General features: G+C 45.9%; 6 protein-coding genes and 1 long non-coding RNA gene across 12 annotated transcripts; 2 read left to right on the forward strand and 5 right to left on the reverse strand.

Annotated features, from left to right (window-relative positions):
* Positions 1–19,923: 19,923 nt before the first annotated feature.
* abi3b (ABI family, member 3b) lies at positions 19,924–24,125 on the forward strand (the record flags this gene model as incomplete). The annotated part of the gene is made up of 6 exons (XM_056577704.1): positions 19,924–20,558; positions 20,753–20,920; positions 21,266–21,445; positions 21,692–21,747; positions 22,353–22,433; positions 23,975–24,125. Coding segments are annotated over exons 1-6 (780 nt in total), but the record flags the coding sequence as incomplete, so codon positions are not given.
* A 69-nt stretch (positions 24,126–24,194) lies between these two features.
* On the forward strand, positions 24,195–28,161 carry LOC130371811 (uncharacterized). Of its 2 annotated transcripts, none has more exons than XR_008893224.1 (4): positions 24,195–25,177; positions 26,754–26,806; positions 27,086–27,317; positions 27,718–28,161. It is a non-coding gene; the product is annotated as an uncharacterized LOC130371811 (long non-coding RNA). The 2 variants fall into 2 exon arrangements; XR_008893225.1 differs by lacking the exon at positions 24,195–25,177 and adding an exon at positions 25,412–25,861.
* A 3,678-nt stretch (positions 28,162–31,839) lies between these two features.
* mpp2b (MAGUK p55 scaffold protein 2b) lies at positions 31,840–75,052 on the reverse strand. Of its 3 annotated transcripts, none has more exons than XM_056577072.1 (13): positions 74,693–75,052; positions 67,335–67,436; positions 52,009–52,109; positions 45,280–45,432; positions 44,450–44,605; positions 43,622–43,849; positions 39,481–39,612; positions 38,726–38,828; positions 36,365–36,433; positions 36,058–36,219; positions 35,219–35,421; positions 34,313–34,441; positions 31,841–33,766 (listed from the first exon to the last, which is right to left on the reverse strand). In XM_056577072.1, exons 2-13 carry the CDS (start codon positions 67,363–67,365, stop codon positions 33,590–33,592), a joined length of 1,644 nt encoding a protein of 547 aa, XP_056433047.1. In that variant the 5' UTR covers positions 67,366–67,436; positions 74,693–75,052; the 3' UTR covers positions 31,841–33,589. The 3 variants fall into 3 exon arrangements, with proteins under 3 accessions (XP_056433046.1, XP_056433047.1, XP_056433045.1); XM_056577070.1 differs by lacking the exon at positions 74,693–75,052 and adding an exon at positions 74,259–74,680; XM_056577071.1 differs by lacking the exons at positions 67,335–67,436; positions 74,693–75,052 and adding an exon at positions 64,851–65,111 and having other exon boundaries at positions 31,840–33,766.
* A 1,452-nt stretch (positions 75,053–76,504) lies between these two features.
* Positions 76,505–84,460, reverse strand: LOC130371333 (peptide Y-like). Of its 2 annotated transcripts, XM_056577075.1 has the most exons (6): positions 81,024–81,037; positions 79,971–80,030; positions 79,438–79,546; positions 78,939–79,127; positions 77,363–77,443; positions 76,505–76,757 (listed from the first exon to the last, which is right to left on the reverse strand). In XM_056577075.1, the coding sequence occupies exons 4-6, from the start codon at positions 79,124–79,126 to the stop codon at positions 76,733–76,735; spliced, it is 294 nt and encodes a 97-aa protein (XP_056433050.1). In that variant the 5' UTR covers position 79,127; positions 79,438–79,546; positions 79,971–80,030; positions 81,024–81,037; the 3' UTR covers positions 76,505–76,732. The 2 variants fall into 2 exon arrangements, with proteins under 2 accessions (XP_056433050.1, XP_056433049.1); XM_056577074.1 differs by lacking the exons at positions 79,971–80,030; positions 81,024–81,037 and adding an exon at positions 84,349–84,460.
* A 173-nt stretch (positions 84,461–84,633) lies between these two features.
* tut1 (terminal uridylyl transferase 1, U6 snRNA-specific) lies at positions 84,634–90,275 on the reverse strand. Its single transcript, XM_056577069.1, has 10 exons — positions 89,954–90,275; positions 89,585–89,775; positions 89,073–89,279; positions 88,547–88,661; positions 88,125–88,252; positions 87,794–88,020; positions 87,449–87,558; positions 86,893–87,015; positions 86,552–86,644; positions 84,634–86,108 (listed from the first exon to the last, which is right to left on the reverse strand). Exons 1-10 carry the CDS (start codon positions 90,021–90,023, stop codon positions 84,928–84,930), a joined length of 2,445 nt encoding a protein of 814 aa, XP_056433044.1. The 5' UTR covers positions 90,024–90,275; the 3' UTR covers positions 84,634–84,927.
* Positions 90,276–90,455: 180 nt separating this feature from the next.
* mki67 (marker of proliferation Ki-67) lies at positions 90,456–99,987 on the reverse strand. 2 transcript variants are annotated; one of them, XM_056576787.1, is made up of 15 exons: positions 99,796–99,987; positions 98,585–98,680; positions 97,955–98,036; positions 97,708–97,823; positions 97,546–97,609; positions 97,383–97,440; positions 96,655–97,242; positions 96,304–96,524; positions 95,848–96,214; positions 95,405–95,520; positions 94,730–94,910; positions 94,480–94,623; positions 93,113–94,398; positions 92,931–92,982; positions 90,456–92,493 (listed from the first exon to the last, which is right to left on the reverse strand). In XM_056576787.1, the coding sequence occupies exons 2-15, from the start codon at positions 98,668–98,670 to the stop codon at positions 90,641–90,643; spliced, it is 5,214 nt and encodes a 1,737-aa protein (XP_056432762.1). In that variant the 5' UTR covers positions 98,671–98,680; positions 99,796–99,987; the 3' UTR covers positions 90,456–90,640. The 2 variants fall into 2 exon arrangements, with proteins under 2 accessions (XP_056432762.1, XP_056432763.1); XM_056576788.1 differs by having other exon boundaries at positions 90,466–92,493; positions 99,806–99,981.
* Positions 99,988–100,295: 308 nt separating this feature from the next.
* On the reverse strand, positions 100,296–121,066 carry raraa (retinoic acid receptor, alpha a). The gene is made up of 7 exons (XM_056576789.1): positions 120,905–121,066; positions 113,826–113,967; positions 107,061–107,221; positions 105,879–106,055; positions 105,154–105,358; positions 103,695–103,853; positions 100,296–103,561 (listed from the first exon to the last, which is right to left on the reverse strand). Exons 2-7 carry the CDS (start codon positions 113,935–113,937, stop codon positions 103,365–103,367), a joined length of 1,011 nt encoding a protein of 336 aa, XP_056432764.1. The 5' UTR covers positions 113,938–113,967; positions 120,905–121,066; the 3' UTR covers positions 100,296–103,364.
* Between the last annotated feature and the right edge of the window lie 18,054 nt (positions 121,067–139,120).

Consider the following 139,120-nt stretch of genomic DNA (forward strand, 5'->3'; position numbering starts at 1 on the left):
ATAGGATCTTTTTTTGTATCGTCCTGTTTTGTATGGAGGTAGATTTGTGTCTTTATTATGCAATCAAAAAATAGGTTTGAGAGCAAAACTTTCCACACTGCAATCAAAAAATAGATTTGAGAGCGAAACTATCGACACTGCAATCAAAAAATGTTTAATTGCAAGATAAATTAATATGATAAAAAAAATATGAATGGGAATCCAAAAGTTTTGTTTGCAAACCCAAAATTTTTGTTTGCAAATCCAAAAGTTTTGTTTGCGAATCTAAATGTTTTGTTTGCGAATCAAAAAGCTTTGTTTGCGAATCCTAAAGTTTTGCTTGCGAATCCAAAAGCTTTGCTTGCTGTTGAGCTGAATCTCGTGGGCGGGACCTACGCCGAAAGATGTAAGACACGTCTCTATTGGCCAGTCTCGATCGGAGTGACAGCTTGGCAACATTCACAGTTAGTAACGAGAGAGGGAGTTATATTTCATGTAGGCTACGCCGTCTAGGCTTCGCCTTATGGGCTTGTCCCGTGCGCGCGCTTGCGCTCCCTGAAAATTCCGTAGGCCTCCCTGTCAGCTGACAAGGAGACCATGGCAGAGGAGAGCAGGTAGATGTTGTTGACCGCCGCCGCGGATTGAGAGGCACAAACGAACACCCTGTCCGTCAGGCCGACAATCTGCTTCTGGAGGCGGTCGGGGGGCAGCGGCTTTTCGGATGTTGCCAAGCTGTCACTCCGATCGAGACTAGCCAATAGAGACGTGTCTTACATCTTTCGGCGTAGGTCCCGCCCACGAGATTCAGCTCAACAGCAAGCAAAGCTTTTGGATTCGCAAGCAAAACTTTGGGATTCTCAAACAAAGCTTTTGGATTCGCAAACAAAACTTTTGGATTCGCAAACAAAGCTTTTGGATTTGCAAACAAAACTTTTGGGTTTGCAAACAAAACTTTTGTATTTCCATTAAAAAAATGTTTATCACATTAATTTATCTTGCAATAAAACATTTTACGATTGCAGTGTGGAAAGTTTTGCTCTCAAACCTATTTTTTGATTGCAGTGTGAAAAATTTTGCTCTCAAACCTATTATTTTTGATTGCATAATAAAGACACAAATCTACCTCCATAGTTTTGATCAGTATATGCCAATGTTATCAATAAAAAATCATTTGCCCAAGGCAAGCCGATGCACTTCACCATGTTGATAAGAGAATTAAAATGAGAAGAATTATGGGACAAAAAAATCAAGGGATATATAGCATAGAAAAAGAATTTGCGATTAATCGCGATTAATCATAGTTAATAATGACATTAATGCGATTAATCACGATTAAATATTTTAATCGCTTGACAGCTCTAAAAAAAACATAAGGGGTAACACTGTTGTTTTTTATTGGTCGTCATGAAAAAAACACAAGGGATAACACTGTTCTTTTTTTATTGGTCTAAATGAAAAAAAACATAAGGGGTAACACAGTTGTTTTTTATTGGTCGTCATGAAAAAAGCATAAGGGGTAACACTGTCGTTTTCAATTGGTCGTCATGAAAAAAACATAAGGGGTAACACTGTTGTTTTTTATTGGTCGTCGTAAAAAAAAACATAAAGGGTAACACTGTTGTCTTTGTCAAATGAAACATGAGGGGTGACACTGTTGTTTTTTATTTGTCTAAATGAAAAAAAGCTAAGGGGTAACACTGTTGTTTTTTTATTGGTCGTCATGAAAAAAACACAAGGGGTAACACTGTTGTTCTTTTATTGGTCGTCATGAAAAAAACATAAGGGGTAACACTGTTGTTTTTTATTGGTCGTCATGAAAAAAAACATAAAAGGTAACACTGTTGTCTTTGTCAAATGAAAAATGAGGGGTGACACTGTTGTTTTATATTGGTCTAAATGAAAAAAAACATAAGGGGTAACACTGTTGTTTTTTATTGGTCGTCATGAAAAAAAACATAAGAGATAACACCGTTGTATTTGTTATTGGTCGTCATGAAAAAAAACATAAGGGGTAACACTGTTGTCTTTGTCTAATAAAATATATGGGGTAACACTGTCGTATTTTATTGTTCGTCATGAAAAAAACATAAGGGGTCACACTGTCGTTTTTTATTGGTCGTCATGAAAAAAAACATAAGGGGTAACACTGTGGTTTTTTATTGGTCGTCATGAAAAAAACACAAGGGGTAACACTGTTGTTTTTTTATTGGTCGTCATGAAAAAAACATAAGGGGTAACACTGTTGTTTTTTATTGGTCGTCATGAAAAAAAAGATAAAGGGTAACACTGTCGTTTTTAAGAAATGAAACATGAGGGGTGACACTGTTGTTTTTTATTGGTCTAAATGAAAAAAAAACATAAGGGGTAACACTGTTGTTTTTTATTGTTCGTCATGAAAAAAAACATAAGGGGTAACACTGTTGTTTTTTATTGGTCGTCATGAAAAAAACATAAGGGGCAACACTGTTGTTTTTTATTGGTCGTCATGAAAAAAAACACAAAGGGTAACACTGTTGTCTTTGTCAAATGAAACATGAGGGGTGACACTGTTGTTTTTTATTGTTCGTCATGAAAAAAAACATGAGGGGTAACACTGTTGTTTTTTTATTGGTCGTCATGAAAAAAACATAAGGGGCAACACTGTTGTTTTTTATTGGTCGTCATGAAAAAAAACACAAAGGGTAACACTGTTGTCTTTGTCAAATGAAACATGAGGGGTGACACTGTTGTTTTTTATTGGTCTAAATGAAAAAAAACATAAGGGGTAACACTGTTGTCTTTGTCGAATAAAATATAAGGGGTAACACTGTCTTTTTTTTATTGGTCGTCATGAAAAAAACACAAGGGGTAACACTGTTGTTTTTTTATTGGTTGTCATGAAAAAAACATGAGGGGTAACACTGTCGTTTTGAAAAAAATGAGGGTTAACACTGTCGTTTTATATGTCAATTCGAAAAGAGAAAAAGGGGTCGGCTTAGCTCAGGAGGTAGAGCAGGTGATTTGTAAGCGACAGGTTGCATGTTCATTCACCCGGAGTAGCACTGTTGGTTTAAAAAAAGCTTAAGGGGTAACACTGTCGTTTTTTTCTGGCCGTTTTGAAAAAAAACATAAGGGGTAACACTGTCGTTTTTTTCTGGCCGTTTTGAAAAAACATAAGGGGTAACACTGTCGTTTTCTCTGGCCGTTTTGAAAAAAACATAAGGGGTAACACTGTCGTTTTTCTCTGGCCGTTTTGAAAAAAACATAAGGGGTAACACTGTCGTTTTTTTCTGGCCGTTTTGAAAAAAACATAAGGGGTAACACTGTCATTTTTTTCTGGCCGTTTTGAAAAAAACATAAGGGGTAACACTGTCGTTTTTTTCTGCCGTTTTGAAAAAAACATAAGGGGTAACACTGTCGTTTTTTTCTGGCCGTTTTGAAAAAAACATAAGGGGTAACACTGTCGTTTTCTCTGGCCGTTTTGAAAAAAACATAAGGGGTAACACTGTCGTTTTTTTCTGGCCGTTTTGAAAAAAACATAAGGGGTAACACTGTCGTTTTTTTCTGGCCGTTTTGAAAAAACATGAGGGGTAACACTGTCGTTTTTTTCTGGCCGTTTTGAAAAAAACATAATGGGTAACACTGTCGTTTTGAAAAAAATGAGGGCTAACACTGTAGTTTTATATGTCAATTTGAAATTAGACAAAAGGGTTGGATTAGCTCAGGAGGTTGAGTAGCTGTTTTGTAAGCGACAGGTTGCGTGTTCAATCCCCAGGTGTAACACTGTTGCTTTGAAAAAAACTTAAGGGGTAACACTGTCGTTTTTTTTTTGGCCGTTTTGAAAAAAACATAAGGGGTAACACTGTCGTTTTTTTTTGGCCGTTTTGAAAAAAACATAAGGGGTAACACTGTCGTTTTTTTCTGGCCGTTTTGAAAAAACATGAGGGGTAACACTGTCGTTTTTTTCTGGCTGTTTTGAAAAAAACATAAGGGGTAACACTGTCGTTTTTTTCTGGCCGTTTTGAAAAAAACATAAGGGGTAACACTGTCGTTTTTTTCTGGCCGTTTTGAAAAAACATGAGGGGTAACACTGTCGTTTTTTTCTGGCTGTTTTGAAAAAAACATAAGGGGTAACACTGTCGTTTTTTTCTGGCCTTTTTGAAAAAAACAAGGGGTAACACTGTCGTTTTTTTCTGGCCGTTTTGAAAAAAACATAAGGGGTAACACTGTCATTTTTTTCTGGCCGTTTTGAAAAAAACATAAGGGGTAACACTGTCGTTTTTTTCTGCCGTTTTGAAAAAAACATAAGGGGTAACACTGTCGTTTTTTTCTGGCCGTTTTGAAAAAAACATAAGGGGTAACACTGTCCTTTTCTCTGGCCGTTTTGAAAAAAACATAAGGGGTAACACTGTCGTTTTTTTCTGGCCGTTTTGAAAAAAACATAAGGGGTAACACTGTCGTTTTTTTCTGGCCGTTTTGAAAAAACATGAGGGGTAACACTGTCGTTTTTTTCTGGCCGTTTTGAAAAAAACATAATGGGTAACACTGTCGTTTTGAAAAAAATGAGGGCTAACACTGTAGTTTTATATGTCAATTTGAAATTAGACAAAAGGGTCGGATTAGCTCAGGAGGTTGAGTAGCTGTTTTGTAAGCGACAGGTTGCGTGTTCAATCCCCAGGTGTAACACTGTTGCTTTGAAAAAAACTTAAGGGGTAACACTGTCGTTTTTTTCTGGCCGTTTTGAAAAAAACATAAGGGGTAACACTGTCGTTTTTTTTTGGCCGTTTTGAAAAAAACATAAGGGGTAACACTGTCGTTTTTTTCTGGCCGTTTTGAAAAAACATGAGGGGTAACACTGTCGTTTTTTTCTGGCTGTTTGAAAAAAACATAAGGGGTAACACTGTCGTTTTTTTCTGGCCGTTTTGAAAAAAACATAAGGGGTAACACTGTCGTTTTTTTCTGGCCGTTTTGAAAAAACATGAGGGGTAACACTGTCGTTTTTTTCTGGCTGTTTTGAAAAAAACATAAGGGGTAACACTGTCGTTTTTTTCTGGCCTTTTTGAAAAAAACAAGGGGTAACACTGTCGTTTTTTTCTGCCCGTTTTGAAAAAAACATAAGGGGTAACACTGTCGTTTTTTTCCGGCCGTTTTGAAAAAAACATAAGGGGTAACACTGTCGTTTTTTTCTGGCCGTTTTGAAAAAAACATAAGGGGTAACACTGTCGTTTTGAAAAAAATGAGGGCTAACACTGTCGATTTATATGTCAATTTGAATGAGTTGAAAGGGTCGGCTTAACTCAGGAAGTAGAGCAATTGTTTTGTAAGCGACAGGTTGCGTGTTCAATCCCCAGGAGTAGCACTGTTGTTTTGAAAAAAACGTAAGGGGTAACACTGTCGTTTTTTTCTGGCCGTTTTGAAAAAAACATAAGGGGTAACACTGTCGTTTTTTTCTGGCCGTTTTGAAAAAAACATAAGGGGTAACGCTGTCGTTTTTTTCTGGCCGTTTTGAAAAAAACATAAGGGGCAACACTGTCGTTTTTTTCTGGCCGTTTTGAAAAAAAACATAAGGGGTAACGCTGTCGTTTTTTTCTGCCCGTTTTGAAAAAAACATACGGGGTAACACTGTCGTTTTTTTCTGGCCGTTTTGAAAAAAACATAAGGGGTAACACTGTCGTTTTTTTCTGGCCGTTTTGAAAAAAAACATAAGGGGTAACACTGTCGTTTTTTTCTGGCCGTTTTGAAAAAACATAAGGGGTAAAACTGTCGTTTTTTTCTGGCCGTTTGGAAATAAACGTAAGGGGTAACACTGTCGTTTTTTTCTGGCCTTTTTGAAAAAAACAAGGGGTAACACTGTCGTTTTTTTCTGGCCGTTTTGAAAAAAACATAAGGGGTAACACTGTCATTTTTTTCTGGCCGTTTTGAAAAAAACATGAGGGGTAACACTGTCGTTTTTTTCTGGCCGTTTTGAAAAAAAACATAAGGGGTAACACTGTCGTGTTTTATTGGTCGTCATGACCAATAAAACATGAGGGGTAACACTGTGGGTTTTTATTGGTCGTCATGAAAAAAACGTAAGGGGTAACACTGTCGTTTTTTTCTGGCCGTTTTGAAAAAAACATAAGGGGTAACACTGTCGTTTTTTTCTGGCCGTTTTGAAAAAAACATAAGGGGTAACACTGTCGTTTTTTTCTGGCCGTTTTGAAAAAAAACATAAGGGGTAACACTGTCGTGTTTTATTGGTCGTCATGACAAAAAACATAAGGGGTAACACTGTTGTTTTTTATTGGTCGTCATGAAAAAAACACAAGGAGTAACACTGTTGTTTTTTTATTGGTCTAAATGAATAAAAACATAAGGGGTAACACTGTTGTATTTTATTGGTCTAATTGAAAAAAACATAAGGTGTAACACTGTAGTTTTTTATTGATCGTCATGAAAAAAAACATAAGGGGTAACACTGTTGTCTTTGTCAAATAAAACACAAGGGGTAACACTGTTGTTTTTATTGGTCGTCATGAAAAAAAACATAAGGGGTAACACTGTGGTTTTTTATCGATCGTCATGAAAAAAAACATAAGGGGTAACACTGTTGTCTTTGTCAAATAAAACACAAGGGGTAACACTGTTGTTTTTTATTGGTCTAAATGAAAAAAAACATAAGGGGTAACACTGTTGTTTTTTATTGGTCGTCATGAAAAAAACATAAGGGGTAACACTGTGGGTTTTTATTGGTTGTCATGAAAAAAACACAAGGGGTAACACTGTTGTTTTTTTATTGGTCTAAATGAAAAAAAACATATGGGGTAACACTGTTGTTTTTTATTGGTCTAAATGAAAAAAACACAAGGGGTAACACTGTTGTTTTTTTATTGGTCTAAATGAAAAAAAACATAAGGGGTAACACTGTTGTTTTTATTGGTCGTCATGAAAAATATAAGGGGTAACACTGTTGTTTTTTATTGGTCGTCATGAAAAAAACACAAGGGGTAACACTGTTGTTTTTTATTGGTCGTCATGAAAAAAACATAAGGGGTAACACTGTCGTTTTTTTCTGGCCGTTTTGAAAAAAACTTAAGGGGTAACACTGTCGTTTTTTTCTGGCCGTTTTGAAAAAAACATAAGGGGAAACACTGTCGTTTTTTTCTGGCCGTTTTGAAAAAAACATGAGGGGTAACACTGTGGGTTTTTATTGGTCGTCATGAAAAAAACGTAAGGGGTAACACTGTCGTTTTTTTCTGGCCGTTTTGAAAAAAACATAAGGGGTAACACTGTCGTTTTTTTCTGGCCGTTTTGAAAAAAACATAAGGGGTAACACTGTCGTTTTTTTCTGGCCGTTTTGAAAAAAAACATAAGGGGTAACACTGTCGTGTTTTATTGGTCGTCATGAAAAAAACACAAGGAGTAACACTGTTGTTTTTTTATTGGTCTAAATGAATAAAAACATAAGGGGTAACACTGTTGTATTTTATTGGTCTAATTGAAAAAAACATAAGGTGTAACACTGTAGTTTTTTATTGATCGTCATGAAAAAAAACATAAGGGGTAACACTGTTGTCTTTGTCAAATAAAACACAAGGGGTAAAACTGTCTTTTTTTTCTGGCCGTTTGGAAATAAACGTAAGGGGTAACACTGTCGTTTTTTTCTGGCCTTTTTGAAAAAAACAAGGGGTAACACTGTCGTTTTTTTCTGGCCGTTTTGAAAAAAACATAAGGGGTAACACTGTCATTTTTTTCTGGCCGTTTTGAAAAAAACATAAGGGGTAACACTGTCGTTTTAAAAAAAATGAGGGCTAACACTGTCGTTTTATATGTCAATTTGAAAAGAGAAAGAAAGGGTCGGCTTAGCTCAGGAGGTTGAGCAGTAGTTTTGTAAGCGACAGGTTGCGTGTTCAATCCCCAGGAGTAGCACTGTTGTTTTGAAAAAAACTTAAGGGGTAACACTGTCGTGTTTTATTGGTCGTCATGACAAAAAACATAAGGGCTAACACTGTTGTTTTTTATTGGTCGTCATGAAAAAAACACAAGGAGTAACACTGTTGTTTTTTTATTGGTCTAAATGAATAAAAACATAAGGGGTAACACTGTTGTATTTTATTGGTCTAATTGAAAAAAACATAAGGTGTAACACTGTAGTTTTTTATTGATCGTCATGAAAAAAAACATACGGGGTAACACTGTTGTCTTTGTCAAATAAAACACAAGGGGTAACACTGTTGTTTTTTATTGGTCGTCATGAAAAAAACATAAGGGGTAACACTGTGGTTTTTTATCGATCGTCATGAAAAATAACATAAGGGGTAACACTGTTGTCTTTGTCAAATAAAACACAAGGGGTAACACTGTCGTTTTTTTCTGGCCGTTTTGAAAAAAACATACGGGGTAACACTGTCGTTTTTTTCTGGCCGTTTTGAAAAAAACATAAGGGGTAACACTGTCGTTTTTTTCTGGCCGTTTTGAAAAACACATAAGGGGTAACACTGTCGTTTTTTTCTGGCCGTTTTGAAAAACACATAAGGGGTAACACTGTCGTTTTTTTCTGGCCGTTTTGAAAAACACATAAGGGGTAACACTGTCGTTTTTTTCTGGCCGTTTTGAAAAAAACATAAGGGGTAACACTGTCGTTTTTTTCTGGCCGTTTTGAAAAAAACATAAGGGGTAACACTGTCGTTTTTTTCTGGCCGTTTTGAAAAAACATAAGGGGTAACACTGTCGTTTTTTTCTGGCCGTTTTGAAAAAAACATAAGGGGTAACACTGTCGTTTTTTTCTGGCCTTTTTGAAAAAAACAAGGGGTAACACTGTCGTTTTTTTCTGCCCGTTTTGAAAAAAAATAAGGGGTAACACTGTCGTTTTTTTCTGGCCGTTTTGAAAAAAACTTAAGGGGTAACACTGTCGTTTTTTTCTGGCCGTTTTGAAAAAAACATAAGGGGAAACACTGTCGTTTTTTTCTGGCCGTTTTGAAAAAAACATGAGGGGTAACACTGTGGGTTTTTATTGGTCGTCATGAAAAAAACGTAAGGGGTAACACTGTCGTTTTTTTCTGGCCGTTTTGAAAAAAACATAAGGGGTAACACTGTCGTTTTTTTCTGGCCGTTTTGAAAAAAACATAAGGGGTAACACTGTCGTTTTTTTCTGGCCGTTTTGAAAAAAAACATAAGGGGTAACACTGTCGTGTTTTATTGGTCGTCATGACAAAAAACATAAGGGGTAACACTGTTGTTTTTTATTGGTCGTCATGAAAAAAACACAAGGAGTAACACTGTTGTTTTTTTATTGGTCTAAATGAATAAAAACATAAGGGGTAACACTGTTGTATTTTATTGGTCTAATTGAAAAAAACATAAGGTGTAACACTGTAGTTTTTTATTGATCGTCATGAAAAAAAACATAAGGGGTAACACTGTTGTCTTTGTCAAATAAAACACAAGGGGTAACACTGTTGTTTTTTATTGGTCTAAATGAAAAAAAACATAAGGGGTAACACTGTTGTTTTTTATTGGTCGTCATGAAAAAAACATAAGGGGTAACACTGTGGGTTTTTATTGGTTGTCATGAAAAAAACACAAGGGGTAACACTGTTGTTTTTTTATTGGTCCAAATGAAAAAAAACATATGGGGTAACACTGTTGTTTTTTATTGGTCTAAATGAAAAAAACACAAGGGGTAACACTGTTGTTTTTTTATTGGTCTAAATGAAAAAAAACATAAGGGGTAACACTGTTGTTTTTTATTGGTTGTCATGAAAAATATAAGGGGTAACACTGTTGTTTTTTATTGGTCGTCATGAAAAAAACACAAGGGGTAACACTGTCGTTTTTTTCTGGCCGTTTTGAAAAAAACTTAAGGGGTAACACTGTCGTTTTTTTCTGGCCGTTTTGAAAAAAACATAAGGGGAAACACTGTCGTTTTTTTCTGGCCGTTTTGAAAAAAACATGAGGGGTAACACTGTGGGTTTTTATTGGTCGTCATGAAAAAAACGTAAGGGGTAACACTGTCGTTTTTTTCTGGCCGTTTTGAAAAAAACATAAGGGGTAACACTGTCGTTTTTTTCTGGCCGTTTTGAAAAAAACATAAGGGGTAACACTGTCGTTTTTTTCTGGCCGTTTTGAAAAAAAACATAAGGGGTAACACTGTCGTGTTTTATTGGTCGTCATGAAAAAAACACAAGGAGTAACACTGTTGTTTTTTTATTGGTCTAAATGAATAAAAACATAAGGGGTAACACTGTTGTATTTTATTGGTCTAATTGAAAAAAACATAAGGTGTAACACTGTAGTTTTTTATTGATCGTCATGAAAAAAAACATAAGGGGTAACACTGTTGTCTTTGTCAAATAAAACACAAGGGGTAACACTGTTGTTTTTTATTGGTCGTCATGAAAAAAACATAAGGGGTAACACTGTGGTTTTTTATCGATCGTCATGAAAAAAAACATAAGGGGTAACACTGTTGTCTTTGTCAAATAAAACACAAGGGGTAACACTGTTGTTTTTTATTGGTCTAAATGAAAAAAAACATAAGGGGTAACACTGTTGTTTTTTATTGGTCGTCATGAAAAAAACATAAGGGGTAACACTGTGGGTTTTTATTGGTCGTCATGAAAAAAACGTAAGGGGTAACACTGTCGTTTTTTATTGGTCGGCATGAAAAAAACACAAGGGGTAACACTGTTGTTTTTTTATTGGTCTAAATGAAAAAAAACATACGGGGTAACACTGTTGTTTTTTATTGGTCGTCATGAAAAATATAAGGGGTAACACTGTTGTTTTTTATTGGTCGTCATGAAAAAAAACATAAGGGGTAACACTGTTGTTTTTTTATTGGTCGTCATGAAAAAAAACATAAGGGGTAACACTGTTGTTTTTTATTGGTCGTCATGAAAAAAACATAAGGGGTAACACTGTGGTTTTTTATTGATCGTCATGAAAAAAAACTTAAGGGGTAACACTGTTGTCTTTGTCAAAAAAAACATGAGGGGTAACACTGTTGTTTTTTATTGGTCGTCATGAAAAAAACACAAGGGGTAACACTGTTGTTTTCTTATTGGTCTAAATGAAAAAAAACATAAGGGGTAACACTGTTGTTTTTTATTGGTCGTCATGAAAAAAACATAAGGGGTAACACTGTGGTTTTTTATTGATCGTCATGAAAAAAAACATAAGGGGTAACACTGTGGGTTTTTATTGGTCGTCATGAAAAAAACGTAAGGGGTAACACTGTCGTTTTTTATTGGTCGGCATGAAAAAAACACAACGGGTAACACTGTTGTTTTTTTATTGGTCTAAATGAAAAAAAACATACGGGGTAACACTGTTGTTTTTTATTGGTCGTCATCAAAAAAACACAAGGGGTAACACTGTTGTTTTTTTATTGGTCTAAATGAAAAAAAACATACGGGGTAACACTGTTGTTTTTTATTGGTCGTCATGAAAAAAATAAGGGGTAACACTGTTGTTTTTTATTGGTCGTCATGAAAAAAAACATAAGGGGTAACACTGTTGTTTTTTATTGGTCGTCATGAAAAAAACATAAGGGGTAACACTGTTGTTTTTTATTGGTCGTCATGAAAAAAACACAAGGGGTAACACTGTTGTTTTTTTATTGGTCTAAATGAAAAAAAACATAAGGGGTAACACTGTTGTTTTTTATTGGTCGTCATGAAAAAAACATAAGGGGTAAAACTGTGGTTTTTTATTGATCGTCATGAAAAAAAACATAAGGGGTAACACTGTTGTCTTTGTCAAATAAAACACAAGGGGTAACACTGCTGCTTTTTATTGGTCGTCATGAAACAACCATGATAAAAAATCATGACGATTTTTTATCGATCGTCATGAAAAAAAACATAAGGGGTAACACTGTTGTCTTTGTCAAATAAAACAAAAGGGGTAACACTGTTGTTTTTTATTTGTCGGCATGAAAAAAAAACATAAGGGGTAACACTGTTGTTTTTTATTGGTCGTCATGAAAAAAACACAAGGGGTAACACTGTTGTTTTTTTATTGGTCTAAATGAAAAAAAACATAAGGGGTAACACTGTTGTTTTTTTTTGGTCGTCATGAAAGAAACATAAGGGGTAACACTGTTGTTTTTTTATTGGTCTAAATGAAAAAAAACATACTGGGTAACACTGTTGTTTTTTATTGGTCGTCATGAAAAAAACACAAGGGGTAACACTGTTGTTTTTTTATTGGTCTAAATGAAAAAAAACATAAGGGGTAACACTGTTGTTTTTTATTGGTTGTCATGAAAAAAACATAAGGGGTAACACTGTGGTTTTTTATTGATCGTCATGAAAAAAAACATAAGGGGTAACACTGTTGTCTTTGTCAAATAAAACACAAGGGGTAACACTGTCGTTTTTTATTGGTCGGCATGAAAAAAAACATAAGGGGTAACACTGTTGTTTTTTATTGGTCATCATGAAAAAAACATAAGGGGTAACACTGTTGTTTTTTATTGGTCGTCATGAAAAAAACACAAGGAGTAACACTGTTTTTTTTTTTTATTGGTCGTCATGAAAAAAACACAAGGGGTAACACTGTTGTTTTTTTATTGGTCGTCATGAAAAAACATAAGGGGTAACACTGTTGTCTTTGTCAAATGAAACATGAGGGGTGACACTGTTGTTTTTTATTGGTCTAAATGAAAAAAAACATAAGGGGTAACACTGTTCTTTTTTTCTTGGTCGTCATGAAAAAAACATAAGGGGTAACACTGTGGTTTTTTATTGATCGTCATGAAAAAAAACATAAGGGGTAACACTGTTGTCTTTGTCAAATAAAACACAAGGGGTAACACTGTCTTTTTTTATTGGTCGGCATGAAAAAAAACATAAGGGGTAACACTGTTGTTTTTTATTGGTCATCATGAAAAAAACATAAGGGGTAACACTGTTGTTTTTTATTGGTCGTCATGAAAAAGACACAAGGACAACACTGTTGTTTTTTTATTGGTCGGCATGAAAAAAACATAAGGGGTAACACTGTTGTTTTTTATTGGTCGTCATGAAAAAAACACAAAGGGTAACAGTGTTGTTTTTTTATTGGTCGTCATGAAAAAAACATAAGGGGTAACACTGTTGTTTTTTATTGGTCGTCATGAAAAAAAACATAAAGGGTAACACTGTTGTCTTTGTCAAATGAAACATGAGGGGTGACACTGTTGTTTTTCATTGGTCTAAATGAAAAAAAACATAAGGGGTAACACTGTTCTTTTTTTCTTGGTCGTCATGAAAAAAACACAAGGGGTAACACTGTTGTTTTTTATTGGTCGTCATGAAAAAAGACATAAAGGGTAACACTGCTGTCTTTGTCAAATAAAAGATAAGGGGTAACACTGTCGTATTTTATTGGTAGTCATGAAAAAAAACATGAGGGAAATAATAGAAATACACATATACATTTTAATATCATGTATATCCTCTTTATTGATGATAGATTATTGTGTATTGTCATCTCCTCAGTGGTGCAGTGGAGTGCATTCTGCCTAACCCACTGGAGACCGAGGCTCAATTTCTGCTGAAAACACAATAACATTAATTTTAAACGTATTTCTATCATGTCTATTGCATGTCTATTGTCATATATAAGAAGTGGAGAGAGCTGTGTTCTAACCCCCTTGAGACCGGGGTTCAAGTCCGGTTGATGTCGTCTGTTGGAAGACTCATATTTCTATTTCATGCAAATTATAAAGTCAAGTATAACCATTGTGAAAAAAATGAAAAAGAAATTTCCTTGTCAAATAAAAATATAAGTTTCAAATAAAATGTTTTTTTTCATCAGTCATCATGGGAAGAAAAACATAAGGGGTAACACTGTCGTTTTTATCAAATGAAACGTTAAGGGTAACACTGTCGTTTTTTATCTGTCGTCATGAAAAACCCACAAGGGGTAACACTGTTGTTTTTTATTGGTCGTCATGAAAAAAACGTAAGGGGTAACACTGTTGTTTTTTTTTGGTCGGCATGAAAACAAACATAAGGGGTAACATTGTTGTTTTTTATTGGTCGTCATGAAAAAAAACACAAGGGGTAACACTTTTTTTTTTTATCGGTAGTCATGAAAAAAAACATAAGGGGTAACACTGTTGTCTTTGTCAAATAAAATATAAGGGTCGTACTGTCGTATTTTATTGGTCGTCATGAAAAAAACATAAGGGCTAACACTGTCATTTTTATCAAATGAAACCTAAAGGGTAACACTGTATAGAATAGAATAGAATAGAAAAACACCCGCACCCACGCACACACGTACACTGGAAAAAGGGTTTTATGCCGCACTTCATCTGATTATTATTTTGTAATTCAATTCAAATAAACATTTTTTGTTTTATTTTTAAAATAACTTTTTTTTATTTCAAAATACTGTGAAATATAGATATTTTTAGTTAGGAGTTCAATTAAGAAATATCTATTTTGACAAATGTAAAATGTCAAGGTTACGTACAAGCCTGCGCATGCGCATTAAATACAAAGACGCTTACGACTACTGGACCAAACCGCAGTGTTGCCAACTTAGCGATTTTGTCGCTATATTTAGCTACTTTTCAGACCCCTTTGGCGACTTTTTTTCAAAACAGCGACAAGCGACAAATCTAGCTTCTTTTTCAGCTGCTATTGGTGACTTTTGGCGACTTTTTGAGGTGAAAGCACTACCCTTGACCAGAGTGACGATGACTCACTGGCGGCAGTAGCTCAGGTGGTAGAGCGGGTTGGCTGGTAATCTGAAGGTTGTTGGTTCAATCCCCGGCTTCACGAAGCAGTGTATCGAGGTGTCTTTGGCAAAGCACCTAACCCTGACTGATGTCGCGATGTGATGTCGAATCCAGACAGAAGCGCCTCAAGGCGATGAAGCGGCGAGAGCCGAGCGGGAAAAAATGATGATGATGTATACAATAATGAGAAACAATTGTTTGATTAAATTGTAATCTTTTTGATTGGATAAACCAAATTATTTCTGATAGATATTTCTTAAATGAGAACCAATTGTTGGAGTGAATCAATATTTTTTTGTTTAGGATTTAACATACGATTTAAATGTATTAACTTCATTCAAAGAATAGAATTATACTTGGTGCCAAGTTGTATTATTTTGTTTTTATGAACATAGGAAATATTGTTTGAGGCAAGCTATATATTTGTCATTGGCTCAAGTTATGTAATATAGATGTGAACCATTACCCATGTTTTTTTTACTTGGTTCAACAGAAGGCTTTTTCCAGTGTACACACGCACACGCACACACACACACTCACACACACACACACACACACACTCAGATGGATCCAACCGGGATTTCCGTTGCGATGGGTTTCCTCCATCAGCGACTTATTCAATAAACAAATTATGTCAAACAAAACGCCTCTTTAATTTTAAAATAATAGTATGCAAATATGTTGAATAGACCTCCATTTTTGTTATATTTTTAAAATGTTCCTATATAGCCTATTTTATAGCTTGCAAATGTATTGCTTGTAAAATAATCTCATTCCACTTCAACCGAGAAACACTCTGAGCATGCGCATTTCAAAGTCCAATACACATTGCATTGGGCTGGTGGGGCTAGAGCCCCTCTTGCCCTTCCAGACAAACTCAGCCAGAAGATGCAAGCCAGGGTCGACTAAAAATTAAATAAAAGCGCCAAACTTATCATTTTATAGTACTTTCTGGGGAGATTATTTAAAAAAATATATCTATGTATAGATATAAAAAAATATGTATATTCTATTTTTCCGGTCATTGACTGGTAATAACCGAAAACGGAAACTCTGCTATAAACCGGCCTAACTTTCATCGTCCACACCGAACCCCTTCTTCTTCGCACGGCTGTCAACATCCGAAACATACGCTAGTTTGATTTTCTCAAACAGCAGTTTCAAGTACGGGTAGCATAGAACTAACTTTAGCCAAGTGGGGGCTCAATGATTGCTAAATCTAATGAGAGAGGTAAAATTGCCATTAAGGAAGGAAAGCATAGTATGCCTTGCGACTGTGCTTCGCAGTATGCCTTGCAAACCCAGTATGCCTTTCGAAACACCTTGTGATTGGTCGATGAAACGCTACCAGGAACGCCTAAAGGGCGTTCTTGTGTCAAGACGGAAACGCCCAGGCCTGCAGCTGGACCCTTCTCCCTGTGATTGCAATGCACATCTCCATGCTCTGTGTGTTGCGAAATTCAAATTACATTACAATCCGCACTTGGCAAAAGATTTTGCAAAACGGTTTACAAAAGATTATGCAAAACGCATTTCTTTAGCCAAGATGCGCTAGGGGGAGTCGAAACAACGACCAATCGAACCAAAAAGTGTAATAGAACCATCACAATGACTCTTAACCAGCTATATTAAGGTAATTTAAGCCAAAAAAAGTTGCATAGTTCCCCTTTAAAGTGCAACTCGTAAACTCAGAAATGTACTCAAACTTTCAAGATAGTTGATTAAAGCGGGAATGCCTCTATTACTTCTTTCTTATTTTCCATTGTTGAAATATATATTTGTATCTTACCCAATATGCATGCATGCATTGCATATTGGCAGATATATAGGCAGATATAACATTTCTTGAAATAATAACACATTGCACGTTAGTAACACACAAACACATACTGCATATGTGTAACACACACATGATGAGAGAGGAGAGGAGAAGAAAGGATAGGAAGAGGAGGGAGGAGATGAAATGTTTAGGACAGAGGAGGATGAGAGATAAGTCAAGGTTTCATTAGGGCTCTACACTGCAGGACATATTTACATGGTTTAGACTTAGAGGACTGGTGCTCCGGGAGGAGAGACTGGTTCTTTGGATAGGACAGGGGCCCCCTGTCTTGGTAAAACTCCCAACCAGTAGGGCGTTAACAACAAATAAATGAGAAACAGGCCGGGTAGCATTTTGGGGGGGCTGGCGGGAGGAAGGCGGTGTTACGTATGAATAAAGATGTGATGTCACAGAGCTCTAGTCAGAGCTTCCTACTTCATTTACTCAACCAACTAACTCACCCATGCGCGACTCACATCAAGAGTGCAAAACAAATTAGAACATGGGATGTCTTAAACATGCGTAACATAACATGCATTGTTGCAGCAATGTCAAACATAACATTTCCCCCCCCCCTTAAAAAGAATTCAAGTGTATACTCAGTCTCAAAGTCCTGAAGACGCCCAGGCCGGTTCTGTGCACGGACCGGGCGGGGCTCAGGTGGGGCGCTGGCCTCAGGGTTGGGCTCCGGGGCCCCTTGCTGGGCAGGAGGCAATGGCGCATGGCTTTGCAGTGAATCCCAGGCCGCAGAAAGGTCTGACTGCCGGGCTGAAGAAGCTGTCGCAGGTGCTGTGCTCAGGCCAGCCATGCCAGCGGGTACCATCTACGAGTCTGAACGTGACAGGGCCAAGCTGCTGGCTGACTTGCATTGATTCCGACCAGAATGACACCAGCTTGTTGTTGCGATGGGGTCGTCGAATTCTGACCCAGTCTTGAGCGGCAATAGCTGGTGGTCTGGCTTGCCGCACTCCGGTCAAACCGGTTCTTCATCAGGCCCTGACGTATATTGATCCTTGCTTGGGCCGGGTGCACTGGAGTGTGGACCAGAACAGGGCGAAGCCTGTCCAGCCGCAACTGTAGCTCCCGCATGAGGGAGACCGAAGAGACCCCAGTGGTCGCGTGGGGGGTAGCACGGCAGTGCAGTAGTGTCTGGAGAAGACTGGTGTTGAACGTGCAGCCATTGAGCCAGGTGAGCCCTAATTCCATTCTTTAGTGACTGATTTAGCAGTTCGACTCCCCCGTTGGCTGATGGGTTATAGAAAGTTGTGCGTATATGGTGAATTCCTTTCTCTTTCAGGTAGGAACAAAGTTTGTGAGGCACCATTTGGAGCCCGTTGTCAGAGGTGATTTTTTTAGGCAGACCCCAGCGAGCGAACAGGGAGTCTAAGATGTTAATCAGCACCCCAGCCGTTACTGTGCCGGCTGCTGCCACCTCTTGCCACTTGGAGTGGAGGTCATAGGTCACCACAAGAAATCTCTGGTGGTGCGGAACTTTCTTCAGCTCACCACAGATGTCGAGTTGAAGATGCTCCCAGGGTTGGGACGGAAAGTCCAGGGGCTGCATGGGTGGGGGCGGGGCTGGGGCTCTGGTCAAGCAAGTTGTTCCCCAGCATGCAAGTTGTTTGCGGACCCTGAAGTAGGCCAAAAGATTGGTTCTCTGGGAAGAGCCAGGAAAGGAGAGGGTGGAGGTAGGGAACAGACAGCCATCCTCGTCGCCAATGACGAGGATGGCTGAATAAAGACGCGATGTCACAGAGCACTAGTCTGAGCTTCCTACTCCATTTATTCAACCAACTAACTCACGCATGTGCGACTCACATCAAGAGTACAAAACTAATTAGAACATGGCATGTCGTAAACATGCGTAACATAACATGCATTGTTACAGCAATGTCAAACATAACAAGCGGATGATTTACTAATGAGAGGTATAGAGAAGGACCGTTAAGATGATGAGGCAGAACATGTGGGTAGTCGGACACAGATAACCACCATGATCGGGATGGTACAGAGTGGGCCTGATTTACTGTATGGGATCTAGGCACAGGCACACAGAGATTAAACACAAACATTTATTTTAGAAAACTCTGCTGTAGAATCACTTAAAAAAATCAACACAGAAGTAAGTGTTGAATCAGAATATGATGGAGTTTGAAGAAAACTATTCGATTGGCAATTTTTGGATTTTTTAGTATTTAGTAATATATGTGTATTTGGGATTATTTGTAACAGCTTCTTATTAAAAAAAATGGAAAAGGAAAATGTTGGAGTTTTTACAAAACAATTAGATTTGATTATAATATATATTGTTTTAAACTTCCTGCATATATAATGCACTAATATGTGGTAAGACATAAGTATTTCAACAAGGGAGTTTACGAGGTGCACATGAATGCACCATGAAATCCTTGTCGTCAGAAAAGCACTTTATCTTAAGAAATGTAGATGGGCAATCGCTTTTTAAGTGTAGATGGCTTGACCATACTTCTCCAAAGTGCAGGACCGCAGTCAACCCAACTCAAATGGATTCTGATCTGTCTTTCCTCATGGTCCCATTTCAAACTATTGTTTAAAGGTAAAAGAAAGATGGTAAATTAAAATATGAATTGTAATTTTACTCAGAGATGTCCTATTGGGAAACATTCATCATGTTCCCCTTACGGCAGCCAGGTTCAACCTATAGGATGCCAAGAGGACATGAATGATCTATAAAAGATAAGATAAGTATATGTGGTGTGTTCAGTAGAGTTGCTCATAACAAATGATTGCCCTGATGATAGGCAAGAGGGAGAAGCGGTTTTGCTGATCTGCTTTGTCTGTGTCTCGAAACAGATTCAGATATTTTTATTCTCCTTCATTTATGATTTGGTAGGCTATATTGATAGTTGATAGTCCATAAAAATGGCATCATAAATGTCATTATTTCTCTTGTTTAATGATTACCATGTACACCAGACAGCCATTGAAAGTCCAAAATAATAAAGTAGTTACAACTGTTTCTTAGTAAATATGAATTACATCATATTAAAGTATATTTTTTCAATGTAGGCCTAAATAACCAAACATGTTTCCGGAATTTATGAGGATCCGTCGCATGTTGTGCTGATAAAAGTCATCATGACAAATGAATGCTTTTAGAAATAAAGCAACCTACTAATCAGGCAGAGTAAACATGGACATTAAAAGATAAGGTATTCTCCTTCGGTTAAGTTCTTTGGTCACATGCGCAGCAGGCCTGACAGGTGCTGCCGGTGGCTCGGAGGTTGCTGGTCCATAGCAGGTGACTTCTTAGATTCTAGATGATAATTTTTCATCGATGGTTGAGAACAATTTTGAATAAGTATTGGAACAGTGAAAACGTGTAGTTCTAATTTGTTATTTTTAAATGTGTAACCTGTAGTGAAGGTAGTAGGCAAACAAGGCTTGCCCGTCTGCCCATTTCTGAGAGCCACTGTTCAGGATCAGCAGCACTACATGTGCCGCTGCATTGTGAACATTGTTCTCCAGTCGACACTGACACCCAGTGTCAGTGAAGGGAACGGACGCAAGTGGTGCCGTGAAAAATGTTACTTCACAACCTGCCTTGCGTCAATAATAATGGTATTTTCTGGCTAACAATAACGTGTGCACTTCTATCAACCGGCACTGCCCTCATCTGCATGCACATAATTTGTTGTCAGTAAGATGCACACTTGCCTGAAGCAGGATGTGCGCTAACCACGGAGCTGAGTAGTGGGCGTTGCAAGGTTTTATTTTTTTTACCTGAGAGTGAAAATCTTTAGCCTGCGGTGATTCCGCATTCAGCAGGAAGCCCATCCTACCAGACTCCGCTGACATTTCTCAAAAAACGGTAGTCTTCCCGTAGCTATCGCTAAGCAACTTAAGAATAACTACGTCTCAAAGTTAATCTTCAAAAGCGAAAGTATGGAAACAATGGCGGACCTAAAGACTTTTTCAGAGGTAATTACGCAAATATTACAAGAAGTGCCAAGTGCGAGGAAGGGTCTCTCGGACAACCAGACCAACCTGAACCAAGTGGCCGAGTACTGCGAGAAGAAGTACCTGCAGGTGAGTCCACTCAGACTTCTACCACCGCAATCAATCGGAGACACGGTGGGCACCCGGAAATATTACACCTTTCTTTTACTTTATAGGCCTACCTATATTATTGTCATTAAAAAAAAAATGCATACATTATCAGTACGAATCGAACATAAAGTTGTGATCTTCTTAATCACAATGTGTAACTTAAATTGGCAAAGGCAGAGGATCCAACGAAGGCTCTGGAGGAAACCAAGGCCTTGACCACCCAGGCGTTGGCCAGTGTGACATATCAGATAAACAGCCTGGCGTCCACTTTGTTGAAGCTGCTGGATTCTCAGGCCTCGCAGGTCAAAGACATAGGCGCCGCTGTCAACATCCTCTCTCAGGTGAGCGTGCACATCACAAAACCAGGTTTGCTTTTAGCGGCCGATTTGATGATTTACCCTTTGTTTAATACATTGTTCCTTATTGTGTTTAGTTTTTTGTAAGTATTCACTTCAACTCTTCAATGAATTAATAAATACCGAAAATGATGTCAGCTATAATTGTATTTGATAATTACGGAAATAAATAATCAATGTGTAAACAGAAGCATATTGAAAAAAAAAGAGCTTAATTCGCTTAATGCCTTGAAAACCATTCACTGTGGTAACGCACATTGACATGAATATCCAAGACTGTAGCCTTTGTACAGTGTGGTTCCTAATAGCCGCAGTTCTTCTCTCAACCAGACAGTGGCTGTTCACAAGGAGAAAGTGGCCAGGAGGGAGATTGGCTCATTTAGCATCCCCAAAAAGATTGCCCGTACCAAATGTATGACTTTACCCAAGTCAGGCATAGAACCCCAGCGGCGCTACACCAGAGAACCCGTCTCCTTCAACACCCTGGACTGCATTGGACACTCCTTTGAGGTAACACTGTTGAAGGTTATTCAAACTATGTACCGAACTAGGTACTTAAACTAGGTCATGCATAAGTCGCTCTGGATAAAAGCATCTGCCAGATACAAAAAACATCAGCGGCTGAGCATGTCATGAATTTCTTTAACCAGATGTAGTTTCAGAAGCACTCATTGGTTCCTCCGATTGTGAGCTGCAGTGCTCGTGAGGTTTTAACATGATAATGTAACCGCGATTTGTCTTTCCGTCTCCCCATAGATCCCTGTTCAGCCCTCCAAGAAGAGACCGGGGAGTACAGGAAGCACACACTCCATGTATGAACACCCATTTAACACCTTATAAAGTCACTCTCTTCATTATGTTACATCAATGCAAAGTGAAGTTGTGGATTACATTAGGGAGCCTGTATGAATCTCTGAGGCCTTTACTGTATCAGCAGACTGAAGCTATATAGAGGGTATATAATAATAATAATAGATTCTATTTATATAGCACTTTTCTCACACTCAAAGCGCTTAACATAACTTCATATAAGAGGCTGAAGGCTATGTGTGAAACTTGAGGTTTTGCTGTTGTTGCAAGTAGCGTCAGCCATTTTAAACATGTTAAACAAAAGAAACACAGGAAAGATGGGTCGTAATATACATGTAGATACACATGACCTTTACACCGTTAGGCGATGATATCCGTCTATATATAAATGCTTCAGTTGTGAGTTTGGTTCTATCAATTTAATAAATCTAAATGAACGGCATAAAAACATTCCTGCTTATGGTTGTCATATAGTTGGTCAGAATAAAATTGAAACTGGTTAATGAATACAGTTTTGATAGTGTCCTCAATGTCGATTACCATTTGTTTTTATTAAATACAATTTAAACACTTTTATATTAAATTGATTATATTTGTTGCTTTTCAGAAAACGTGGGCCTGTGGAGTGTCCCACGGTTCCTCCCACTCTACCCAGTGAGCCAATCAGCAGTGCCAGTGACCGTTACGGGTAAGGCGTCATTTTCCTTGCCTGACCAATGGGGTGCCTGACCATTTTGCATTGGACAGAGCGTGACAGCAGGGGTGCAAATGGAGAAGTGAAGCCCAAAGCACGCAGACCACGAATCTCTGTTCATGTTTGTAGCGTAACCCATAAAATAAATCGAAATATATTGTTTTAACGGAGCAAATGCGAACATTTGAAGACCTGTGATGGTTATTAAAGGCCTTTGTCAACATGAACCACGATTGTCACACTCTGATGACAAGTAGTAGCTGTACAGTTGGCCACTGTGGGAAACAATGTGCGGAAATTGTTAACCTATGCACACCGTTGTCAAACACTTTAAGGAAGTGCTTTGCAATGGGGCTGCGCTGATGTGCCGGCTGTGGTTTAGAACAGAAGAGAGAACAGAAGAAAAGAGAAATGACACAACAGACGCTTGATAAAAGAGACGGACAGCTTTGTGTGTCATGAGGCTACTCAGAGTGAGATTTATGTGGGGATGATTTGACAGTGTATCGTTTCGCCACTGTCATTGCAACCCCAATGATTTTGTCTGCTCTGTGATAAATTAAATAGTTGTTAACCAGCCTGTATGACTTGAGTGGGAACCATCACTTAAGGGCGCTCTTAAGGCAGGCCATGGTTCCCACTTCATGCAGCACTGAGTAGAGGATAAATAACCATATTTGGGAGAATCCTTAGATCCCTGTATCACTTTCAATTGTCAAGGCTTGTAGCAGCCCCATTAACAAATTTCATGCTTAATAGTGAGGATCCGAAAGGCTTTTCAATGTCAACAGCAGACTCAGATGATCGTGAACGTTTGCAAGAGTGCTAGTGGGTATCCCTTAAAGCGGAACTGAATCAAAATAGGAAGTGATGGTCAATGTAAGAATGGATGTCAGTCTGGCGTCTGCTAGATCATGGCCGTCTACTAGATCATTTACACAGCCGTGTGATTCCTACTGACAATACAGTCTATGCAGCCATACATGCAGTGCAGTGATATGAAATCGTCACATGAAAGAATCCAATCGGTTAAAGGAAGTAGTGGGGGTATTTCTGCATTGCTCCGGGGTTAAAGACCAAACTGAAACACATGACCATACTTTACAAGGAGTTACTCAACCTGACTCCATCAATAGTCTGATCAGGCATTGTGCAGCTGGCCGGCTGCGGTCACGTAGTGAATAAATAAGATTCCGAAATAGTCGATTCCCACCTGCGGCTCTCTCACTTCTCACAACTGTGTCCAGAGGCAAATCCTATTCAATATCGTTCTAACTTCACCACAGTTTGTAAGCTGGCTTCAATGACGAGCTTTGGCTGCCTTCCTAGCGTGAAGCAGCAGGTCGCTTTGGCTGCGACCTTGCTGCTTCAGTCTAGGACACTCCGTCCAATCAGAAAGGCATGAGGTTTAAGCACAGTAATCAGGGTAGAGATAACTCAAGCTACTGGGGATGTGACCGACCTTAAACAGCCTGCTCACTGAGTTTGCTACCACCTCATGACCAACGCTCCTTTTCCCCTCCTCACCAAACCAGGTCCAGCCTTGGCATCGCCGTGGCCCCTCCGTCCGTTCCCTCCTTCTCTTCTGGATCCAACTTTGGCGGTGACAGCCTACCTCCTCCTCCTCCTCCTCCGTCTGAACCTGGCTATTCAGACTCATCTCCACCCCCACCCCCGCCTCCCCAGCTTGGTTATTCAGACTCATCTCCACCTCCTCCTCCTCCTCCACCTCCAGACTCAACCCAGGCTGGTTTTCCTGCTCCACCACCACCGCCCTCCATGACCTCTCCCGGGGGCTTCCCTCCACCTCCTCCAACCGGCGGTCTATCGAACGGGAACCTTCCCCCGCCCCCACCTTCAATGCTTTCCTCAGGATCTCCTCCACCCCCACCCCCACCACCTCTGATGTCTCCATCAGGGGCACCTCCACCCCCACCTCCTCCGATGCCTTCATCAGGGGCTCCTCCTCCTCCACCACCTCCACTGTCTTCATCAGGAGCTCCACCCCACCACCACCACCACCACCACCCCCACCACCTTCCTGGCACTAATGAGCATTGAAGCTTAGCTCGGAGCCAAGAGGACTATTTTGATTGGTCAGAAACATTTCCCATAAAGCATTGCTGTTGGTTCTTCAAGGGTACTTGCTATATTTTTTAATGGAAGTCTTTTGTTGATCTTTTATGCCTGTCTTTGTATGGATAACAGCACAGCAAAGACTGGGCATGGAACACAGGGATTTGTTTCTCCTCTCCACATGCAAGTTTATCCTTGAGCTGTGAAGATTGTTCACCCTCATTTTAGTGCTCTGCTTCCTGCTGTTGCTTCCTCTTTTACCTTCCCCAAACAATCGACAACATCACATGTTCTCTTTCGTTGTATTCTAAACCTCAAGGCAATTTTGCAGATTTTTTTTGAGATCTAAATGAAATACTTAGCTCTCAAGAGTGTGCATTCCTAAGTACTGGATGACAACATGGCGCTTATATCAGTTGAACATGTTTCAACAGCACCACTTCTGCATTCCTACACGGCAAGCTCAAACTTGGAGCTGCGTGAGGATACATAAAGTGGCATTTTTAGCGTAGGTGAGCAAGAATATGTTTATAAATGAGCCGGCAAATGAATAATGTACTTGGGAGTTGTATTACAAAAAGCCAATATATGACCTGATACCATAACAACAAATATATCACGGCAGAAACTGGATCTAGGAACAAGAATTGTGTCTACCTAGTGTAAGTAAATAGACTGAATGGGAGTTTATTTGTAGCACTTTTACGTACGTTCTCTTGGGGTAGTCACAAGCCCACATTTTACCCACGCTATGTTGCTAGCCAGGCTCAGAAGGGGAACTTTCGATGCAGATGAGTATCTGCATTATATGCTTCTTTCAGTCTTATACATAATAAAATGTAAGAGCAAGATTTTCATATTTGATCTAAAGATTTTATATATATATATATATATAATATATATATATATATATAATAAACATGAAGGGCTTTGAGCGATCATGCACTTGAAGTGATCTTTGTGAGCACAGTACAAAAGCTTTTATCACAATACTAGCAGTGTGTTTCATGGCAATTGTCTATCTAAACTTCCTGTTCAGAGCAATGTCATGCCTACTGCCATCTGAAATATACTGCCATGTCTTTTTGCGTGTTGCAGGTTTAACCTAACTTTTAACAGGGGCAGTCAGGCAAGGGCAGGTATGTTGAGAATTTATGGGACAGGCATACCTGCTCCAACTTAAATGATTGGAGATAGGTGCTGTCAAGGTTACGTCACTCACACATTTCTACTTAGGGTGAGTTTAACTGCTCACGGACGCCATAAACTGACTCAATAGATAGGTAGCAGGCGGTTTATAACATCCATGTTTTTTCCGAATCAAGCTGCTCGGGCTAATTGCAAAGGTAAGACAGACATGTGTCAAGCTTTTAAATCGCGTTGTCGTTCATTTTCATTATTCCTGTTCATCTTCCTCACTTTGCTAGAGCTGAATGGAGGCATATTATTGATCAGATGAATTGTATTATTTTCTTACTAAATCAGATCAACCTGTCTTCACATCTCTTGTAAACTTAAATGTTTTAACTTCAAACCGCATTTTAGTGATATATTGTAGTCAAGACATTCATGTAAAATACAACTTTCTGTTCACTATGAGCAAATAATTCATTATTACTCATTTTCGTTTAGTAAAAAATTGAATTGTTGTGTCATTATTTCCATTAAATAAAATAGATGAAGTTCAATGTGAGTTTAATATTTTTGTGTTGTCTTATCCATGTAACTTTGTGAGCCATGCATATCATTGAATGCACATGACACAAAGTCTAAATTCACCTATATGTTTTGTTACTTTTGGTTATGTACTTTCAACCATTTCCATAACAACAAACCTTGTCACTTATCAATCATTAATTGATCTATTTTCCGCCATAAGGTTGACAATTAGGTCAAATTGTTGCAATAGATAAGGGTTGAAGAAGTGGTGTCTCAAAGTTCAAGGTTCAAAACACTTGTAAACACAGTAACTTCTCAATGAGTCCTACAAGCCCAAGGGGGTGAGACCATGATTGTAGTCAAATGATCATCGTGACTGATGCCTTGACGTACAGCGGTGACGCAGGATGATACAAAAGAGGGTTGAGGAGGTATTAGGATTAGGTTATGGAGATGATGGAGGATCAAATATTAGTGTTGTGTTAAACTGAAGTCAGAATTAAAACATCCCGGTCTCATCACTGCCACAAAGATGGGCACATCATCACATTCTTCCGCCTTTTGTCTCTTCCTTTGTAGGTGTAAATCCCTGAAGTGGAAGCCACCATGTTTATATATTATACTAGCGTAGAGTGAGTATCAGCCTCTTCAACTACCCCTACTAGCATCGGTGTCTACCCATTTAAACTCCTTATTGACTGCACTACCTGGGTTCTTAGGTTTGGGTCCCACCTGTAGGCATCCTTGAGGAAGATGCCCTTACCCCTTTTAATTCCTGATCTTTTATGACATGTAACTGAATTCAGCATCAATCGCCTCGGCAAAGTGTTGCATAAATAGTCATGGCTTCAAAGTGATATCAGAGATCCTGCAGGGTAAACCCAATAAAAACATCCTTTGTCCCCTTCCAGGATCCCCTTCATATTCCTGGGATTGGCTCTCTCTCTCATGGTCTGCTGTTTGAAGAAAAACATCAAGCCAGAGGTTGAGGAGACCCTGGAACAGGACCAACATTCCCCCATGTACATCAGCCCCCTGTTCGAGGAGGGGGGCGTGGAGGCCCTCCAGGGAGGCAGGGTCTCTGAGCTTCACGGCCCACCTGCCTACGCTCTGCAGGACCACAACCCACCACCGCCCTATTGGGTACAGCCACCTGTTTAGGACACACACCGCACAACACACTACACTCCTATATTCTTGCCCGCATGAATATATATATACAAGCGTATCTATTGTTTATCATATACACACACAACTAAACACACTACACTTGTATATTCTTGCCCTCATGAATATTTAAGTATAATCTATGTTTATAACGCACACAACATACTATACTTGTATATTCTTCCCCTCTTGAATATACAAGTGTAGTTTGTTGTTTATCACACACAACACACCATATTTATATAATTCATGAGGGGAATATTCTATCTCCATTTCAGGGATATGTTCACTTTTTACCAAATATGAACAATAAATATTGGAGTGGTGATTTAAAAATAGATGCCGCATGTACTCTGCTTCTTCTGCTTTCTTTCAGGAAGCCTCCTAGTTCTACTCAGAAGCACATCATTCACACCGCAAACGCAGATTGGACAGAACAACAATGACATCATCAACACGCGCCACACACCCTATGCTCCACATGCATAGGATGGATTTTAAAGTTAAACTATGTTTATTTAATATGATGTAAATACCGTACTTCTACGTTTTTTGTGTATTTTATAAAGAAATGTTAAGTCCAATTAAATGATATACAAAATATACCAGTTTTTTTGTGCGGTCCTGAAACCTGATAAAAATAAATCGGGTATAAATGCAGAATAATAAAATAAACAAAAACAATGAAAATATAATTATGAAAGTTTACAATAAAAGCAGTCACAAAATCTTTGTTGAACATTAAGAGGGTTCTGTAATATTACGCTCTATATTACGAAAATAAGCGAAAATAAGGAATTATGAACTAAGACTTAATACCTAACTACAGTCCAAAATCTTTACGTAATGTCAACTTTACAAATGTCTTTTCTTAAAAGACATTTGTGTCTTTTGTTAATGTCTTTTCTTAAAAGACATTTGTAGTGTACTTAAAAGTAAAACTTAAAGGAAAATATTTACGAGGATTTGACTTAGTTGACTTAGTTTATGCATTGAAATAACGTATCTGGATTTGAATTTCAACGTAATCAACGTCCCCACGTTGAATTTTTTAACGTTGAATATTTGATTTTGAAACATTTAAAAAATAAAGCTGAATAGGAGTTCAATTCAAACCATAGACTTTATTTCAAGTCATAACATTCAGTGCTTAGAGTTCAATGCTGTTTATTTTCAAACCCGAGGCACAGATTTACTTCCATAGAAGTGACTCAAACATTTTGTGGTTTAAGGGCGTATCGGTTTTCCACCATATAGGTTTCTACAGGGACAAAATCTGTTGGGTTGGGGGAATCTAGTGGGTGGATTATGTTCAACAAAAGAACAAGGAATTGAAAGCTACTTACAAATAGGACTAGGCTTATATTAATCTCCATGATGAGCAGCAATGTTCCACTTAAGCTGGAATTCACCGTACAATCAAAACCATGTGTCGTCCTTAGATGTTCATGTTCCATTTATTGTATTCACAGTTCAGTCAGCGAGCAATTCAATTCAGAATCAGAGCCAACATTAAAGCTGTCATTAAGGGCGACTAATCCAAAAAACCTACCCAGCCGAAAAATAGATGCGCTATAATGGTTTTGTATAACAGCAGGCCAGGACACTGGGCATAGTTGTAGAAATGCGGTGTTATAAAAAAAAGTTGACGGGAAATTAAAGTGCTGCACAGCGACTGTACAAATGTAATTATTCATCCACAAAATTAATTCAGAAATCGAAATAGGGCCTAATAAGTCTGAATTAGTGAGATACAATTCAGCATTCTGAGAAGAAGTCAGAATACTCTGATAAAATCAGAATTCTGATAATTAAATCCAGCATTAAAGGTTCATTTAAGAAGGTTCTCACCACTCATTTGTCGCCTGGTCGCGATGTCGAGTTTTTTTTAAAGTAGTTCACTAGCGTGCAATAATTTGCAGTGTCAGAATTCTGAAAATTTAGTCAGCATTCAGATTTCTCAGAATTCTCTGACACTGCAAATTAAAGCGCTACTACTAGCGAACTACTTTCAGCGTGACTGGAGAGAACTTCCTTAAATTAACCTTTAATGCTAGATTTGCATGAACGCTTTTGTGTGAATTAGTTTGGTTCTCTTTCATGGAAGCCGGAGGTGGGAGAATCCTGGGGCTTGCCCCATGAATTCAACCCATGCACACGCTCACACGCCAAACTTACGCAGAGAAATTAACAGGATAGCGCCCACCAATTTGGGCCGCTATTTAACAGTGTTACAGGTAGGAATCAAATGTGTTTCCCGTAAGTAGGGTAACCAGACGTCCTCTTTTGCCCGGACATGCCCTCTTTTTGAGAGACTTTTAAAAAATGTTTTGCGGGATTTCAAAATCGTCCAGGATTTTATTAAAGCCTCATACATGTTCACATTGAATTTGCGTTGCGTTTCTCTGGGTCGTTCAAAAACTAGTTAGGCTACGCCCTCCCCTACTCAGTTCTGTTCGCTTTGCATTGTTGGAAATGAGTAGGGGGAGTGGTTAAGTAGAGCCTTCAGATTGGACGGTTTGACTTACTGAGTTACCGCCGTGTTTTGTATTTATTTTTTTACCATTATTGTTTTATAGGGACAAACATTAACAAATTTATCCTACAGGGGATTGATAAAGTTCTATCTAGACTATTGAACAGAAAGAAACACTTGGTCATACTTTACACACTTTACCACAGCATTGGCCTAATGCCATAGATATATTTTCGGCATTGGACTGAATGCCACATAAATATATAATTATGTTTTTGCACGTTTGCAACGTTTAAAAGTTCAGGGTATAAAGTTCAAGTATATGCCTCTACTTGTATTGCTTAAGCCAATAGCCTTTTGAGGCAGTGTTTTTTCTGAATATTAGGGTTAAGGGCCAATAATGCTTACTATCATACGTTAGTTACCAGGTCTGTGGACACATTTGTATGCAGTCACATGTAGATAACATGTTATGATGGTGTAGCCATGCATGTTGTTTTATTGTTAATATGTAAATTTGTTTTATTGAAAATACTTTGTATAGATGAATTATCCCCAAACTTGTCATCGTAACACCTTTGAAATAAACATGACTTAACATGGCAGATACCTGTGTATTGTTTATCATATGCGGTAAGAGTGTAACGTTTTCAACTCAGTTCCTTGGTAGAACCTACTTACAGTAAAAATCACTTCTGATGGAAAAAAAGATGTGTATGAAAAACACTTTTCTTATCTATTGTTACTATGATATTGTTTAAAATGTACGTATATATTGAAAAAATATATAGCGTATAAAAAGTGGCTGGTAAAAAAGATGAGTGGCTGGTAGATTTTTAAATCTACCTGCCACAGTGGCTGGTGGGCAAAAAAGTTAATTTCCATCTCTGATATATACACACACATACACACAAACACACACACAATAAAAAACGATACACAAATTTGATAATAAAAATATTCTTTCTTTTCTCATACTAATGTGTCGGAAAACCTAGAAATTCAAATATGTCTGAACATTTGGATGTCTGAATAAGGATTATGATCGCTTACATACTACACCACTATCACTAATAATAACATTTTGTATTATTAAGTCATTTTAACCAAAGGGAATTTGAGGGATCTTTTGGTATGTCATGTCAGGAGCAGCTAGGGGTTAGGCATCTTGCTCAAGGATGTCTATCGGGGGACATAGGTACTCGAACCAACAACCTATCAGCTGGAAGTCTTACAGCTAAACCCGCTAGTTTCGGACGACCAGGCCGTTGAACGGGACCCAAAAGAAGCAATAAATGCATTATATATCATTATATATATTGGATTTTTTTAGGCCTACTACTAATGGAGGAATTAGTGCCACTTTTATAACAGTAGGCCCAACGGCCCAGTTCACAACTTGACATAGGCCATAGTTAGTTATGTGTCTCCATAAGTGAGAACCATGGTTATTGATACAACCCTATAGTTGGGTCTGACCGAAGGTGCAGCCAGTTTCTGTTGGTGAAACCAACAGAAACAGAGAGTATACGACTATTTATGTAGTGAATCGAGCGGCCTATAGGTGCTGCGCAGTGATTTGCTGCAAAAACAACCGTCACTATTCTAAGTCAATTGGGAAAATGTGCATTTGTGGAAACGGCGCACGACAGACCCTCCTCCCTGAAGTCTAGGAGACAGGCGGGGATGGAGAGTGATGACATCATACCTTATCATCTCTCTCCCCCTCCACGGTACACTTCCCCTGACCCCTCGCCGCCGCCATGTGATAGCCTCAATAAATCTTGAAATTCAAAGGTAGTATAAGGGTGTTCTCTTAGCATACTGCAGCTATGAAAGACTGTAGCAATGGATCCTATTTTTTAGCGGAAGTAGGAAATAATTTAGAAAAAATATTATTCTATTTTTATTTTTTGTTAATATTCACTTTGTATATCAATATCAGCCAACTTAATATTTTGTAATAAGCAGATAAAGCCATTATCGAAAAAATAAATGTATTTTCACGATAATGACGGATATATAATTCCTGTAACAAATATTATAACAAATAATTAAACCACCATATATATATATATATTTGTTTTTTCTTAATAACTCACTGTCTGAACATAGCTCAGACTTGTGTGTGTGGGACATTTATTTCCTGGGCAGTTTGACCCCTATCCCAGCTCCCTGAGCCCCATGACCCCTGATCCCATAGTGTGCAGCTGTGGCTGACAGGAATAGACGCGGGCAAAGCGGTGCTCCAAAGGTTTTCTTTTTTTAATACACTTCTTGAACATCAAAAGTACAGCGCTATGGAGCGGCTGCACCAGTACCAGAACCCTCTCAGAGCACCGAATATCTTCTCTGTGTTGTTTGTTTACATTACAATATTTACACGTTTGAGAAAAAAATTAACATCCGAACACAGAGGTTTGTCTTGGGATTTTTGTTTTTTTAGGATAACCTAAAATCCAAAAAGTATAGTTGTCGAGTGTGAAATGGTGGATGTGTGATAGTATCCTTGGCTTCAGAGATAAGTTAAGGCCAAAGTAAATTTCAAGCAACAATTGCAGTGGTCTACCACTACCCTATTGAAAATGAAACTCTGTTTTAATCAGACCTTTCGCTGTGTTCAAACTATCGGAAAAACATCTCTTACCATCAGTCTGAATAAAATATTGTAGGTAGGCCTATGTTTGGTAACTTTGTTCCTGATGCTATAGTCAATAAATATTTTTGGTATTATCGAGATACAAACAATAGCTTACAACAGTATTTATTATATGTGGAGTTTTAAATATAATGCTCTAGGATTGTCTGGATGTGCTTGCTGTAATGTTCATGAATCAGCCCATTCAGACAAATCAGAAAAGTAAATATGCAGTATAGGGCAGAAATTATGAATGTTATAACAAAATATACACCTTTTTATGATAAATTATGAGCTGAGACAAGACAATATTCATAAAGGTGATTTCACAATTCAGTGAGGTTGCTATATTATGTAAGTGCACATATATTTGTGTATGTGTCTATCTGGGTGTGTATTGCATTTGTATGTGTTTGGTTACTGATAATCTATTGCTATTCATCTTCCTAACACAATTTACTCCATCCAGAAGGAAAAGCATTTTTTTGAATATACAATCGTGTGATCAAACAGTAAAATATACATAATTTATATAAATATGACCCCTGACTTTTCTTTCAGTGCTGTGTCCTTAACTACCAATATAATGTTAACTACAAGATCTGTTCAAAATGTTTAAAAAGGCCAAATAAGTTCCACTTCCTTCTCTTCAGAAAAGCACTGTGTCACCTAGCCAATCGAGTGAATCTTGTAACCCAACATTGTGTTTGTTTCTTCCACAATCTACACACGCACTCATACCACACACACTATTGCACAATATCGGAGAGCCAACTATAGAGCCTGTTCTGTTCTTACGAAAAACGTAATTATTCAAAATGATTCAAGAACAAAAACCAACGTAACGTCATGGTCAACAAAAGAGTTCTAGATACAAAACAACATAAGGCTGGTTTTTCGCACTTAAAATGTGATGCTTCCTTCTTTTCAAGCGCTCTGTGCGACAGAGCTAGCCAACACTGTGTTTTTCCGCTCTTTCCAAATCCCCATTTGGGCAGCCATTTTCTACTGTATCCCAAGACCAGCACAACCTCCTCCTTTAACCCATAACCTTCGACCTCTGACCTCGGTTCTCTTCAAGGTCGGTCACGGCTCCTCTTCGGGGCGGCAGGGTCAGGGTGGGGGTCAAGCCTTCTAGAAGACCCAGCTCACTGGCACCCACTGCTGCTCGGAGGACAGCCTCTCCAGCGCTAGCCGCAGGCTACGGAAGGCGGACTCCAGGCCATCGTTGACGATACAGAGGTCAAAGTAATGTCCGTACGCCCGCTGGATACGTTCACTCTCGTCCACCGTCCTCTTCAGCTCAGAGTCCTGCGGCGGGTGAGAGACAGTGAGCATGAGAGAGAGACAGTGAGCACGAGAGAGAGAGAGAGAGAGAGAGAGAGAGAGAGAGAGAGATAAGAGAGAGAGAGAGGAGAGAGAGAGAGAGAGAGAGAGAGAGAGAGAGAGAGAGAGTGGAATCCCAGAGACAGGAGTTAGCAGCAGATAGACTGAGAAGGTGAGTTAATTAGATGGGGATGAATACGATCAGCGGGCAATTAGCGGCAGAGGCGGAGGGCAACAGAGCTGAGAATAAGGACAAGTGACTCTCTATCAAGCCAGAGGACCATGGCTTGTTAGCTTTTGGATTCCTCTGTATTAAGGCAGAATGAATATATACAATGAACCCATTATGATTAAAAAAGATTGACCTTATTTTTGATGTATCGGCATGAAATAAAAAGTAATAAAGAGCTCTGTTCCAATTTGCAGGAAAGAGATCGCAGTCGCCCGGATATTCCTTGCTTCTCTATTCAGCACTTACAATTGGAACGACCCAATATATCCTGTTTAACATCAACGGCTCCGTGACCTCACCGTCATCTGCTTAGTGACCACTCCCGACTCGATGGCCGTCCGGTTCATGGCCTTCAGCACCTCGTAGTCGGGGGCCTCGATGAAGACCACGTAGGGCAGGAACTCGGCCGTCCTCAGGGTCTTCAGGGCCTGTGAGGAACAATCACAGACAGCAACAGTTCATGTTCAACTGTTCAACCGCAGGCCGAGTTCACTTCAAGCAAAGAAGGTGTTTTTTGCATGCACAAGGCACCGCCAGGATGCACCGGGACAGCTCGTCTCTAATTGAGCGTGTTACTAATGATTCGCTCCATCACACTCCGTGGTCCTAGAGGGGAACTGGGGGAATGTGCTCAGACTACTGAGGCCAACGGTGGAACCAGCCTCACATAGTAAGGGTGTGTCTGGTGTGTGAGGCAATATGGAAGTGGAAGAGAGGAAGGGAGGGAGGAAGGGAGGATGGAGGGAGGAGGGATGAGAGTAAGGACAGGGGGAGGGAGGAAGATCAAGAAAGAGGAAGGGAGGATGGAGGGAAGAAGGAAGGAGAAAGGGAGAGAGACAGAGGGAGAAAGTGAGGGGGAGCAAAGAAGATTGAGGGAGGATTGAAGGAGGAAGGATGAAAAAACGGAGGGAGGGCGGGAGGGAGAGAGAGAGAGCTGAAGGAAGGGAGGGAGAGCAAGAAAGATGAAGGGAGGATTGGGGGAGGAAGGAAGAAAACAAGGAGCGAGGGAGAGATTGATAGAGGAGGGAGTGAGGGAGTAAGGAATAAATCAAGTAATAAAGGAAGGAAATGAGGTGGGATCATGGGCACATGCAGTATGCAGTATGCAGTATGCAGTATGCATGAGAAAAGCACTCAGAATGAGGGGAACGACGGAACCAAAAAGGAAGAGAAGTGACCCTGCAACAGGCAAGAGTGAAACACACCTGGGGGTTGACGTCCAGGATGCAGATCTTCCCAGTGTCGACCACCTCGTGGATGGAGTTGATCTTGGTGCCGTAGACGTTGCCGTCGTACTCGCCGTGCTCCAGGAAACGCCCGCCCTTGATGTCGCAGTCCATCTCGGTGCGAGACATGAAGGAGTACATCTGTCCGTCCTTCTCGTCCACCTTGGGTTTCCTGGAGGTGACTGGGGTCGAGGAGAGGTCGGGATTTAAGCCCTGACATTGAGTCACCGCTTCTAAAACTATCAAGGGTGGAAACCAGATGAAAACGACCGAAGAGTTTGTAGAACAACGATAGGAAGACACAAATGAAGAAACTACAAAGCCGGAGGTTGCATCAATCTCCCACTATCTAGCTCTATGTCTCTCTACCTCCCTCTTGTTCATTTGTTGGGGAGACTATAGAGTGTTGATGACAATTATGACTTCTATAATTACCTAGCCTTTGGATTGCTTCATGCCCCTGTAACCTTTCAAAGGTCAGTAAACGTGGTGTTATCTGGCGTCCCCAATTAGACCACTTATCTAGATGATATGGCGGCGTATTTCTAGCACATGGTCACAGCATATGCAGATTCTGACGATGGTATCTGAGAGGTTGGCAAAGGCCTCTTAAACTCCTAATCTGGCATAAATGGGACTTTGGTAAAGCAACTGTCACCTACTGGGGTGAGCATCTGGGTCGTGCACAGGTTTGTCCAATTTAAGCCAAGTCATGGCCATCCCATGAACAAATGCGAGTTGCGGCGGTCTCTCGGCATGGCAGGCTACTGCCTTTTGCTGACGATGGGGATGGTGGTGATGAAGATGACAGGACTTACAGGGGGTGGTCGTGGCGTAGCGCTGGGGGTCCCACACCAACAACTTGTTCTTCAGACTGCGACGTCCCACACCCTGCGCACCAATCAGAACCAGCGTCTTCCTCTTGAAGGGCGGGACTTTGGCCACTTCTTCGTAGATCCTCAACTCATGGCGGTCAAATTCTAGAAGGTGACAGAACATGACAGGTAATGCTAATGGTTAATGGTTAATCAGTAGAATAAATCCAAAAAATACATTATATATATTTATAAATTATTTTCATACATGAAAAACAAGTAAAGTACATCAAAAATCGAAAATCCGTACCTGCATTTTTGGTCGTCAAGTACATCATCTTCTTTTTCTTCTTGCCGCCCATTCCGGCACACAGGGGACCTGAGGAAGAACGGCACACAAAACCATGGTGATGTGCTAGCAAGGCTACACCTGTCTCAGCTGTGATGTTGGTAACATGTAACCATAAGCGATTCAAGCTGCAGTAACTACACTCTACCACCAGATGGCAGTGCAAACCAATAAAAGCTTCTCCGTTACATTGTCAGAGCGAAACCGGGCTCAACAGAGTGCATCTATCCATCCATCTGGTGAAAATGGTGGAATAGAGGCATTCTGGAGAGGTTTTCGTGGATTTCACAGAGAAGGACAAAGGCTGTAGAGTCACGTGTGGTTTATTAAGGATTCAGTCCTGCTATCATGACGGGTAGGATGACGTTTGCCAGCATGCCTACTTCCATTCCACCCTAATGTCATCATTACAAGGCACGCATGGATGCCAACACCCGGATTTAGCCAGTGAGGCGCAATTAGTTTGAATAAATCAATATTTCCAACGGTATGGGAATAGAACAAGAAGCTACCTTTGAACGCCGCTTGAAAATAGCATGCGCAGTCATTCTCCTCGCCTAATTGGAAGCTGACGTTTGCACAGCTCAATGTTTGATTTAAATTCATTATTATAATTACATCATGCAAATACACACAGCACACACACCCGTACACACAGAAAATGTGTGATTGGTAGAAGCAGTAGATCCTTTATGTCGTCTTGTCTCCCCTCTCCAAAGAGATACAGAAATATTAGAAAACCTAGCACTGGCCTGTACCTTCATCCTCCTAATCTATTGCCGTGCAGACGCGGCCCTGAAGTACCGCCGGTTCAAACCCCCAGCCCCTGACTCAAGTGCCGGCAGACAACTGTGTCCTTTAGGAGCCATAAGGATGGAAGGGAGGGAGGGGATCCTACCCTCCCACCCTCCTACCCTTCACCCCCCACCAGCTGAAGGGTACCAGGTGTGTGGCCGAGACCCAACACCTGGTACACAACTTACTCCCCCCGCCCCAAACACCAAAGCCCCTGCATCTTTGGGCGGCAATCTCAGTTCGTTCTCCCCCCTCTCACCCCACTTCATCGATCCGTGAAGGTTAAACGCTACGCGCCCCCTGAGGAGAGAACCCTACGCCAGCCGACGATTCTACCTGTGAGCTAAAGTCTCTCTCTCTCTCTACCTCTCTCTCTCTCTCTCAAGTCAAAGTCTCTCTCTCTCTCTCTCTCTCTCTCTCTCCCCCCTCCTCTCTCCTCCCCCTCTCTCTCTCCTCTCTCTCTCTCTCTCCTCTCTCTCTCTCTCTCTCTCTCTCTCCTCTCTCTCACCTCTCTCTCTCTCTCTCTCTCTCTCTCTCTCTCTCTCTCTCTCTCTCTCTCTCTCTCTCCTCTCTCTCCCTCTCTCCCTCTCTCAAGGTTCCCCAGGTTCCTCCGCCGTCGTCAGCGGTGGCGTCGGCGCCCCACCACGTGACGGAGGAGGCCCGTGAGCCACCGCTTCGTGGGCGGGGCAGCAGATGTCTGTTTGGCGAGGCTGTTTTATACGGGCTGAGTCACGGTGCTGCCGCTCGCTGCTCCATTACATCACCGCCGGACTGTTCCTCAGCAAGGCCCGCTGTGCTGGTGTGTATTCTGTGTGTGGAATGGTAGCACTGCGACAGTGTGCGTGGATGCAACACACAAAAAGATCACACAACCGCACGTCCCAAAACAATAACGAAATACGTGGTTTTGGGATTTTTTTGTGTGGGTTTGTGTGTGTGTGTGTGTGTGTGTGTGTGTGTGTGTGTGTGTGTGTGTGTGTGTGTGTGTGTGTGTGTGTGTATGTGGTGTGTGGTGTGTGTGTGTGTGTGTGTGTGTGTGTGTGTGTGTGTGTGTGTGTGTGTGTGTGTGTGTGTGTGTGTATGTGTGTGTGTGTGTTTCTGTGTTTGTGCGTAAAAGTGTACGTCTGCGTGTGTGTATGTGTATGCGTGTATGTGTATCTGTGTGTGTGTGTGTTTGGGTGTGCACATGTATGTCTATGTGTATGTGTGCGTGTGCGTGTGAGTGTGCGTGTGTGTGTGTCTGTGCGTGTGCGTGCGTATGTGTGTGGGTGTGCGCATGTATGTCTATGCGTATGTGTGTTTGTGTGTGTGTGGGTGTATGTGCGCGCGTGCATGCTTGCGTGCGTGTGTGTGTGTATCAGAGTGTGTATCAGTGTAGAGTTTGGCTGATGAGTCGATGCACATAAAGAAGACAGCTGGTGGGAAGTCAGGCGCGCCCCTCTGCCAGGGCGGTTGGCCGGGGCCGCTGGCAGGCGCCGCTGGCCCAGGCTGGGGCGGGGGTGGGGTGGGGGGCTGGGGGGGGGGTACCTGCGGTGACCAGCTCCATGTCCTTCTTCACGAAGGCTTTCCGCTTCTCCTCCAGCAGCTGGCTGGGGATGAGGCCCGCGCTGCCACCCCCCAGGTGGCAGGCCTGCGGAGGGGAGAGACCCCGGAGACAACGGGGGGGAGACCGTCACGCTTGGTCCAGGGGAGATCAGCCACCCACACACACCCACACCCACGTGTGAGGCGTTAGACAAACAGGACAGGCAGATGTGTACGCGGGCACACACACTCACCCACGCACACAAAGGCACACACAGACACACACACACACACACACACATAGACGCACACACACACACACACACACACACACACACACACACACACACACACACACACACACACACACACACACACACACACACACATCTACACACACATACATACACATTCACTGGAGCTTAGACGGATGTATGCATGTGGCACGTGCATGCATGCGTGCACACACACACACACACACACACACGGACATACACCCACGCAAATGAAGATAAATGCAGGGTAAGTTATTCTCATGGTTAGGGTGTAACTTGGGTTCGAGGTTCACACCCCCCAATTTCCAAATCCTAGCATACATGGTAGCATCCATTGAGCAAGGTCTGTTTTTTTCTACCTTCTCTTGTCATCCCTGTAAGTTGCCTTGATTAAAAGCATGTTCTAAATAACTAAATAGTAAATAGTAAATACACAGAGGTCATCTAATTGTGTGTGTGAGGAGGGGGCGTGGCTGAGCTGACCTGCCACCAGTTGAGGTCTTCCTGGTTGAAGATCTGCAGGATGTCTGCCCGGGCGAAGCTAAGCCCCGCCTCCTTGCAGGGGATCAGGTTGTCGTGGGAGGGGTCGTAGTCAAAGTGGCACTTCACAAAGGCCTGTGGGGGAAGGAGAAGAGACGCGTTCGGTTCATTCAGACGCACGTCAGAACTGAACCACAACGATTGACGCTGTAGAAAAGACTGAATACATGCATTGATTGGTAGAAAAAGAAAAAAAAGGCAATTAAAGAAAAGAAAAAAAAGGAAAGAAACAAAAAAAAGGAATAAATGAACAAATTTAAATAATTGATGAGAAAAGAAGGAAGACATTGAAAATAAATCCTCCTGCCATCAGTCAGTTTTGCTCTTTCAACTCGGCCCATTTTTCTCTGTTATTCCTGAACAGCGTTGTTACATCGCATTACACCAGGGTCTGTGACAACTCTGGCCAGCGCTGGGACTGGCTCCATTGTGCTCCGGTGTCACCCGGAGCACAATGGAGCGAGTCCCAGCGCTACGCCACGACCACCCCCTGTAAGCACTCTCATGTGGGAGAGGGGTCTGACTGTCAGCCCAGCTCTTCCCCTCCCTCCCCCCCCCCCGAAGATACCCCGAGGCAGCAAGCCTGACAGAGAGTGCTCGCCCTGAGCTCCAGAGAGAGAGAGAGAGAGAGAGAGAGAGAGAGAGAGAGAGAGAGAGAGAGAGAGAGGAGAGAGAGAGAGAGATAGAGAGAGAGAGAGAGAGAGAGAGAGAGAGAGAGTGACAGAGAGAGTTCGGGAGTGAGAGAGAGATTGATTGCGAGAGAGAGAGAGAAAGAGAGATAGAAACTTAGAGGTAGAGAGAGATGTAAGCAAGGGAGATATACTTTATATTTATATATATATATATATATATATATATAACAATGATGGAGAAAGAGAGACAGAGAGGCTGAAACAGTGGATCGGAGATGTTGAGCGTTAATGCGATGGCAAGAGAGGGATCAACAATAGATGGTGGTAGCATAGAGACCCGGGTAGGTAGTGGCCAAGGGAGAGAGGGATGGACCCAGAGAGAGAGAGAGAGAGGTGGGTAGATAGTAATCACGATACAGAGAACACAGTGACAAGTAGACCCAGAGGGCGAGTGAGATGAGGAAAGAGTTAAAGTGAGGGAGACAGAGTTAAAGGGACAAAGTATGTAGCCATGGCAACCAGCCCCATCGCCAGCTCTTGATGGTTCTCTAGGACTGAACCGGTGTGTGAGAGCTGGTGCTAATGCTGTGTGTGTGTGTGTGTGTGTGTGTTGTGTGTGTGTGTGTGTGTGTGTGTGTGTGTGTGTGTGTGTGTGTGTGTGTGTGTGTGTTGTGCACACACATTGCAGTGCGTGCACACACCCACACATTCCCGACAACACATACCTACACACAATCACACAGGCACTCACACACTCTGAATTTTTGCTTGACTGTAAGAGGCTTTGGCTTTCAAATTGTCCAAATACAAACACTTGTAGTAAATGCAGATCCCTAATACAAGTCGTCAGTCGTCTGAGATACAGTCATGAGCGCTACAAAACATCAGAGGCCAGAGAAGATGAAACCTAATCAACAGCATTGTCAAGCTGCCCGGGAGTGTTTCTCAACCTCCCTCCCACACAGGCCTCTCCTTAATGTAGGAACTCCACCGAACCAGCCTCAACCAATCAGACAGCCCGACAGACAGCAGGCTACACCGAGATACCAGCGCACCCTGTGACAGCCACAGCTAATAAACACACAATGACAGATAAAGAAACACTCAGGGCCGCTGCCGCCAAATCCCCGCAAATCCCCACGAGGATGGCAGGAAGCGGGGAAATCGACCAGAAGAGGGGAGGGGGAAGTGACAAGTCGGGGCCAAAATGTCCTAAAAACCAAACACGATAGCGATGGAAGCAGACTGGTAATAGAGCGTTAAGCCGCTGGAAGGCCATTACTGTCACCGGCGTGTGGGAACCTGTGGCGTCTGAGCCAAACGGTTTTACATTGTACCAATTCAACGGAAAAACCGAGATGTGCCTTACAGAAACGTGTGTCCCCTGTTGCCCTTATTGACATGCTTAATGTGCCGCTGGGAATTTTCTCCTGTGATGTAGCTCTGCAACTCTGTACTGTATGTAGCGCCGCCAAGGCAGGGGCTGAGTTAACCAGCGTGACCAAACAGCCAGCCGTGGTGGTGCTGCCAGCCAACCGCCCGCTCTGAGTGAAGAGCCCCTGAGTGTAATACAGTGACAGATAGAGAGAGAGAGGGAGAGAGGGAGAGAGAGAGAGGAGAGAGAGAGAGAGACAGAGAGAGACAGAGATAGAGAGACAGAGAGAGAGAGAGAGATGGATATTGACAAATCCTTCAGCAAGTCTAAAACTCAACAGATTACATACATGGCTTTGCTCTCTCGCTCTTCAAGTGTTGGTTTTGATATGCAAGCATCCTCTATCTACATCGCGTGTGTTGACAGCCTAAGACCAGCCGTAAAGAGCGCCGCTGTGAGGATCCGGTCGGGGTCTCAGCATCGCTGCTGTTTCACAAGCGGTGCCTCAGAGGCCTTTGATGTGCAAATGTTGCAACTGTCAAGCGCTGCTTTGAGTTGATCAGGATCAATGAGGATCAGGGCGCGGTTTGTAGTGTCTGATCTAATCTATTGATCTAATCCAATCCAACCAAATCCAATACGACCTAATCCAACATGATGAAATCTAGTCAAGTGAAGTCTAATCTAATATTAAAGAGTCTAATGTAATATAATGTATCCAATATAATGTGATGTAATCAAATCTAATATTATGCAATCTAAAATGACTTTACCTAACATGATTTAACTTTATCGAGGCTAGGCTAGTCTAATATAAGATAAATAGTAAAGTATTATGTAATGTACCTATCTCATGTATTGATCTAACCTTAAACGATACCATGAATTGATGGTAGTCCAATATGACCTAATCTAACATGATGTAATCTAGTTAATCTAGTTTTATCTAATCAAATCTAATCTAATCTAGTCTCCTGTAAAGTGTCTAATCACATTGAGGCTAAATGTGCGTGTGTGTGTAAGCGTTCAGTGTGACCACGAGTAAAGCCCGCAGTAAAAACCATCTCCCTCGTGCGTGTGCCGTACTTGATGAACCCACTATAGACCTGACCCACCTTTAACCAGGGAATGGACCGTCAACAAGCTGCTGCCCTTCACTCTGATCCCCAGTCCCGAGGCGCGTGTTACCGGGATTAGCTCTGTCCAGACCGGTCGACCGGCGGGGTGAGTCTTTAGCTCCGGGGGGACTTCAGCGGATCATAAGGTAAGGATCTCCCCCCCCCCCCCCCCCCCCAGAGAATGTCTCTGCCTCTCGCTGACGAAAGCACACTGCAGTTTATGCAAGCCCCCAACAAGCCCCCCCAACAAGCCCCCCAACGAGCAGACAACAGGCCACGCAATTCTGAAATAACCCATTAGCAGACGTTGCATAAGAAGCACTATAAATAATCTTTGTTGGCAGTGTCACCCATGTTTCAAGCATTGTGTGTGTGTGTGTGTGTGTGTGTGTGTGTGTGTGTGTGTGTGTGTGTGTGTGTGTGTTTTAATAAAGTTAGACATAATGTAATGGCAGAGCCAGGACTTTCTAACAGGCCACGGCCCGCTGGCCTGCTATATTTCAAACAGCCTGCTGGCTGATGCCAATTATAATGATTGACAATAAAAAAAAAAGCGGTATAATTTTAAACATTAAGCATGATAAGCGTGATATTCATGCCATATTTGATGGACGTGGTGCATAATTGGTCATAATCCGGGCAGTGTACGTGTGTCTGTGTGTGTATGTGTATGTGTGTGTGTGTGTGTGTGTGTGTGTGTATGTATGTGTGTGTGTGTGTGTGTGTGTGTCTGTGCGTACTTGCCTGGTGCGTGCATCTGTATGCTCTGACCTGCCTCGTGTGTCTGTGTGTGCGTGTGTCTGCGTGTGAGCACGTGCACATGCGTGCGCATGCTCAGACCTGCCGCGGTGGGCGCGTGCCCGATGAATGTGCATGTGCTGTCACCTGCTGCTGCGGCGTGCGTGCGTGCGTGCGTGTGTGTGTGTGCGTGCACGTGCGCCGCGTGTGCGCTCTCGGACCTGCCGCGGCGTGTGTGGCTCCTGGTAGCTGGGCAGGATCTTCAGCACCACGCTGCCGCTGGCGTCCTTCAGCATCTCCTGCAGCACCCGCGGGTCGTCGCCCACCTCCTTGGCGTTCACCTCCTTGATGATGTCGCCCACGTGCAGCAGGCCCTGCTGGTCGATCATCCCGCCGTGGAGGATCCGGGCGATCACCAGCTCGCCGTTCTCCACGCGGAACGTCACGCCCTGGTGCGGCGATGGGGAGGGGAGCGTCATACGCAGACGCACGATGCACACACACGCACATACAAACGCACGCACGCACACACACAGCATGCAAAAAATTTACAAATGTGAGCATATTGTCAATGCACATTGCACACATGAGATAAAGATGTGATAAAAACAGACTTCAGATCCCAAGTGGGAGATGTCGGTGTACCTCACCAAGCACACACACATAAACACACAAAACCGATGTAGACAGATGAAACCGACCTTGTACAACTAATGAACATAGATGCAAAAAATATGTACACCTTAAAAAAAACATGTGGTGCAAAATATTAATAAGACTGAATAATCACTGTAAATGTGTCCTTTTTTAATTCCTCTTAAGAGCTTAACTGCATGTCAAGCATCTCCACAATTACTATTATCCCATCCACATTCATAATCCATAAAGCACCTCCAAATGCACCAGTTAATCCCTGAACCTAAGACGGCCTTCAAATCATTATGTTTCCCCTAACATTCCCCCGAATATCACAACGAGATCGTCTCCCTGACCCCTCGACCTCTGACCCTCCCTCGGTCCCAGGTCCTGGGGGTCAGAGCGGTACCTACCAGGTGCTCCCCGGCCACCTTGCGTATGCCCACCATGCGGACGGCGTCGGGGGGGACGGGCTGGTTGTTGAACGCCGCGTCCATGAAGGCACACGGGCTGGGGGGCGGAGTCTCGAAGGTCTTGGACGCCACCGAGTCGTGCGTCTCCAGCAGAGACTGCGGCCAGAGAAGGCGGTGACGACCAATCAAATGTAAGCATTGACGACTCTGTTAAGAGGCTGATCAATGCTAAGTAATAGTGTGACGATAGTGTTAGGGAGGATTCGACAACGCTAAGAATACAGTACTGATGTGTTCTGGTTCGTTCATAAAAGCAGTATGGTTTGCAAGTATTGTACAGTTACATTATTTGATATACATGTTTATTATAGTATAAGAGGAGCTGATTGGCAGACAATGTTTGGATGGATGTGATAGGGGCGAGGCAGGAATATAGACGAAAAACTGTATTAAGTTAAGACTCACTGTGTGTGTGAACCCCCTCTCAGATCCTTCTGCTAAACTGCCTTTGTTGTTTTTAGCTCTTGTTGTTGAGATGTACCACCGCTTTATCTCAGAGACGCGACCATTAAACGCTATGTTAGCACCACTATATGGAGTCAGCCAGAACACAACACTTATTAAAAGAACCGTTTCCCAGCCGCCTGCCGTCTGTTTTCTCTTTTTTTGAAACTCCCTCATGCCGCACTTGTCATCTTTGTAGTTCGTCCAATTCATGACGCCGGTTCTCGGCCTCACGAACAGCCACACTAAAGCCTCGCAGGGACGAGAGCTAACCCGTCACCGCGGGGATAAGACTGGGACGCCGGGTGCGGCGGGAGGCCCCTCACCTGGAAGTGGGGCTCCTGGAGGATGCGCGCCAGCTCGTCGGCCGCCGTGCTGCTGTCGGCCAGCGGGCTGAGGTCCTTCAGGATGTCCTGCACCAGCTCCATGTTGTTGTCCCGCACCGCCTCCAGCTTGGGCTCCTCAAAGTGCTCATGGGCCTGGGGGGCGACACACACACCGACCACAGGGGGTGGAAGGGGTCCTCAGGCCCCACCTTCACACTGGTGCTTGGTTCAGACATGCTGACTGATGCCACACGGTATAGCGACGAGTGAAAGTGTTCAAGGATTTAGCCTGTGATATAAATAGTTGTTTAATAAATTTAGGGCAAGCTCATCATTTTAATATGTCAGCAACTTCGCGTTGATGTTTTTCTAATATGCTTTTATTCATAGACATTATATCAATATTTATTGACCTAGTGTATCATCTTTTACTTGACATCATCCTTTTTCATTTATGTTTCATGTATATTAAATATATATGTAACTTTATATACATTATATATGTCACTTTCATGGGCATCGAAAAATAGAATTGTGAGCAAACATTCAGAGTGGCTGGATGGTTGTATTCCTGTGTTTCAGCAGGGGACAAACATATCAAGGCTGTTTGTGTGTCACAGCAGAGACTACAGGACTGTAACATGAATATAAAATAGATTAAATAAAAAATTTATGAACAGTTGAAGCAGAGTTCAGGAGTAGACTAAAGGCCGGGCGAGTTCAATAAAATGTGGAATATCTCACACACGCCTGAAAACAAAGGGGCCACATTAAAATGGATCACTGTTTCTACCGAGGTGGACAGTGTTAAGGTTCACAGTAAAGCCAGGGATGGAGTCACCTTATTATTTTCTATTTGTCTCTCTAGCTGAGATAAGCGTGTTGGCATCACCTTGACATCAGATGTCAGCAGTTTTCCACAAATGAGGCCAGGTTCTTTATAAAGTCTGATACTCCATATTTTAAGTCAAACGTGTAGTTCATATGAAAGCCCTGGACATGATTTTTTTAGATTTAAAAAGGTACATTTACAGCCCTATTGGTCAAAGTCAGCACTAGGAGTCCACACCGCAGTTAATCTTCTGCCAATGGCTGCGGTGAGACATCCACTGATTCTGCAGGTCCATTTGTTGTGATTTAGGAGCGCAGCGAAGAAGGCAGGCGAGGCGAGAACAAGTAGCATAAAATAAGGCAACGCGCACAACTCATACATTTTCACTGAGAAAAAAAAGAAACCGATAACCACAACAATAACTCAAGGTAAACTTCACACTGCCTGCGTGGGAGGATTCAGAAAACAGCCAGAAGCACTGTGTGTGTGTGTCTGTCCGTGTGTGTGTGTGTGTGTGTGTGTACGATTGTATGTCTGTCTGCAGGTAGTCATATAAAACATCACATTGGTGTGTGTGTGTGTGTGTGTGTGTGTGTGTGTGTGTGTGTGTGTGTGTGTGTGTGTGTGTGTGTACCTTGGTCCCTGTCGAACACCATATTTGGGGAAGCAAGAGGGCTTTACTTCCCTGTGTTTTCATTACTTTCTCTCTGATGGATCTGGAATAACAATATTGTTGTTTTTTCTGTCGTATTTGTGGGGAAATGTCCTTCCAATCCGTCACAGCGGGGCTCTGCCTCCCACTGTTCTCTGAATGGGGATTTACTTTTAAGGTGACCTTCCCCAGTGGAGGTAATAGCGGTGGAAACGAGGAGGGTGGAGGAGATGCAGGTGGTGGTGGTGGCGCCATCAGCGGCATCAATACGTTGATGACTAGTGAAGATTGGGCTGAGCGTGTGACTTGACAACACTTTGCGCCAGAGATTCTGTCAATCTCCGGTCAATCTAGATTTAACACGCTCCCCTTCACAGGGGGTTTGAAAACATCTCAGGCCGAGGAAGCCTCTCTCTTTCGCATTCTATAATCTCTCTGCAAATCGCGATTTGCAGAGAGATTATTAAAGGTGGTGTTAACGATCATGTTGCACGCCCCCCCAGAGCCCAGTCAGGCTAATAGAGAAATAAATGAATAACATTCCCGCTTAGGAGGATTCCATTTGTCAGGCGACTGCACAGAGTCAAGCACCCATGGGTGATCCGAAGGCCATGTTGTTTGTTTGCAAGTGTCCCAGTGCAGGGACACTGTGTTGTTAACACAGCGTTGTTCACATGCACACACACGCACACACATACACACAGGTTCCCACGTTCACAAAGACACGTACGCATGCATGCATGCATACACACAAACAGGCAAACATGGTAAAATGCATGCTCCCATGACCACAAACACACACACGCACACATATTTATAATATATATGTATGATCATAAACAGGAACACACACACACACACACACACACACACACACACACACACACACACACACACACACACACACACACACACACACACACACACACACACACACACACACACACACACACACACACACACACACACACACACACAGAGTCCTTCAGGAGACAACACAAAGCGTGCCTTGGCAAAAACCCTGACATCTGATGGAACAAGCTGTCCAAGTCTGAGCCAAGACACTCACACACACACAAACGCGATACACGGGTTGCTGAGTCAGGAGCACAGACGGCCAACTGTGACGTTCGACCGACCATCTATCAATGATCTTTATTCTCTTCCGTGGCGTCAACTGGGAGGAAGCAACGACAAGTGGTGCTTAGTAGATCAAAAGAGCCCTCGCGGTCCAAGCTTTTATAGGCTTTGATTCATGTGGTGAAGGCTCCGTGGACGAAGAGGAAGAAGAAGAAGGGAGCTGTGTTCTCTGTTAGTATTGGAAAGCAATCTTTAGGGCAGTCTGCTGGAGCAGTTCTTTCTGTGGACTGAACCTGGGGTTAGATCACACACACACACACACACACACACACACACACACACACACACACACACACACACACACACACACACACACACACACACACACACACACACACACACACACACACACACACACACACACACACACACACAATGTTTGGCTAAGATTTAAACCTGCACCTGTGTTATTTTATGACGTGAGCATTTCACTCTGTTCAAACCGTAGCTGAACACGAGGAGTCCAAGCCAGAATACGAGCCATTCCATCCAGGGAATCTTTCTCTATAAACCATTTTCATGGTGGTCCACTTTTGTCACCAACCCCACTCTCACCGTTAGAAAATGATATTGCTATAACTGTAGCTCCAACTTAAAGCAGAAATGCACTCTAAAACAGCTAAAATGTCTATCGTTGAAGTACAATGCACCTGAGGTCTTGGGGCTAAGCTGTATGCTCATTTAAAGGAGTAATCCGGTGTAAAATGAATCTGGGATATGTTTAATATGATAACGAGTTGGAATGTTCGCTTGGGAGCAAAAAAGCGCGTATAGACACATTCTTTAGTTGGCTGTTTTTAGCAGATTCTACCAAAACGCTATAAACTTGGAACGATGGGGGCATGTGTTATGGTAAAAAATAAATCGCTATTTTAAAGCACTTAAAAGGCTAGAAGTAGCCTGACACTTCTTTGGTAGTATAATAAGGGTCTTAACATATAAAACGAGGCATTGATAACTTTGTAAGTGTACAGATTGTTTATTAAAAAGGGGAATTTATACAAACAATACCATCAGTAGTTCACCCGTCAACGGCAAATTATTTTTAAGACTCGATAAGTAGATAGGCGAACACAGAGCTTGCGTGTTGTTGACGGATGTCACAATCTCTGTGTTCGTTCCTCGTTTTATATGTTATGCCCCGTATTATACTACCAAAGAAGTGTCGGGCTACTTCTAGCCTTTTAAGTGGTTTAAAATAGCAATTTGTTTTTAACCATAACACATGCCCCTATCGTTCCAAGTTTATAGCGTTTTGGTAGAATCGGCTAAAAACAGCCAACTGAAGAATGCGTCTATATGCGCTTCTTTGCTCCCAAACGAACATTCCAACTCGTTATCATACTAAACATATCCCAGATCCATTTAAATGAGGCCTACAGGTCAGCTGCAGACCAGGGAGATGGAACGGGCAGGACTCTGAGTTCTCTCTCTCTCTCTCCCTCTCTCTAGGCGAGGGGATGCCTCTCTACAAAGCCCTCCTGTTGGGGATGACGTCGATTGGACGCGTGGCAGCTTTTAATTTCCTCGACCCATCATTTATTTCTCTACTTGGCCGTATCAATATTTTGTACGTCGGCGGTGCACTCCAAACAATTTCATCTTGCAGACTGCAGATGAATACAAGATAAGGCAGCGAGTAATATATTTGCCCTTCTCGTAAAATAAATCAGTTGACGATCCAGCGCAAAAGTGTGCCGTTTACCACCATGGTTCGGAATCTTCCGAGACGGCGTGCGGTCAACAATGTGACTGTCGATTTTAACACCAGTGACGCTGTAGCTATGTGTCATTGAATAGATTAGACACACTGTCCAACTCTGTTAGCCTAATGGAAAATCCTGACATTTACGTATCTGCCCTGCCGAACTCAGTAGAAAGTAAATCGAATACACACAATAATCGGAGACCTTTGTGTTCCTCTAAAAGCACTGTTATTCAGTCTATTTCAGATAATTACAGTTTCGTTTGCCACACTTTCCTCAGGGTGCCGGCGGTGCTTTTTCAAATCGACAGACTGCTGCGCTGCTCGTTGCTCATGAACCCAGACTCCCTCCCCGATGGAGCTGCATTTCCCCAATATTTTGAAAAGGGCTTCCGTGGGGATCGAGGCCAGACCGCCCTGCAGTGAGAGGGAGGGACTAGAACGTGGCCTCGCGGGATGGGGAAGGTCTCAGAGGGCTGCAACTCTGTGGCAAACAACACAGCAGTGGCACTGCATAAATGCCAGTGTCAGTATGTTTCGCTTGCTCTATAATATATGGAGCAAGCGTTTATTTTTTTGTGCCAGGCCTTGCAGGGTCTGCTCTCCGCCTCGGATCACGTCAGCAGATTCACGCTTAATGAGATTTACTCATCAATAAGCAGGGGCGGTAACGGCACCTTCCCCACCACTCTTAGGCAAACACACACACACATACACACACACACACCCTTATCCATACATACACAGTAACACACACACCCTTACCCACACATACATACAACACACTCTCACCATCACAGAACCACGTAATCAGTATGAGGTGAGGTACTAAGTGCAGAGAGAGCTAGAGAGGGAAGAGAGAGAGAGAGAGAGAGAGAGAGATGGAATGAGAGTGACAGAGAGACAGAGACAGAGAGAGCGAGAGAGATGGAATGAGAGTGACAGAGAGACAGAGACAGAGAGAGAGAGAGAGAGAGACAGACACAGAAATTTAGAAAAAAAGGTCGAAAAAAAAAGAAACACAGACACAAAGAAAGTAGGAAAGGGGTTGAGATGTATGCTCCTCAGACTCTGCTCTTCAGTGAGACCATGGGAGGTGTTTGATGCCGTGCTCCCTGCGGATCTTACACCATAAAAGTACGAAAACAAAAACAAAAGCGCCCCGACCACACGTCCTAACCCCCCTCCACCTCCTGTCTCCCTGCCGGCTGCCCTGAGAGAGGGGTCTGCGGGCCCCCCCCCCCCCAAGACATCTAATGTTTAGGGGGATTGACGCTGGGTTCGGATTCAAAAAAGGCCTTTTAATAGCCTCCCTGCGTTGCAGTGCTTAGAATGATAACAACAGTGTCCTTCTCCCCGCGCACATCTGGAGAGACGCCTGCGTGAGGCTCCAGGACAGCCGGCGGCACGGTGGTTTAAAACGTCAGGGAGCCGTGACTCCCCCCCGTGGTAACGTGGGTGGCTTCTGATGGAAGTGCTCGTCAGGAAGCGGGAGACACGCAGATGACACGCAGAGCGCGGAGATGACAAGGAGAGAGCGAAGGCTTTGACGTCGGGAAAAAAAGAAATCCGGTGACACGCGCAGGAGGGGAAGTGTGGAGCGTTAAAGCTCCATGTTTTCTTCCCCTGTTAACACTTCAATGGGACCGTGACAATCAGAGCCGGAGCTCTCCGATTGGTCAGTGTGAGGGGAAGACTTCTTCTTACACTGGCTTCCGGATGAAGGACTAGCAAACATCTGGTTCCTTAGCGAAGAGAGTGAGAACGTTTAAGTGGCGATCGGTGAGGATTAGGACACTTTCAGGAAATAGGATCAATAGCAATAATCCACTCATGAGCATTTTCGTAAAAAGTATTTCCTCGATTAAGTACCCTTTCCGGAGCAATTTGTTGGAAAGAGCGCGTCTCTATTGAGAACCGAGAATGTGTTAACGAAAATGGTTAGGATTTATTTGATATAAGAGTTATTTATGCAAACCTGATGCAAGTTGAATATTGAAGGCCAGACTGAAGGTAGCTCAAGCAGTCCAAGAAAAGCTCATTTCTGATACATTTGGTGAAAGGTTGGTTTACATCCCTCCTGGCAGTGGTCCAAATAGAGGTCGGATAGACTCTGCCAGGAGCGTTGGACAGACACTCGGTTCTCATGAAGGTTCTTGGACGAGCTCAGTGAGATGTAGGGCACCCCGGGGTGCCTCGACCTTTAAGCATCGTCCCATATAGAAAGTCACACTCAGGGGCGATAAACAAAAGCAATAAACCAAAGTGCACACACACACACACACACACACACACACACACACACACACACACACACACACACACACACACACACACACACACACACACACACACACACACACACACACACACACACACACACACACACACACTACATACCACGGGGCTCTCCATGATCCCCTTGAGGAAGATGAGGTCCAGGTCGTTGGCCGTGGTGGAGCTGGTGCTGTCACTCAGTGTGTCCAGACCCTGGTGCATGGCTAAACACACACACACACACACACACACACACACACACACACACACACACACACACACACACACACACACACACACACACACACACACACACACACACACACACACACACACACACACAGAAGAAGAAAATGAAGGTTATTTTACTTTTCCGTATTTGGCAATGCTCATGAGACAGACTGAAATGAAAATGGATTTAATGAGAAACAGTGCAAGTAGTCGACGTATAAAATATGACATCGGGTTGTTTGTGTGTGTGTGTGTGTGTGTGTGTGTGTGTGTGTGTGTGTGTGTGTGTGTGTGTGTGTGTGTGTGTGTGTGTGTGTGTGTGTGTGTGTGTGTGTGTGTGTGTGTGTGTGTGTGTGTGTGTGAAAGAGAAAGAGGGATGGGCTGATATATAGAGAGGGTGGAAGGTGCCGTCACCCTTCTTGAAAGGTAATTTCTGCTCTGTTCGGCTTTGTTGTTACTTCCTGTGAACTCTTAAGAAGAAAATCTATCTTCCTTACCACACCTATCACTCTCCCACACACAGACGCACGTACGTACGCATGCTGACACACACACACAAACATACACATACACACACGCACACACACACACGCACGCACAATTGAATGTGCACAGTTGGGACATTCAACCTAATTAACATCTCTCTCAGTACACAACCTTTTCCTCCTCAGCCAATTTATCTCAAAACTTTTCTAAATGTCACAATAACTTTGCAGGATAATGAGAACCTGTTGTAAGTAAAAGTTTGATCACTCTTGTGTGACAAGAAGGAATCTAGTAATTATATTCCTGGGGGGGTTCTGGACTGCTACAGCTCTCCATGCCCCGGAGACTAAACGTCCTGTTGCTGTGAAAGACAACCACACACAACTCCCACATCCTGCCTTAGAAAAAGAATAGAATAACTATAAACTTAAAAGGCTCTGACATCTGTCAACCGTAATAGGCCAGGGAGAGCGGCAGAGGGGGAAGTGACATCATTAACAACAGACACCCCGTCAGCCCTGCTGGGTTTCTGGCTGTGTTATGAACACGGTGGGTGCCTGAACACGACATCAAACCAGGCATTTACCAGAGGAACAGATTGAAGGAGGGGAAGATAGACTTTGTTTGGCAGAAAATACACTACGTCTCCTGTGAAAATAACATAGCGGGTCCTTTGTTGTTTTAGTTTATTCATTATCAGGATCATGAGCTAAAAATACAGCAGCAACCGGCAATTAACATGAAGGACTGTGATTGGTGCGCCAAACAAGATATTCTTGCAGTCAAGACGGAGCCCTCTCCCCCTCCCCGTGCCTTAGTAAGGGCATTTAGAGGGCACCAATTAAGAGAGTCGGCTAATCAGTTTTCGGCTCCATTAGAGATCCATGACAGAGGTAGTCTGGAGGGACCGAGAGAAACAGAGAGAGAGAGAGAGAGGGACACAGAGAGACAGAGAGACAGAGACACAGAGAGACAGAGAGACACAGAGAGAGAGAGGACACAGAGAGACAGAGAGAGAGAGGGGGACACAGAGAGACAGAGAGAGAGAGGGACATAGAGACAGAGAGAGAGAGAGGGGGACACAGAGAGACAGAGAGAGACAGAGACACAGAGACACAGAGAAACAGAGAGAGAGAGGGACACAGAGACAGAGAGAGACAGAGAGACAGAGACACAGAGAAAGAGAGACACAGAGAGACAGAGAGAGAGAGAGAGAGAGAGGGGACACAGAGAGACAGAGAGAGAGAGGGGACACAGAGAGACAGAGAGAGAGAGGGGGACACAGAGAGACAGAGAGAGAGAGAGGGGGACACAGAGAGACAGAGAGAGAGAGGGACACAGAGAGACAGAGAGAGAGGGGGACACAGAGAGACAGAGAGAGAGAGGGACACAGAGAGACAGAGAGAGACAGAGACACAGAGACACAGAAACAGAGAGAGAGAGAGAGGGACAGAGAGACAGAGAGAGACAGAGACACAGAGACACAGAAACAGTGAGAGAGAGGGACAGAGAGACAGAGAGAGAGAGGGACATAGAGAGACAGAGAGAGAGAGAGGGGGACACAGAGAGACAGAGAGAGACAGAGACACAGAGACACAGAAACAGAGAGAGAGAGAGAGAGGGACAGAGAGACAGAGAGAGACAGAGAGACAGAGACACAGAGACACAGAAACAGTGAGAGAGAGAGGGACACAGAGACAGAGAGACAGAGAGAGAGAGGGACATAGAGAGACAGAGAGAGAGAGAGGGGGACACAGAGAGACAGAGAGAGACAGAGACACAGAGAGAGGGACACAGAGACAGAGAGAGACAGAGAGACAGAGACACAGAGAGAGGGACACAGAGAGACAGAGAGAGAGAGGGGGACACAGAGAGACAGAGAGAGAGACAGAGAGAGAGAGGGACACAGAGAGAGAGAGGGGGACACAGAGAGACAGAGAGAGAGAGGGACACAGAGAGACAGAGAGAGAGAGGGGGACACAGAGAGAGAGAGGGGGACACAGAGAGACAGAGAGAGAGAGGGACACAGAGAGAGAGGGACACAGAGAGACGGAGAGAGAGAGAGGGGGACACAGAGAGACAGAGAGCGACAGAGACACAGAGACACAGAAACAGAGAGAGAGAGAGGGACACAGAGACAGAGAGACAGAGAGAGACAGAGAGAGACAGAGACACAGAGAAAGAGAGACACAGAGAGAAAGAGAGAGCGAGAGGGACACAGAGCGACAGAGACAGAGCGGGGGACACAGAGAGACAGAGACACAGAGAAAGAGAGACACAGAGATGGATAGAGCTGTAGAAACCAGACGTGAAACCTCCCGAATTATGTGCACCAGATAACCCAAACACACTGACGGCTTCCAGAAAGGCAGGTATTTACTCGTAATGTGACTAATGAGTGTGATGATATCAGGTGCACTTCAACTGGAAGCTCCTTGATGTGTTTGGGTTTGTAGCCTCATTTAATCAAGGCCAGCCAATGAAAAAGAGCAACAGATTTTTACTGATATTTTATAAGAGAGTTATTGAGCTGAGTTGAATAACAGTTTACCGCTGACTGTTTTGATGCTCCTTGAGGATTGGGGACAAACATGATTTTTTCCGTATCTATAGTGAACGTCAGTTTTATTTGTTCAATGGATCCTTTTTATTCAGACAAATTATTTTTATAGAACCTAAATCGTCTGCAATTATTCACTGGAGAAAGCAAATGAACGCGCACAGGACTGAAACCAACAAGCATAACAACAATATGATCTATAATTAGTCAAATTAATTAGTATGCCTTCACAACACCAAAAGCAATCCAAACAGCCTTTGTTTAGCTAGCTAATCCTAAACAGGTTGGAGTAGAATAGAATGACTTCAGGGAACTTACTTCTCTGAAGTCAGTTAAAGTGGTTAGAAACAAACCATTCAGACCCAGACAAATACTAAAAGGTAATTTTCTGTAAAGACATCTAATCAAATCCAAAAGTTTTGTGTTGATTTAAAGTGAAAGTGGCGATGTATTTATAAGGGGAATCGTGTTGACTCCGGTTAACACATTACTGTTTCCTACATTACCCAGAATCCCTTCTGTCCCCAACCTATCCTTGAGAGCCACGGTGGTGCATCCTGGGTGGATGCAGCTGATAGCGGCCATATTAACAAAGCCTGCATTTGTACAAAGAATGAATACCTGTTAATGATGGTTTGTCAGCGGGGTTCGCTGTGTATTCTCGTTGTGTGTGCTGTTGTGACGTCCGCTCGACTACAGAAAAACGACTAGAGCCTTGGTCAGGATAAGAACATAAAGTGGAGGTTTCAGCCTATATTTGTTCTTTCGCAGGTGTCAAGGGCCCTCTAAGAGAGGTAAGGTCAAGGACCTGCGCCTCACCGAGACAATTCAGAGCTCTTCACGGTGGTTTCCCTCATGCTCTCGGGCTCACATTATTTATGCAGCCATCTATTACCCTGCGTTGTGTCTGCCACCCTGCTTAAGCGGCCCGGGTTTGTAGTCTGTTATGTTGAAGGTCATCGTGGCCTCAAGGAAGTGTCCTCGATACGGTGTTAGTAAAACTGGATGCTTTCACTTATTCATTCATTCATTCCAGCCAAGGAGGGCTAGCAAACATACAAATGCTCAAGCGCGCACACACACACACACACGCACGCACGCACACGCTCACGCGCACACACACCCAGATCCTAAATAAGTCCCCAGCTCATTCGCTTATCAAAGACTGATCCCATCACTCTTGTTTAAAGCCGTCGCATAAAGCGCTCCCTGAGAGGACTTTCTTATCTGTAGCGACATAAATCACCGGCTGGGATTGTTGACAGACAGGCCCTGCGTCGCCTCTGGGCACCAAGGGAGCAGACAAGCCCCGCCCACCCCGGTTGTCAAGCAACGGCAGAAATATATACCGCGAGTGAGATGAAGACATCTTGTGTCTCAGGAGAAGAGAAGTGGCGAGAGGGGGAGGTTGGGGAAGGTGGGGGTGAGAGAGAGAGAGAGAGAGAGAGAGAGAGAGAGAGAGAGAGAGAGAGAGAGAGAGAGAGAGAGAGAGAGAGAGAGAGAGAGAGAGAGAGAGAGAGAGAGAGAGAGAGAGAGAGAGAGAGAGAGAGAGAGAGAGAGAGAGAGAGAGACTCTCTGAGAGGTTAGGAGGTATGGCAAGAGGTAGTGAAGGAAGAGAGGGAGTGATGGCGGGAGGGAGGCAGAGAGGAAGAGAGACAGACAGACAGAGAGAGACAGGATAATGCAAGAGGTAGTGAAGGAAGAGGGAAAGGGAGAGAAGGAGGGAGGGAGGGAGCGAGAGAGGGCCGGACTGAGGACTCGGCTGTGAGGAGACTACCCCGATCCATACGACATCACTCGCCAACAAACAGACCCGGCCTCTCCCGGGGGAACCCGGTCGTCCCGGGTCGTCACCTCCAGGCACGGCTCAGATCCCGTGGATCAGAGCCGGTCCAGAGCCGGGACGGGTGCCAGCCCCGCCGCAGTGGGCCTGCATAATTCCCTTTAATCACCGGCACCACGCTGCCTCGTCTGCACTTTCCCCAAGAAGTGGAGGCACCCTGACCCGAGCCGCGGATTCTTTGGTATTAATTTAGTGAGGTATAATTCCCGGTATGAATGATCACTGCACTGAATCATGATCCCGGGCCGCTATTATTCACTGTTCATTCATTCTCTGCTTTCCATTTTTTCTCCTGTGACGTTCGCTTTCTTTCTGCATCTATAGACTTCATTTATTTCCTAACTCTCTTCATTCAAGTCTTGGCCAGCCTCTCTCTACCTCCCTCTCTCCCTTTTCGTTTGTCAGGTTCATTGTTATGCCAATCGTCCTCTCTCTCGCAGACACCAGGGACCACACTCCCCCCTCTCTTCTTATCATTCCATCATACTCCCGGCCTCCTTTCTCTCTCCCTCTGTCTCTCTGTCTCTCTCTCTCTCTCTCTCTAACTCATCAACTCTGTGCCCCTGTGTATCCTGTCTGATCAGGACAGCAAGGACAAAAACAAAAGGGGGGGGAAAGGCAGGTGAAAGCAGGCCACATCCTGTGTGTGTGACAGCAATGTTCTGGTCCGCACTGTACTACACAGTAGTACAGAGTGCTCCCCGACACAGGAAGGTTGAGTCTCCGGGCTGCCAAGTTTCTCTATAATTCATGGAGATTATTAAAGATCCCACTTGCGTTGAGGGCCTACTTCCTGCTCTGGCTTGTGTTGCAGCACTCAGCACTCAAGAGTCAGCACATAGGAGGACTGATCCTGCCTACATCTGGGACGCTGAGCTGCACCATTACGAAGACAAGATCTTACACAAAGACCTGGATGGCTTACTCCTGTTGTATGTTGTACGTCCTGGCACTTAAAAATAGTTTTTAGTACTGTGTAGCATCTTATCCTAGCTAGTTTTGTTGTATATGGAGAATTGGGTTAACCTTGCAATTGTAAGTGCTTGGCACTTGATTCTTTGAACATCCTTACTGAACCGAGAGATAAATGTTGTTTCTCCTTCTTCTGACTGATGTACTTATGTCACTTTGGATAAAAGCTTCTGTTAAATGCCCCAACTGTTAATGTCAATGTACTCAACGTCATTCTTTGTCCCCTAATATAAAAAAGATCATTTTGAAAAACAAATAGCATTTTATCCAAATGACCCAAAAGTTCATCCAGAAAGGTGTCATAAAGGAGCAGATGTAGAGGGTAAGGCTACTTCCCCGATGTTCGGGCAAGACATAATGGGCATCGAACACGGAACCTTTTAGCTGGGAGTCAAGGACCAACCTATAGCTAGACTATCCTGCCCCTATTCGGTGACCATATAATGTGTTGAGGAAGACACTTGGTAGAACACCTTACAAACAACAGAGTCTCCTATAAGGTCTGCACATCAGAATGCCTTTTTTCAGATTTTCCGTTTCTGTTACTCCGCCACTTTGTGATGACTCTAGAGAGTTGTAGCACTATAAAATCCTGAATCAACGTAAATATACCGCAACCTAGGCTTATCAAAACGTTGTTTTGCCACTTTTCGCTTGAGAAACGCTGAGGCAGTATTAAACCTAAGAATATCCCCCCAAAATGAAAAAAACGTATTCACGATTATGAATCGACTAGTAGTTACAGTATGACCAAAACGCCATTACTACCGACAACATTCTTCTGAAATGGAGTAGGTCATTGCGATGTGACGTCACACCCTTCAACCACCCCTGCATCACATCATTCCAATTCGCTCTGGTTTCGATATTCAGTTAATATAAATGCATATCATTCAATATCAACCCCTATCCCACTTCCCTTGAGCAGCAGCAGCAGCAGCAGCAGCAGCCGCCGTTAATCTCAGCCCCCTTCGCTCCATTACATCCCGACAGCCTCCGCCAGGTCGCTGAGTAACCCGTTTACCTCAGTGCATGTTAGCCCACCCAGCCACCTGCAGCACCACCCCACACTGGGAGACCACCACTCTGTGTGTAAGCAGGTGCCTGGGATCAGCAGAGACGTGACCGAGAGAGTAGGCACTTGAATGGTCGTTTGAGAGCCGTCGAAGAAAAACAAAGTCGGGACGATAAGTTTGGTTGCCCAAAATAAATAAATAAATAATTAGAGACCCTGCCAAGAATAAACAGTCACAGAGCTTATTTCATGCTTGGCCGGCTGTGTGTGTGTGTGCGCGTGTGCGTTTTTTGTTTTTGTGTGTGTGTGTGTGAGGTGCTCACCCAAACTAGATTCTAGCAAGCAACAGTAAGAGGCACACACACACACACACACACACACACACACACACACACACACACACACACACACACACACACACACACACACACACACACACACACACACACACACACACACACACACACACACACACACAGAAGGGGGAGGAGGAGCCGGACCAATGAAGAAGACGGAGCCAGGGTTGTTGTCATGATTGCTGAACGCTATTGATTTGTGTTCACAGACAAGCGTGAGCTGAACAGCAAACGGCGGGAAAGGAAAAGTGGCGAGACGACGCACGAATGCTGGTGACTTCACATTCAAAGCAGAAGCGCCCGCCCGCTGAACACCACCAGCCCCCACCAGTGAAAGCCTCAACCTGTTAGCTCGTCGCTAGAGAATAACGACTGTGGCTGATAAGAACGTGGGCGGTGTGTGGCGCCACCACCACATCAACCCCAACCCTCACCCCCACCTGCTACCTAACCTACTAACGGCAGATAACAGATAGTGGAACAAATAGTGCAGGGGGGGGGGGGATAGGAGAGAGAGAGAGAGAGAGAGAGAGAGAATTTTCTTATATATATATATATATATATTTGTTATTACAGAAACGGTCTACAATCATGCACAGTGTCACATATTGGGCATGAACTGTATCCGTGTTTCCATTGATTGTGGTAAAGGGTTAACGGGGGGGAGAGTGACAGGGAGGGAGGGGAGAGAGAGGAGAGGAGAAAAGGTGAGCAGTAGAATGGATGAATGTTGGGAGATCATTATGACAGTGTAGATTTGGTGTCAAAGCTGGGAAGTGAATTACATCATGAACCGCAGTACCCGCACTTCAAACTAATTTCCCTTTCTGCCGGGTTAAATTCATAAGCATATCTAGCGCGACACGGGGAAACTCTTTGAATGTCATGTAAACAGCGTGCGGCGGTGCAGTCGGCATTTGCCAGCGTCACAGCTCTACTGCTGACTCTATTAAATAACATTTAGCATTTGAAATTATTTCGCTCTGAGTAATTTTTTTGCTCTGAAATTACTCATCTTATCCCTCCGGCTGAAGGATAAAGACTAAACTGTAGTTTTCTGGGGTTAAACCAGGTGTGGGACGTCCCTGTGAACTACTCACACTCAACACGGCTTTGTGTGAATATATTTTTTAATAATGACCAGAAGTTTTTCCAGACTATTTCAGAAAAATTACCAAAAGCGTATTCCACAAATGAAAAATAATTGACACGGTTTAAAAATACCTTAATAATTAGACTCCTGTGACTGGATTTGAAAACCACTGCTCAGTGCTCACGAGTACAGAGCAGACTTGGAGTACGCCGTAGTATCGGATTAAACTCTCCACCCTCCAGCTTAATCAATGAATGCTTAGTCTATCCCTGGAGGTGGTGAGAGGTGTATGTCACAGAGGGCAGCCTGATCAGCCCGTTGAAATAGGCGTGTTTGTGCGTTCATCACAGCTGATTAACCGGGATGAACATGTTCGGTGATTAACAAGACGGAATGCCTTCCACGTCCTGTTAACCCTGTAGACTGTGAATGATGAACCTACATTTTTCGAGCTAGCCAGAGAACCCTTGACAAAGTCTTGATGTATTTCAGCATAATGGTGATGCGAGTGGGCGTAGTGAGATGAACAGATTCGCTGAGAACACCTTCTTTCACTGGCAACTGTTACGCACCCAGTTTAGAATACTGATCTGGATATTACTTTGGCCATAAAAGTATTATAGCCAATTCGAAATAGCATAAACCATACATGGTTGATATATGATGAGGTATTATGATTTATATTCAATACCAAAACGGTAACTAAACGATGGTTATTATGACCAATTTATGCACGTGGAGTGGGTGTATGTAGTAGATGTATTGTCATGATATAGAAAAGGTACCGGTAACCTCATGAATTCTATCGACCATTTGAGAAATTCAATTTTATTAAACCTTAGAAACTTGTGGATCTTTCTTCTTTGTTTTCTTAGGGCTGTTTAAGGACTGGAATTTGGAAATTAGAAGGTTGGAAATACTATAAATCTATCATAGTATCTAATAAATAAATGTATCAATGACTGATTAGCCTCGCAAATCAGACTTTAGATGACTTCTCAAAAGGCTGAAGGCAGACGATCTCCAACTGGGTCGGTGAACATAGCGTTTTCCTTTGTTTTGACCCAGCACGTTTCCCAAAGCAGGGATTTGTAAGCACCTAATTGCATAGACATTGAACACAAACTCGTCGAGCACTTGTAAACAGTACAAAGGTTTCAGTAAATGTTTCTAATCAACACCATGTCGACAGGCAGCTGTAAGAATGCACTATTCCTACCCTTTCAGAATCAACATCACAAAGCTAAATCCACTTTGCTCTCATGACATTTCCGACCCTGGAAGTTCTGCTTTAACATGGACTGCTGGATCGGAGATGACCGACGATGATAGACAATGCGTGAAGGAGCAAATGGCAGCAAAGGGCATTACCATTGTTTCGTTCAGCACAGATGTATAATTGTAATCAGCCACAGAGTTATGGATATTCTCTGATAATATCGCCTAGGGGAAGCCTAAGCATTGCCAATAGTAAGGGAGCGAGCAAGGCAGCTTCCTTATGCAACCCCCTCACGTAGATCATACTCCTCTGATACATGATCTCCGACAATGAGATAGAATTCCCTCCCTGTGTGAATCCGAAACAACCCTTCAAATGGGTCTGGCTTCTCCACTACCATATAATATTCATTTATTTATTGATGCATTTATTTTTGCCTCTGTCAAAGGCTGTCTATTGCCATGGTGATGGTCATTTCCAGCTACATGGATGTGGAAGGTGGGGTTGTTTGGGTGGAGATGCATCTTCTCATTAGTGTGCTGAAGGTCAGCATTGTAGAAACACCAACATGTGATATTTAGTGACATTTCACCAGGGTGGACGGCAGTTATGGATAGCCCTCAGAAGCAGCTACCATGGATAGCCCTCAGAAGCAGCTACCATGGATAGCCCTCAGAAGCCGCTACGATGGATAGCCCTACAAAGCAGCTACCATGGATAGCCCTCAGAAGCCGCTACGATGGATAGCCCTACAAAGCAGCTACCATGGATAGCCCTCAGAAGCAGCTAACATGGATAGCCCTACAAAGCAGCTAACACGGATAGCTCTCTCAAGCAGCCACCATGGATAGCCCTTAGAGGCAGCTAACATGGATAGCCCTAAGAAGAAGCTACCATGGATAACATGGATAGACCTAAGAAGCAGCTAACATGGATAGCCCTACAAAGCAGCTAACATTGTGAGCCCCCAGAAGCAGCTAACCTATATAGCCCTCGGAAGCAGCTATCATGGATAGCCTTAAGAAGCACCTAACCTGGATAGCCCTTAGAGGCAGCTAACATTGATAGCCCTAAGAAGAAGCTACCATGGATAACATGGATAGACCTAAGAAGCAGCTACCATGGATAGCCTTAAGAAGCTCCTAACCTGGATAGCCCTCAGAGGCAGCTAACATTGTTAGCCCTCAGAAGCAGCTACCATGGATTGTCCAAAGAAGCAGCTAACATTGATAGCCCTCAGAAGCAGCTAACATTGATAGCCCTCAGAAGCAGCTAACATTGATAGCCTTAAGAAGCAGCTAACATTGATAGCCCTCAGAAGCAGCTAACATTGATAGCCTTAAGAAGCAGCTAACATTGATAGCCCTCAGAAGTAGCTAACGAGCCCGGAGGCGCACACATTGACAGTTTAGGTTAGAATATCAACAAAAAAGGCTAGAAATATAAATATATAATGGCTTATTCCCCTGCAATATATTCCTCCACATAAATGATTCATAATATGCACATATTCATCAATGAACATATGGTTTGAGGCTGAGGTATTGTCTTGTTGTAGATAATGAGCAGCTTCGCCTCTCCAAAGGCATGACCCAATCCACTTGAAACGACGGTGCGCATCTCTCCACTAAATCAAATGTTATCTCTGTTAAACACATGGCTAAATACCACCGCCTACTTAATGTACACACTACTGTGTATGGCCACACACACACACACACACACGTCTAACATCTGCTATTCTATCAAATGTAATGATGTCTTTTCCTTTCTGTACATCTCTCTTTCTGCACACAGATGGAAAGACACACACACACACACACACACACACACACACACACACACACACACACACACACACACACACACACACACACACACACACACACACACACACACACACACACACACACACACACACACACACACACACGTCTGTCCAAGATGCATCAAAGTGATGCATCTTGGACAGACACACGTACAGATAGACACATGTGCATACACACACTCACACACACAAACTAAGAAAACATGTTCTTGAATGCAAATCTGCCTTGCTCTGGGAAAAAAGAATATGATGAAAACCAATTCATTTACAGGGAACTCCTGAAGAGGAAAGTCGTGAGCCAAATTAGGAAAAGTATGACGTAAAAGTAGGAGATAAGCACTGAACTGCTGCTCGCTAAGGAGAAGAAACGTCTAAAGGATGCCAGCAAAGAACAGCTTCACACTTGGCTCATCCTTCAACCCATTACTCCTTGGCATGGGACCCTGATTGAGTCACTTAATAATGAAGGCAATGTATGGCAGCTCTTGATGAGCGAGGCTGTGTGTGTAAATATTATCAGTGCGGGGTCATTGGCACGCAGCCGCCAACACCAGCAGATGGAGAACCGCTATCCCCTATGGACAGTGGGTTGCCCCGGAATCTGTAATATCTGTCCTTTATCAGGATTTTTTAGCTTCTAGCGGCACATCGATAAGGATTTTATTTTCTCTCTGTTTTTCCTACTCTGTCTCTCTCCCCCCCTCTCTGTTGCTCTGTCTCTCGTCGTTGAATATACTTGAAATGCTTGCCTTGAGAATATTCTAATTCAATCGAATACAAAACTATTGTTACGATTTAAATCGAATCATTTGTAATGCATGGGCCATCTGGAGGCTAGTCTACTCCTTGTGCTTTTCAAGATTGAAGCCACACACACACACACACACACACACACACACACACACACACACACACACACACACACACACACACACACACACACACACACACACACACACACACACACACACACACACACACCTGTAGGTGCCATCAGGTCCCTGCACTTTGTCACTTTCATCATCATCATCATCATCATCATCATCAACCGACTCACAAGTCTCGGGAGAATCACAACAAGCCTCATCCCCAAAGTCCCCCCAGATGGTACTGAGCCTCTCACTCAATCTTCTCATCATCCCTCTGACCTGTACTTGACCTGACCGCTGATCCAAAGGCATCACCTCATAGCGTTCCCAAGATTTCATCCAAGCTCAATCCAAACCACCTTCCCTACAGCACCCTGCCATCAGGGTGTTGGCAGGGTGCTGTTGCTCATTCATCCCCCCTCTCCTCCAACCCCAGCCATTCATCCAGGCGTTGGCGTAGCGACCTCGCTGTCGGCCAGCCCCGCCCCCTTACCGTCTCCTCCCAGCTGGAGCTCCAGCCCCTCCAGGGAGGGTGCAGAGTCCAGGTCCAGGTACACCCTTCCAAACAAGCCTCCTGCCATAGTGAGCACCGTAGAGAGCGCTGCTCACACCCTGCTCACACACACACACACACAGTGCTCACACACACAGTGCTCACACACACAGTGCTAGCAACCTGCTCACACACACAGTTCAGACCCTACTCACACACACCGTGCTCACGCCTTGCCCAAACACACACAGACAGTGCTCACACCCTGCTCGCACACAGTGCTCACTGAGAATCACACACAGTGTCTGAGGAAGCCAGAGGGATCAGCCTCCTCCTCCTGCTTCCTCTCTCCGCTTCCTCCTCCCTTTCGCTTTCTCTGGCGCTTCTCTGCTTCCTGGCTCCCCTGTCTCTCTCTCTCAGTCCTTTTTCCCTTTCCCTCTCTCTGATTCTCTTCTCTCTCTCTCTCTCTCTCTCTCTCTCTCTCGCACAGTCCCCTCTCTTTTCTCTCTCTCTCTCACGGATTCCGACTACCATCTACTCCCCACCGTGTACCTCCCTCCCTCTTCCCCTCCCTCCATCTCCCCCTCCCTCCATCCCCATCTCCCTCACTCCCCCCCTCCATCTCCACCTCCATCTCCCTCAAGCTACATCTCCATCCCCTCGATCTCCCTCTCCCCCTCCCTCCGTCTCAATCTCCCTCCCTACCTTCATCTCCTTCAACCTCAGCCTCCATCCCTCCCTCAGTCTCTCCCTCCTCCCATCTCCTCAACCTCTCCCTCCCTCTCTTCCTCCCTCCATCTCTCCCTCCCTCCATTTCCCTCCCTCCCTCTCTTCCTCCCTCCATCTCCTCAACCTCTCCCTCCCACTCTCCCTCCCTCCCTCCCTCCATCTTCCCCCTTCTATCTCCCCCTCTCCCGCCACATGCTCTTGAAGTGAGTCTGTCGAGGCTACACATGATTGAGCATATCTTCCCCCTCCCCCTCTCCTGGGATGAGGGGAGAGAGCGGTGTGCGTGTGTGTGTGTGTGTGTGTGTGTGTGTGTGTGTGTGTGTGTGTGTGTGTGTGTGTGTGTGTGTGTGTGTGTGTGTGTGTGTGTGTGTGTGTGTGTGTGTGTGTGCGCGTCCATGAATGAGGAATGGCAAGTGTGATGCTTTTTTGCAGAGAGCGGACTGGAAAACATTCTCAAATCTCCCACCTCTTGGCTTCTCTCTGCCACGATGTGGTGGAAGGAGTGGGGGGGGTGGAGCTTAGTCAATGTTGGGGGCGTGGCCTTGTATCATAGCGACGGGCCTGAGAGACATCATTAGGTCATTACACAGTCGCACTGCTAGAGGACTAAGATGCAGTAGGTGGCTTCGTAAGAACCTCAGAGAGCAGCGCATCGGGCGGACTGCATGCCTGCACAGAAAGTAACCAGCCCCGCCGAAATTGACGTTTTCTTTCATCGAGTAGACCTGAAAGGGTTTTGGAGAGGCAATTTGTGGTACGCTTCCAAAACACCGGCATGAATCGAAACCGAGCCAGCGGCAAAAATACCAGCGCCTCAAAAATACCCTACCTCAGAAAACACACATTGTGAATGACCACTATGAGGACAATAAACTGTGGACAACATTCACCTCATCTGACCGCATGCCCATCGATCATCCCCTCCCTCCCTCCCCCTCTCTCCCGCCCTCCCCTCTCCCTCCCTCCCTACTCCTCTCCCTCCCTCCCTCCTTGCCCCACTCTCCCTCCCTCCCTTCTCCTCTCCCTCCCTCCCTCCCTCCCTTCTCCCTCTCTCCTTCCCTCTCCCATCCACCCTTTCTCCCCTGGCTGGGTGCCGTGTTCTCCGTCACCTCACCTTATCCAACACTAAAACGTTTTAAAAGATGGCAGAAAGCCAGCCGCGCACCTGTAGGTGAGAATCCTGCAGCATGATTTCCCTTTATCCCTTCCCACCGGCCTCGACTGTCTCTCCATCTCTCCCCCACATCGGGGCCCAGAGGACTGCCCTCACAACTATGCACGGTATTATCTTTTGATATTACCGTGGATGTGGTTCTGCTGGCATTGCTTCAACAGCGTTTAGGCTTTCTATGAGAGCATGCGAGGCCAAAAGGACCACCCACCGACACAAGAGCCTCGCAACGCTATCCTCTCACACACACTCACGCACGCCGGACTTCATCTCAATGGACAACGATCCACAGCCGCCCGTGAGACGGGTTATGTAAGATATATATTGATGGAATATGAAGAATACTAATTTGAGCAGGAAGTTTCAGCCCCCACCATTTCTCCTCTCATTAAGTCACGTAAGATCTTGGAGGGGTGACCGAGCGAGCACCCAACAACGCCAAGTCTCTGTCTCTCTCCGTCTTCTCGCCCTGTCTGCTATGGCACACCATAAATACAGACATTATAGCACACACACAAAAACACAAATGAAAACACACACACACAGAGACAAGTCGTCCTCGGTGTGAGATGTAATCCACTTACCGGAGTCTGAGCATGCCGATGCCACTGGCATTTTGGAAATTGTCTGCCGCTGCGATCTCGTCAGGTCAGCTGCAGAGAGGGAGTTGGGGAAGGAAGAGGGGGCTGGGGGGAGTGGGGGGGGGAGAAAGACATGGTAAACAGGAGGAGGAATCTGGAAGATGGATCTCAATGTAAACCCCTTATTAGTAAATAAGACCAGAGAGTGGAGGAAGAGCTTATAGGATGGGGGAGAAGGGGGTGGGGCTTAGAAGGAGCAGTGTTTTGCTAAAATATGTTGACGGTGCACTTCTTTATAGTAATTTAGTCTTTTAACGAAAGCAAAAATCGTGCCCCAACGTTTAGAAAAACGTATTGCATCTTCTGGAACTGTATTTTTCATTTAATGAGATGATTTCCAGTGGCCCAGAGAAGCTGTTGAGACTTCTGATGATCTGGGGAGTTGGGAGTGGATTAGAAATGGGATAAGTCAACACATCCTGTGTATTCCCACCGGGGCAAATGCAAACCCCTACTGTCCAGAAGCGTTTGACCTTGTTGAGTATAAATAGCGTGGCCAATTTCTTTACTGATGTCAACCCATTATCTGCTCTATTGGGACGGGGGGAGTAAGGTAATTTAAACATTTCACACAATCCAAGATAGTTTCGGATATAAAATGTACATGAGTTAGTGTGAACTTAAAACAGAGAGCGATATGGGTACAGAAAACTGTTTAAATGAAACGCCACTACCCTTTCCTCACACAGTTAAAATGTTGAATGTAAACCGTTTTAATGCAGCCCTGGCAACTGTGTGAAGCTTATCAGTCGAACGGCGAGTGTAGGAAGTTGGTGGATACTTATTTGTTTAATAAGATATGCTTGGCTTAGGGGCAATAACAGAAGCGCAGACATCGTATTTTGACTTGCGGAGGAATAAGTAGTGGTTAAGCGTGAACTTTGGGATGACCGTTGAGAAGAGTAGTAGAAAAAGAGAACTACCGTAATAGATAGCAGAGATTTCCAGCGGTTAGGGATGCACTGTTGCCACGGCGACATCTTGTAGGTGGTATGGCAAACGGTAAAGTTTACACAAAATATATTTTTTTCATCTAAACTTTGTGTGTGTGTGTGTGTGTGTGTGTGTGTGTGTGTGTGTGTGTGTGTGTGTGTGTGTGTGTGTGTGTGTGTGTGTGTGTGTGTGTGTGTGTGTGTATATCTATGCTATCTCTGCTCTAGGATGAGAGAGGAGAGCTTGTTAAAAGGGGCACTGGGAGCATGAGAAAGAATAGGGGAGCTAAAGCTGATTAGGCTGCAGCCCCTGGGAGCTCAAAACATCCCCTTAGGGGGGGGGGGGGGGGGGGGGGGGGGGGGAGAAGAGAGAGAGAGAGAGAGAGAGAGAGAGAGAGAGAGAATCACAGAAAGGCTGTCTCTTTGAGAGGTTAGGAGTAGAGGTCGACCGATATATCGGTCGGCCGATGTATCGGGCCGATATTTGTCATTTTTTAATCTATCGGCATCGGCCGATATCTGTGTTTAGTAGCGCCGATTTATAGTCAGGCATGTCCGCGGGCAGCCCCGTGTTATTGGTAGGCAGAACGCATGTGAAGGACCCCAACCCAAAACTTGTAATCCTGGGAGATAAGGTAAGGCTTAAATTCTGCTATTTCAAAGTTGTATGGTGGTAACATATTTACTAGGTTATATATGTTACAAGTAAACTATGAAGTGTTGCTTCACTTAGTGAAAGAAAAAAAAAAAAAAAAAAACGAAAAGCATTGAACCGTCGCGAGCTGTAACCTAGGCTACAGCTGATTGAGTTCACAGGCTCACAGTTAACTTGTCCTTGCTGTTAGCTTGAAGGACTTTACTCGAAATCTAGTAGCAGCTTGCTTGCTTACAGTAATATGTTGGCCCAAATGTTATGAGTTCTGCTTAGGTTTTCCTGTATTGGAGTCGAAAAATGTCCCTCTGTTCGTGGTGTGGAGGAGGCGGCATTATGTTGCGCTACGTTATGCTACTCCGCCCCTCTCACAGACAGCTCCGTGCTTGGAGACACAGAGCAGCCATGGAGCAGCTCAGAACGGGTATGACATTTGTTCAGAAGCGTGGTTAGTTGACGCAGACAATAGCCGAGTTTCCAACTTATTTACATCAAAGAAAATTCACCTCAAGAACATGCGCAGCTGCGTGTGTTTCTATCAACGTGTTTGCGAATAAAAATGGATCGTTAGCCTGATGAAGTGACGTGTTCAGACCAATGTCTGTATATAGCCTACGTCCACAGTAAAGTAGTATAACGTTAATAGTCAAGAATGTGAGAAATCACAAAGGGTTTAGCATTGCCCTTGCTAGTGTGTTTGCAGTACTACTGTTTATTTTTTATGTAACATATTTTTATATTTTCCAAGTTAATTTATTTTATTTATAAAATATTTATTTAATTTTTCTTTGAATGAATATTTCAGTTAACACTTGCGCCCAAACACAACTGGTATGTATGACTCAAGGTTCAAGTCAGAGTTCAATAAATGTTAAAAAATGTTAAAACAAATAGTGTGCATCTACTTATTATTAGTGTGACGCTTTAGAATGCAAACTAATGGGAAAACTTTTAGATATCGGCCCTAAAAATCGGCCCAAAAAAATCGGCAGCCCATATCGGCTATCGGTTAACCCTGACCTCTAAGTATCGGCATCGGCATCGGTTATAGAAAAACCCATATCGGTCGACCTCTAGTTAGGAGGTGTGTGAGACCGGGAATGTGTGTGTTGAGTTTACACAAAAGACAAATATATTCCACAGCAAGAAAAATTTATCGAATTCAAATCACATCTGAATCCAGTTGAGCTGTCAAGACCTTCAGACACTCTGGTAGTTCAGGGGGTCCACAATACCCTTCTCACAGTATGCAGGTAATCTGCATAAACATGCCCCCCCCCCCCTCCCCACACACACACACACACACACACACACACACACACACACACACACACACACACACACACACACACACACACACACACACACACACACACACACACACACACACACACACACACACACACAAGCTCCATCTAGAGAGCTCCCCCTAAGCCAATTAAAACAGCTAGCCAGCTGTGTTTTCCTTTCTGTGTGTGTGCGTGCGTGCATTAATTGCCATGTGTGTCTTCATTCCCTGCACACTTGACTGCAGAGATACGGTTCACCTGAATACAAAACACATCCAAACACCCATTACGGGCGGAAATATTTAATCCTGCAGGAGGAGCCACATTATGTCACCAATATAAAGTCTCGCTGATGAATCCATTCTGTCGCCGATCCATCCCTTTGATTCCCCCGGTGACCTGGTTCATCCCATGGTCAACGTCCACGTCGGCGTGTGACTCACGCACCACACACTGACCCAGAGTGGGGCTTTCTGTGTCGTTAGGTTGTATGGCAGCGATACACAGCGTGCCCTGGGCTGTTTCCACCGCGCGCACTCTCCCAAAATCCATACTAACATACTAACACACACGCACACACACACACATGTGCGCACACGCACACATGCACAGCGCTCAACAAGCAATGTGCGCGCCAAACCACACGTGTGTGTTGGCGTCAGGCCTAAAAATAGCTCTCCTCTCCCACAGGTTTTGCTCTCTCTCCCTCTCTCTCTCCCTCTGTCTCTCTTTCTCGTGCTGCTGTCTCTCTACTTCACACGAGGAAAACGGTTGTATCCAAGACAACCACAAGCCGCTCTCTCTCTCGCCATTCTTTCCCAAGCACTTTGCCATGGCAACCAGGAAAAATGCATAAAATAGTAATTAGCTGAAGAGGGACGAGTAACTGGGGGGGGTAAAAGCAACGCGTGATGTACGAATTAGAGCGCTCCCAGTTAGTAATGAATATGCACATCGCCACAACATGGTGATTAAGATCCAACAAGGATAACAGCGGAGTTAAATAACTTTTTGGGGCAAGCCAAATCGAATATTATCACGGCAAGCGTGAGCTCTCTCAAGCTGCCGTATCGAGATCCACTCACAGTGTTCAGTTAAAGTCGTACCAATCCCCCTGGTACCATCTAATACTCATCAATTCAACTCACGGCCCGATGGATCAATAGAAGACGCAAACCTTGTTTCCAGCGACTGAAGCCAAGCAAGACACCAAACCCTGGGCGACTCGCCCTTGATTCTGGCATCATGTGGCTCCTATCCATTTCCCCTGTAAGCTGCTTTCGATTAAGGCCTCTGCTGAACAACAGGCTAGTTAATCAGGGAGCACTCCAACTTCATAGTGCAGCCAAAAAGAACGCAGAAGACGAATGAGACAAAAGATAGGATTTTTTTTGTATGTCTGAAAAAATAAAAATAGGAATGGAAAAACGCAGCTTAGACCTATGCAAATGCCCTCCACCTATTCACTTTGAGGGTGCTCCGAGGTCGGAGCCGCTTGAGGTTCGCTGGAGGGGAACAGAAGGATCCGGGGGCCCTAAAAAGATGACAGCCGACTCAACTCGTGTTCCAGGTCGTACGCCTCGCGCTTGAACGCACTTGAAGAGTCTGGAGGGTTGGAAACTCGCGCCTCATACATATTGATATGGCAACTACAAAAAAAAACACATGTCACCAGCTGGCAGGTAGGTGAGAGTGCCCGCGAGGAACAAATATATATCTGCGATTATATCCCTTTTCTCAGTGGTGGAGCGGTCTAAACTCACAGCCAGGTGGCTAATGAACCTGACTTTGTTCATGTTGTGACCTAGTGACGTTGGGGAGCCAATTACACCTTGTTCAAACTAAAAAGGTATATATTTTTATTTAAATGCCACTCAGGGTCATTGTTTTACTCATTATTTTTATAGATTTCTCTTTTGTTGAACTGAAAAATGCCTGTGTACGTGGTTGGTTCAAAGCTACCGCTAAAGGACCTCAGAACATAACCTCCAGCCCGGCGTCACTCGTCCACACCCAGAACCCATCCTCCTGTCTCCGCCCTCTCCCCCCCCCTCCGACATACTTTTAGTTTTCACGAAAGGGCATCTGCGGCCGTAACTCAAGGACAGAGACATGAGGGGATAGGGTTCTGCTCTTTCAGTGTCCCCCAAACCCTCTCCACAGGAGAGATCCTGGCCAGGGGCCAAACGTCCGGGTATAACTCTAGTCAATGTGATGAAAATGGCATCTCATAACTGCTGGAAGGAGAAGGGGGAGGTGGGGGTGGTGGTGCTAGGAGCTGTCTGCAGTCGCTACGGCAACAGCTGTCATGCCAGCAGCAGACCTGTTTTGGAAAAGTGTGTGCGTGTGTTTGCATGTCTGTGTGCGTGTGTGTGCGTGTTATCTCTAAGTGTGGGTTGGGGGGGGGGGGGGGGGGGGGGGGGGGAAGTATAAAGAGGGTTAATCTCAGTGCCGACTCGACGTGGAAACAAAAGCAGACGCGTCTTCATCAGCGGCGTCTTCTCTTTGCCAAAGCCTGCTGATTGCCATTCTCTGTGTTTTCTTTTTAAAACGCTGCAAATGCCACTGCCTGCGGAGGAACCACAAGCAAGGAAAACAAGAAACCAGATCCTTTGTTTTGGTTCCCCTCGCTCTCTCTCCCTCTCTCTCTCTGGGGGGGAGTGGGGTCTGAGCAGGGTCACAGATGCAGCTTGGAGACTCATTTTGTTCTGTAAAGAAACCCTGAAGATCTGCTCTCCTCTTCCTGCAGGTCCATGCCGGCAGCAGTTTAGCTCTCCCACACGGTGAATTTCCAGCAGCTCCCTAATTGACGGGTCCCTAAATGACCACCAGGTGAGATGTTGATCGGTCAATTACACTCCCTGTAGCGACATCACACCTGGGAGTGTGTCCACCCAGATGTGTGACGGATCATAGATCCACACGACCCGACTGCACCAACTGGTCAGCTAGATCTATTTATAGCTTACAGGGTGGACACTCCCCCACATGTGACATCAGACAGTCCAGGGCGGATTGTGAAATGGCTCGGAATGGTCCCATCAACATCCCAGCTGGTGGTCAAATAACAGCACTTCCAACGCTTGAAAGCATCTGTCGCCAACAGTAACTTACTAGAGTGCCTTGGGCGGCAAATCGACTGCTCTGAAAAGCACTTGACAAAAACAGTGTAGTGGTGGTCGTCACTAGACTCGTCGGCATGCTTGCCGCCCATGCTTGGATGACCTCTAAACTCCCTGTACGTCACCTCTGATATAAGAGTCCGATCCATGACTCATTTAAACATAAAATATGATCAAGGCTTCGTACATATCTTTATCTTAGCTAAGCGACCACAATATAGAGGAACAGCACCACAGCCGTACCGCATGTTTCTGGAAAGGTACAGCTAGATCTGTTGGTTTAGGTGTTCAGTCCTACCGCTGTCCAATGCACTCTCGGAGCTCCAGGGTCCGTAACGAAGACCCTGTTAACCAGCCTGAAGTTGCTTTCTGTCCGAGTCTAATGCCTTCTAATGGGGGCTCCATGAGCAAATCCTGAGGGGAATGTTTAGTTCTCAAAACCTCATTTTCTTCTGGTATAACCTGCTAAGCTCTAAGACCAGGTGAGTATTTGACACGTTTGCAAAGTAAGGAATTCTGAAAAGTTATTAAAATAAATTATTTTTACTCAATGCATATGCTTTAAGAACTTAAGTTTTAAAAGGGCTAACGTCTTTTTTATAGAATCCAACTGGAACATGGCAGAATTTGAATACAGAAGATCGCACTGAATTTATAACACAATATATTAGATCGATCACAGACGGCAAGATACTAAGACGGACAGACCTGGGTATGACTTTACTCAGGGGATGCATTGGAAGTTCCAATGCATCCCCTGAGTAAAGCCCTCGTAGTTTTCATATTTATTGATGGTTAGTGATTGTTCCAATTTGGAACAATCACTAACCATCAATAAATATGAAAACTACGAGGCAGTGTTATCAATGTACCTGTCCTCGGCTGATCTTGCTGGCAGGCTGCACTAACCAGAGACATTGCGTGTGTGCGCATGCGCAGAGGCCACGAACAGGTGCATTATCGCTCCATGTCCACACCTTGACAGAGAGTCCCTAAATATGTTGCAGCAGTGGTATCAATTGTAAGGTTGATATGTAATCGACATCACGAGCAGACAGCACTTCATTGCTAAATATCGTACTGATAATATTATATGTTTTATCCATGTTTCACACATCAGTGAATATAGCCTACAGAGAGAGCGTAAAACTCATTTAATTGACCACCGTCGGTAGGTTACAGGCCTGATGTTATTTATGACAGTACAATACACCTAAACGCCTGCGGTGTGACGGACCCCGATAAAACGATGGTGTAAGATTTGCTGTTAGACTCTTAGATTAGCAACATGGCTAGGAGGACTCACCTGATTTGGCCACCTTGTTTTTCGTTTGACGTCCGATGCAAATAGAGATGGTCTGTCTTTCGGTGGCACGGTGCGGTCTCCACCGGCCGCTTTCAAATAGTGAAGCGACTAAGAAGACCCAGATACTTTACCTAGAGAGCCCAGACGCGTCAGTCCTTCGGCAGCGCAAACGATGAGGCGCACTACAATAACCAGCTACTACACATCATTTTGGCGATCATTTGACCGATGTGAAAGGAAAGGTAGGTACATTTATAACAACTGTCACGTACTGGTTGGACCCGCCTGAACTTCTATCGGTACCCTTCTTCCATCCAACGGCAGTCGGCAACAAAATAAGCCAAAGGCAAGGAAACTTGAAATGAAAGAAGTCATAATATAAGAGTGCCATCTGGCGGCGATATTAGGAAATACAATCCGAATGAAGATTGGCAGAGAACTATTGGGCCATGATGGTATATATATATATATTATATATATATAGATATAGATATAGATATAGATATAAATCTATCATTTTTAGATAAATAGATAGATTGATAGATAGATTGATCGATTTTTGGAAAAGTTTAGCACCGTACAGTACAATATAGGACAGATTCTCGTCTGTATATATCGATATATACACAAGTATCTATACTACATTATGCAGTACGCTTTGTTTCAGAAGATTTTTTTTTTTTTTTTATCCTATAGGGATTGTTTTTGGTTTGAATGGTGTTTAACTTTTGATTGTTTCTCTGTGTCGTCTAATTGTTGGCTATTGGTTTAATTAATGAAGGGCTGTGAGCGATGAAGGGAGGGAGAGAGGGGGAATATGAAAGTCCCTGTGGTAGAGAGACTGGAGGAGACTGTGGAGGTGGATTCCGTGGAAGGCAAAATGTGTGCACATATCTTATGTTGCTTACAGCAACATGCAGTGAATATCTCGGGTCAACATGTTCTCTGAAGCTGGATGTTTTATTAATTACGGTTCGCCCAAGAGGTCCGCTGTTTGTTGATATTATTTGATTTGTCATCAATGCATTATTTATACTACATTATTTATATACTGTAGGTCTTGGAGTTTGAATTACTAGGCCTATATTCCGGCTCATTGGCACCATCCAACGTCGGTCGAGAGAACTACACCACGAAACCTCAACAGATGAAACGAGGACGAGATAAGGAGTTCAAAGTGAAACACTTCGGAGTTGAAAGCCGCCTTCAGTCGGTGTCAATTGGCTGCTCTGGATGAAACAGACTGCCGTGCATATGGTCAGAGTTGATTAGCAATATGTTATCGGAACTATGTGTTTGATTACATCCATTTGAAATCACCAGATCTACGAATTCATGCATAGATAGATAGAAAGATATATATATATATATATATATATATATATATATATAGATAGATAGATAGATAGATAGATAGATAGATAGATAGATAGATAGATAGATGGTTTTAATGTACCATTTGGCACATCACACAATATAACCGTGTGTGATATGTAAATTACAGGAAGGGCTATGGAATTCATGGTCCCTTGCATTTTCTCATTGGCTACTAGTTAGCAAACAATAGTTTAGCTACAAGCCCCAAAAATAAGCAAGAAAAAAAAAAAGCTATACGAACAAAAATATATAACAGCCAAATAAAAATCAGGAATACTAAAAATATACAGTTGAAGTTAAAACTGTTGTGCAAATAATACAGGAACATGTGAGATAGTTTGGCTAATTTGAATAAAAATATGAACATAGCATGATGAGCTCCTTTGATGCAGTATGATAACAATCCACACCATGTGTTTTTATTTCAGACTTTATTTTGAAGTGATTCATTTGTTACCAAATTATTTACAATTTATGGCAAAACTGATCAGAAAACATGCACAAGACAGACAAACCAGTCCATGGAAGGCAGAGATAAAGAAATAGAGTGGAAATATGAAAATACTAGACAGAGCGAGGACATTTCCTTGCACACTGAAGAATGTCGTATTGAACAGAGTCCAGGGGAAGGTGTTGTCAGAGGTCAGAGGTCAGCGGGTGGGGCTACCATTGATCAATGTACTCTGATCTGCAAGAAACAAGGGAAACAGCGACATCATTAACCCCACTCAAACCGACCCCACTATTGATCCCACACACTGTACTCCACTGGGGTCAATGTGGGGTGTTGAATTAACATGGAACACGACTCATTGGGTCGTTCAACACTTAAAACGGAGGACAGTAACAAGCGTGGGTGATGGGAGCTTTGCCACATTGTTAAAAGCGATTTAACGAAACCGAAGTGTCTTTTTCATGTAATATCCCACCCCCCCCCTCCGTTTCAGCTGTTATTGTGAGTTTTAAAAAAATGTGTTTCAGGCTGAGAATTCTAGGAAGGAGGGTGGGCTGTTATCTCCATGGTTACGACTGACGGTCACTTTGTGATACTTTTTTTTCTTAAGATAGAGCATGTCAAAAACAAAGTATTGGACACCGGTTTCTTTCTAAGGTAGGCTGATATTTTGCTCACAGTGACAAGATGATATATTTCACTATGTTGAAGAGCATTGAAAACTATGGCTTTTAAAACAAAACAAACCATGATCGGTAGTGGACTTGCTAGCAAGATATCATTAATTAGAGCGATTCAAAGAAGTAAAGGGAGAAACAAAGCAAACCCAGCCTTCTCACCGAGGCTCCGTGTCTCGGTCGGGGTTAACTCCAAACAGCAGCCTGGCCACTTCCTGCTCTGGGGTGGCTCGCTTCCCATACCTGGATGACGTCACAGAACACACAGACACACACACACACACACACACACACACACACACACACACACAACATTGCATGAAGGTCTGCAGAAGAGACAAAGAGCAGCTGATGTATTTAAGCACCGATTAAATTGCTTTTAGACATTTATTTGTGCTTTATTTAAAAGGTAAAGTCTCATTGGAATTCAGAATAATAATATGCGTTGGCTACTGGCCAAGTAGCTACTTAAGACACCTAACGAGATAACAAAAGCAAAAGCCTTTGGTTTGTGTCATGTTTGTTCTTCAATTGAGGGTAGGGTTATCAATCATTTTTATCAGTTGTAAATGTGCCACCATTATCATTTACAAACCAAAGGAGACGCCCGGCTGTTGGAGTCTCTTTTGGTTTGTAAACACACATGGTGGATTTAACAGGCCTCAACAGAACAACACAGTTAACCATGGCAGCAGGTAAAACCTCTTTAATGATGAGGTGGGGGGGGATTGTACACACACACACACACACACACTCACACACACACACACACGCACACACACACACACACCAACTGTAGACTGAGGAGCATAAGTGTCTGCTGTGATACCACTGCTGTCTGTGATCATTGTCTCCTCCTAAATATGTTTGAAGTATTTTAGATGTATTTTACACATTAACATTAAACAACATGAATATATTTATATTCATATTCATATTTTTATAAAGAAAAATTGACCTACACTTCTTTTTTTTAAGGCAAACCTTCGATTGGAAGGCCAAATTTGAGGAGTTATACTGGCCTAATGGTGCTAGTGGGCCGAGGAGGCAGAACCTAATTTGCCTGGTGGTCTGGCCTCCCTCTGCAGAGTTGGGGGCGGCTCCTGATATCCATTATGGGATGTTATTAGGTCTGAACTTCCTCCTGCGGTCTGAGGGAAGCCAGACCTTCTTCCCACAGAACCACTGTTTCTTTAATATTACATTACAAACATATAAATCGTAAGAAATCTCTAACAAACTCACTGAATCCTAACTGTTATTATCCCACGTTCACTGACGGGATAGCGTTGTGGCCCAGGTGGGTTCAATAGCGGTGTTAACACCCTCTCACCTGTAGGCATCAGAACAAGGTGTCTAACCTACCTCGTGATGTGCATCTGAATCTCCTTTAAGTAGTTTTGGATAAAAGCGTATATGGCAAAAATAGTTATAGGATTGGACCTAGATGAGTATAGTAGAGGGCAGTCAAGAAGTGTTTTAATTATCGAGTAGTTTAATTTATGATTGACCTTTTTCCAAAGCCCTAAAATTGGACTTCTGTATAATCTTTGTAAAGAATTTCCTTTGTTAATAAAGTTTAATCTGTGTGTCAGCGGGAAACGTATAGTATAGTTCAGGAAAATGCTGTTGAATGATAAATATTGGTAGGCCTATATCTTTCTTAAACATTTAATATATAGTTTTGTTATATAGTAATCGTTAGCCTTCATGGTAGTCTAGGTCGCAGTAACCCTACCGTTGCCTCGTGATGAGGTTGACGTAGTGTCGGAGCGCCGTGTGGTATTTGGCCCAGTCCTCCGGCGCCGCGTTGCTCCCAGGACTCTCCGGTTTTGGCGGGTAGGCGTCCGCCAAGTTGCTCAGACACACGAGCAAGCACACCACGAGGGCGAGGAGGCTGATCCACGGTCTCATTATGATGGCCATCCTGTCAGACAGAGCAGCCTCTTCACTCAACAATTACTCTACAAACAGACGGAACTACAAACCACTCTTAAACTAGTCCAGTTCAGAGCAACAGATTGTATAACCTTATTTATTACTTGTTATAATTGGCCAAGGTCCCTGAGTTAATCAAACACAATAAAATTAATAAATCGCACAGTATGATACATTGACAGGCTGCTAAATAAAAAAGATGTATAATAGAGCCAAGTCAATGAATAGGGTTCTAAGTTGAAGTACAGCATAGGCTTTACTAAACGAAAAGATCTACAAGCAGGTAGGCTAGGACTTACGTTTAGTTGTTGTTGTAGATAGTTCACCGTAGCAGTGATCTGTTCAGAAAGATCCTCGCTCAGAGACATTATATAGGCCGAGCGTGTTCTCCTGCGGTGGGGAGGATACCTGCTCCCCGGGAAGAGAGCAAACCCCACCCTATTTTCCCTCTTTTTTTTTTTAATGCATTTATGGGTCAACTATCGTCATTCACGTCTGCAGAGCCCGGTGGGCTGCATGCCTGACACACTTTACTGCCTTCACTATGTCAATATGATTTTTGGATGAATGCAATGTTCATTCTGGATATTATTAACCAGGTTCGTTTTTGCTGAGCTCTGTCTGGCATACTCGTTGATGACGTCACAAGCCCCCCTCGGGTCGCAAAAAAATAAATGAGTTATAGCGACCCCCCGATATGATGCCCGTCTAAGAAACAGCCCAATTTCTAAAGCCCAAAGAACCAATGTTATTCAACGATAGCCTACTTGTCCTCGTCCTTTTGACGTTCATCATAAAATATCTTCAATGATTCAATCAATGAATACGTTACCTCAAAAATATTCCGCAATTTGTTTTGAATGGCTTGGGAAAGCAGATCACCTGATCTCCACTTTATGAAGCAATGGTATAATGCAGTTGTTAACTTTCAGCACAATGGATAGCTCCTCGGCATAGACCAACGCGCACCACTAGCACACCACATACACTGCTGCCACTTCCAGTGTGCCCAAGGCGTTGAGACAGTCGTCGAGAGCAACCAATTAAGACTGGACTGGAGTGTTAGACCCAACTATTAAAGTAAGCCTAGTCCTCGTCTTTAAAGGACAACTTAAAAAGCAGATAGGGTATGTACATCAGAATGTATCATGGGAGTTTTTTGGTTGCTGATACTGGGCCATTTTTTTTATGTAAAATCCTAAATATGCTATCCTCTGCTACTCAAACCATGTTTTGTTACTTCTCGCATTAGAAACACTGTGGCAGTTTTAAACACAACAATATCACCCATTATGACAAGTCATTTCACAATTATGACCAAAGGGACACTAACATACTTTCTTCTCTATACGCTATATGTTTACTTTGATTGCTCCTCTATGTATATCTATATTATGTTAAGTTTACAGTTCTCAATTGCAAAACAAGATTTCCGATACGAGAAGACCAGTTGCGCCATTAAGTCATTAAAACAAATGAGTTCGTCCAGGGAATATCAGTTAACCGCCTTCTCCTTTGGCCTTAACCACATCCATCACTGCAGCTCCTAACATTGTTTGTTGTCATCATCATTACTAGAGTTGTAGGTCACCAGTGGCACGATATGCAGATCAATACAAAAGCTATACACCAAAGCAGAACTCAGAGCATGTCCTGTATCCTAAGCTATCTATCATGGAGTTTCTCTTCTTCTGATAAATGGACGCAATTTCTTTAAACTATTGGCCTACCAATGACACACACACACACACACACACACACACACACACAACATTAGGCTGTCGCCAGTCTAAGCACCATGAAGGTCTCAAGTGCTGACATTAAGTAAATTGAGCAGAGTCGTCACATATAGCCTATCTTTACGAGCCCAGTGGCATTTGTTTACCCGGGAGATCTTCCTGCTTTCCCGTTTAAAAGCTAAACGTGCACGCGCAGTCCTTATCTGAGGAAGCAATGTCGCCCGACAGCAGACGTACAGATGTTGCGTGATCTGTTTACATGTGTATGTCTGCACACACGGCTCGTTCACCGATGCGGTAAGATCACTGATGGTTTGTTCAAACTTTGTTCAGCTGCCGTTTTCGCTTAAACAATCCAGGAAGGATTTACAAAAGAGCTTGAGTTCAATAGTAATAATAATACAAAAAATGTGAAGTAGGAAGTCTTATTAACCACATCCTTATTAACTACTTTACTTTTTATTTTCAAAATTATAATCATCTTCTCTGTAGTTTCAATAAAACTATGTTTTCACTTGGAACCTACACCCTCACCCCATGGTTACGTTTCAAAACCATGATATTGCAAATGTGTGATAGCTGCATGGTGACACCAGCAAAGACACAGACAGCAATTATACAAACTTTACTGATTTTTCCACTTCTGTTCAAAGAACATATAGCAAGTAATAACCAATAATCCATTGTATATGCCTGAGTGAGTCATGGCTTTTAGTATGACCATGTGTAGTCCATTAGTGTCTTATAATTCAACCAGCTGTGGACCTCTAGTGCCAGTCAATTTACCCTGTTGGGGAGCAAAGGGTTGTCAATGTGTTCTTTATTCACAGATCTAAGTAAGATGGTAAATGTATCAGAAAATGTAATACTAAAGCTTCTAATATTCATTATACTAAACAATTGTATTATTCATCATCATATTTATACATGGGTCATTCTGTGAAAGGATCATGACAAGCCAAGGCAATCCATATCTACACAAAGCACCTACAAAAACCCATATCTCAACACAACATAACCCGTTGTAACGGAGGCTTTCCCCGGGTCATCCGGGTGATCCTTGACTCTCGCCATCAACTCCTCTGTCTGCTCTTCAGGGCCATAAAAAGTCAATTGAAAACACAACAGCTTCGTGGTGAAGAACCACTCATTGGCCTGCTTTTTCGACCGTGCGGAAAAAAACAACAGACTCAGATGAGTGGTAAAAGGTCTAAAGGGCCAATAAACTTTAAGAGCGCCAGAGTGTGGCAGGTCCAGAGCCCGGGGATAATGGGTGCTGCTGGACTTCACCTAGTCGTTTGGAGCTACTTTAAGGAACTTGCATTTGCAGTTGTGTGACGGGGTTGTCAAAAAAAGAAAACGTAAAGAAAATGTGACCTTCACGTTCACGTAAGACATCATTTCAATCTCGGACTAAATTGCTTTATTCGAGACCATCCATTTCCCCCCTCAGCTGGACAGCAAAAACATATTCCATTTTCATTTCCAAGTGTAAAATACGTCAGATAAGTATTACAAACCATTCTTTGTTGCAGAGAGCCATTTCCCAGGAGTGTCTGTCTGTCCAGCAATGAGGGGGAGAGACAGGTAAAAAAAGGAAAAAATATGTGTCCTTATCTAGTGCAATGGAGGAGCCTCTAATATGATCAGAGTGCTTTCCAGGCGTCCATCTTGTGTGAAGGTTGGCCGCAACACATTATGGAATATGAAACATTGTAATACTGTGGAGTTGAATGAGTTGAGAGGTGATGCAATAATTTTGTGAAATATAATATTTTTTTGATATTAAAGAAGTGTTAAATGAAAGACAAAATCAGATGTGTGATACATATATAAGAGATTTAAGAGGTCTGTGTTCAAAATAAAACATTAATTGCATTGCAAGTTGATAACATCCGTGCCAGCACTTCTAAGTCAACACCTAAATTAAGTTTTCTGCTGTGTATTACAAATTATGAGGTATCCCACTGGGAACAGTTCAATTACGTATTCTTTGCTTGCACATTGCTGATCGCCATTAGGATACGGCATGATGTAAACACGTGGCTTGGCCGAGTCCTGCGTCAAAGCCTTACATGTCCCTAGAAGTAATTATGTAAAGCCAGGGCATCCCCCACATCCTGGGCTACAGACTCTCAAGGGGAGAATCTCCCAAAGTGGCAATCAATACGATGACATCATCCATTGATTGGTATGGTTAGGAAAGGATTTCCCTCTTTAAAATGAACACCAGCAAGCAAAGAGCTGATTTTGCAGCAATTTAAATGCAGCCAATAATTCGTATTACAGTCTAGAATAGTGTAAGAGAAATAGTCTTAATATAAACAGTCCAAGTAGAACAGTCTGTTCTACTAACTGTCCAACTGTTCTACTAATGATGTTATCATTCAGTTATCATGTCATAAAACAGATTATTGGTTTAACACTCAAAAGAGACAGTCTTAGTTGCACTGTCTGCTTAAAACAGTATTTGTAAAAAGATCCAAGTAGAACTGTGTTTGAGAAGTCTTATTCATGACACAGGCTATGCTTTTGTTAAATAGTGGACATACCTCCTTTTCATTTCCAGAAGCACAAAATGTTATGTGGGGGGGGGGGGGCAGCGAAAAGAGGCAACACAACCAACTTTGCAATTGTTTTTTGACGAGAAGACAAATGCAGGTATAAAAAATGATTCAGTCTGAATTACGAATAAGAACATTTTTTTCGCTTTCCCGGACGTTTACACAAACTGAAATTTCACAAGGAACTGAGAGGAAGGAAGTGTTTTGGAGGGTAATTCCATGTTACTTACATTTTAAATGGGATCAAAAGGTTACGAATAGTTTAAGTCTAGTTGAATGCATCAATTGCCAAAGCGAGTCTTTTTTCATTCAATATTAATGACTTGCACATCACCTAGTTGTTGGATTAGTTAGAGAAAGCAAGGATTGCAGGGTACTCAGAACACAGGGAAAGCGAAGGACACCCTGAACCTGACATCTCTCTCTGGGCTGTCTGCTGTACATACGCCAACTTTTGTTCAAGGAGACTTTCTTAATTTTCCCCAGTGAACGAATAGGGTGGACTTCCTATAAACCTTTTTTCTTTACCAAAGTAAAACCCATTTAGCTAGTAAAATGTTGTGATCAAAGTTGGTCAATGTATGTAGTTAATCCACCCCGACAGAGCAACCTGAATAGTCCTATCGAAAATCACTGCAGTAGTGAGGCTCCTCTGTTAATCAGCCCAAACCGGGCCGCTGACCATTCCCGTAGCACACGCCTGTCACGTGTAATAAAAGATGTCCGCCTCCTCGAATAATTACTCTCATCGGTCGCAGCCGTGTGGAGAAAATGCTTCTCGATGAGATAATCCCTAGGATGCGAGTGTATCGTGATTATAGTCCATAATCCGTTAAAGCCGAGCTAATTGCACTTTTATTGTAAGCATGCAGTTCGACCGACTCAATAAGAGATCTTACTTTCTTACCGTTTCGGGCATAATTGATGAATGTGTTGAGGAGGGGGGCGAGTATTTTCCTCTAATGACCACCATTCGCTGTCACGTGGAAGGCCATAACCCCGGCTTCACTGTTGCTCTTTAATTAAAGAACAAGTTCCCCACTGAACTCATTAAGCAGCTCAGTGGCATGTAGGGGTGTATTAGGCTGTTATTGGGCAGCCATGTGTGAATACTGTTTATTGAAATGTATGGCTTAATGGGGATACACTTCGCTGACATTCAATATATTGAATCCTCAGAATTATGACGTCCATTCTTTGAAATATGCATTCCTAAAGTTTATTATTCAAGTTAAATCTTTCAACGTAAGAAAAAAACAAAACATGCTTTTCTTTAGTTTTTATCTAAACAAACATTGCGAGAGTACGGTCAACCTTTTAAAAAGGATTCACCAAAGCACAGTACAGATAAGCATTTGTGGTGTTGCCTAACCTCAAAAATATTTTTTTGTGAGACACAACTCCTTCAGTAGCAAAATACAAAAAAAATTCTCAACATTTTGGAAAAACATATGCTGAACCGATTTCTTTAACTCCCTCATACATCCTACATAGTTGTCTCCATTAGTGTGTCCACCATCTTTGGCAGGAACACTTCAAGGAAATGAAAGAAGTCCCGGAAGTGGTCCTTCCCCTCACTGGGGGGGTGGATCTGGAGAAGGACCTTGGTGCTCTGCGTGGCGCCCACCAGCTTCGCCTGGACCCTGAACACCAGCGGCACTTTCACCCTAGGCTGCTTCTCCAAGATGTGCTCCGTCACCTGGGTCTCCAGCGCCGTGCTGCTGCCCTCCGGCCTGGAGTCCACCGTCTCCTTCACCAGCTCCCGCCTCACTTTCCTCCGGCCCGCCCACACCGCGTGCGTCTGGCTCCATGTCCAGCAGGGGGCGCCGGGCTTGGGCCCGCGCCCCAGCCTCGCTTTCTTCCCCTGGGGGGACGTCGCGGCGTCGCTGCTCTCCGAGGACAGGGGCCTCTTGGTTCCGACGGCGGCGGCGGCGGCGGTGCTTTGGGGGCTGTCCTGGCCCGCGACGCCGCTGTCGTTGGACGTGTTGAGCTCCTCTGAGGTGGCGTCCATGGACTCGCACGATCCGGGCGCCGCGTCGGCGTGGCCCGGGTCCCCCGCCGGCGTCGGTTCCGTCAGGGACCCGGGGCCGCACTTGAGGACGTTCTGGAAGACCTGGACCACGGCCACGCAGACCCTCTGGAACCAGAGCGGCCGGAAGTCGTCCCCGGCCTGCTGCAGCTGGGCGCGCAGACCCTCGGGCAGCAGCGCCAGCCTGAAGGGGATGCTGATGCTCATGTCCTTGTCGGCGGAGCCGTCCTGGTTCTTGTGCTTGGGCCCTTCGCCGTGCGGGGTGAAGAGGCGCACCAGCCCCCAGGGCTTCCCCTTGGTGGACTTGCGGAGGTACTGGAGGCTCCGGCAGTACTTCTCCGCCTCCTGGCACTCCCTCTGGAAGTTGAGCTGGCTGCGCTCGCTCAGGTTCCCCGCCACGTTGTGGGAGAGCTCGAAGGGGTCAAGGAGGTTGAGGGGCCCCAGCTTGAGGGCCTGGTTGTGGGGCTGGCGGGGTTGTTCTTCCTCCATGGCCTCCTCCTCCTCCTCCTGCGTCGTCTCCTCCCTGGTCTGGCCGATGAAGGAGGTGACCGGGAGCGCGCGGCCCTCCCGGAGGGAAATGACGCTGCCGGCGAAATCAAAGGTGGCGTAGAAGGAGAAGAACGCAGCCAGCAGCACACCTGCGGACACGCCCAGAGAGAAGAGCCGACATTGTTAGGGAGGGGGAACTGTTCCCGCAGAGGAACAGGGAATCACACATTGCTTCTGCCTGCCATTGTAGAAATGGTCGTGTCGAGAAACGAGCAAGTCACGTGATAGCACCTGTTTAAATTTATATAAAAAGGCTAGCCCGATTTTGCTACTGCTCCTACATATACTTATATTGTTGGGGGTTAAAGAACGTTCTAGCTTTAGACTGGGGTTTCACTCTGGGTTTCCCCAGATTGTACCACACATAGGCAGGGCCATTTCAAACTGCTCTAGTATCATGCAGCGGACTATTCATCATTTAAATAAACTTTGGTCTAACACCAAGAACATCATGGCCTGTAATCTCTACCAACCAGATGGGATATCATATGATGAAAATAACTTAATTTGGGACCTGAGCCCAGGCACTTACAGAGGTCCTGCTCATTCTTGCTGGGAGGTACAGCGATGGGCTGGCTGGGGAAGGTACAGTCCCACCCTTCAATTACACACTCCTCCTCTTCACCTGGAAGGAGACATGGTGGTCAGGGACCGGGATACGGTGGATACCATAGCACTGGAAGTTAGTTAGTTAAAGAGCCTGTTGGATCCCAGTAGTTCTGCTTTAACATAGAAGGACTGCTGGGCTCCAGAAGCTCTGCTAAAACATGGTTATAGCAGAACGGTATCCCAGGTCATGGCTCCTGCATCTCTTCCAGAGTGCGCTCATGAATCAAAGTAATGACCAGATGAGGGTGCTGCTCTGGGGCTTACAGGCCATGGCTTTGAGCTGGTCCACCGTGGGCAGGACCGGAGGATCGCTGTTCTGCAGGAAGAAGATCACCAGCAGCGTCAGGGCGTAGTTGTTGAGCAGCGGGCCAGCACCGCCTACGTTTCCTGTCCCGTCAAAATAAGAGTTACAAGTCAGAGCAAACAAACTAAACAGAATTAAGCTTTGACATAGAAATGTTCAGCTAATAAAGTTTTAATTTGATCTTTTTAAAATAAATATATTTTGGTATCTCCAAATGCTGGCCAAGACAAAAACAAAATGCATGTGCTTCTACTGCCACCTGTTGAGGGAACACAGCAAGTGACACTAGAGCTGTGTAATGCCTAGTTAAAACTTGCTCAAAAAGGGAGAAACTTGTTCCATTATACCATGGTAAACTGACAATTTAAATATTGTTATTAAACTGATTTCTGTAATAATAGTGATTTCAGATATTCCGTTTTGTCCACCATTTTAAAACATGGTGGAAGGCACTAACAGGACCAAGGACCCATGCGTTGTGGTGTGATTCTCCAGCAGAGATAAAGGGGGTCCTACCAGCCAGCTGTTTCTGCCTGGCCCAGTAGCGAATGGTGTATACCAGGGGCCTCAGCCGGGCGTCCAGCCCAGAGCAGAGCTGCAGGTAGCGTGTGTTCCTCACCGCCAGCCTGGGAGGGAGGGGGAATATACTTAAGAACATGTATACTAAAACCACGATTTATTAGCAGTGTTTAAAAAGCTGTGACTTTTACCAGAGTAAAACTATTGATTTACTAAACAAACCAAAAATGTGTAAATTTTTTATTTGGTTCAGTGCAGCGCGGCAGAATGGCCATTAACAACGTCATATTAGTTGGTGGTCAAAGAAGTCCAGGGCATTAAAGTACGAGGTCATCCGCTGACCTGTTGTTGATGCTGATGTCCCCCTGGAGGTCCAGCTGGTGGTAGTGGAACTTTACCACGGGGAGCCGGGCGCTGGCCACCACCTGCACCTTGTGCACGCCGGGCACACACTTCTTCAAGATGGCCGCCACCAACTCCAGCAGATCGGCGGGAGACGCCGTGGACAGGTCGATGTCCGACAGGATGGAGTCCTCCGAGCGGCCGTCGTCCGAGGAGGCCTCCGCCACCTGAGAGGCCGACAGAGACAGGTAAAGAGACAGATACCGAGCTTGAAGTTGGGTTAATCAACTGAATGAGTTGTTGAGTGATCCATGGATTCCTCCCGGTGTACCGGTTCTGTGGAGGACTTGGCGCGGGCCTGGAAGGTCTTGGTGTTCTCCAGGTCTAGGAACAGGTCCAGGTCACAGGAGTGGATCCCAAACGTGTTCACGGAAGAGCCGAACGCCATGATCTGGCTGTCTGTAAAATACCAGGTGGGAAATGTGTTTTATTCATTACAGAGCAAAGTGCAGGTTAATGTCTTTAATCAATGCACATTGTGTGCTCTTAGAAAGAAGATGAACATTTTTTGTAGTTTTTTACTGCCGACAAGTTCTAAGAATAGCAAACTAATGTAGTTATACTGGGCGCGGCACACATTGTACGATTAGATCAAAAGGGGGGAAACCTACATAAACACCCTGACACAAAGCAGAGCCCTCTTAAAGCTGGGATTCACACACATCTCCCAAGATGTACAAAATAAAAGTTTACCAGGGAAGAACTCTGTGAAGACCTCCTGGATCAGCTGGACCAGCAGCGCTCGGGCATTCTTCTTGTTCTCCGTCAACTGAATGCGCTCCACCACACAGTGCATCTGCTCATTCACCTGGGACAAAACGCAATATTCAGCTGACCAAATCTGTACCGCATCTTCTGTCAATACATTATTACTCCCAAAAGTCTAATAATAATAAGTGTACTACTATTTGTTCAATTATTTCCTTGGCTGATGAGTTGAGTAATGTCACCTATCTATGCTGCTATATAGAATAGATTCTAAATGCAAAATGCAAGAAACATTCATAAAATTTTAACCTTAAGTGAGGTAACAACAAGATGATCATTAAATAACTGTAGATTAAATGTAATGAATGACAACCAATATCACATTTGTTATCTGATCTAGTAGCAAACATTACAACATAGAAACCAAATGTAAATATGGACTTTTCCGTTCACTAGTACACTGAAAAAAAACAGGTGCAAACTAACACAGTACTGCAGGATGGATTCTTACCGTCTCAGCCTGAACCAACACCGGTTTAAGCCGCTCCAGAACCTCTTGGAGGTTTTGGAAGTCTGTCTTCTTCTTGTTGATGAGCTTAAAGCCCTTCTTCTCCCGTGGCTTCACCCGCAACCTCTGGCCGTTAATTTCGTGTACCAGCTGGGACAGGGTCGTCTGCTGGCCTTCAATCTCACTGAACTGCACGATGGCGTATACGCCCTGGAACAACAGAATGAGTTCATAGTTATAATAAAGTGATATGATATAAAAAAGAAAAGAAAAAAAAAGAAAATGCAGGTGAGTTTTTGTACTTGACATTGCATATTTTATCTTTAATCTACACACATGATGAGATGTTTTCATTAACAGCGAACATAAACACATTTGATTCATTTCTCAACCAACCCCTTTCCCTTTGGTCTTTCTCTCCAGTTTTTTCGATGGATTCCATCAATCCATCTAAAACAGTGGTTATTCAGGATTATTAGAATTATACTGGCTACAGTTTCAATCAAGCACCCAACCTTGTCTTTGTCAAAGATAACATTTTCGACATCTCCGAAGCGCTGGAAGTATTCTGTGAGTTGGGTCTGAGAAGTGTCCTTCTGGAAGCCGCTGACGAACACGCTGCGTTCCTCCTGCGCCTGCCGGGTGGCGCGCACGTCGGTCAACGTCTTGTGCTTTCGCCCTTTCACATGCTCATCCAAACTAGGTTCTTTAAGAGATAATGTATAAATGTTACAATATGTATGATCTCTGACCCAGGAGATATAGTCTGATTTGGTGTGAGATAAATAAACAAAAGAGAAAAAACACTGAATGTTTACGATCGTAAAACATTTCTCACAAATTACTGAAAGTCACAATAATGGTAGTTAACGTTAGCTACTTACTGTTTGGCATATCGATGTTGCATAGTTTGCAATGAAATCCTTTTGGCGTCGTTATTATGTCCACTTCCATAAGAGCAGTTTAATTTGGTATTTCTATAGTCTAAAGGTCTTGACTCAGGAAAGACTTCCCAGATTAGTTAGGTTTTTTCTCAAATCTCCCTCCAACGAATGCCTTGCGTTAGTTTCGGTCTGACTTCTAAATGAGTCCGTGCTATACATTTACCCCAATAATGGTTCCGCCAAATTAATTTGGTTGAACTTTGAGTGCTCCCTTTATACGTACGGCATAACGATTTATTTTCTATACCTCATAACCGAATTATAGACAACGGCTCGTCAATTCATAATACAAGGATCTTATGTTAAGAATAATAATATCGAATTTGTAATTTTATTTTCCAGGAGTTTTTCCCTATGCTCTCCTCAATCAAAATATGTTTGCTTTTAATAAGTACCAATAGTAATTAACAGTAGTTTTAGTCAGAAATAATAGCCAAGCAGACAATCTTTGAAATTGTAATTTATTTTAAAAACGTTTCTCACAAAACTAAAAAAGAATCATTAGATAAAATCAAAAAGCAATATACATGTATGAAAAAACAACAACATTAAGACAAAAGCACATTCTGCAGACTACCAGTGAACTGTTATAATAGAATAGAAAAGGTAGTAAACTGGTTGAGCTGCCTATAAAACCTTGGTGCCTCTCCTGGTGCGCTTCACAGGCACTGAGAGATCCTCCTCTTCAGCTTTGCTCTGGCCCTTGGACACGTTTCTTTTGGCCGCGACCACGGGGACCGCCTTCTCGGGAGCGGCTGCGACAGCGGCTTTCCTGCCACGAGTGGCCTTGACCACAAGCGCTGTGGTTGGAATCTCAGGAGTAACAGTCACCTCGTCCTCCAATGGACTTGAGGATTCCTGGTCTTTGGGTGTAGACTTGGTCTTTTTTGAGACTCTTCCCTTTTTGGGCTGGACCTTTTCTTCCTCCTCTTCCTCTGCGGGCACTTCCTCTGGAACATCAGCCGTTTCCACTGTTCCCCGTTTGCCTGCCCTTCCGCGAGCCGCGGGCCGCGAGGCGACGGCAGCGACCGCTTCTACGACGACAGCCTCCTCCTGGGGGGGCTCCACGGCACCACGACGACCCCTCTTGACTGCCGCCGTGGCTGGGACCGTCACAGCAGCCCTCTTACCCCTCGTCGCCTTAACCTTCTCCGGCTGTTGGGCCAGGGAGCTGCTGGTTGACTCGGTGGTCTCCTCTTGAACCGGCTCAGGTTCCACAGTCTCCTCTGGAAGCTCGGTGACTTCCTCCTCGACAACAACGGTCTTCGCTCTCCTTCCTCCTCGCTTCGGCTTCTCCGTGGTAGTAGGGACTACCGTCTCTGGCTCCTCAGCTTTTGTTGGCCGCCTTCCTCTCTTGGGTTTTTCAGCCGGGGCTGCGGTGGGTTCTTCGACCACCTCAGCGACAACAGCCAACTCCACAGGGGTCTCTTCCGCCTCCTCTTGCTGCTTGGCCTTTCTTCCCCGGGCTTTAGACGGAGCCTTCACCTTCTCAGGGGCCGAACTCTCCACCACTTGGAGCTCTTCGGAGGCCTCCTCCTCCTCCTCAACAGACTCTTGCTTGGTCTTCTTTGATCTCCTTGATTTCTCAGGCAGCTGCTTCACAACAGCCTCTGGAAGGACCGGGATGTCTACCTCCGCCTCCTCTTCTGGTTTGGCCTTGATTGACCTTCCCCTCTTGGCTCGGACCGGGGCCTGGGTCGGTTGTTCGGCAGCGACCTGTTCAACGGCGACCGCCTCGGGTTCTGGTGCAGCCTTCCTCCCTCGTCTGGCCTTCACCGTGACAGGGGCCGGCTCTTCGGGCTGATCGTCAGCCGCCCCCTCACTGACCTCCTCCTCCTCCTCCATCACTCCCACCTGAGGCTCCTGCTGGGCGGCCTTCCGGCCTCTTCTCGGCTTCGCCACTTTGACAGCGGGAACGGACTCTTCCTCAGGCTGGGGAACAGCCATCGGCTGTTCAGCCACCTTCTTGGGGGTCCTTCCCTTCCTGGTTGCTGGTGTCTTGACTGGAGGTGGGAGTGCGGTGGTGTCCGATTTGACGGCATCGGCTGCAGGAGCCTGAAGGCCGGTCTCTTCAGTGGTGGCGATCTCTGGTACGGCATCAGCAGCAGGTGCGGGCTTGGCGTTTCTCCCCCTTTTGGGCTTTAGAGGGGCTTCCTCTGGAGCCTCCTCAGCGAGGCTGGTGACGATCGGTGCCTCGACGTCCTGGCTCCCCGTCAGCTTGCCACGTCGGCTCTTCGCGGGGATCTGTTCTTCGACCTGAGATGGCGCTGGGGTTTTCTTCGCTGGTCTTCCTGGTCTTGCCCTGGCCGGGGTGGTCAGTTCCTCCACTGTAGCATCCTCGTTGGTGACCTGTTTGGTCGCTTTCACCTTCTTCCCTCGGAGAGATTTGCTCAAAGGCGCTGCGGCGGGGAGGGCGCTGTCTTGCACGACTTCCTTGGGGGCGGTTTCCATGGCAACTGGTGCGTCAGAAGAGACAAGTTCTGTTATAAGAGGAAATAAACAAATATTAGTATGACTGGCAAATAACCAATTCTGAAAACAAAATCAGTTTTGCCTTAAATGGTTCCATTATTCCACTTCTAGTAGTTCCTCTTGTAGCTTTTATGACACATGGTGTACTCCCCTTCGTGGCGTGGTTGTAGTTCAATTTGCACACTGCATTGCTACATTTACTCCACCTGTAATTCTAAGCTGCGCTAAATGAAAGTACATAATTTGATTTGTACTTTCCAAACACGTTAATAAATTGAGGGTGCCAATCTGTTGTGCTTTAAACATTATAACTTTCAAAAGTTGAGCATAGTGTAAGTAAACCTTATCGTTGGTAACATTAACCTTCAGGACAATATGCTTAAGTCACCAAGAGGTAAATCCTAAAGTTATCGTCAAACAGGAAACATTCCCGAGGAACACCTACCGGTGGCCATGTCTGCCTGGGCGACTTCCTCAATGGCATCTTCCGGTCCATCCTGTCAATGACAATTTAGACAGTCTGATTAGCATGAAGTTCAGAAGGTAAGAAAAGGTGAGACGGTCAATTATGAATAAAAAAACTCAGACTTGTGAGACTGTTCTCATTCATATCAAGTATTCCATTACCTCAGCATTCTCAGTTGGTTTATCAGCAACAACAGGAGTTTCTTCAACCATCACCTCTTCGATGGGAGCAGTGTTTCCCTCAGGGGTTGTCAGAGCTTCCTCAACCACCACCTCTACAACAGGAGCGATGGTTTCTTCAGGGGTTGCCAGAACTACCGCAATCACCTCCGCCACAACGGGCGCGATGGTTTCCTCAACAACCACCTCTACAACGGGAGCGATGGTGTCCTCAACAACCACCTCCACAACGGGAGCGATGGTTTCCTCCCCCACCACCTCTACAACGGGAGCGATGGTTTCCTCAACAACCACCTCTACAACGGGAGCGATGGTGTCCTCAACAACCACCTCCACAACGGGAGCGATGGTTTCCTCCCCCACCACCTCTACAACGGGAGCGATGGTTTCCTCCACAACAACCTCTACAACGGGAGCGATGGTTTCCTCGACAAAGACCTCTACAACGGGAGCGATGGTTTCCTCAACAACCAACTCTTCAGGGGTTGCCAGTGGAGTTTCCTCAACCACCACCTCTTCAACGGGAGCGATGGTTTCTACAGGGGTTGCCAGTGGAGTTTCCTCAACCACCACCTCTTCAACGGGAGCGATGGTTTCCACAGGGGTTGCCAGTGGAGTTTCCTCAACCATCGTCTCTTCAACAGGAGCGATGGTTTCCACAGGGGTTGCCAGTGGAGTTTCCTCAACCACCACCTCTTCAACGGGAGCGATGGTTTCCACAGGGGCTGCCAGATTTTCCTCAACCTCCACCACGGGAGCGATGGTTTCTTCCGGGGTGGCCCGAGTTTCCTGGACAACCACCTCTGGAACGGCACTGACCGGTACCTCCCTCCGTTTAGGGGTCTGCAGGAGCTGCTCGACACCCTCTAGATTAATCTCTCCAGTGACCTTCTGCACTCTGGGAGTCTTCAGCAGTTTCCCCCTGAGGTCCTCCATGGGCTCGGACTTCTGCCTCGGGGTCTTCACGATCCTCTTCACGGCGCTGAGACCGTCTGGCTGCTGCGGCTTCTGCTTGGGTGTCTTCAGGAGGTTTCCCCGGAGGTCCTCGATGGGCTCGGCTTTCTGCTTGGGGGTCCCCGCGGCCCTCTGGGCGGGCTTCTGCTTGGGGGTGGCCTCCTTGGTGTCGACCACTTGGCTGGAGGCCTGCACGGCGTCATCCACGAAGCTGGAGCCCTCCTCACTCTGCAGGAGACGCTGCACCGCCTCGCGGTTGAATGTGCCGCGCTTTGTTGTGGAGCCAACCCCTATTGGGGAAACGACCATTTCACCTGTACAACAAAAATGTGTGGTTAATAGACAGTATGCCACGGTCAAGTGCGAGTCTTTTTCAGTGTAGTGCAAGTTTTTACCGGTCTCCTCTGGCGTGTTCATGACGGACATTTCGACGGCGGATGTAGAGAGCGCTGTGGCGGGAGTCTCTGTGGAGGTCTTCGCCATCAGGTCAGATTTCCTCTTCCTTGCGTTGACTGGGGTGGTGAAGATATCGGCGATTCCTGAAATACAAACAAATATAAGTTGAGCGAAAGGTCTTCCAGAGAACAGTGGCTGGTTAACCAACAACAGAACCATAATACCAGAACGTTGAACACAATGTCTTACCGGTCAGGTCTTGATCTACTTTCATGTTCTTCTTCAGAAGAGCGATATTCTGGACCAGCTTGGGAGCAGCCCCTGCTGCTTGAACGGCCCGTTGATTGAAGGCTTTGCCGACGACAATAGTGACAGGTGAATCAGCATGGCCAGTGGTCACATGGCCGTGAGGGCACTTCTTAGCAGGGGTCTGAAAGAGGAATGATAACAGGTCAACTTCAGGCTCACTTAGCAAATTTCAAGTAATTACCGTATAGTATATTCATATTTCCGTCTAGATCGATTTTATTTATTTCACCATTTCAATAAACGGCTTGTATTTAGAGAAGTATTATGAATTAGGTTATTTGGCTTATTTAAAACCACACCAACAATGCCTAAAACAATGTGAAAAAGCATTTCACTGCCCAAACAGGAGATCTGATTCACTATCTTGCCGGATAGATCACAATCCAGTGTCAGATCTGTAGGACTCAACATTAAGGCTTGGGCATCTACCTTTTCTACCTTCCAGACATTTCACGTCATTTTAGCATGAAGGACATTGTCTAGCTTAAAATACTTTCTGCTTAATAGGTAATTTACATGCTGGGTTTAAATACTTGGAGCCTCTAGATCATATTTACAGGAGCATGTTTGACAAGAGCAGAACCAAACAATAGTAATGCCAATACGTGTTCTTACCATGGGTAGAGCCACCACAGCCTTCTTCACCTTCTGTGGGGCAGCCCGACCCTTGCATAGGGCGACCACCGGCTTGGCCTGGCCAAACTTCACAATGTCCACCCAGGAATTCACAACTGAGGAAAGGGCACAGTTAATACGATACTCTACAACTCAACAACTCTAGACATGGGCATTTAAATCAATTAAAATGAATTTAAGGAAAATATAAAGACAAAGAATGAAGTATGTCCTTGATGAAAGATGGTTTATAATAACCAAGGACTTTATTAGCAGCTCTATTTCTGTAAGGCTGACCAAACACTAGGAGATATGTGCAGTACATATACATATCTTCCATTGTTATCCTTTTACTGTCATTATTTATGGAATAGTATTTGTGTGTTGTAGATTCACAGGACATTACTAGATTCTAAGTACGGACATAATTTTTAGAAACATACCCTTCAAAGATGCCCTTGAAACTCCACTTCTTCTGCGCAGAACCTCGGCCGCATTCTTCAGGGTGGTCTTGGGCGTCTTCCGAGCGATGCTCTTCCTAGCGATGCTCTTCCTCTTCAGGGGCAGTTTCGGGGTGGCGGTCTCCAGTTCGGCGTTGGGCGACGGCGTGTTAATGCGTGAAACGGAGAAGCGCCCATTGACGGTGGGAGACTGGTCGTTTGAAGGCGGGCCAGACTTTGCCTTCGGCGACTTCTTGGCTGATGAAGGGGCTTTGGGAGACGCCGCCTTGACCTTTGGCGACTTCTTGGCGGGCGAGGGAGTCTTGGCCTTTGGAGACTTGGTCTTCTGGCTTTTTACTTCGTCAAACTCCTGTGGGAATCAAAATATAATAAGTCAAATGAACAAAAAAAAAACGATCGATTTTTTTTGTTGACACCTCGTTTTCCTCCTTGCTTTACCTTGACCAAGCCCATAGCTGAGGCCCGTCTGAGGAGCGACTGTTTGGGTCGAGCCACGCTGAGGCTGCGTCGCGGGGTGGCCCCCTTCTGTAGAGGGGAGCTCGGGGGCAGGCGTTTGTCAAACAGCTCGGGGCTCAGGTGGCCTCCGAATGACACGCGCTTCCTCATCGTCATTGGGCTGGCTGAAGCTTCCATTTCCCTTTTCTTTGCTGCCAGTATCTCTGAAAGATGGGGGAAAAGTCTACGTTAACAGCCATATATTCAAATACTTCAACATCAGGAAAATACGCATGTCAGTTAGGCTACTCGGAAACTTGCCAGAAAAGCATAGCATTTGTATTGAATATTTACCACTTGCTGCCGTCTTTGCTGCCAGCTCCTTCTTTAAACTGTGGGCCTTGATCAACTTCTCAACACTGCGAGGTGACACCCTTGGAGAGGGCTTCACTGAGGCGCGAGTGGGTGTGGCACAGGTCGCTTCGGCAATGGCATCCTGCGTGGTCTCTTCCTCAGGTGCTGCGCTCGCCTCCAGGTTGCTGGGGGTTTCGGCAGGCAGAGACAGACCCGTCTTTTTGGGCGTCTCCTGAGCGGGTAGGGAGGTTTTTGGAGTCTGCTTCTTCGGGGACTTTGCAGGTGCAACCACCTGGCTCTTGATCTCATCTCTGCTGGGGAGGCTCACCACGTCTGGTGTGGCAGCAGCAGGCTGCACAACCACTTTAGTGATATGCCCGGGCTGAGACCTGGGGGTGCCGCTCTTGGTTGCGGGTGTCTGGGACTGCTGTCCGGACGGTTTGCGTGGAGTCACCAGAGAATGCTTGATCATCTGGTACAGCTCGTTGAAGGGGGAGTCGGTCTTGTCATCCTTGGACTCCACCTCCATGGTCTTATCCAGGGATCGCTGGATGTTGTCATTGTTTGCGCCATCTTTCAGACGGGGGCCTGAAATGATGCAGAGGTAATTAGTCGAAACGAAATAAAAAGGTGGTATTCTATTTAGCGAGTCTCTCAAATTTGATTTTTGAAATGCAGCCATTACTACCATTTTTATACAAATGCTTTACTTGGACAGGATCATGTACCTGTTGAGATCTCAGACGTCCGGTTCACTCCTGGGGTTCTCAACTGCTCGTGCAGAACCTAGGTAACAGGTCATGGAAATTAACCACAAAGTGCTTTTTTAACCTGCACAAAACTAAATAAAACGTAATCAGTGAACATGTGATGAGTGTATGTATCCTGTACCTGAGTATCTGCTTTGCCAGAGACCGAAGATTTCTTTGGCGTCTGTTGTGGAGGAGACTCAAACCTAACAAAAGGGACATTCCAGAAGAGGGATTTTAAAAAGGAAACTTAGGGATAACAGCAACATCCTTCGCAATTGTACTAATGTTTATAGAGACCCACCTGAAACAACGGTCAATAATTGTGATTACGTCACCATGCTTCAGACGTTCCGCCTGCTGCAGCTCTTCCCCGTTCACACGAGTCGGGTTCACCGAACTCATGTTAGTGAGGATCACCTAAAGCAGAGATCGCGTTAGTTACGTCAATATAAGAGCCCGAACGCCTCTGTTCACAATCTTGTTGAATGCATGAAATATGAAACAATGGGGAGAAGGCTCCCTCCCTACAACAACAAATCAAAAAGTACCTCTTTATTTTCATTCAGTTCCACCCGACAGTGTTCTTTAGATACATGAGGCAGCTGGATACGAATATCACATTCTTGCTTCCTGTGACAAAACAAACAAAAAACCTGTGATAAGTGCGTTGGAAATATGCATGTTTTCCAAGACATGCTTGACATCAAAATGGGTGAGGTCCAATGCATAATATATTTTGATGCAATTTATTCGATAAACATGTTTTGAAGCAACAGGGTCTGGTAGGAATTATTAATCCTTCAAACACGGGAAAGGCTCCAAGCATTATGTACCTGTACTATCAATGATCGTGGCTAAAGACCAGCCATGGCCACTTTCAATGCATTACTAACGGCTGTACATACACTGAACCTAGCGACAGTGACGTCAGCATCAGTAGCCCCGCCCCCAGTCATTTCAAATGTATATGTATGGGTCAAGTAGACCTCTGTCAGGCAGCCTTGACATGTTCGGTGCAATACGCACGAAAACTGGCAAGTGATGATTACATATACCAAAAAAAAAGAGAAATGGATGTGAAATCTATAAACATGCACTCAACTTGAATTACTATAAGTGGATTAAAGATAGCATAATGCAATCGACTGGCAAATTCACCAAAACTTTGTTCACCATACCTTCCAAAGAGACATGGTGCGGTTAGAGGAAACTCAGTTCCATCTCCTCCTCCCCTCTTTATCACGACAATCTTTCCGTATGGCATTTTGAGTTACCTAAAAAGCAGAGATGTCATTGATCAGTTATGCTCCAAAAAGAAACGCAATGTACCTTCTTGGGTAAATGACGTATACAGAAACCGAATCGTTTATACAAAGACCTCAAGACCGGAGCTGTTCATCAGAAAGAAGAGATGAAGTTGTGGTGCAATACAGACATGTTCAGGTGGCGCTTCTACCCCGGTTACTCAATGATGGCCATGCCTGAAGAACTACGGCTCCCCAGCATGCTCACAAGTCTAAAGTGAACTCTTAAGTAACTTACTGCGAAACGACACCAGTTTTTATGCATAGGTAAACGTACCTTTGTTCCATCTCTTCACTCACAAACTTATTATAATTGTGTATTTTCTAATATATTGTCTGAGCCGGCAAATAATGCATTTTACTGCTTTTTATACTTTTTGTAACAAGAACTTGAATGCACCTTTGGATATAAGGTTGGTGATGATGGCTATATTAAAACAGACTCAAGTCATAGCAACTTTACTGTTGAATCCTAAATAAACGTGAACATAAACCAACCGAGCCTCATGGGAAATTAAGCACATGGGGAAACGCTGTTGCAGTTTCAGACAACACAAGGTCTCCTAAAATGAAATTGATACTTCACGATTAAGGCTAAAAAAGGACCCAATAACCCCTACTACTAACATGAAAACCACCACTACCAACATGAATGTCATCACTCACATGCTGTTGGCCTCAAGATGGAAGCGGTCACGGCGAGGTGACATGCCAAATACAAGCCTTAATAATGTAAAAGGAAAACTTGTCCCAACCCCTTTTTCATGTCAACATTTTTCTAAACGCCTTGCTGCAGTAATAGTAGCCACTTGTTTTTACACTGGAGACACTGAATAGTTAAGGTTCGAGAGAAAAGACAGAAATGTGAGGCTCCTTAAACGTGTCCATGATAAAGTGTCCACGTGCATAATCATAGCCAACTCAAGGAGATCGGAGACATTTAAAACACGTGGGTCGTGTAGCAGAGTGCTATTTAAAACATACGATTAAAGATGTTAGTATTTCGCACATAAACCACCTTACTAGTCGTGCATCAAATCATCGTGGCCGTTATTGCCATTCGGCGTCGTAGTCTCAATATTTACCTTGACAAACCTTTTAATCGACGTAGTCCATGTAGATCGATCCGAGCCCTGTAAAATTAAAATTACCTGAAGTCCACAAATTCATCAGATTTACTATGTAACTCCTAATTTAACTAAATCTGCTCTAACGCAGATAATCCGACGGCGGGCTAACTACGCTAATATTGTACCTCTCCGCTTCACTTCTCTCTGTACACGGTGGTGAGGCGCTCCACGGGGTGTATCCATCCGCTACTCCACAAACACAGAAATCATTCAATTCGAAAACGATAACAACCGAATTCATCAATGATAATGCGTTGCCAATATTTATTTTTTATATAGTTATGTTTATGCGTTTTAAAGAAAAAATAAACTACATTAAACGATTGTATTTACACGAGGTCCTATTTTGTTTTCAATCTGAGCGGAGCAATACATTGAAAAGAAGGGCTAGTTTTTTGAAAAACATTTGAAATTCCGCGCGAAGCAGTACCATTGGTTTATTCTTATGACGCGTCCAAAGGTAGAACCGGTTCGTTTTCTACTACGCGTGTACTCGTTTGTAGTCTGTTCGCATCGGTTTCATAAATAACGTTAACCGTGTGAATTTATAAACTAAGATTAACTTGTTTTTTATCTGACCATACCTACGTCGAGTTATCTCCCCCAGCCGAGATGGTTATTTTCTCATTTAATAAGATAGTGTATATAAATTGTTCTGATCTAAACAATTACAGTATTGGGTAAACTACGAGTATCTTGATCAATATTCTAGTATTCTCGAACTTTTTCATTTATAATTCGTTTTTTCTATAGCCATGATTCTGGCTCTATTGCATACAACTAGTTTATGACACCTGTCACGGGTTTTTCTCCATGTATGCAGTCATTACCCACTGACAGTATATTGATAAGGTGCATAAAACTATATGTTAAGTGGTAGTATAAGTGATAGAAAGCAGCAAAGATTAAGAAAACACACCACACAAACAATTGTTATTAAATGTCGATTTTATGTTTTTTTTGTTTGTTTTTTCTCTTTTCTTTTCAAAGTCACCTGTTAAGCATGACACAAAATCGCAACATATTCCATAATTTTCAAAAACTGAGGGTGCATTTTGTTGCCATTTCAGATAAGCGGCGGCGGCGGCGAGCGAGGCTGTGCTGTTCTGGACGTGGTTGAAGTCCTGATTGAAGAAAGCAGCTTTGACAGTAATGAACATACACAGAAACGAGTCAAACAGATTCCACACTGGCATCCTATGTCGGAAACAAAATGCTTGTCTCTGAAAAAAGAAAAAAAAAAAGATAGTCCTGGGCAACCAGGCCAAACATAAAGTGAGTGATCAACGAATTCAGGGGCTCAGTAGCAGAGGTGTGTGTGTGTGTGTGTGTGTGTGTGTGTGTGTGTGTGTGTGTGTGTGTGTGTGTGTGTGTGTGTGTGTGTGTGTGTGTGTGTGTGTGTGTGTGTGTGTGTGTGTGTGTGTGTGTGTCATGGGAGGGCAAGGATTGTAGCACTGGATAACATTTACAAAGAACAGGCCAAGCACACAAATTAATGATTCCTTCCTGAGACATTGGTGCGTGTGTGTATGTTTGTGCGCGTGTGTGTATGTTTGTGCGCAGATGTGTGTGTGGGTGTAGTGGTGTACAGGTACGACGGTCTCAACGAGATGGTTGGTGAAGTGAAGGCGTTTTGGCGTGAGAAGAGAATCACCAGAGTGAGGTCCCGTTAGATTCAAAAAGGTCAACGGGCACATGTTAATTTTCAGTCAGAAGTCCCATGTTCAGGCCCCCTCCCCCAGACACACACACGATCACACACACACAATGTGTTTCTGCCAAAGTGTGTGCGAGTCCCAATCCTTCACGGCACAACCGTCTTGGGGGGAGTATGCTGCTTTTGCGTTGAGTTACCCCCCCGTCTGCTGGCCAATGGGTTGAACCATCTCCTGTCAGTTGCACGGCAAAAAAATAAGCTATTCCCTGATTGGAGAGCTCCTTCAAAAACTATATTTAAAAAGGTGGGGTCTTGTTCGCAGTGTGAGGGTGGTGGTGGTGGTGGTGGTGGGGGATATAAAATAAGATGAGGCAGTTGCTGAAATTTGCAAAACTCGGCCTGCCCGGTTTCTAGTAGGACAAAAAACACGGATGCATTTCCTTCAGTAAAATGTGCTCGATAAGTCTTTTCTTGAATCACAAACCTATGGACAAAAATACATAAAATGTATTTCTTTTTTTTTTTCGTAAATCAGGTGAAAGCTAAACTCTTCATAGTTTTAAAGAAATGAATACAGCTTATATACACAAACTCATAGGCTACTTAAAATACACCTTAATAAAGGATCTTCATTAAATTGATTTCTTGAAAGGACAGGTGACCGTGTGATACAACCAAGTTAATACAATCATTGCTTTCTCCATTCTCTTTGCAGCGCAAAACAAAATTAAGATCAATAGAAAAACCAACCCAACCTGGAATAGTATGTGATATTAATGGACACATTTCCTGTGCATAATAAAGTGTGTCTGCCTATGTTTGTTTGTTGGTGCGTCTGTCTGTGTCTTTGTCTGTGTGTTTGTGTGTGTGTACATGCATGTTTGTATGTGGATTGGACAGCCATTTCAACATCTTAAACTTTTTTCATTCACTTCAAACACCTTCCTCGTATGTAACGAAATCGAAGAGCCTCGGTCAACACGCCCGATGGGTAGGAAAATATTAAAACAGTTTAGGAATAACAACAGTTTAAAATCTCCAAAATAAACCACAATGTTCTCTCCTGCTACTCATCCTGTCATTCCATAGTGGACAAGTCAGTCGCCATAGTTCATTAAGTATTTTTCTATATATATTTATATAACTTTTGTACGAAATAGGTTTTGTTTTGAAGTTGGAAAAGGAATAAAAGACCCAAGAGTTTCTTTTTCTTTTTGTCTTTGTTTTTAGAGGGGAGGGGGCGGGGTGGTGGTGCTAGGGTGGAGGGGGATAGGGGCGGGGTAATTGGGAGAGCTGGAGGTGCATCATGGCCAAGATCCAGCCCCATAGTTCACCTTGAAGTAGGACAAGACCGACAACAAGAAGGTGTCGGGTGGTCTTGCGAGGTCTTTACTGGCATCGCCCCCCCCTATTTCAGACCAACACACTGATGCACTGGCCCACCGTCCCGGCTGGACCCATCTGTCTTTTAGAGGATGGAGCAAAGGGGAGGAGGTGGAGGAGGCGAGGGTGAAGGCAGGAGGATGATGAGACGGAGGAGGAGGTGGAGCAGTGTTTACAGTATTGTCCCTTAGAAGTCTATCCGCCTCCCACGCTCCAACAAGGCCCTCCCCCTTCCCACCCACATCCTGGTTCCAGGGGCAGGGCTGGAGCTAGAGAGAGGCCCGCTCCGCCTTCCCCCCTTCCACCCAACAAGCCAGCCTCCGGTTCCCCCAGCCGGGCCCCTGCCTCTCCGCTCCGTCATGCAGCCTCCTCCAGGGAGGAGAGGGCCAGCGCGGGGCCGGTGGCCCGGGGGGAGAGGGCCGGGCGGAGAGAGGGCAGCGCGTGGTGGTGGTGGTGGCTGTGGTGGTGGTGTGGTTCTGCTACGCTACGGGGACTGGGTGGCCGGACTGCTTTGGGCTGAGCTGGGCGACAGGCTGGGACTGCAGCTGCCAGGGGGGGCCCCGCTGGACCGGGCCCCCGTGGCCCCGCTCTCCAGACCCTCCGAGTTCTCCAACATCTCCTGGATGAGGGGGGGCATGGAGCCGGGGATCTCCATCTTGAGGGTGATGACCCGCTCGGCTCCTGTGAAGGGAAGGAAAAGCTGTTTTTTATTTTTTTTTTACACAACACCCCATTACAAAAACCACTTGAGCATTATGACAGTGGGTGTGAGAGGGTGTGGATCCCCCACATGGAGTCCTGTGGGACCTCTGACCTTTGGCGCTGATGCTTCTCAGGTCGGTGATCTTCATCAACATCTTGGGGAACATGTGCGGTTTGTGGGGTCTCCTCCTCCTCACGTAGATCTTCAGGGCCTCCAGCAGCGGCTCCTGCAGGACATCCACCTTGTCCGCCTGCTCCAAGTCCTGGCGGTCTACAGGACGAAGAACCACAACATTTAGAGCAGGTCGTGAAGACGATCAATCAATCAATGTTTACCTTAACTCAACTGTCAATAACGGTAGACGTCTTTCATACATTGATGTACTTTTTGTTTTTCATACATTTTTTGTGATTAATTTGTAATTCATTGTATAATTACTTTCCTGCAGTGTGGCGGTGATGCCGGAATTAGTTGTCTGGGTTTTATAAAGTACATTTATTCTTCTCTTCAACTCTTTGATCAACTCCTTACTCCCCATTGTAATGTCTTGTTTAAGCCACTGGGTGGTGCTCAATGTGTTTGCTAGACATGGCCATCTATTTAGATCATTTTATGATCATAGCAAAAAAGCTCACCTCCCACCACCATTAATAACAAGGCTGTCCATTAACGTTTCCACTCTGCACTTTGAACAGGTGGAGACAAGGGTAGCTGTACGCTGGCTTGATAAAAGGTACCTCCTTGTGATAAAAATAGCTTTGTATGAAACCGCATCACAGATACAACGCCCCATGGATATGAAATACACACCACAAAGTGTTTTGTAATCAACAGCAGGGCCAGATCGTTTAGAGTAGAACTGAAATGTTATCATGATGTGTAACCTACCTCCTACAAGCTCACTAAAGTTATTATATTTCCCTTCTGCCGCTAGGCGTCTCTATCAAAAGAACCTTCAGAATGTATTCTGGATCAGAATTAGATAGCTAGAGCTAGGACTAAAAAAAGCGATCACGGCTTTGAGTCCTGTGTGTCTAGCGGTGTATGTCTGCCCATGAGACCCTCCTCTTCACTGAACAATAGCCTAATTAAAACACAATTAAACTGGATACATGCCACGTTTCAAAACGTTCCCAATGGATTATAACCGCTCAAAAGTGTATGCAGTAAAGAACTGCATGGCTAGTGGAGCTTCGGTGTGTATGTAATGTACATAGACTGTATAGAATACAGGTTAAACAAACCTAACACAGACTATATATATAACAGGTTTATCTGACCTAACATAGACTGTATACATTACAAGTTAAACTGACTGACGATATGTAAACATTGGTGGAAACTAATCGCTGACATTTTCCCCAAACCTAAAAAGCCCATAAAATGCATTCACAAGTACTTGTGGAGATTTAGAAACAAATCATTGCATGTGAAAAGGTAGTACTAGTAAGTAAGTAGTAACACCAACACAACACAACACACTACTGCAGGGATTGATCAGCAAACATACACCATTGCAGTCCAGGTATGTATCTTGCAGGGCTTTGGGTTTGCTTTTGTGTTTCAGTACCTCCACACAGCAGACAGATGGCGCTGAGGAGCCCCGTCTCAGCGTCGTCCATCTCCAGGGGGAGCAGCTGGTTGGCGAAGGAGAACACTAGGTCGGTGAGCGGGCCGAAGCCGGCGTTGTGCATCTGCGTCCGGTTGAGCGTCAGGCCGTCCGAGAAGGTCATGGTGTCCTGTTCCGGCGTGTAGCGCGTGCAGATCCGCAGAATCTAAACCCAGAACGGAAGGGGGGGGGGGGGGGGGTGGGGAGAGGGACACTATTGGTTACACAAAGAAATCCAGCAGGGTGGCCACGTATGGGAGAGGAACACGCTGTTGAGACGGACTGTTTTTTTCGTTTTTGATGATGGGTGATGGTAATATGATCAAATTGAAATTCACTCTTCAAAAAGCTTCCTTGGCCAGTTTGCTCTTTGTGACAGAATATTTCATATATTTAACATGAAACACCAGCTTAAAAGACGTTTCAGAGCCTTCAAGTTCGACTGCAATGGCAGTGAATTGCGAACGGGGTCTTTTGCCAGCTTCCACATAACACCAGCAGGGGGCGGTAGAGGCCCACGTCGGCTTCAACACAAGCTATAACATTTCACATCTGCTCCTTCATGAATACTCATATCTGTATCCCACTAAAAAACTGCACTAAAGCATCTCATAGGGGACAAATGTGACACACACACACACTGACACAGGCGGGCGCGGTGTGTTTAGCAGCAGACGTGTTCTCACCAGGATGTCGAGGCAGGCGGCCTTGAGCAGGGTGATCTGGTCGGCGATGGTGAGCGTGGTGAAGCCCGGCAGCTGCTTGGCGAACTCCACCGTCTTGATGATGCACTTGGTGGACAGCTCGCTGAACTTGTCCCACAGGTCCACGTCCAGAGAGACACGGCGCTCCGAGCTGTTGCTCTGCAGGAGGAGGAGGAGGAGGAGGAGGAGGAGGAGGAGGAGGAGGAGGAAGAGACAGGAGGTGGAGGAGGAGGAGGAGGAGGAGGAGGAGGAAGAGACATGAGGTGGAGGAGGAGGAGGAGGAGGAGGAGGAGGAGAGGGAGGAGGAGGAGGAGGAGGAGGAGGAGAGGGAGGAGGAGGAGGAGGAGGAGGAGAGGGAGGGAGGAGGAGGAGGAGGAGGAGGAGAGGGAGGAGGAGGAAGAGACAGGAGGTGGAGGAGGAGGAGGAGAGGGAGGAGGAGGAAGAGACAGGAGGTGGAGGGGGAGGAGGAGGAGGAGGAGGAGGAGGAGGAAGAGGAGGAGGAGGAAGAGACAGGAGGTGGAGGAGGAGGAGGAGGAGGAGACCGGAGGTGGAGGAGGAGTCAGGAGGAGGAGGAGGAGGAGGAGGAGGAGGAGGAAGAGACATGAGGAGGTGGAGGAGACATGAGGGGGAGGAGGAGTCAGCAGGTGGAGGAGGAGACCGGAGGTGGAGGAGGAGTCAGGAGGAGGAGGTGGAGGAGAAGAAGGCGGATGAGAGAGCGAGGAAACAAGATTTTTAGTCACCTTTACAAGGAAATACAAACTGGTTCAGCATCAAGTTGTTTGTCTTAGGGTTATACAGTATATATATGTACACATATATAACAAATGATGACACATGACCTTTCATGGACAGGTCAGAAACGGATTCAAAAGAACGACGGTTCAGAGAATGCCACATGCCTCATCGGACCAGCGGCTACTAGGTCTTTTCGTCTTATAGGTCGCTGGCTAAGACTCTACAGTGTCTCTAATATGCTCCAAATAACGTTGACATTTTGGTGAAATAATGAGCTAATAAAGACAATTAGGGGCTGGCTCTAGCTGGGAACAAACCAACATCCATCTGCAAAGGAAAGGTATGTGCAAGTGTGCTGACATAGTCCCTTGCGGTATCTCTCACACACACACACACACACACACACACACACACACACACACAGCCTACCGTGGTGTATTTGCCGAGTTGGCAGAGCGAGGGGAAGGTCTCCTGGTGGGCCTTGCGGACTCTGTCGATCATCTGCTCCGTGTCGGCGCTCAGCACGTAGCTCTCGACGCACTCGGGCTTCTTCTCGTCCTTCTTCTTCTTGTTCCGGTCGTTCCTCACCGCTGCAGAGGGACAGACAGAGAACGAGAGACAGCCACCGGAAATGTTAGGACTCATTTCCAAACACTATCTTTTTCCATTCATGAGTAGGTCTGGGCGGGGGCTAGTGCCGTCTTTGCTTGTCAACGAGCACACATCTTTGGATTCATACATCGGATCTGTTGGTTTACCCATGAGGCTTCATATCCCGGAGAGGAGGCTCTCTCGAAGCTGGATATGGTAGAAATGATAAGCAGAGGAGGGGCCAAGATGTAAAACATGACAAGCTAAAAGCACTGAGGTGGGTGGCGGCAGGGGAGCGATTAGGTAGAGAGACATTCAGAGAGAGAGAGAGAGACATTCAGAGAGAGAGAGAGACATTCAGAGAGAGAGAGAGAGAGAGAGGGACGAGAGAGAGAGAGATGAGGAGAGAGAGGAGAGAGGAGAGAGAGAGATGAGTAGAGAGGAGAGGAGAGAAGAGGAGAGAGAGATGAGAGAGAGAGAGAGAGAGAGGATGAGAGAGAGGAGAGGAGAGAGAGAGAGAGAGAGAGAGAGAGAGAGAGAGAGAGTACTGTAGCCGAGGTGCAGAAAACACAACCCATCCTGCTCCTTATCCCGTGCTGCAAGATAAATGGCTTTAGCGGGACTTCATCACTTTGGTAGAAGATGGGGAGGAGGAAGAGGAGGAGGAGAAGGGGGGGTTGAAATAATATGAAAGCCAGGCGCCGGTGCTCCCCTCTGGGCGATCTGGTGGTGAATAGTGTGCTCACCCCCCACCGTCCCCACCCCAAATGACAAAAACCCCAGCAGGCAGCGTGTTTAGCATTGGAATCCCATTACAGGCTCCATCTAGACCCCCACCCTAGCCCACCGAACACCAACACCACCCACCCACGCACCCACCTCCTGCCCCAGCCCACAACTAGCTCAGCCTGGGGTGTGGATTGTGTTAGCGCGCCTGTGTGTGCTCTCGCTCTCCCTCGTGTGTGTGGTTGTGTGTGTGTGTGTGTGTGTGTGCGTGCGTATGTGTGTGTGGCGTGCGTGCGTGCGTGCGTGCGTGCGTGCGTGCGTGCGTGCGTGCGTGCGTGCGTGCGTGCGTGCGTGCGTGCGTGCGTGCGTGAGTGCGTGAGTGCGTGCGTGCGTGCGTGCGTGCGTGCGTGCGTGCGTGCGTGCGTGCGTGCGTGCGTGCGTGCGTGCGTGCGTGCGTGTGTGTGTGTTTGCTCGTGGGCTTGGGAGGGTGATAGGGGCCTGGGTGATAAATAGAAACGCGGGATGGAACCATCCATAAAGCTGACAAATTGCCACAGCTTTCATTAGGGGTCCCGGCTAATCTAATAACATAATATGACAAATATCCTGCTGCTAATGCTTTTAAAGGGGCCCGGTTCAGGAGCCTATAGAGCGGCAAACACGCCCTACAGCTTTCTCTCCATCACTTACTCCTTTTCCCCTCCTCGATTTACTTCTCCCCTATCTCCCCCGCCTCATCCGCTGCCTTTCTTATCTCTCTCTCTCTTTGGGGTTAATGGTTTTAATGTTGGCTGTGCCATCACTTCTGTTCCTCTGTTCTCCTCCTTTGCAATTTGTGTACCCTCAGTCTCTCTCCCTCTCTCTCTCTCTCTCTCCGAGTGCAGCGAGTGTCCCCGGCACGACTGATCTGGGACCTGATTGGCCGGCCGGGTAATCCTAACCCGGGCTATTAGGGGAGAAGGAGGGCAGCGGCTGGCTGGGGTCCAGTGTTGTGGAGCTGGGTACCTGGCCCCTGGCCAGGCGGGGAGGGAGAGATACCCCCGCTGCTGCTGCTGCTGCAGCCCAGGGCTGCACGGCTCATCTGTCAGCCCCACGGAAAGGCATCGCAGCCTGGGAGAGCCCGGGCAGTGGAGGGGTGGGTGGGTTGGAGGTGGGTGGAGTGGGGTTGGAATTTTGGCCCGACCAAACTGTGCGGTTTTTACTATTTTTAACCCTCAGGCAGCCATCGATGACTATATCAGGAGTGAAACATTCAGGGGTGGAATTATATTCTAGAGAGGCCCAGACACAATCGTTCACACATTGTGCTCCACTATGGCCTAACATCTGCTGCCTTAAGTGTCTCCTAACCACGCTACCGGCACTGGTGTCTTCATTGATCCCCCCCCCCCCCACACACACACACACACACACACACACACACACCACCACCAGCTCTCCCCCAGATTCTGAGGATCTTCTGAGGCTGAACAGGCCGATATGGGAAAGAGTACAGGAACAGCCCGCTCCAGCTATGGGTACCCCTCTAGAGACCTAGGGTCGGGGGGCGCAAAGGTAGGCGTGTGTGTGTGAGTGTGTGTGTGTGTGTGGGGGGGGGGGGTTAGCAGTAGCACTGGTCTTCAGGTCTTCAGAGACCCTCGTTTTTACCGAGCAAATGCCAGGGTGGAGGTCTGGCGTTAGGTAGAGGAGAGGGGGGTGGGGTGGGGTTGGGGGCACCACTGGCCACGTCCAATTAACTCCTCCCCCCCCCCCCCCCCCCCCCCACGCCTTGCCGGCCCCCTCCAGAACCCGGTACGGGACACCCTGAGAGCGGCAGGCGGCTGACAAATTGGCGGCACAATCATCAGCCGCACAACACAATTTAATGAAGTCATTAAAGAACTATTAGGGCCGACTGGTGCTCTGTCACGCCGAATTGCCACATGCAATAACCAGGAACGGGGGGAGGCGGGGGCCGGGGGGGGGGGGGCGCAGCCTTACGAATGCACTCGCTGATGCTTGGCCGATGTGTATGTGTGTGTAGGTGTGCGACGTGTATTTAGGGGAGTGTGTGTGTGTGTGTGTGTGTGTGTGTGTGTGTGTGTGTGTGTGTGTGTGTGTGTGTGTGTGTGTGTGTGTGTGTGTGTGTGTGTGTGTGTGTGTGTGTGTGTGTGTGTGTCTGTATGTGTTTGTGTATATTGTGGATGTGTATGTACGTATGTGTGTTTGTATCTGTGTGCGTGTGTGTGTGTGTGTGTGTTAAGTTATCCGTGCACGTGTCAAGTGCCACATCCATTTTCCCGCCTAAAATCGACGCATTATGCAAAACGTGAAGGTGAGACCGTAACGTTCCGGAAGTATTTAACAGGGCGGGCGGTTGGGGTTGGGGGGAGGTTTTTTTTTGTGTTGGCGGCATGGCGAGCTACGTTATGCGCACGCCGCCGCCATCGCGTCCATCATCCCCGTGCCTCATTACCGTGAGCGTTCTGACACACGGTTACCGCGGAGACGCTCTTAGTGTCAGCGTTGACGTGTGTTGGCGTCAAAAGACACGAGAGGAGTGTGTGTGTGTGTTTGGGGGGGGGGGGGGGGGGGGGGGGGGGTGTTAGTGTGTGTGGGTGGGTGGGTGAGGGAGAGGGGAGGGATAGACAGGGATAATTTGAGAAACGAAAATTAAAGTAGTGGCAGCTCGTCCATCACACAGATTAAATTCAATGGGAAGATAAAAATGTCAATGTTCCCCTGCTCCTGCCGTTCAGTGATGAAACTTTCCTCCCTCTCTCCCTCTCTCTCTCCCTCCCTCCCTCCCCTCTCTCTCTCTCTCCCTCCCTCTCCCCCCGCCGCTAGCTATCAGTCCTGCAGCGAGCCTCATTTCTTTTTCTCCTCGGTGCTCGCTATCTCTCTTACCCTGCTTTGTCTCTCTCCCTCCCCCGCTCTCTCTCCGTTTCTCTTTCTTCCCCTCCCCATCTTCCTCCCCCCTAACTTTCTCCCTCCCCCCGTTCCCTCTCTCACTCTCTCACTCTCTCTCTCTCTCCCGACGGACCTCAACCTTTCTCCTGATGGGCCAGCAACCCTTCATTCATAGACACACACCATTAACACGCACACACACCGCAAACACACACACACACACACACAGGTTCCTGGTCACTGTCTGGGGGCCCGGTGCCACCTGCCACCGGAGTGTGCTGCTGTCAGCGGCCCTGCAGACCCAAGGTCAGCCCAGAGTCCGTCGGGGGCGGAGTGTAGGGCGACCTTCAGCCACTATATTGTGTGTGTGTGCGTGTGTGATTGTGAGTGTGACCGGGAGAGAGTGGGTGTGTTTGAGTGTGTGTGTGCGTATTAGGTGTGCTTGTGTCGGTTTTGTGGCTATGCATGTAGAGTTTTTGTCGTGTGTATAATGTGTCCTGTGTGTGTCTGTGTGTGTGTCCTGTGTGTGTGTGTGTGTGTGTGTGTGTGTGTGTGCTGTGTGTGTGTGTGTGTGTGTGTGTGTGTGTGTGTGTGTGTGTGTGTGTGTGTGCTCGCATGCGCGCCTGTGTGTGTGTGCGTAAAACCGCAAGGGACTATGTCAGCTACTCCCTGCTGGCCGCAGATGGTCCCCCCCCCCCCCCACCCACACAGACCCACCCCCTACCCACCCAATCCTCCTCTGTTTCACCCCTAGAGCTAAAGAGAAGGCGCTCAGTGGCCAAAGTCATCGGCGGCCAACGCCAGACAGCTCGCTGCTCCACAGTCTGCACCGTCTCCCCGGCAACAGCTCCTCCCCACCCCCACAACCACCAGCACCACCATCTTAATAGCCCCGCCCCCTTCCTACCCTGTCTGGTTGAAGATGTCTAAATTAGGACACTTCACTGCCAGTTATCACATTTCTCCTGCCCACCACCACATAAACACGGAGATATCTCCTGTCATGCTCCTGTTTGACCACCAGAGGGCTCTCTGGCTCTATCCTAGACCAGCTGCAGTGTACTGTGTGCAGCGTGTGTGTGAGTCTACAGGGTGAGTGTGTGTGTGTGTGTGTGTGTGTGTGTGTGTGTGTGTGTGTGTGTGTGATCTTTCTAACCATGATTAATGGCCCTATTCAGAGGTAAGGAGCTCAGAGGATAACTTCCTTTACCGTAGGCCACAGTAGTGGCGAGGGGGTGAGGCCGGGTGAGTGGGTGAGGGGGGCTTGTCCTGCTCTCTCCGTCCCATAAAGAGCAGGTAAGTAGCGCGGGGGATGACAGAGGGCGGGTGGCCGGGGAGAGGGGGGGGGGCAGGTGTGTTTAAACAGGTGTGTGTGTGTGAGGGAGCGTGTCACATGAGCAGTGGCTGGGGAGACGGGGGGTGGGGGCTGGGGGGCTACGCAGTGAACTGCCAGACTGTTTTGGTGGGCTATTCCTTTTCCAGTTTCACATTTTTCAATGATTTCAGCAGGCTGACCTCCACATATGGGCTAATATTTGAAATGGGTGTTTTTTGGTTCACACCCATCATAATAACAATAATAATAATAATGCAACCGACAAAATATACAAGCCCAAAAAAAGTGTGAAAATGAATGCTACTTTAGGGTAACAGAACAGAACTGTATTGTGTATAGTGGCGATGAGAAATAGAGTGCGTTTGCATTTGTGTAGGCAGCAAATGAGTGTTGGCAATGCCTGTGCTGCCGTCTGGGAGAGCGAGAATAGCATCATTAAGCTGCTCGCACGCCCACCGCTGCCGCTGAAAAAATGTGCCGTCACCTTCCCCAATTAGTTTATCAAGTCTGACAGCGAGTGTGTGAGTGTGAGTAAAGTGTGAGAGTGTGTGAGTGTTCACACACGGCCTCTCTGCTTGCTTTTTCACTCTCGCCAGGTGAGAACAGAATCATCGCAGAGTCCTGCCAAAACCTGTGACACTCAGACCATGGCTGTGACACGCACACACGCACACACCCACACTAAAGTCTCTGATTCTCTGTTTTGCTTATAAAAGACAAATGGGATATATTAAGAATAATGAGCGGGTACGGAATAGATTGTGAACGCATATCGGATGAAAACAGAGTAAATTTACCTCCAGTTTGGGATTTCTTGTTAACAGCCAGGCTGTGTTCGGGGGCGGTTAGAGAGCTGCATTGAGTGGTAAACATCTGATTCCCAGCATTGCACCGAACCAAAGTGTTGTTAAAATGAGAAATAATAATAATAAATGGGATGCATTGCTTTTCTAGGACTCAAAGTTGCTTTACACTGAGGGGCGGTGGTATTCAGACCAGCAACAGACACAGGGGTGGATGGGCGGGGGGGCTAAGAGAAGGCAGTAGAGGAAAGATGGGTCTTGAGTCTCCTGAAGTCTTGGGGGGGGGGGGGGGGGGAGTTCCAGAGCCTGGGAGCTGCCCCGGAGAAGGCTCTGTCCCGAATACTGCAAAGGTTTGACTTGGAGTAGTTATGAATCATGGGTGACGTCGTTAATTTAGCCTAGGATCATTTGACATGCCCACTACCAGTGGTCTGAAAGCATAGCGGTAGAGTTATGGGTCATGCCGTTGAATGAGACCTCAAACTACATACACTCCTTGGCTATGGCCGCTTCCTGCAGTCTGAATGTTAAGCGGTGGGATTATGGGTAATATAGTTGAATAACACCCTAATGTACTTACACTCCTTACACAAGCCAATTTCCAGTGGTCAGAATGATCAGCAGTTGGATTAAGGTTAACGTAGTTGAATAACACCTTAAAGTACTCACACTCCTTACACGAGCCCACTTCCAGTAATCAGAATGGTCAGCAGTTGGATCATGGTTAGCCTAGCTGAATGGGACCCTCAAACTTCTTACACTCCTTTGTTAAGCCAACGTCCAGTGCTATGAATGAGTAGCAGTTGGATTATGGGGTAACGTAGTCGAATAACACCTTAAAGTACTCACACTCCTTGGACATGCCCACTTCCAGGCACTTCTGCAGCCGGCAGTACTGGCAGCGGTTCCGGGTGACCTTGTTGATGATGCAGTTCTTCTCCCGATGGCAGGTGTACACCATGTTCTTCTGGATACTTCTCCGAAAGAAGCCCTGAGGTAACCCACAGAGAGACGGAGAGAGAGATACAGAGAGACAGAGAGACAGAGAGAGAGAGAGAGATTGACAGGGAGACAGATCATAGAGGAAAGGAAAGGAAGGGGTAGAGAGAAAATAAACAAAAATTGAGTCAGTAAGTCTGTAAAAGTCTGATAAAAGCCCTGGTTTCCACAGCCATATGTTGTCACCATTAAAGGCAATGCACTACCAAACACGTAAGCCCTTCAAGGGTTTAAACCAGGACATAATCTGCAAGAGGACCAATATTCCTCTGTCCCGTTTGCCGTCTCCCAGCTGATGAAGTCCCCCACTGGGTAGGACACGGCCTGACAGGACCCGTGGCCAACTGTTTCGGAGATGGAGAAGGTCAAGGTTGAAAGGTCAAGTCCTCCATCTCTGGAGGCCCCGAGAATCAATATCTGCAAAATACCCTTATGTCTGGCCCTGCCTTTTGTGTCTACCCCCCCCCCCCCCCAACCCCCTACCAACCCACTCGCTGTCCTTCAAGAGAAGTCCCATTGTGCTTGATTGGGTGCCGTCAGGCATAATGGTTTTTGGTAAGAATAATGGTAAACCCGCCATGATTTATACATTGAAATTAATTTAAAGTGATTTATTAAAGTTAGAAAAACACGAACAACGAGTCCAGAAAAGGCACGCAGAATTATTGAGGGATATGAGAGGCACGGCTATCTTAAAAAACAACAGAGGAACCGTCTCTTTATTCCCGCCCCCCACGCCGCCCTTTGACCTCTGAATCATTTTCTTGATTGGATGAAGTCAGAAAGGAAATGACCAATGGGGGAGGCACTGGGGAAGAGGGGGACAAATCCACAACAACAACACATGTTGACTGCTGTCGCCAGGAGAGGACCTCATAAAGGCTTGAAAGGCATTAGAACAAATATGAACTTCGCCATCCAAAACACAACATGCGTTTGGCCATGAATCATTACTGGGAAAGTACAAAAACCTCAGAATCATGGTTTCAGGGACAGACAGGTCAGCCTTGGAAAGAACTACTGCATTTTCAACCAAAAACAGATTTTCAACCAAATTCAAGTTAAACAAATAGCCCTAAATCAGCTTTTTCACTGGAATAATGTTAGGTGAATGTCAATTTTATGTGTGCAAATAAATATCTCCTTAAACAGTATGATCCAACATAAACACAAGGCACAGATGTGTATGTGTTTGGATGAATCAATCAACACAGAGCCTTTTTTAAATCAAACCAACGTTGAGCAACTGAACCCACAATAATAACACATGTTCTTCCCCTTCTTCAGGATACCTCTCTTCCAGAACACACACACACACACACACACACACACACAAGGGGACCAGAGAGGATCCCGTCCTTGTGTTCGCAGCTCGATGGCAGCATGACGGGGTAGGAGGAGGACGCCAGCGACCCATGAAGGACACATTTCACGAAAAGGACCGGTTGGACCATCTGTTCCGGCGCTGAAGCTCATCACTTTGCCCAGGATATAGCCCCCACCGCCCTCGTATCCACCCACAGCGCGCTCGCTCTCTCTCTCTCTCTCCCCCTCTCCCTCTCCCTCTCCCTCTCTCCCTCTCTCCCTCTCCCTCCCCCCTCTCTCTCTCTCTCTCTCCCTCTCCCTCCCCCTCCCCCCCCCAGAGGTGCGCGGGCCTGTCCGGGGGTGGTCCCGTGTGTGTCTTATCTAGCCATCATTGATTGGCATTAGCCTCGTCCCATGACCCCCCGATGCTAAGCTTTTAAACAGAAACGGGGCGGCGAATGCAAAGCCGGCAGATCTGTATAACGACCAGCCACCAAAAGCCCAGTTCACGCCCTGTTCAGATTCTCATCCAACCCCTCCGAGAGGACGACTCCTCCATTGCCGGCGTGTGCTGAGAGTACAGAGTCGACACCAACAGGCCAAACGTGAGTCCATGAGGGGGGCATTAGTTTTGATATAGCTTCAGTGGCTCAGGTCCCAGCTGCTGGTAAGAGATACAGTGAGTCAATCCCGATCACAGCAATAGGCCTAAGCAGTGTACTTAACCCAGCGACGCCCCTGACCGGCAGAAACACACAGCAGTGGCTGTTTTGCGTTTCAAAGTGGCGTTGTTGTGCGTTTCAAGTGGCGTTGTGCGTTTCAAGCGTACAAAACCACTGCTGTTAGCGGAGCAGCACAGTGAGAGTGATCCTGTGTTGCATTTATTTTTTTCTTCTGCAATCTCCAATAGAAGAATGCTTTTCTGTAGGCAAATGGGGCTTAGCAGTCCCTCCCTCCCCGAACGGATTAGCATGACGCAAACAGGGAAGCAGTAGCAGCGCAGAGCGGAGGGACGGGAAGTCGATCGCTGCAGCCACTCCCTAACAAACGCTGGTGTGCGTGCGTCTGTGGTGTGTGTGTGTTATCCATTATGCCTTTGATCCGTTGGTGCCCTAACCCTGACCCCTTAAGGTCACCGGAGGGTTGACCCCCGCTACCATCCCCCTAAGACCAGAACCGTTGCAGGTGCTGATGCATGCCACCTTCAGATTGGCTGCCTTCGAGGCTGGTGGGCCGGCCTATTGTTGTCAGTGTCCGTCTCTCTCCCTCTCTCCCTGTCGCTCTCTCTCTCTCTCTCTCAGATTAGGAGTCATCGCTTCCTACAGGCATAAAGCCTCTTTTTGTATCAGCCCTTAATCCGCCCAGCGACAAGAGTCCTCAGCCCGGCTGGCAGCCACCCTGCCGTGTGTGTGTGTGTGTGTGTGTGTGTGTGTGTGTGTGTGTGTGTGTGTGTGTGTGTGTGTGTGTGTGTGTGTGTGTGTGTGTGTGTGTGTGTGTGTGTGTGTGTGTGTGTGTGTGTGTGTGTGTGTGTGGTTACATGTACCATGTGCAGATGAATTCCCAACCTGTTTTTATGGGCAGTTGGTTTGAGTAGGTGTCGGGTATTACTGCCATGCGTGTATTCTGGAGCAGTGTGAAGTATTGGGCGATCGATCAAGGTCGAGTTGGATATTGTTTCATAGTGTGGTCTGTGTAATGTAATAGATCTTGAATGTTTTAATGGGTCTTGCGTAATTCCTTACGCAAGCCTTTTTCAATGGATTTTGGTCCAATTGTTTGATAAGGCCCTTAAGGGTTTTGATTGTTTAAAGCTAGAAACACTAGAACGAGATGATCATTAATATCGTCTAGTTGTCGTGCTCCTTCATATTTATGGGGGTCTTTGTGGGCATGTTTGACTGTAGTCCAGAGGTCGGCAAGTTCATAGGGAATCCTCTCACATCAGACTTTCACACACGCCTTCCAGATTAAGGCCACTTTCCCAGCCTCCAACTGTGTGAGTGTGCGTGTGTGAGAGATACCATATTCTGCTGTGTGCAAAACGCTGCTGCCAACGTCCCAGCATTCTCTGCTCTCTCTCTCTCCCTCTTTCTGTTCCCTCTCACTTTTATTCTCCTCTTCAATCCTCTCTCTCCCTCCCTCCCCTCTCCCGCTCCGTCAGCGCTGGCTGAGGCCCACGCGCCACTGAAGTCCAGTACACACACACACACACACACACACACACACACACACACACACACACACACACACACACACACACACACACACACACACACACACACACACACACACACACACACACACACACACTACAAGCTGTAGGGGGTTGTTTTTTGGGGGCTTTTGTTTATCTATATGTCCTTGTTACCAGTACAACGGCTTCTCTCTGTGGTCTCCCCCCCCTGCCCCCTTCCACCGGACCCCCTGCTGTGTCCCCGGGACTAAAACACTATCACAAAGAAGGTAGACATGCACATTTTACGGGGGGAAACCGCTAATAACTGCAGGGGGGGGAAGGCTGAGTTTGTACAAAATTGCGTGGAAGGTGGTTTCAGGGAGGAAAACAAGAGCAAAAAAAAACGAAGACGCCCAAGAAGTTGCCAACCAGATAATACACCGCCCCCCCCCCCCCCCCACACCACACCCACCACCAACCCTGTTTCCCGCCTCCGGCGTGGGCTTTGTAGTTTGTGACGGCGCTGCGTGGCGCAGCTCACCTCCACGTTACCCCGGTCGGTATCCGCTGAGAGCGCACGGCGTGTATATATACATCCGCCGCGCCCGTGGCGCTGAATAATTAACGCGCTCCACGCCTCGGCGTCTCCCTCAGAAGTCGAGAGACGCGGGGAGGAACGTGCCCTGGATTTCTCTGCGTCGTGCGTTTCCCCCCCCCCCCCCCCCTGATCTCAGCGTGGGCGCACAAAAAAAAAGAAAAGAGGGTGGGGCTTGTGATCTGTTGCTGGGGCGCGGATGGCAGGCCGGCTGACACTCACACTGTGTTAGAACACGAAGAGGAGAAATGAGTTGGGTCGGTCCTGCATCGGGACAAGAGGAACGCCACGGAGGCCTTTTGAGACATGGACACCGACAGAGGGGAGGGAGGGGGGGAGAGAGAGGGGGGGAGAGAGAGAGAGAGAGAGAGAGAGAGGGGGGGGAGGGAGAGAGAGAGAGAGGGATAAATAAAGAGAAAGAATAGAGAGAAAGAGGAGATAGAAAGAGAAAGAGGGAAAGCGAAAGCGGCGATAGGAGAGAGAGAGAGAAAGTGAGAGCGAGAAAGAGGAGAAGGAGAGGGAGAGAGAGAGAGATCTACCCTCGTCTGGTATTTCCTTCCATCAACACCCGGCTGGTTGGTAGGAAAACAACGGCCTGTTTAGAAAGCAATTAGAGTGGTGTGTTGGTGTGAATACTGCAGCGCCGTGATACAACAAACAATATGAGACGGCCATTAATCACCGTACAGTCCCACACACACACACACACACACACACCTCTGCTCCGGCTAACAGGCCTCTTCACACCAATCACCAAACACCCTGACCAACACACACACACAAAAACACACACACACACACACACACACACAAGCGCCCAGCAGAGCAAAACACACACGTGGGCGCGCACAGACAGACAAATGCATGCACCTTACAGGCACAAACACAGACACACACACAGACACACGTACACTTAAGTGTTGGTCTGTTCCTATTTCTCCTCTTTTAATAGTCGATTCAATCATGCCGTCAGGGAACGGCAATAAGTGGCCAGATGGGATGATGTACCGGATAGGCATTGTAGAAATACCCAGTGCTCACAGCAGATTTTCAGAATTATTATGTTCAATCTGTGTATATGCTGCTCTGTGTGGTGGAGATAGCGTCTCTCTCTCTCTCTCTCTCTCTCTCTCTCTCTCTCTCTCTCTCTCTCTCTCTCTCTCTCTCTCTCTCTCTCTCTCTCTCTCTCTCTCTCTCTCTCTCTCTCTCTCTCTCTCTCTCTCTCTCTCTCTCTCTCTCTCTCTCTCTCTCTCCCCCCCTCCCCCCCTCCTGTTCTCTCCCTAAACCCCAACCCCGCCCACCCATCAGTCTCTGAAGGCCAGGTGTTGACCAGGAAGGGGGCGGGGCCAGGTAACGACCGAGCAACCACCTGTCACCGCCAGCAACAGTCGCCGTCCTTCTCATCCCCTCGACCCGGGTTACATACCCACCCCCCCCCCCCACGGCCCCTCGGCCCCTCGGCTACTGGCTCCCTTACCACGGGAGAAGTGCTTACACAACACACAGCACTGTTGTCTGGCCACGCACACACACACGCGCACACCGGCAGACACAAACACACACACGCACGCAAACACACACAGGCAGACACACAGGGAGGCAGACACACACAGGCAGACACACACACAGGGAGGCAGACACACACAAACGCACAGGCAGACACAAAGACACACACACACACACACACACGGCCTGAAGGTTACATTACATGCACAGCAGTCCCCTGATAGTGTGGGCAGTAGGAGCCCCGGAGCAGAGATTACAGAGAATATATAGGTCCCTCACAGGGTAAAAAAGAACTACAGATCCCACCGGGCACTGCTGCAGAGCAATCTAAAACCCTGAAAAACTAAAGAGTGTAACAATGAAACGCACACAACGCCCCTACATGTGTTGACCGTGCGGGAGAACATGATGCGGTATCAAGGAGCGCTATGTAAGACGTTGGATAACCCCCCCCTGTTACGACTGCAGATTGAGGCTTTGGAGGTGGAGGTGGAGGGTGAGGTGGTGGGGGGTGAGGTGGTGGGGGGTGAGCGCCTATTGTGTGAAGCGCTGCCAAAGGTTGTCCAATCTATATCTAGGTTACCGAACCACAGGCAGCATCGACTTACCAGCTCAGCCGAACAACGGACGGATAAAGAGGTTTTCAATTCGGAAGCGGACGACACAACAAGTTACGAGGGCACTCCGGTCCCTGTGTCCTACTAATACCAGGGGGCCGTTGAGCCAGGCATCCGGGGCCCTGACTGCTGAAGCAGTGTGGTTCGGTAGCGGAACAGCAGGTGGATGGGGTAGGAGTTGAACTGGGATGTTCCCAGGTTAGAGACTCACATATGGACACTGTTTCATTTGAAACGGTTTCTCAATTCTCTTGGTTCTACGGACTGTTATTTGACTGGTATTTATTTGTATAACTGTATGTACAGTGTATATATGTGTATATGAATTTTCAGTGAAATAACCCCATCCTAATAAGGATTAGGACGGAAAGTCTAAATCTATTGAACGGTAACTACGTTTTATAATAACATCACAATAGAAGAAGAGGGGATTTTAATAAGTATGCCTACAGTGGCCAGCCTACGTGTTATGTGAAACCTTTAGACACCTAGTACACGCCAACAGATCCCTGCCTCCTGTGACATGGTCGGTCAAAACAAATATGAAGCCGGGACAGTCAAACGCCACGTCCACCCAGATTGGAGACTTTAAATACTAATCAGCACAGCTTGGATACTAATCAGTAGACTTTACTCCTCTTAAGCCCTCAGATATTCCTCTGATGTCTGATGGGCGAGACCATCCCCCTGGCTGAAGCTCTGCGTACGTGTGCCGCCTGCAGGCCCTCACCTTGCAGCCCTCACAGGCGCTGACCCCGTAGTGGTACCCCGACGACTTGTCCTGGCACACGAAGCAGGGCTTGTAGACGCGGGGCGGGGGCGGCGGCGACGGGGGGCTGGGCACGATCTCCTCCGAGCTGGTGCTCTGGGTCTCTATCGCTGTGGAGGGAGAGGGGGGGGAGGAGGAGGAGAGGAGAGGAGGGTTAATCGGGGGGCTCTGTGGGTGACATTCCTCTTGAGAGGAGATCAATCGATTGATTGATCAATGACGGCGATGAGCAGCACACGCAGCGATCGATAACGCGCGTGCTCCCGGCGTCTCTTGCTTTGGACGAAAGGCCCTGGCGAAGGAGCATGAACGAGGTTGTTTCTGAGGAACGGATTTTTTGCGATGTGCACCCCACTCGAGAGGACATCTCGCATGGAAGGGAAAGACTACTTGAACAGGCAGTCTCACAGATCGACCTGAAGAGATAAAATGCACTCTCTTGCCCTGCGCTTACAAAAGGGACAGAAAAAAGGCTCCCCAGAGACAAGTAACTAGTGCTGAGAATTTGTATATACTGCTGGGGGGTTTGAGTTTGTGTGTGTGCCTGCGTGCACACGTACATATACATAAATGTGTATCAGCGTATAGGAGCCAGATCAAAGATGTATGTCCTGCATAGCTAGTGGGGGGGGGGGAGTTCCTCAACATCAGGGAGTTTGTGTGTGTTGTGTGTGTGTGTGTGTGTGTGTGTGTGTGTGTGTGTGTGTGTGTGTGTGTGTGTGTGTGTGTGTGTGTGTGTGTGTGTGTGTGTGTGTGTGTGTGTGTGTGTGTGTGTGTGCGCACGCGCTGCTGGAGCTTTGCGTTACTGCACAGGTGTTAGTAAAAATCATTAGGTAATCACATTTAAATGTTTGACCATCGTGAAAGCACAATACTTTTGCTTGTTGACTGGTAATAACCGCCAAGTTGAGTGTGTGTCGTTTGCATTTTGCTCGCGTGTGTGAACGGGAATTCAACTTTTGTATACGCTCATCGACCAATAAGGTGTGTTTGTACAGGCTATCTCTGATAAGGATGATGTTACCCTTCAGGCACTCTACGTGTGTGTGTGTGTGTGCATTTGTCTGTTTAAATATGCCCCACCTATCAGCCTAACACGTGCACACAGGCCTCAAATTGTGAACACGCACCAAGTTACACACCCTGGACTGACGCTGGGCTCACCCAACACACACACACACACACACACACACACACACACACACACACACACACACACACACACACACACACACACACACACACACACACACACACACACACACACACACACACACACACCCTGACAGCAAACATTGGATAAGTTGACATGAGGACACGTTCCCTCCCTCTCAGACAGACGAGGCATTTCTGCCTCCCTCCATACTGTGTGTGTGCATCTTAAAACCCGTTCCCATCCACGTGCGGCAGATGGTACAGGGAAAGATTACATTTAGGGAACAACCACAATAATCCAAGCTGCTTCCCTTATCCGCCAGCGCAGCGCCTGCTAAAAGGAACATCAAGCTAGGGGCGACGCACTCCGCCAACTGACTTTGCGCCGCCAACTCAAATCGTAACTCGCTGAGCTAAAAGCTAGCCATCACTACGACGTACTGTTGGAACGAGCTACTTGTTCCAAAAGTTAACCTAGCCTGTTTTAGGCTAGCTGTCACAACACAACATGACGTCTGGTACAGCCGTCATATCGATGTCTGTGTCCTGGCTAAGTACCAGCCAATGCGGCGATGTAAACAACAGGACATCTGCCATTCATGTCTCGCATGGCTGAAGCTAGCAATAGCAACAGCTTTAGCTAGCTTATGCTCTGCTATGAGAACAACATAAGGAATTAAAGTAAGGCTTCTGGGGACAGGGTGTGTGTGTGTGTGTGTGTGTGTGTGTGTGTGTGTGTGTGTGTGTGTGTGTGTGTGTGTGTGTGTGTGTGTGTGTGTGTGCGCGTGTGTGTCTGTGTGTGTGTGTGTGTGTGTGTGTGTGTGTGTGTGTGTGTGTGTGTGTGTGTGTGTGTGTGTGTGTGTGTGTGTGTGTGGTTTGCTGCAGGGAACTTGCATTGGTGGTAGTGTGTTCATTTCCTTGGTGCTTTTAATCTCTGCTAGGAACAGTTAATCTGAAGAGAGATAATGACATGTTTATATGTAAAAGCAAACAACTTGTAGGAATAATTGCATAGAAAGCAAAGGTCAGACCCTAATGGAGGGAATCTAAATTATTCAAAATGACACAACCAATACAACCGCGACCAATGTGTACGCGTGTTTTTGTGCATGCCTTCACGTGCACGTCTGTGAGAGTGTGTGTGTGTACTCGCTGTGTGTGTGGTAAAATTTACGGTTGATGGGAAAGGTTTGGGAGCGACAGGACGATGGCGTGACGAACATATTGAAAGTCATCTGCAGGGGAACACACACATACACCTCAAGGTGAATCTTTCGACATATACCGTTATAAACTCCTAACCTAGTTGCAAAGGTAGGCTTACAAAATGGGCTCATACAGCGAGAGAGAGCGAGAGAGAGAGAGAGAGAGAGCGAGAGCGAGAGCAGGAGAGAGAGAGAGAGAGATTGCCCAATCCTGAAATGCCATCCGAGATTAGTTCATCAGGGAGAGGAAAGGAGTGTGACAGGCCACTGCAGTCTGGGACGAGGGAGGAGGGAATAAGAGGAGGAGGAGAGTGAGCTTCTAAGAACGCTGCGCTGGGCTGCCGTCGACCACAGCCAATGAGCAGCACAGCTCCAGCGACCACCCTCCCCTTTCCCAAGAGACGGAGGTGTGACGAGAGGAACACTGGGTTACAAAGAGGAGAATGCTGCGGTTGTTATCCTAGACAGCCGTCTTCTGTACCCCGACGCACTCTCTGGATGTGTCTGGGTCGACCACCGCGCTGACGTCAAAACCAATGACGAGACAAACAAAAAGAGAAGCAACAAATCGGAATATTCCTCACGTTGACGAGTTCCGTCTTTCCCCGTTTGCGCATAAGAACAGCCTCTTCGTTGTGAACTCTTCCTATGCCTTCCTGTGATGTGCTACGGCGAAGGTCTTACAGGGGTAGAGTCATTACGTGGTACTTGACACTTTCATTAGTCTTTCACCTCACACAACGTACGCACGCACACACACGCATGCATGCATTACATTCATGCACACAAGGGTCTTCTTCTTGTGTTGAGAGACTAAGCAGATATTGGGCAGCACCAGTCCTGGACATGCTGTCACAAACACACACACACATTCTGTCGCTCCTTCTCTAACGCACGCACGCACGCACGCACGCACACACGCCTGCACGCACACACACACACACACACACACACACACACACACACTCACCCGGGCTTAATGAGAGTGCACATAAAAATCTGGGACACAAGGACAAAAGTCTGTCACAGGGCGGAGGGGGGGCTGGGGGTTGGTGACTGTAATTAAACACAATGGCTGCCTTCTGCAGCCCAGTCAAACCCCAGTGAGGAGGCCAACAATGGCAGGCCTGTGGGATGGCAGGGTGGAGAGTGAGAGATCGAGGCAGAGGGACAGAGAAAGAGCGCGACAGAGAGGAAGGGAGAGACTGTAAAAATAAAAAAAAAGGCAGCAGGACAGTTCATTGACCGGCCCCCCCCACCCTCCTCCCACCCCCCCTCTCACTCAAGCACCTCTCTGGACGTTTCCCTTCCAGGCATCTCTGATCAGCGATAACAAGGCTGTCCTCTGTATTAAACGCGCCGCGGCTAACGCTCCCCCGCCGCCGGAACCACCAGCCCCATCAACGGCTAGCCGATATGTTAACATGCGTCAGCTGCGTTGGCACCGTAGCTAACGCTCCCCAGCCACCAGGCCCTCCAGCCCCATCAACGGCTAGCCGACATGTTATCATAGCTGCGTTGGCACCGCGGCTAACGCTCCCCAGCCACCGGGCCCACCAGCCCTACAGCCCCGCCAACGAGTAGCCGACATGTTAGCCACCATGTTAGCATAGCTGCGTCGGCACCGCGAGCATAAGAAGTTGAGCACTACGGAAATGCGCTGTAATGAGTCAGAACACTGAATGCATCATAGATGAACCGCACATCGTTATTTCCAGCAGGGCCTAAATAATGTCAGGGAATCTAATCATCTTTGACACAGAGTATTATTTCCGGATAAATTTCCCTCTCTAATTCCGAGTGACATTCTCCCTGAATGGCGGGTCAGCCATTGTGGCGACTAATTGGCGCAATGAACTTCCCCCCGCAGGTCACAGGGTTGTTACCTGTACACACTGCGCTGTACTGTTCACGTTTAGAAACAAAGCAGTATTACAACACGCCAAGTACGTTCTCGCTAGTCGGCGCGCATTTAAACGGCTTAATGGAGAAGAGCCGGCGGTCGGGTTGGAGGTCGCCCTTTATTGTATTAAGCCCCACTGAGCCGGGCTCCCGATGCTACTCCTCTGGACCACTCTGCATACATCAGGACGCCGCGGCGTGTCTTGGACCGTCGCAGGCCACCTCATCCATCAGCCATTATGATCCGTAGCCAGACGCTAGCGGAGGGAAGGCAGAGGGGAGAGGGGGGTAAACGTGATCTATTCCCGGGATGAGCCACTGAGCCAGAGTTCCAGTCTGACGCTGACGCTAACACAAGGGAAAGGCTGGCTAGCATCAGCACTTCAAACATCGCCATCGAGGACGAGGACACACACACACACACAAAGACAGACAGACAGACACACAAGAAAGAATAATCAAGCAGAGACGCAATTACAAATACACAAACTTACGAAAGACAGACAGACAGACACACACAAACAAGAATGAATAATCGAGCAGACACACACACACACACACACACACACACACACACACACACACACACACACACACACACACACACACACACACACACACACACACACACACACACACACACACAGAGCCAGCAGACATAATTTGGTGGTGGGTCTTTGGGCAGTCTGGGCCCGGGCGCGGGGGAAGATGTTTGTGGAGGTTCAGCTCTGGGTGAGTCCTGTGAGATTAGATTACTGTCCATCCCCGTTGGATGTTTGGCCCAGCTGTGAGGCATATTAATGAGATTTCACTGTCATTAAGACCCGGCTAACTACATTAGCAGGCAGGCTGGAGAGCTGGCCGGGCAGCGGCAGGAGACCCCGGGAAAGATAACGGCCGGGGGGCGCTGGAGAGAGAGAGGGAGAGGGCGAGGGAGCGAGAGCGAGAGATGAGAGGGAAAGAAAGGAAAGAGAAATGGAGCTAAACTGGAAAAGAGACAAGAGGATGTGGGCAGTCCACAATATCTTCCAGTGTTCCAGATTTCTCATTTGTCACACACACACACACACACACACACACACACACACACACACACACACACACACACACACACACACACACACACACACACACACACACACACACACACACACACACACACACACAGAGGAAGAGATTGAGGCCCGGGCCAGACAGACCACCGTGCCCCAGGCTGCCAGACCGCAGCCCTCTTTGAAGTCCCTCTGAAATAATGAACTGGGACGGCCAGAGGAACCACATCACAGTCGGGGAAACCCCCAAGCCGGGAGCGCCTGGGATTTGTAGTCCAAATGTGCATTAAAAGGTCCCGTGAACAATGATTAATGCAAACATGAGATGTTTCATGCTATTAAATCGGTGGTTCAAAAAAATTATGTCGAGAAATTGGAGCAGAACAAGCTGAGAGGACCACGCTTGAGTGAAGCCGTAAAACTGGAGCAAAGTGAATTTTTATCACGCTTTCTGAATCAGGAATGTAGGTGGGCAGGGGGAGATTAACAAACACATGCACAGAGGCACGCACCAAAACAACACACACACACACACACACACACACACACACACACACACACACACACACACACACACACACACACACACACACACACACACACACACACACACACACACACACACACACACACACACGTAAAACGTTGCTTTGTCAGCACTCTCCATAGCGGGGGGAAAACAGGGCAGTGTCCTGGCTTGTAGGGAAATCCTGCCATTCACTAAGTACGCGTCAGAATAACCTCCACTCAACCACACCGAGCCACAGCGTGGCGACACACACACATCGAGCACGTCTGAGTGTGTGCCAGGGGGACGCTTGTTCGCAAGAGGCTGAAAAAAGACTTGTAAGTGTGTGAGTCTGCACAACACACAGACATGTATAATAAAACACACACACACAAATAGAGATAGACACACGCACACACCCACATATAGAGTAGACACACAGAAATAGACAAAGACTCATGCAGACACACACATACATATATAGAAACACACACACGCACACAGACATAGAAACAGACACAGCGGAAGGAGGACTAACAGTGGGTTATGTTTGTGTTTCAACACAGACAGAGTGCCAACAGTTGCTCTCGGTCGGGGAAAGTGTGGCTACGTACACGGCGCAGAAGAGGATAAGTGGAAACACACACACGGTGTGTGTGTGTGTGTGTGTGTGTGTGTGTGTGTGTGTGTGTGTGTGTGTGTGTGTGTGTGTGTGTGTGTGTGTGTGTGTGTGTGTGTGTGTGTGTGTGTGTGTGTGTGTGTGTGTGTGTGTGAGAGAGACAGAGAAAACCGCTAATTTCCACTCTAATGAAACACAGCTTTTTCCTCTTCCTCTTTCTGCCCTCGTCTTCACTCCTCACCCCCCCCCCCCCCCCCCTCCCAGCTGCTTTCCTGACGCTCTGCCGGCCTCCCCAACCACATCATCCCCACACGTGTTCCATCTATACTCTGCTGTCAGCCAGCCACATTCACTTATTTGTCTGAACTGTAAACATGAGTCCACACTTTCAATTCAACTGGGTGTCAATGCATTCCATGACAGAAACAAACAAACGCCCCTTTTTCTTCTGCTGGTTGTGTCATCGTTTGAGTAATGCCAAACGCCTGATATGACGTGCATGATGTGATGTGCGTGTGCAGACCTCCCAGTTAGTCTGGGCCTAAAGTGGAGTCCAGGGAGGGAGGGAGAGCAATGGGTACGACATGTGTCTCCTCTACACCGAGTGATCTTGATGGGAACAGCCGCACCATTATCACACACACACACACACACACACACACACACACACACACACACACACACACACACACACACACACACACACACACCAGGGCTCGACCAATCGTGGGAGACCGGAGGTGACACGGCTCCCGCCTCCCAGATAAGCTGATTGGAGGAGATTGAGGATGGGAGGCAGTCGCAGATCACAATGAGATCTTAATCGACTTTTAATATAATTTCCCTACGCGGGCGCAGCCCTATCGCTTCCACACTAGAAAGCACATCAGCAGCTTATCGGTGACCCCGTTCTCAAGATGCAAAGCAAGACTAAAGGAGGGCAAAATAGGCCCCATGTTCAACGTTATCTCAGGAAGGAAAAACACATGGACCCACACAATCAGAACCGTTGTGCTGGAAGAAGGGGGTCAAAGTTTGAAGTAGGTCTGAGGTGGGGGGGAGGGGCGGGGGTCTTTTATCACATGTTTTCTTATCAGTTAGAAGCCTGGATTTCATCTGCCTACAGGCTTCAGTGCCGCCCTGCGGGATCTGACCTGGCCCATGCAAAAAAAGGCCCGGTTTTCAACAGTTTCAAGTTGCATGTGACCGAGCGCAGCATCTGTGTTCCGAGAAACGACCTCGCCGTCAGAAGAAAGAGAACGAGGGAACGCCATCCTGTTCAAAACAACTGTTTTGATGACAGTGCTGTTCCCAAAAGCCCTGAGAACTTCCCCTTGGCAACCGCTGCCCCATGGCAACAGGGTGTAATGGGATGTAACCCTATCTAAGCAGCTGCCAAGGGCGGCTGACTGACAGAAGCGATGTGCGCTGGCACAAGACCAGCTCATGCCTCCCAGCGCGTCTCCCACCATCTCCTCCTCCTCCTCGGCCCCTTGTTGCTGCTCCAACGCCTCTGTCTCCTAGGCTCCACAGTTCCACTAAATATTTCTCATCCAACCCATCCTCCTCCTCCTCAATCTCCTCCTCCTCCACCTCCTCCTCAACATCCTGTTCCCTTGGTACATTTGGTGTAAACTGATGGGAGTGCAACACAGTCAAAGCCCCACCACCATCGGCCACAAGTAGGACAAAGGTTGTTACGTACAGGCTAGATGAGGGGGAGGGAGAGGGGGCACCAGAGATGGATGTAGATGAACAGGTCTACATTGTTCAGGCCAGGGTCTAAACTGCAACACCTGTTGCTCTAAGAGATGGGCCAACAAACAAGTAACAAAGGAACTAAGGTATCTCATGTCACTTAGTACAGGGCCATCTATTGTCCCCATGTCTGGATAAATATAACATGATATACTGTATTTGCGTTTGTGAGAAACTGGGGTTTGTAAGTTCTGGTTTCTGCATTTTGGCTATGTGTGAAACAAAAACCTTTGGCTGATCTCCATCTCCTGTCAGACACAAGGAGATGGGGACGACATGGAGGTCGTCTCTAAGTCGTATCTCCATCTCTGTTTCAGACGCAAGGAGGAGGGTCTCTAAAGATGAGCGTGAGAGGCGCTGTTGGGCCCTCAACGTAGCTGCTGCTCACTCATCAGTTGTTTGAAGGAACTCAAAGGACACCATTGTCGCAAACACAGTCGGTGAAACCATAATTGAGCCGCGTAAGACATCGAAAGAGGGTAAAAAGGTAGGAGGACGCGAGTAGAGAAATGGAACAAGCAGTGGACAATAAAGATTTCAATTCACTCAATACAAATATTTCCAATCACTGATCCAGTATTTTACTGATCCAAAAGCGGTGCAATGGTGTGCTTGGTGCATTCACGTCCACTGGGATCAAGTGTGTGAGCACGCGCATGGATTACTTTATTGACAGGACATCCTTAGGCCATGGGCAGGAAGTGGTTTAGGCCTCGGCCACATTGCTGGATCGCTGCACCAGAGCACACAAAGCCCGACTCAAATCCACACGGCCCACGGCGAAAACCACAGGCTCGCAAAACGCCATTTAGAAACATCACAGCACGCTAAGCATTAAAACGGCCTCATGAAACATTTAACACACGCCTTTTTACGGACGCCTTTACAAGTTAATTATGTAAATGTTTGTGTGGCTGCACGTGCCAATTATGCTTTCACTCAATCCCCTCTCGCGCACTCTCTCTCTCTCTCTCTCTCTCTCTCTCTCTCTCTCTCACTCTCTCTCTCTCTGAAAATGCAATCCGAGTGGAAACATCTGAGGCTGCGCTCGGAGCCGTCCGCCCCAGCGATACCCTTTCATCAAACGCCGTTCCGGATCAAATGGAAGAATAACACAGCGGGAATAATTCAGCGTTCACCCTGACGTTATGAAATCCACACACACCGTCTTGAAGAGAGAGTCACAGCATGAAAGAGTTGCCTCGTAGACGAGCCCTACTCAATAGAAGCCTGCACTTTAAAAAGGTCAACAACTTGGCCTCTCCAGTGCCACCAGGTACAAAACACAACAAGGAAGCTGCATTTCCTCACGAGTTCGACATACGGCATAATGTGCAAGTATGCAAGGGCGCCTTTGAAGTGGGCGCAAACACAAAACGAATGGCGAGCCCTTCTGCCTCATGGCAACACAATCGAGGGCTAATCAAGTGCTAAGAAATGGCCGGGCCTTTCTTCCCCATTGTCCACCGCACTGCCTCCATTACGCAATTACACATTAACCAGCCCCCTATTCATCCCCTTGTTTTTTAGGAGGGTGGGGGGTGGTCCGGGTTGGGATGAGGGGGGGGGGGGGGGGGGGTACCAACACACAGAGCTGTCCCTGTGTCGGCGTGCAGAGAGGGCTCCATGCATGGCTGTGTTGCCCTCCACTCTGCGCTAAAGAGAGGTTATCTTGCCCATTGATACGCACTAATCCGTGTTGACTGGCAGCATTCAGGGAGGGGGGCGGGGTGGTCGGATCTGAAGCGCATATGCAGCACGAGGAGGCCGGGGTCATGCATATGGAAAGGGGGGGGGGGGGGGGGGGGGGGGGGGGGGGAGCGTTGTTAATAGGCTGTTTGCATTGGGAGGGCTGAAGTGGGTCTTGGGGTATTGGGGTGAGGGGGGGAGGGAGAAGCCAAGCTAAGGGGAAAGAGGGGTCGGGAGGCGGGATAGACTCATCGGGATGTCATCGGGGAGGAGAGGAGGTGATGGCCAGAGGGACAGGGGCTTTGTCATGTTAAACGCTTCATTCCCTCTCTCTGCCTCTCCGTGCATGTGGACAACACAATAGTCCATCACAGGGGACGGGATTAGGAGCGTTTGATCTCCTCAACTCCTCAGCCCCTCGCCTGACCCCGACACCGTCGGCGGCGCAGAGGTCGGGAGTGCGGTACACTACATGATGGGCGTGTGTGTGTGTGTGTGTGCGCAGAGTTTGACAAGGGGGAGGGGGCGGGGGTTGTACAGTCCAGTGGCCTATCATTTAACCAAGCACACACAAAGAACGCCAAAAAAAAAGAAAAGGCTAAACATTTAAGTGTGTTCATCCAGCCGTCCGAGTGATATAGAGCTAATACTTAAACCCTCCACTGTAATTTCGCCGCCGTTCTACCTGCCTTCGTGTCCCTGCGAGCAAAACGAGGCATTCCTCCTGCACGCGGACTGCACTGTAGTAACCCATAATAAAAATATGTTTTACCGCCGTAAATTACAGCCGAGAACAAATGCCACTCTGGGAATTTAGAGCGTATTATTGTGATGTAAACGGTCGCGCTGGCCGGGGCAGTGGAGGAGAGGCCGGAGCTAGCGTGCTATTATCCTGTCACTGAGGAGTTCAGAACAGGCAGACTGGTAAAGAGGGGGGGGGGCCGGTGGGTCAGTCAGCGCAGTGAGGGTCATGTACCTCCAGGAGACAGCTGGCATATTTAGAATAGCCAGACATGGACGAGCGCTGGCTAGGCTTACTCGAAATGCTAGCCGAGCTAAAAGGGAAAACATCTCGTCGAGCTAAGCAGGTTAGCCTAGCATCTGTCAGCTGCACACGAAAACCGACGTGAGAGTTGTGTTATCACACCTTTCTTAACATTTAAATGTAGGTTTATATGCTTTTATTGACCCGAACTTAAGGGACAACTAGCATAGTCCGTTCTTCCCTTACTATACGTGAAGCAGGACTCCAAACACACTTCTCCTTCGTGCACCCAGTGTTGGTACTCAGGCATCGTACACGCACCCCTTTTCCGCGAAGAATGAGCGGCCTTACTGAGGCTTAGAAACGCGTCGCCCGTCTCTGTGGGGGTTTATTGCTAGTCATAATATAATGACACTCACGACTGTAGCGTAGTCTCTTAACCCTGTGACTTTACAGATAAAAAAAAGGCAGCTGAAGAGACCCGACTTGGCATGGCATCATCTGAACAAGTTGGAGACCAAAGTGGGAAAGCAAGCCCCCCCCTTCCCCACCCTCTCTCCTTTAATGATGACTAATGACACACATTGAGCTGTCGGGGGGCCTCCACTGTGGTGGATTTAGGCAGCTTGCTAATTTGACAACAGTGTTTTATATGCTATCCTACAAGGTTTGCTAGATTAAGCAGTGTTCTTGTTGTAGGACATGTATAGCCTCCTCACTCATTATTGGTCTTTACTAAATGTGTGTGTGTGTGTGTGTGTGTGTGTGTGTGTGTGTGTGTGTGTGTGTGTGTGTGTGTGTGTGTGTGTGTGTGTGTGTGTGTGTGTGTGTGTGTGTGTGTGTGTGTGTGTGTGTGTGTAGGCCCGTGCAGACTATCATTTCCTGCATGGATCCCTGACATTTCCATGTAGCCTGAGGCTAACCATGTGATCTCTCACACACACAATCCTACAGTTCTACTTCTGATCAAGGACAGGACATTCTTTTGCCCCTCAAATACATCTCCCAGCCAACACACACACACACACTAGGAAATGGCCATTTACTGGTCACTCTACTGGTATAAGTTATTCATGGTATTGTCTCTAAAACGCATGTCATGACATCTGTGTGATAAGGAATACGTATATATAATGCATTAGCTCTCGGTTTCAAACATTATACGCAGCGCTTTATTCATACAGCCATGACTGTTGTCCAAGAGGATTAGGAAAGTAAAACCGACTGAAAAAGAGTTATCATTGTGGTTGGATGGTCATAGGCGCAACACTGAAAACAAGCAACAGCCCTTGGAAAGTATAAGTCAACTAATTATAAATGCATTTAAAAATGTAAATCGAACCTCAATGCCTAAATCTCAATGCCTGACGTGTTGAAAACAACGCATTTTCATCCCTTTTTTTAAAAAGGCCAACCCTTCAATTTCATTAATCCATCTGAGCAGCTGCTGGTGCTCCTGTTTCGACAACAGAACACAGTATTTCATAACCTCCCCCCGTGACACCAGAACCCTGCATACAAATGCATGCTTCCGTCGCGTGGATTACCGGCCGAGCGCATGTGGTCGCATGAGTGTGAATGGCGTGAAGCCGCGCAGCTTCAGGTGGAAGGGGGGGGGGGGATGTTTATGACCGTTCCTCCACACCACCCTCTCTCTACGGGCCAGGAAGGAGTTAACCCCAACCGGCGTGTCTGAAGCCCTGACCCTCCCCCCGAGTACTGACCTGGGCCTCATCATTTGACCCATGGGGGTGGAAGAGAGAGAGGCAGGGAGCAGGGGTTACCGTGGCCCAGTTTAGACGGTGCAGACTACCCAGTAAACTCTTGTCCATTTAGCTAAGTGGGGGGCATCCATTATTGAGTAGGCCCCGATGCATTATTCAAAAGGCGGGAATGTCATAAACAGCAACAAAGGTACGGACGAGGCCGGAGCAGTTCAAGCAGCGGAGGGACGCTGCGTGCATGTGTGTGCGCATGCGTGTGTGCGTGTAGGAGGAAAAGAGGAAGAAAAAGAGGATGTGTATCCACCATTGTATCCTTACTTCCTGGTTGCAGAGAGAGAGAGGGGTGGGGGGTAGAAAGAGAGAGTGAGAGAGAGAGAGCGTGCGAGAGAGAGCGTGCGAGAGCGAGAGCGAGAGCGAGAGAGAGAGAGAAGAATTAGGGCAGACCCTTCACGAGGCGCACACACACGGTGGGAGCGGTGCGACGGCCCTCTTCATCAACCCCCCCCCTCCCTGAGCGCGTGTAGGCGGGGGTCCTGGGGGAGACCCCCATGCTAATACAGTCATTAAGCCTCTTCACGAGGCCCGATCCACTTAGACAACCTCCCCCAGCCCCTTACCCCTTCTCGGCCGGCCCCTCCCTGCATCAAGGAGCTCTCCGAGGAGGAGGGAGAGCCCCTCTGTAGCAGGAAGGGGCCTGCGCTTCTAGCTCTGAACATTTCACCCAAGTAGGCCAGCTCTGGGGAGGGGGAACCGAGGAGAAGTGGGGGGGGAATTCCACCTCAGCTCGATCAGCTGACCAGGATTCCCATGCATAGCTCCCTGGTATTGGTGAGGGGGGGATTAGAGGCAGGCCGGGGTTAAGCCGGCATATGTGCAGGAGTAGATTTCTTCCCGGCGTGTGCGTGGTGAGTAGACCAAGAGACTCCCTCGCCGCTGCAATAGTACCGACTGCAACCTCACTTCAAAACAGATTCTATACCCGGGACATGGCCACATTCCTACAGCCGCGACAGTATTTTGATGCCCTTCTCTGTGAACAGGGGAGCGTGCACGTGCGGAACGTGCACTCATGTGGGGGAGCTAATAGCAGACATTACAGCCAATCCATAATTCACAGGGTGGAGGCAAGATTAGCTCTGTCACTGGCTGAGTGACTGAGATGAAAGGGTTGGGCGGGGATTTAGGTGGCTGTGTAGACTGCCCGCAAGTAACTTGGCCATCAACAAGCTTCTACAACTGAACCGACAGAACTTGATAAGCAGCTCACATTTAGACTATAGGGCAAACAAGGCTCCACCAAAAAGGAAATGATAATAATGCCGAGGGCAGAGAAGTGTGTGCGAGTGTGTCACATGGGCCGTGTGTGAGCGTGTGTGTGTGTCTGTGTGGTTGCGTGTGTGTGTGTGTGTGATCTAAATAAGGAAAAGGCCTGAATCATTTTAGGCAGGGACAAGTCTTACATTAGCCCATATTATGTTGGCGGGAACGACACAGGGACAGACAGGCAGACAGACGGGCAGACAGACAGGCAGACAGACAGGCAGGCGGGGAGGGTGGGGCAGAAACTCCACCGCAGAGGCAGTTGAGGTGCGAAATAGGACGGGGGATATAGGTCATCCTGCGCTGGATTCCAGCTCGCCGGCACACACTGGGCTGCGAGCGGTCGCTGGACGCACGCCAAGTCTGCATCACTCTCTAATAATATAATATCTCGGCCACAGCCCCCCCCCCTCCCCCCAACAATCACACACCCATCCCTTTCCCTCCCGTCATTGTCCCGCCCTTTTTTTTTTTCTTCATCCGCCCCTCTGCCAATTTGCCCTTTTTCTCATTGCTGTGTTTTTTTAATCTTTGCTCAGGAGAACAAAAAACTATTTGTTAAACTACCCTGAACACTCCGATGCCCTGGAGAGGAAGGAGCTGGGAGGTACGACAGCTAAGCCAGAACACCCTGCCTGAGAGGACTCTCCCCGCCCCTATCCCTTTTCTCTTGTCCCTCTCTCTGTTTTTTATTTTTTTAAGTTACATATTTTTTTTATGCTTTTATTCATGAAGATACAGCGAGTTAGACAGGAAGGTACGGGGGGGGGGGGGTGGGGGGGGGGCTAGCTTTGATAGCCGTTATTTCTCCCGAACACGAACGTCGAGTCACCACTGCTCTACATAGGATGGGCGCTGGCGTGCGAGGTGTTCTCCGTGACCCCCCCGTTGACCCCAGATGGGGGTTCTAACTGGGTGCTGGGTTCTCCCGTTAGCAGGCTCCTCAGGTGTGGCGCGGAGCTGAAGAGAGAGATCTTCCCCGGCTCTTTGAAGTCTAACTCTCGGCGGGTTACGGGGCTCAGCGGGCACCGCTTTGATCGCCTCGTCTCTGCGCTACGCCGGAGCACCACCGAACAAAAAAAAAAAAAAGAGTTTGTGTCCTTGTGTGTGCGCGTGCGTGTGTTTCTGTGTGCGTCAGTGCGTGCCAGTGTGTGTGGGTGTGTGCGCTCGACATTTAAGGATGCTACAGCGAGGAGAGCTCTTTGATTATTCCGCCTCATTGCCTGATGATGCGATACCGCCGGCCCGGGAATAAGGAGATGCCATTTTAGAGGCTCTCGTGTTCCAAGGCTGCACAACGGAAGAAAACAAAGAAAGCAGGGCAAACTGCAAACTTCAAAAAGAAATGAAATGCTATCCACTTAATAGATTTTTTTTTTTCTCTGCATAACAGCCTCGATCCTCAGTCCCTCTCTTCATCTTCACCCCCCTCCTTCTCCCCCCCATTCTTCCCCCCTCTACCGTGAACCCACCACAGGCTTGTTCATTTCCATAGTCTCCTCCTCCTCTTCCTCCTCCTCCACCCCTCCAAGGCCCTCCGGATGGGAAAAATAAGCAGATTCGAAAAAAGCGAGGAAAAAAAAACTAAAGAAAAACAGAGATGTCCTCCGCTTAAGTGGAGGCGTTCTCCTTGGGTCTCTGATCCGGGCTTTCAACGTGCCAACACAGAGGAAGTGTTCCCCAACTGCCGTGCCCCATTGTCCCCGTCTGAAGTTTCCCTTTGTCTACGCTCCCAGGAACCTGCAGGTATATCTTAGTAGCAGCCAGGTGGGGTGCAACGTAACCATTTACCAGAGATGACAGCAAACGAAGGCACCCTTCACTTCATTATCCCCCCCTCCCCCCCCCACCCCACCCCCATCCCTCTCCCTCTCGGAGGAGACAAAAGGAAGATGTGTGGGAGGTTTGACAGGTATGGCTGCTGGAGACAAGATGAAACCCTCTTTAAAAAATGCACAGCAGCACTAATCATACCCATGCATTCTCTCTCACTCACTCACTCCCTGGCCTTCTGCAGCCAAACAGCAGCCAGAGTAAAACGGCTGCACATGCAAAACAGTCGGGACGAGTTTCTCCTCGGCTGCACGGTTAACTCAATACCGCACAACATTGTGCGTGTGTGCGTGTGTGTGTGTGTGTGTGTGTGTGTGTGTGTGTGTGTGTGTGTGTGTGTGTGTGTGTGTGTGTGTGTGTGTGTGTCTCTCTCTCTCTATCCGATGATCCACAGCGTCTCCTCCCATTTCCCAGAGGGGGTGTTTCGCACCACATCCCTTCGCCCAGGATACATCCATCCAAGCAGCAGAAAAAAAGAGAATACATTACAGTGACAAGAGAAAATGAATGTCAAAAAGACAATGGATATGAAACGGGACAGGGCTGCTGGAGTGCCCATGAGCCAAGGCCACGGCGGAGATGGAGTTGCACTGCGACCGTGTCTGGGCTTCGATTGAGTCGGACTGAGGACAGAGTGGGGCGAGGGAGGTGAGAGAGAGCGAGAGCGATATGAGGAGAACACCGACTACCAGGACATATCAACTTACACACAGGCTTCCATAAATCAAGACACTCGGGGTAGGCTCGTTTTACACGGCAACAAACCCCATCAGTCCCTGAGGAACACTTGCACACGCACAAAAAAATGTAATGGCCAGACCAAAATATACAACGCCGCCACATAACGCATTGACATCATCTGAAGCGTCCAAGTTAAGATAGATGTTCCCTCATTCATCTGCAGTGTCATGAGTCAAGTGCTTTTGTTCAGGGCCTCAGACTGGAGTTTCCCCATCCGAGGGCAAGGCCTACCTGATCTGAAGCCCATGGTAGGGCCATGTACGATGGCAGGTCCCTGCAGGCTCTCTCCTCTGAATCACAATCGCGACCGGAAAGCGAGCTTCTTGGAAAGGCAGCGACACTGAGCTATTTTCACCCAGCAATGGTAGTAGGCTGCTGGTATTTATAGTGCGCTAACCTCTAGCCTATATTCCACGCTACTATGAGCGCCGTCGGCACGGGGGAAGTCCTACTTGTACAGCCTCTGCTCAGCGGGGGGGGGGGGGGGGCATTCCTCTGTGTGTGTATGTTGTCAGCATGGCTACTGCTAGAGCTATGCGTTTGTGGATGCACGTGTGATGTATGATGTAGGCGTGTGCGTGCGTGCATGCCTGCCTGTTCCCCCCACCGCCACTTGTCCATGTGTTCCTCTTTTTCCCCTACGCTTGTTGGCGGCTGCCGCTCAGCCTCGGTGACACATGCTGTTCACGTTGTGACTCACATTTGGGTTGTGCTTGTTCGCATGCATGCAGCTACTAGGGACATGTGCAAATGTATCGATGAATGAACACAGTGAAAAGATATACGCTTGTTAACTATATATCTATCTATGACTCATTATCTATCGCCATCTTATGATCGACGTAGCTCTATATCATGGTTTCTCAACGGGGGCGGTACAACCCCTGGGGGGCGTTCGCACAACCTAGGGGGTGCGCTGGGAACGTGATTCCATTTTTGGGGGGGGGGGGGATTTTAAACTTTCATTGTTTTTATTTTTTTGGTGTGAAAAAATAGGCTACCTGAAATAAATAGCCTATTTTCATTTATTGGATTCCAACCCCTCTACCGTCTCAGCTACTTTTTACTGTCTATGCGCAGTGGAACATTGATAATACAGAGCGGTTCAGTCCTGCACACGCCTGGACTCCAGTTACATCAGCTATCGTCATGATCTCTGTAACGCTGATAAACATAACCCAAGTTTGCGGGTAAACAGTTCAATAACCAACACAGCACAATCAAACATTGCCGATAGCAAGAAAAAAACATCAAATTTTGTTTCATAGCCCGTTTTCCTTCTTCCTCTTGCCGTTGTTCAGTTCGAGCTGCTCTGAGCGTAGTCTCCACGAAAAGACAGTTGCATATAGGCCTAATCAGGCCTCTACGCGCAATCTGTTTTTGCGGTGTCCGCGTTGCCCGGGCCGCGGTGCCCGGGCCATTCATTCATTCGTTCACGGGGCACGGCGGGAGTCGCGCGAGTGGTCGCGTTGCCCAACGTCAATATTCATTTATATTTTTATATTTTTTGCACCAAAACCGACTCAGAGGGCATTCATTGCTATTAGTGACCAACGCAAAATCAATGAAAAACGATGCATTTACAACTTTAAGCAATATAACACGAGTGGGGTTGTTAGTTTATTTTTAGCTTTTTATTGGGGGGGGGGGGGGGGGGGGGGCCAGAGGATCAGGGTAAGGTCAGGG

The sequence above is a fragment of the Gadus chalcogrammus genome, chromosome 18, assembly GCF_026213295.1.
Source record: "Gadus chalcogrammus isolate NIFS_2021 chromosome 18, NIFS_Gcha_1.0, whole genome shotgun sequence".
Taxonomy (NCBI): domain Eukaryota; kingdom Metazoa; phylum Chordata; class Actinopteri; order Gadiformes; family Gadidae; genus Gadus; species Gadus chalcogrammus.

Bases quoted from the DNA above. Each gene is read 5' to 3' on its own strand.
- mpp2b (XM_056577070.1), bottom strand. From the start codon at position 74,319: ATGCGCACACACGCAATGTCTCTGGTTAGTGCAGCCTGCCAGCAAGAT. The intron at 38,829-39,480 runs GTCAGCTCAGCC...TCCCCTCCGCAG, and splicing joins AAGACCTCAACTGGTGGCAG to GCCTGCCACCTGGGGGGTGG. The intron at 36,434-38,725 runs GTACCCCCCCCC...GTTCTTCCTCAG, and splicing joins CATGGAGCTGGTCACCGCAG to GTCCCCTGTGTGCCGGAATG.
- LOC130371333 (XM_056577074.1), bottom strand. From the start codon at position 79,126: ATGGCCATCATAATGAGACCGTGGATCAGCCTCCTCGCCCTCGTGGTG. The intron at 77,444-78,938 runs GTAGGGTTACTG...GACGTCATCCAG, and splicing joins AACCTCATCACGAGGCAACG to GTATGGGAAGCGAGCCACCC. The intron at 76,758-77,362 runs GTGAGAAGGCTG...TGTTTCTTGCAG, and splicing joins GACCGAGACACGGAGCCTCG to ATCAGAGTACATTGATCAAT.
- tut1 (XM_056577069.1), bottom strand. From the start codon at position 90,023: ATGGAAGTGGACATAATAACGACGCCAAAAGGATTTCATTGCAAACTA. The intron at 89,776-89,953 runs GTAAGTAGCTAA...TATCTCTTAAAG, and splicing joins CAACATCGATATGCCAAACA to AACCTAGTTTGGATGAGCAT. The intron at 89,280-89,584 runs GTTGGGTGCTTG...CTGTTGTTCCAG, and splicing joins TTATCTTTGACAAAGACAAG to GGCGTATACGCCATCGTGCA.
- mki67 (XM_056576787.1), bottom strand. From the start codon at position 98,670: ATGCCATACGGAAAGATTGTCGTGATAAAGAGGGGAGGAGGAGATGGA. The intron at 95,521-95,847 runs GTATGTTTCTAA...CCCTTTCCTCAG, and splicing joins TTCAAGGGCATCTTTGAAGG to TTGTGAATTCCTGGGTGGAC. The intron at 94,624-94,729 runs GTAAGACATTGT...TTTGTATTTCAG, and splicing joins AGTAGATCAAGACCTGACCG to GAATCGCCGATATCTTCACC.
- raraa (XM_056576789.1), bottom strand. From the start codon at position 113,937: ATGGTGTACACCTGCCATCGGGAGAAGAACTGCATCATCAACAAGGTC. The intron at 106,056-107,060 runs GTAGGCTGTGTG...CTCCTCCTGCAG, and splicing joins AACTCGGCAAATACACCACG to AGCAACAGCTCGGAGCGCCG. The intron at 105,359-105,878 runs GTGAGAACACGT...TTCTGGGTTTAG, and splicing joins CCGCCTGCCTCGACATCCTG to ATTCTGCGGATCTGCACGCG.